Source organism: Prionailurus bengalensis, chromosome A2, assembly GCF_016509475.1.
Source record: "Prionailurus bengalensis isolate Pbe53 chromosome A2, Fcat_Pben_1.1_paternal_pri, whole genome shotgun sequence".
In the NCBI taxonomy this organism is placed as follows: Eukaryota; Metazoa; Chordata; class Mammalia; order Carnivora; family Felidae; genus Prionailurus; species Prionailurus bengalensis.
This window is the reverse complement of record NC_057348.1, coordinates 125,750,015-125,877,353: the sequence shown is the minus strand read 5'-3', so window position 1 is coordinate 125,877,353 and position 127,339 is coordinate 125,750,015. Positions and strand designations below refer to the sequence as shown.

Here is a 127,339-nt window from a genome sequence, read left to right as displayed (position 1 = left end):
GGGGCCACCACCAGTGGCTGCTCTAATACCCCGAACCGCAAACCCAGCACCCCCTCCACCCCGCCTCCGACGGTGGCGGCGGGATTCAGGTCTCTCCTGGCAGCAAGCAGAAGTCCCAGCGCGGGGCTGGGCCCAGCGCAGCCTGGGGCGTGGGGAAGGGAGCCTGAGGGTCTTGGCCATTACTGGACCCTCAGAGGGGAACAAATGTTGGCCGCACCCAGTTGTCTGCAACTGTGGCTCTATGCTTCATCAGGCACCTCTCTCCTGTGCAGAGTAGGCACATTCACCCGTGTCCCCTAGCTGTCACACGCATGAGACCTAGTGCTCAAGAGAAGGTTGGATGGAATGAATGATTGAATGAATGGTGTATACTCCCATATGGTGTAGAGTGAAATAAACTGGGAGCCTAGACCCTGGACTCTGATGTCAACACTGCCACTGATTCTGTGCCATCAACCGTCAGGGTTTATTGGTGCCCAAGAGGTCCAGGCCCAGGAACGCTAAAGTGACCCCCTTTAAATTTATTTTAAGGAAAATGCAAGCACAACAGCCAGAATTGGCTGGGCCATAATGCAAAATGCAGTGTATATAAATATGAATACATAAATAATATATTGGAAGATAAGGTAGCAAAGAAGATATTTAAATGTTTTTAAGTTTTATTAAAAGCTCATTAAATTCCATCAAATTTTGATTATTGTACTGTTACCAGAAAGGAATCTCCTTGTTTCTAGAAAATACACACCTAAGTATAAGGGGCGTGGAGCTGCAAATGAGTCAAAGATGGCTCAGAAAAACATTTTTTGCCAAAATTGTAAGTTAGAAGAAGAAAGTTCATGAAAACAGTTAATTGGCGTTATTTGACAATCTGTCAGGGGTACCGGTAGGAAGCCAGCCCTGGGGTGCAGGGAGGGTTGATGCTGGGATGTGGGCTTTGGGTGCATCCATAATACATGGAGTAGAGGTAAACCTACATCCAGGACAGACTGCCAGGAGGGCGGGCGAAAGGTGCACTGTCATGAGGGCGAAGGTTCAGGGGCTGCCTGGGTGTGGGGAAGAAGGTTGTGCGCCAGGCAGAGCTCCGCAACCAACACGGGCAAAGCCCCAGATGGCCCAGAGCTGGGCTGTGGGGTGGGGGTGAGTTGAACTGATTCAAAGGTCCAGGTTGGCTGCGGAACTGGCCCCTTATGTACTTACAATCCCTAGGGGGCGACCGGTTTTCGAGGGAGCAGGGATGCTGTCTGGCTCACAGTGGTTCTCTTAGTGACCGTGTCTGCCAGTCATCATATTGGGCCTGTGGCAGTTCTTCCCCGAGGTTTTTCAAACTCTGAAGCAGGGGGAGAGATCCTGCTCTCTTCTCTGGTCAAGATGTAAGCCTGGGCTTAATGAAGGCTGTGCATTGGGACTGTGGGGACATCTGGTCTGAGTGAAGAGGGGCCAAGGAACAAACTTCTATAAGATGCCTTCCAGAAACCTTGAGAGAAGCTTAAGAACCCAAAGGCCACAGATTTGCTGGCTTTATTCATGTCGATACACAAGCCTGTAGAATCTTGTATATTTGGGCAAGAAGCTGTATACAGAAATGTTCACCGCAGCATTATTTGTAAAAGTTAAAAATCATCTGTTAACCAGAAAATAGATAAAATGTTGTGGCAGCAGCCTCCTTAGTATTCCAGCTCTTGTACAGCGGCCTCCCACGATTAACAGGGCTGAGCTGCATAAACATATTGCAGAAATGACATTGTGTGACTTCCAAGGCTAGGTAATAAAAGGCATTGTGGCTTGAGCCTTGCTCTTTCTCGGTTCACTTGTTCTGGGAGAAAGCCGGCCACCATGTCACAAGGACACTCACGCAGCCTCCTGGAGAGACCCACAGAGCAAAGGACTGAGGCCTCCTGACACCAGCTTGCCAATGATGTGAACGAACAATCATGGAAGCGGGACTTCCAGCCCCAGTCAAGCCCTCAGAGGACTACAGCCCCAAGCCAACATCTTTAACGCCACTGCCTAGCTCGAACCAGCCTGCTAATTCCTGGCCTGCAGAAACGAAGATAACAAACATTATTACAGTTTGACTGTAGTTGTTACCAAGGTTAGGGAGCATTTGTTACTTTGCGTGTCACAAGGGCTAATACAAATGTTATATATTCATTCAGTGAAATTTTAGACTGCTTTATTTTTTATTTTAAAGATTTTATTAGTTTTTAAAGTAATATCTATACCCACTGTGGGGCTCAGATTTACAACCCTGAGATCAAGAGCTGCACACACTATCAACTGAGCCAGCCAGGCCCCCCTAGTCTGCTTGTTTTTAATAAGGGGTTAAGTAGCCGCATCATCGAATTCTGCTGAGCTTTAACGGAGCATTGATGTGAACTTTACGCATCTGGCACCTAGCAGGCACTTGATACGCTTGTTGCTGTACTCTTCTCTGGTTTTGTTTCATTCCCTCGGCTTTCCAGCTGAATTTCCCCTCGTCTGACAAACAGGTATTCTCCCTCGTTGGAATATGGTCACAATATTCTCATCTGGTAGGATGGGGTCCATTACCTCTCACGCAAATTGGAGAAAAAGCGCATCTTCTCTTCAGGACATGAAGTATAACGGGGCCGACCCCATCTGAATGCAGAGATCACAGAAGGCGAGCTTACCTCGGTGGCATCTACTCCATCTTTCAAGCACCTAAACTGGAAGGACGGGGTCTAATTAGGCACTAATGAAGTAGAACTTAGAGAAGATGCCAACCTGAGTTCCTGACACTTCTACCCAGCAACCCTAAGGTCTCAGGAGGATTTTATTTTGGTGTCTGGATGAAAGAACTATGTTCCTGAAATGTTAACTACAACTTTTTTTTTTAAAAGTAACCACACTAAGCCATGCATTTATATAATCATATGAGACTTATCCCTAGGAATAAAATCGACAACTTCCTCCACTCCCACCAGACAAAACATACATTCCTTGACTTCTGAAAAGCAGGGGGGGGAAGAGCTCACACTAACATCAACGGCTGTGCCAGGGCCCCCATCACGTCACCCACCACTTGCCAAGTGGCTTAAATTACTGGCTTATCCAAAATACAGGGAACTTTTCTGTGCCTGCAAGTCTAGTGGAGCATATATTTAAATATGAAAGAGACCAGTGAAATTCAAAGACAATGGAATTAAGTGAGGAAAGAAAAGTTGCAAGCCCCTGCTAGACCAAGTTAGTTCCTCCACATTTTGGTGAGAACCAGCCCCATACCCATGGGGCTTCTGGGGTCTGTTACCTTGTAAATCTCCAGGGTGAACCGCTGCACCTTGCAACACACCTGAAAGCTAGGAAGCTAAGTAGGGCCCACTTGGAAGAGAACAAAAAAATAGACATTCGTTGGCAGTGTCTTGCCATCCCCCGCATCAACTCTCCATCTTTACGCCAGGTCTTCACAGATCTGAAGTGTCACCCGCTGCCTCTCCTCATTCCAAAGGATTTCAGAAAGCCTGAATGGCTTTAGATTTCGGCAGGTCCACAAATACTGCACCTTAAACAGTGGTTGTGTGTGGCCAATGGGGTTTCAGGCTACCCTTGGAGAGCTTGGCACAGAACAAGGTCTCCTTTCACTTGACCCTCCTTTGCTAATACAAGGCTGTTTGGCTGGGCCCAGCACCCCATGGGGCAAATGTTCGGGCCAAGAATAGTCTTCATTCTTCCTGTGAAGCTTTGAAAGGCTTCTAAAGAACACAGGAAATTGTCAACCCATATTTTCTGTTGAAAACGGCTGACACTAAACTTTGAACATTCTATGGATTAATCCCAAATCATGGGAACCAATTTGCTTGAAAAGAAGCAATTTTTTCAGCAATGTCAGAGATGAGATACTCTGATAAACCATCCCAGCACTATTTGCAAAGAATGACATTATTTTAGAACTCTCATTACTGGCACTGTAAAAAACCCGTTCTTCACCAAAATTACCTTATTTCCATGGCATGCTTTATTGTTGAAACAATAAAGTTACTTATAACTCCAAAAGGCTGTGTCTACAAAGAAGCAAGTCTAGAGACCTATCAAGCACCACGCAAACTTACTGAAAATGTACCATCGCCTAAAACTGGGGAAAAACAATACTCTTTTGTCTGTCATGGCCCCAGCATCACCACTTCCAGCAACACCCAAGGATAATCTCTCAAGGTCCAGACACCTCACATGTGCAGTCACAGAATGTAATCTTCACTCTGAATCAGCAAGAGAGATACGGGCCCTAACTTACAGCTGCAGAAACAAATGTTGAGAAAGGAGAAGTAACATGCCCAATTCACCGAGATGGGATCTGAACACACAGGATTAGCGTGTTCAGTTTTCTAGCACAGACCAGGTGGTCGCAGGGCAGAAGACTAAAGCAACGGAGGCCCTGACCTCATCACCAAGACTGCATCAAACTCCAGCTCTGCCACTTACCACTTGTCTCTAAGTTAGTCACTAAACATCTCCAAACCTGTTTCCACATCTGTAAAAGGGCAATACTGGTATCGATTAAGGGTTAGATGAAGATAATACACAAAAACTAACTTATCATCTGAAATGTGGTAATAAGTGTTCAATACGTGGATAGCTGTTATTACAAAGGGTAAGGAAAATATTCTGAATGAAATACACGGACTTGTTTACATTTGCAAGCTTTTTATTAGAAAGGACTTCAATTTACTGGAGTGGCAGACAGTAATTTTTCCTTTCACATCAAATAGGACAGCACAGCAGTCTTCACTAGGACACCCTCGGGGAGTCAACAAAAATTATTAACGATCTATATACTACCTACATCAATGGCTTCCAAAGTGGAATGAGTAGAGAGTTCACGGGGGCTTGAGAAGGGTGCTAAACTCCCCCCTCCCCAATTTAAAATTTTGTTTCATAATTTCACAGTAACACAGCAGCACATGCACACAGTTGTAATTATGGATACATGCTCAAGAATATTTCAATAAGGAAACAGGATAAAGTTTGGAGACAGTGATCTTAGATGACTTGCTAAGTCAACATTCTGCTTTTGCTTCATTAAGCCATCTTACACTCTTTCCTCTTTTCTCACCTACTGTACATTGACCTCCACATTCCTTGGTCAGTTTCTCCCAAGAGGATAAAAGGCACAAAAGGTGGGAAGACTCAGAATGTGCAGGTGGTTCAGTGACACCAAACTAATGAGTCTGAGAGGCAGGAGCCTGTATCTCTTCAGCTTTCAAGAGTATAACCTGAGCTACATAGAAATAAGCCACGTGTCCAATCAATTATCAATTTCCCCCATTGTGAACTTGATAATGAGACAAGTAGATCTCATCCCACTAGGTGGCAGTAAAGCTCTACCATGCAGTGCCCAAACCAGTCACTGGGATTGGTGCTGACTTGGTCAATGCCGCACAATTGGAAAGATCGTGGTTACTTCAATTACATAATGCTTCTGGACAACAGAAACTAGGCATTGCCTGTTTTGCTGTTTACAAGCTGGGCTGTCCTTATGTCCTGAGTGTTACATGTATTGTGAATGATCATATAGCAGTTCTCAGAAATCCACAGGCCATATAGCAAAAACAGCCCTCAATATGCTTGAAAAACCTGGAGTCAACAATCAAAAGATCCAGTAAGGTTGTACAGGTCCTGTATCAGATTCAGGTAAAATCCTTAGGTATGATATGGGTAAGATTTGTGCCAGTTTTTACGAGGGTAGTAGAATAAAGGTGATTTACAAACTTACAACAAGATACAGAATTTTTAAATGGTAACTATGAGAACCTGTTTCTAGAACTCTAGAATTAATACTTCACCAGTTAGGCAGGTGGTCTATACAAAGTTTTTCATTTTGCATCCTCCAAATTCAGTAGGTCGTTAACTCCTTAAAACCAAACCTTTCTGGTTATAGGTGTTAACCCAATCTCACTTAAGAACCAAAACAAACAAAAAACTCCTGCATATTATACCTATAGTTATTCTGGAACACCTGATTCTAGTCTTAGAATAACAGGCAATTTATTTTTAAAAAGCCACTCACACCATGTAGGTTCTTCAACAGCAGAAGGCATTTTAGGATTAACAAAACTTTTCCAAGACAATTTTTAGTTAGTGATGGCCATCAAATAAGAATAAATCTTTATTGCGGTATTCCCAAATCATGTTTTTAATGCCTCATGAGATTTACTTTAAAAATAGTAACTCTCAGGGTGCCTGGGTGGTTCAGTCGGTGAAGCGTCCGACTTCGGCTCAGGTCATGATCTCACAATTTGTGAGTTTGAGCCCTGTGTCAGGCTCTGTGCTGACAGCTCAGAACCTGGAGCCTGTTTCAGATTCTGTACCTCCCTCTCTCTCTGCCCCTCCCCTGTTTGTGTTCGCTTGCTCTCTCTCTCAAAAATAAACATTAAAAAAGAAAAAAAAAAAAGTAACCCTGGGGTGAATTTACATATAAACTGAAGATACTATAACATAAATAATCTTCCTAATATATGTTTTACATTTTAGATCTATTTTTTTGAAAAGCAATAAGGATCTTTTTAAGCATACTGACTTATTTAAATCCTTCAGCCTGTGAAACCAAAAATATTGGCTCGTAAGAATTAGCAGTTACTTCCTTCTGCTTGGATCATTAATTTTTAAAAGTAACAAACATGGTGCAACTTTTTAAGGTAATGAACTGGGTTGCATTAATTATATTTAATATACCATAAAGCATTATGTTAAAATCTACATCATTGATCTTTAAATTGCACCACCTTCTTTCCAGTTACAAAATTTCAGTTTCCAGGGACTTGAGAGTTCATCTAATGTGAATGAGTTGGGATTTGTTCTCAGAGGTACAAACATTAATGAGAGTAATGAGTAGAGATAACTGTACATCTCATAAATTAGAAAAGCAATACATTAACCATATTCTAAATGAAATAAACATACAATAGAAAAGATGAGTTACAATTGTGGACGAGACAAATTCAAGTTGAAGTTTCTTCCCAAACATATTCTATTCTTGTATATCAACTGTAGAATATTTAAGAGCCCACACTCTATTACATCACAACATTGTTTATTATGTGAATTTTTTACAATACAAACAAAAAAAAATACAGAAATGCAATATATGAATACAGCTAAATGCAGAATGGTGACTTTTTTTTTTCTTTTCAGGAGGCCATGATTCCCATTTCTAGTAAAATAAAGAGACTGCACATAGGTAGAAACAGGTTGGTCGTTAGCTTCACAATTTTGCCTAGAAATGATCTATAAATGCATTTTTCCCCTGCTACTTACCATAAAGTGTAAAAAGGGAATTAAAGGAAAGTTTCCTTGTTGGTTCCTACCATATGAAAGATGCTATATTCTATTTTAGCAGGGCCAATATATGGAAAATACCTAAATAAAATGTTATTACAAAAATGAAGCAGTAATGAGATTCTGGCTAAAGAGGGTACTAAATGAGGATAACATATATTTAAAGAATCCAAAACAAACAAATAAACAAAAAAAGGTTGTTATAAAAAAGCTCTAGGTGCATTGTAAGCATATAGGATTTTTTTCCATGTGTATTTTTAAACAATGGAAGTGTCAAAAAATAGGGTCAACTGTGTTAGACTAAATTACATTATTGTATATGCTGCACTGAATGGAACCTCTGTATTATAATTATCATAGAGAAGCATAGTTTGCATCATATTATGGCAATTTATCCTCAATGAAAACCTTCCAGAGTCCTTTTATTTTGGAATATCTTGTAAACAGTCAAACCACCAGAACATGATTGTACAACAGTAAAATGTTTTCTTGCATTAAATTGAAGACATCTGTTTAATAAAAAAAAAAAAAAAAAGAAACAAAGAAAAAAAAAAGAACAAGAAAAGAAAATGTAGGAAAGGTACTTAGAGCTGTTAGTTTCTAAGTACACAACACCCTAGACAATTCAAGGCATCTTAATCTCCATCAAGAACAAAAAAATAATAATAATTTTTGTCATGCTGTTAAATCCATCATTAAGGATAAAACTGGTGCAAATTGGTCAAACGGATCCAACAAACACTGATGTCCAAGCTGGCATATTGGCAACTAATACGTAACTGGTGGTCAATAGAGGGTTTAAAAGATCTTCCCTTTCTTCTTGTTCTTTTCCAAGGTTCTAAATGATTCAAGGAAAATAATCAAAATGAGTGGCCATGTTATAAACATTAAAGATAACATAAGATGGTAGCAATGGCTAACCCAATTACAACTGTTAGATGTTCAAACACTACTTTTTTTTAGCTTAAAAAATTACCAGATTTAGAAGTGAATGATGACAATACAAATCTGTAACAGACAATCAAATTTTGACCAAATTTCAGGATAAACACTAAAAATAGGACAGAAATCCAGTTTTAATGTAGGAGAACAATTCTTCCCAAACAAGAGTACAAACTGAAAAAGATCAACTGACATCAAATAGGGTACCTTCTCTTCTACTGCTATTTGCATTCTCAATTACATTTGCTTTTACAAATAGATTTTCCTTTTCACTGGGGAAAAAATTAAAAGAAGGAAAGCATTATAGAACAAATGTCTAACCTTGAAAATATTTAGCAGTGAGGGTAAATTGTAGAATTCTTATAGGGATATAACTTTTCAGTTTTAAATGGGACTAACAAGGAAAAGAACAAAACCAAGGTACAAATATTACTAAGTTTTATGTAAATTAAGAACAAGTAATTGATCAGTTGTATTTGGAATTACATATCCAGTATTTTACCTTCAGAACTTAATCCTAAAGAAATAACACAATTAAAACATAGCCCTAAATTGTATAAGGATTTTTGCAGCAGTGTTTTCTATGCTTGCTGACGATCGAACACAACTATTATGTCCAACAATTGAGGGGAGGAGGTAAGAAATTGATTATGGTGAGTCAAGTGGCGAGAATGTGATGAAGCTACCAAGTTATAATTACGAAGACAGTTAAGTAATGGAAAATGCTTGTAATGAAAAGAAATACTGTTAGAGTAGACAGATTGCATCCATCTATGTAAAAATATTCACCCATGAAAATAATTGTGGTTGTGTGATAATGGGTAATATCTTTTAAAATGTTAATATTGTTAAAATAAACAAGACAATAATTCCTTGAAACATTAATATACACATTTCTTGGGAATCTGGTATTAATTACCTGGAAGAGTTCTGTTGTTCTAAAATACGTTGTTGGGCTTCCCAGTTTGCTTTCTCATCTTCAAACTGACGACGTTTTTCCTCTAATTCTTTGTGCTGTGCTTCCAAGTTCTTTTTCATTTGCTCATGGCGCCTTTGGAGCTAAATCAAAGCACGATATATAAAATAAAACTATTTAAGAAATCAGGAACAGAAGTAGGTTTCACCCAGGCATTCTAATGTTAAAATTATGAGCACTGAGTTCTTGTGCTATAAATTCAGAGTACCACCTGGGAAGCACTGTCTAGGTTTTCTTCTCCTATAGGAGGCCAGTGACCCAAGAGAATAATCTTGGGAAATAGGAAAAAAAAGTACAAAAAGTTTACAGTTGTGTTGCACTTTACAATGGACATATCCTATCTTATGACCTCATTTTTCATTATTCGTAAGTATGTAGAAGCAAGGCAAATAAGACATCACTGTCCCCATTGTATAAATGAGTAAACAGCTGCAGAGTTTAAGTCCCTTGCCCAAAATCATTAGCCAGAAAAATAGAAGAATGAGGATTTGAACTGCCTCCTAATTCTAAGCTCAGAAAGCTGAGACAAGTGGAATGAAAGCAGGTATACATAAAGACTTAAATTTAGAGCTCCAAGATCATAGGAAGCTCCCCCAATTCTTATAAAGCAGTGGTTTCTCAAATACTAATTTTCATATAAATCACCAGGAGTGCTCTGTTAAAAAATATTGAACCCTGGACCTCACCAAAACATACTGAATTAGAATCTTTCAGTGTTAAGATTAGAGATCTGCATTTTCAACAAGCCCCAGAGATTCCAATGCAGGTGGTTTTCCTACATTGAAAATCAATGCTGTATAAGAATGCTGACTAAGTAGAAACACTCGCGCAAAGTAACTGCAGAAACAGAGAGCTCACCTAATGGATCACTAAATAATGTCACTTATGCACTAGTCAGTCTATTTCTGAAGAAAATAGTCATTAATAAAAAAAAGTCAGATTAAATCTAAATACACTTAATACCCCAAAAATATTCAAAATCTTCAGATGTCTACGAATCATGTTCTACTAATGATCATATTACATCAGTGAGTTAACATCTTGAATTTGGATTATAATGAAATTTTGCATATAATTTATTTTCTCAATTATTTTGTAAACCCACAGAGAGGGACTTCAAATTTACTCCTACTGCAAATATTTCATGCAATTCCTAAAAAATAAAACCATCTAAGATAAATTTAAGCCAACATGAGTCAAATATGCTATGATCATCTTCCTGATCATAGCAAACAAGGTACTAAGAAAATATCAGAAAATAGAAATGCAGGAAAATGCCTTTAGTTATAGAAAAAATGCAAGCGAATCAGAAACACACAATTCACAATAGTTACCTCTGAGAAGGAGAAAAAGTGCTACCATAGACACACAAGGGCCTCAAATGAACTAATGAAGTCTTAGTTTTTAAGCTGGGTAGTTAAGTTCACGGGTGTTCATGATTTTTGATGTGTAAATTTCTGTTGTATGTAAGTATCTTCTGTGTTAGTTGCATGTAGGTAAGAAATACAGGTTATAATCCCTCTCAAGAAACCCTTGGGGTTATATGTCTTCCAAACTTCTGAATACTTCAGATCTTAGAATGGCAACACTACTTAGAAATATATACATACTACATTTGCAAAACACATCCTGGGTTGTCTAGGGTAGCACCTATAATCAAACACATTACTATTTTTTTGCAGTAAATTTTATAAATATTCACATCAAGTGGAATAAAACTATTAGTTCTATGTCTGGTTTTGCAGTTTTCAGAGCTTGTCAGGATTTAAGATTTGAAACTATGGATACATGACTGTGGATTTATCTAGTGAATAAGAGCAAACTTAAAGAACTAAGTGAGTTCGAATAATGGCTTACAACTATACATGCAGCACTGGCCAAGTTAATTTATCCTTCCTCTCATGAAAATAAAAGGAAGATGGACAATAGTATCTACTCCATAGGGTTATGGTGTGGATTTAATGACATAACACAAGAAGGGTGCTTAGTAGTGTGCCTGATGCACTGTGCTGCTGGACGTTAGCAGCTATGCCTAAACAAACACTTTTAGCACTAATGAACTTGAAAAAAAAAAAAAAACACCTATTAAGGTTAAATAGGTTCCTTCACCCATATATTTATATACTTAACATGGCTTACAGTATTAGGGGAAACTTGACCAGATTTCTTTACAGGTTCTTTCATGCTAAGAAAGATTTCAGACTTCAAAGAGCAGTTAAGTTTTTCAAAACTGTTTTCACCATTTACAGAAATCATAAAAACTCTTTAAAGGTTCTTTGGCTACAGTTTCATAATTATAACATTTACTCTTAGGAGGAAGCTCTAAAATATGTCTATAGTAAATGTACATTCAACTACTTTTAGATTTTCAAAGAAATCTTAAGTTTGGAGGTAATGCAGACTCTTGATTATTCCTGTTTTTATTCCCCTTCTGTTACGGACTTTTCCAGATTATTCACTAATTAACGAAAGGGTACAAACTCTTAGATTTAATTTAATCTCCAAAACGTCATCTTAATAACAGGTGCCAGGGCTGCTATTCCTGCAGTCTTCTGAGAACTCAAACAAGAAGGAACTATTCTGTATCTCTGCTGAATTAAGCCTATAACAAATATAACAACAGTCACAGTTGCTTTTTTTTTTTTTAAGTTTATTTATTTTGAGAGATGGGGGGAGAGAGAGAGAGAGAGAGAGAGAAAGAATCCCAAGCAGGCTCCATGCTCAGAGCAGAGGCCAACCCGGAGTTTGATCTCATGACACTGAGACCATGACCTGAGACAAAATCAAGAGTCGGACACTTAACCAGGTGCCCCTGTCTTGTTTTGTTTTGTTTTTAAGTAAGAAATTACATGTAAAGCCCAGTAATTTAAGAGAAATTTAATGTGGAATAAAAACATTTCTTTAAAATTTTTCAGTATTTTACTCACTCCATGCATTCTATTTAGTGCATTAAAATACTTTGTCAGATATTTAGTCAAAGAGGGTTTCAGTATTTTACACAGTAATTACAAAGGCAATGATCAACCATAAGGATGTAACAGAATAGATCTGAATCCCCTCTGAATCCCCTCTGAATTTATTTAGATACAAATATTATTAGTGGAGCCACATATAAACATAGGGATCTCACTGAATTTTAACATTAAAGGTCACTTAAAAAAATATTTCATGTTAATATCTATCACACCAACTACTTACTTGATAGAGTCTCATGTTAGTGCTTTTCCCCTCCATCTTTCACTTCTTGAAGGAAATGTAAGGGAATGTCTTCAAGGTCTTTTTGATTAATAAAAACTAAATGCATGCCTCAACATCTATAGAGGGATTCCAAGGTAAATAAGCTTGTTGGGATGCTTTGTCACTACTCTACCAATTTTGTAACACTAGCAATTACTCTGACACTATATTACAAATAAGCCCATTTCATTTACAGGAATATCACATTCCTTCATTTTCTCTCCTTTGGCTGTTTGTTTTATCCTGGCATGCCCTTAGTTCAGTTACAGTTCTCTCTCTCTCTTTCTCTCTCTCATTCATATGCAAGTAACTCTGGTGGTTGATGATGATGATGATGATGATGATGATGATGATGATGATTCTAATACTAGTTTTTATTCTTACATCCACCCAAAACTCTGATCTTTACTTTTCTTACACTGAATATAAGGAATAGCTTATAATTCCACTTCTCATAATTTGCTCATTAAAACTCGTAATTCATTATAATTATTCTATTGTATCTTCCTACCAAGTATATGTGTTCAAATACTAACATATCAAAACATACGTTATTATAAACAAAGTACTTGCTTTTATTTCTCCATTTTATTACACTAGGGCAGTGACCCTAAATTTTTTTTAATGTTATTTATTTTTTTTTTTAATTTTTTTTTCAACGTTTATTTATTATTTTTGCGACAGAGAGAGACAGAACATGAACGGGGGAGGGTCAGAGAGAGAGGGAGACACAGAATCGGAAACAGGCTCCAGGCTCTGAGCCATCAGCCCAGAGCCTGACGCAGGGCTCGAACTCCTGGACCGTGAGATCGTGACCTGGCTGAAGTCGGACGCCCAACCGACTGTGCCACCGAGGCGCCCCTAATGTTATTTATTTTTGAGAGGGAGAGTAAGTGACCACAGTGGGGGAGGGGCAGAGAGAGAGAGAGAGGGAGACACAGAATCTGAAGCAGGCTCCAGGCTCCAAGCTGTCAGCACAGAGCCTGATGCGGGGCTCGAACCCACGAACCTTGAGATCATGACCTGAGCCGAAGTCGGACGCTTAACCGACTGAGCCACCCAGGCGCACCAAGCTTCTTTATATTTTTAATTTAATATTTATTTTCTTTTTGAGAGAGCGAGAGCAAGCAAGCACAAGTGGGGGAGGGGCAGAGAGAGAGGGAGAGACAGAATCCAAAACAGGCTCCAGGCTCCGAGCTGTCAGCACAGAGCCCAACGTGGGGCTCGAACGCACGAACCTTGAGATCATGACCTAGGCCGAAGTTGGACGCTCAACTGGCTGAGCCACTCAGGCGCCACATTAGGGCATTATATTAAATTTTTAAAAATATGTGTAGAGAGGTTTTATTATCTAGACTATTGAAGACCTTTGTTATTTTAAAAAGGAATACTGTGTCCGTAACAGGGGACAACGTTAGGCTCTACCTCAGCTTCCGAATCCTTCAGTTTTTGAACTTTTTCTTTGACCTTCATCTCAAACACCTGCTCCATCTCCATCTCCATCTTCTTCATCTTAGCTACATGCTCCCTTCTTTCTTCTTCCATTTGTGCAAGAGGGCTCCTGTTGTGAACATTAAGGATAATCATCAGAAGTCTGAAAATGAGAAGTATGATACAAAACTCTTGACACGGCGATGGAAACAAATGAGACGCTGTCATCACTAAATTCTGTTTTTTGAAGATAAGCTTGAAAATGATTTTTCAATTATTCTGAACACCATCTTAGATGACACAGATCGCAGATTTGAAGTTTTGTGTATAAATGCATTAAAAATTCTTTAGAAGCTTCAAAAGTTGTATTTCTAATCTAGAATTTCCTTCCAGTTTTATATTTAAACTGGAATCTCTAGTGAACAATTATTATGAAAAGAGACATGAGTAACAAACTGTTAGCAGGAGGTTTCTCTAAAGCTAGTTAGTGCATACCAATCTAAAGATGACACATAAAATAAACTGTAGAAGGAAAATGGAAAGGAAACATTCCTAAATTATACTCACAGCATGGAAAATGAGAAGAAAATTATTTAATTTTGTACTTTAAACAAAATTTTATTTATTTTTTGTATTTTTTATTTTTTTACATTTTATTTATTTTTGAGAGAGAGAGAGAGAGAGACAGAGACAGAGCACAAGTACGAGAGAGGCAGAGAGAGAGGGAGACACAGAATCTGAAGCAGGCTCCAGGCTCTGTGCTCTCAGCACAGAGCCTGACACGGGGCTTGAACTCAAGAACCATGAGATCATGACCTGAGCCGAAGTCAGACACTTAACTGACTGAGCCATCCAGGCACCCCTCAACAAAATTTTAATGCGAAAAAAGGAACTGAGCTAATGAAGTTAATATACATAGCCTATTTGTAGTTCTAAAAATTTCTAAGTGTTATAATCTCTTCTTCTAAGACAATTACTGACATTATAATTGTAAGTTAATTAACACCAATTCAGACTTATTTTAGTAACTGAATTGACATGCTGGAAATGACTACCAGTCAATACCTAGAACATTTTTCATTTCTAGGCCATTTATGGTAATTTCACTGATTACGAAAATTCATTCTACCTATTTTAGTGTCTGAAGTTTCTGTCTTACTTTAAAAGATGTACTGGTGATAAAAAACACACACATAGATGCATACACATGAGAAAGAATCAGAAGCAAATAAATATCCTAGTAATTTTTTTTTGAAATGCCAGAAAACAGACACAAGCATAGTTGAATGGAAGTATTTCAGTCTACTAACATTAAGGTCCACAGGCTCAATTCTCTACACAATTTTGTTCAAAATTTTCATGTTGGAAAATACTGCAGATGAGCTTTATATAATGGCTAGCATACTTACAGACACAAGGGAACGTAAAATTATCAGTAACTTACTATAGTCCCAGGGAGGAAAGAAACATGTACTCTGTGGCTTTGAGGATCTCTGAAAACTATTCAATACACTAGAACAACCTAAAGAGGCAGGCCTTCTTCTGACTTTGTTGATAAAACTTGTTTACTTTGCCTCCACATAAACAGGCTTTGACCACTGAATTGTATATTTAAATTGGTGAATTTTATGTCAGTAAAACAGTTTAAAAAATTAAATCATGGCTTATAAACAAAAACAAAATCAGGCCTTGGATTTCACCCATAACCTCTAGGGTTAGTCACTTTAATCCTGATGTGAGACACTCTGATTATGGTAGATTTCTCTCCTAATGAGGCTTAGTATTTTTCCAGTACTCTTCTTCCCCCTATCAAGGAGAAGGACAAAAGAGCCTGATGGAATATATTCAACAAGAGCAGCAGGTCAGAACACTGGCTATGGATTTTTCTTAGCAAAAAGGGAGGACAAAGCCATGAAGCACTGCTGTGATCAAGATGATCTGTTTTTGCAATTAGTGTAATCTAGAATAAAATGCTAACTGAAGGATAGTTCTTCACCAAAAGTAAACTTACAAACCTGCAGTATATTTTAGCAATTAAACAATTAATCAGAAGTTCTGAAAATGAAACTAAACCAAACATTAACTTAGAACAAAAACCTGCATTCAAAAAGTGAGGTCAAGTGAACAAATTTGTTAAAAAATTTTTTAATGTTTATTTTCGAGAGCGAGAGAGAGCGTGAGCACACGAGTAGGGGAAGGGCAGAGAGAGTGGGGACAGAGGATCCAAGGCGGGCTCTGCACTGTCAGCACAGAGACCGATGCAGGGCTCAAACCCATAAGCCTTGAGAGAACATCCTGAGCCGTAATCAGACGCTTAACCGCCTGAGCCTCTGAAATAAGTTTTTAAATGTAAATATCATTATTTCATTAAAAGTTAAGGCCCTCCTTGATAATATAGTTCTCATATGTATGGCAGGTGTTTTGGTACAGGGGCTTCCAATCTCTTGAGCAGAGTGGCAATGAATCCCCTGAAATGACACACTAAACGTGTGTGTCCATGCAAGCATTTTTCCGGTGAGGGGGTCCAAAGCTTTTGCTAGATTTTGAGTCTATAAACCTCACTTATTCCATCTCCCAGAACATTTTTAGCCTCTAGAAGAGAAATAATCTAATAACTATTTTTTTAATTGACAGTTTTAACTGAATATGTATGTTTAAGCAACTGAGACTATCCAACAATATTGGCGTAATCTGAAAACATAGTTCAAAACTGTATAGTAAATAAATTAGAAACTCAGACTGATTTTAAAATTAAATATATATTCCTCCTTATAATAAAATGCTCATTTAATTTTATCCTTGGGAGGAAAAAAGCAATTCATGTAAATTCAAAGAACTCATGGTATAATTTGCACATGAAAAGGTTACCAGCTAACCAAAAGTAACCACTGTTATTTTGATTTTTATTTAGATAACTCTAGGGGGAAAGACTATATTTTGAAATTTGCTTTTAAATTCTAAATTTATTAAAAACCTTTACATCTTAAAAGAAAAAAACTTACATGCCTTCAACTGTGTCATATCTAAAAGAACAAAAAACGGAGACTTAAAACACTTAGAGTAAACCACACTAAAAGCAACAATTAAAGGCAAATTCAGAGACGTCACAATTAAGTAATTTAAAGTATGTGCCCTAAAACAAAAGTTTATGGCAAAATTTGTTAAAGCTAGTTAATTTCTTTCCCAAAATTCTGTTAATTACTATACCAAATCATTATGAAAATAAGCATGCTGTGCAATTATCTTCTGACAGCCTGCTCAAATTTTTAAACCTATTTAAATATATGTACTTCCAAAAAAGGAAATATTTACAATATTTCGTATCTGAGATACTTTAAGTTGTTCAGCCTTGTAAAAATACTTGACTTCTGATCAAATGAACTGATATTCCAGTATTATAAAAAAATGGTTATACATATCTAAAATAAATTTTTTTAAGCCTCTCATCAGTAAAAATGATCTTTCAAATCTTTTTTTTTTTTTTTTTTTTTTTTTAATTTTAATTTTTTTTTTTTTTTCCTTCAACGTTTATTTATTTTTGGGACAGAGAGAGACAGAGCATGAATGGGGGAGGGGCAGAGAGAGAGGGAGACACAGAGTCAGAAACAGGCTCCAGGCTCTGAGCCATCAGCCCAGAGCCCGATGCGGGGCTCGAACTCACGGACCGCGAGATCGTGACCTGGCTGAAGTCGGACGCTTAACCGACTGCGCCACCCAGGCGCCCCGATCTTTCAAATCTTAAATTAGCACCACATTTGTGGTCATCTTTATGAAAGTGATATTTAGGAAACTGTAATACAATATTGTGCTTACAATGTAGGAAACACAGGAAGAAGGATCACTTTTTTTCATCACATTATTTTTTTCCAAATAAAACCTTTTTAACTAGAGGATCAGAAAAACCATTTAAATTGTATCATAGCCTAACTGCTTTAAAAAACATTTTTTTTTAATGTTTATTTATTTTTGAGAGAGAAAGACACAGGGTGCCAGTGGAGGAGGGGCAGAGAGGGAGACACAGAATCCGAAGCAGGCTCCAGGCTCTGAGCTGTCAGCACAGAGCCCCACGTGGAGCTCGAATCACAAACCCTGAGATCATAACCTGAGCCAAAGTTGGATGGTTAACTGACTGAGCCACCCAGGTGCCCCAGCCTAACTGCTTTTTAATGGGAAATTGTTCTTTACACACATAGACATGCTAAAGCTTATTCACTTAAACTTGTCAGAGAAATTTAAAGGGACTCAGCCAAAGAAATGAAAGGGCCAGGTAAAAGTTTTTTAAAAAGCAAAAAAAAAAAAAGTCTATAACATAACCTGAGTATCATGCTAAATCTCCAAAGATATAACACAGCTCCTCCTAGGGATCTCTTTAAAGGTTTATGGTTCCTGAAAGCCACCAGATGATTCACCCCTTCATGTGACCAACGAAAAATGACAACAAGGACCACACAAGGCTGACCTAGTAAGGTTTTACTGTGGTGGTGTTACATGACCCACATTTTGAGTGTAAGAGAAAACAAACACATTTCATTTAAATTATGTGTGGTCTTTCCTGAAGAACACATTAAACAAATACATTCACATACTTTTGCATCAATGGTTAGTAGGCCACTGTGGAAACAGACATGTAGCAATTTTCATACAAAAGTTTTCAAAGGAATTTCATTTACATGGATTTCAAAGAGCAATAAAAATTTCCAAAATTTTTGGGAAACAATAGTTACCAACATTTTATTTTGCCAAGTGAGAGCATTATAACCAAACGTAAACAAAACAATATTCTACTACTATTATATTTTCATGAAAGGACGTCTGAACAAAGGGTAAAGGATACAACTGAATAAATTTAAGTCTTTGAAAAAACTTTGGGAAACTTCAGAAAACTGTCTTTATTTCTCTTTCAATGAAAACTCTGTCATGTACTAAGGGCGCTCTAAAAATCAGCCTTTGAAAATATGTATTTTTAGTCCTTTCTAGGAATTTGGTCATCCATAAAGTTTTCCCAAGCTTACAGATGGAGAAGGCTACAGAAAACAGAAAACTACTGTATGGGAAAGAGGAACAGGGTATGCCCAACTTGAAGCAAGGTATCAATCAATGATAGACAACAGTTCATGAGAGTTACCAATCAAATGTGGTTTTAAGTAAAACATACAAAAGAAGATCAAGGAAGGAATAACTTTAAGAAGCACGTTTAGCAAAAACAAAACAAAACAAAACAAAACAAATAAAACCTTCCTCTTACTGGGGATCACCTTTCTTTCTTTAAGAGATCTGCCATCTGGATATGGCTAATTCTTCTCTCTTTTCTTTTACAACCCCTTGTTCAATCTTCTTTGATCTGGAACTTGACCTCCCTCTCTGTTCCTTCAAATTGCCTACCACCCTCCACTCTCCAGGCAGGGGTGAACAAGATACACTCGCCCTGAGGATTTAAGAAGTACTTAAAATAAGTGACTTGGTATTTTCTTTGCCAGATACAGGCAATACCTGAATAGTTGCTAGGAACAGTTCCCACTTTTCCAGACTTTGACCTTGAGACAAAATAGCATTTGATGAGATAAACTCAGCTACTTTTCAGATTTTAACCACATAATCTAAATCTTGGTTTCTTCCCAGTTTTACTGAGACACAGTTGACATATAATACTGTATAAATTTAAGAGGTACAATATGATATCTAAATCTTATTTTACATCCTTCCAAAATATAATCATTCTAGGACCACTAACCTAACAAAAAGGCATATTTTCAGCTATACAAACCAAATATTTGACCACTGTTTAGTACACTCTACAGTCCATCCAAAACTGCCTCAGAAAATTAAATATGAGATTATTTTACTACGAAATGCTTAAAAAGATAGCTTTTATTCTAAGATTAGCACTTTGTAGAGTATACATTGCCATAGAAAGGTCAATATAATTATTAAAAAATCTTTGTTTTTGAGAGAGCGCACATGCACACATAATGGGGGAAGAGCAGAGAGAGGGGGGGAACAGAGGATCAGAAGCTGGCTCTGCGCTGACAGCACAGAGCCCAATGCAGTGCTCAAACTCACAAACCATGAGATCATGACCTGAGCCAGACGCTTAACCGACTGAGCCACCCAGGCACCCCTATAACTAAATTTTTAATAGATTTGTACATGTATAAATATTTTATGAGGGCAGTGGAAAATACACAGGTCCATTAGCAATCAGCAGATAAATAAATGACCTTATTAACAATTTTATTTCTTTCTCAAATTGCCTGCAGATGCTATTTACAGACTATGCAAAGTGATAAAATGACAGCTCTGTTTTTAAGAACCAAAGAGATTGTCCAGTTCAATGGTCTTTAAACTAGGTTCTCCGTTTATATGAAGTCTTCCAAAGGTTACTTGAGCCTCTGCAGTTTTAAGAGAATCAATTTCCAGATCCTCAACTTCCATAAAGTCTTGCCTAAAGTGATCTGCCTGAAAATTTCCAAATTACAAATTTTCAAGTTACCGATAGCTCACTTTACAGAAGACCTATTCCCTCTTAACCAGCCCTTAAGCTGAAGTACATTGTCCTAGGTATATCTGGAGGTGTAAAACCTTCCAGGTGACAAGAGAAGTCTTCTTCGGTGATTAATCAAAGTATTATAACAAAATTCCATACAGTGTATCTCCCAGTATTAAGCATGCTTCGAACAAGCTAACTGTGATGTTAGCTGTTAGTAATGCAGTATTTGGGTCCATGCTGGGATGCTGAGTTCAGATACATAATGGAGGGAGGTGGTTAGAAAAGTGGCAATTTTTGTTTAATTACTCTGACTCTTCCACTCCAAACTCCCCACAACCTCAACCTCTCCCTGCCAGTATTATCAAAGGATGCACTGCTATGGAGGGAAGAGTCCTTTGAAAGCAATACAACTAGAACATCACTAAGAAGCCTAAACTCACATTTGCTTATATCACGTTTAAAATTTTTAATGTTTTATTTTATTTTTCAGAGAGAGAGAGAGAGAGAGAGAGACAGAGAGAGAGAGCAGGCGAGCAGGGAAGGGGCAGAGAGAGAGAGGGAGATACAGAATCCGAGGCAGGCTCCAGGCTCTGAGCTGTCAGCATGGAGCCCGATGTGGGGCTCGAACCCACAAACTGTGAGATCATGAGCTGAGTCCAAGTTGGATGCTTAACTGACTGAGCCACTCAGGCACCCCTACATCACATATTTAAATATTAGCCATTCTTTTCAGTTCCTCATGAATCAGTCCTTAGTTTTTAGCACGTTAATATTAGCTAAAGCACAAGTTGCTGATACTGATTTAAACAACAAAAACATTCAGCTGCAATGATTTCTGAAATTGTTAACATTTTCAAGATAATAAAAGATACAACCAATAGATAAAACGTCCAAGTGACTTCTTTCAGATTCAGTATATTACTCAATAAAGTAGTAAAAACTACTTTGTAATAAATCATATCAATATCTATTCTAATCATGCCATTCCCCAGCTGGTTCAATCTTTAAAGATATTTTTCTACTTACTATTAACATAAAATAGTGTACTAACTCCTCAGGCAATTTGCTTTTTAGCAGTACAGATATTTTTATTACTTTCAGAGACAAAGTTTGGACATGATTCATCTCATTAAGAAACACATTTCCAACAGAATTCTACTTTTTATGTTTTTGCCTCAGTTATATAGTTTAACTCAAGTAGTCCACACTAGAATTCTACTTCTGCAAAAGAATTTTTAACAACACTGTAAGGTTCACTATTTTTCTCTGAATTGCCTTACCTGAATCCAACAGCAGAAATACCACAATACCACTATTTTAAAAGCCTTCTATTAGAAATGTGAAAACAATTCCTTATTTCTAGGACATGAACAAATGTTTAAAAGAAAAAAAGTCACACATTAACTGCATACATTTAATGAATAACATGTACTGATAGCACATTCCCCTTTCACATATAAAATTACCGGTGGCTTTAATTACACATCGTTTTCTTTTAAACAATTAAAAAGTCCCTAAGTTAGTAAGATGCATTTAAAACGGATTAGAATTTTATGAACAATATTTACTATGATGGAGCCTTATGTTTTTGTGCTAAATAAAGTTGTCGGATACAAATGTTGCTAAAAACAAGCAGATTAAAAGTCTTTTTCTTACTCACTAAACCTTATCTCAAATAGAATTTTGTATTTTAAATGTAAACAAATTGTTGAAATATTAACCAAATCAATTTTTAAAACAGCAGTAGTAAACTGTTTTGCAAAGCATACATGACTAATCACCTGTATCAGAACCATCTAGGTCGCTTATTAAAAATATAAACTCTCTTGGGGCGCCTGGGTGGCTCAGTCGGTTAAGCGGCCGACTTCGGCTCAGGTCATGATCTCGCGGTCCGTGAGTTCGAGCCCCGCGTCGGGCTCTGTGCTGACCGCTCAGAGCCTGGAGCCTGTTTCAGATTCTGTGTCTCCCTCTCTCTGACCCTCCCCCGTTCATGCTCTGTCTCTCTCTGTCTCAAAAAAAATAAATAAATGTTAAAAAAATATATATATATAAACTCTCAAGTCCATCCCACATCTACTGAATCAGAATCTCTTGCCAATTTTTAAACCTAGAAATTTACCTTTTTAACAAGGAGATCCTTAAAACCAGAAAACACAGGAATTGATCAGTAAAGTTCCTCAAATATAAGCATGTTAATATCCTAAAAAGAAATTCTACTTCAAAGGGTCTATGACTCCAACATCATTAGCAAAATATAGAAGGAAATAAACATGAAGTAAGATCTAAGATCAGTTGTAAAAGAGAACTGTTTGTGTCTGCCAGTGACTAATAATGCTTTGTTTGCTTTCTTCTGGAATTTAGGGCCATTGTGGAGACATAACTAAAAAAGAAAAAAGGAGCATTTTCTTTTCCATTTTAAGGAATGCTGACCACTATAAAACATAGTACTATACTGCCACTTTGCTAACTTGCCTTTTTCATTACTGATACAGATGATCCTTCAGGATCATCCTCTAATGGTAGACAACACCTGCTACAAATGTATACACAATGTTAAAATGGTTTTCATAATCCTTACGATGTTCATCAGTCCCAAATAAAGGAAAAATGGGGCACAGATACTGTTAGCAAGAACTCCACCAGCTAACTCCCAGGCCTCCTCACACACCTCTTTCTCCCACCCCATCATAAACCACCATAGCTTGAGATACGGACTAGCTCAGCAGGGTGACACCACACACCCGGCAGTCACTCACACTACTCTAATAAGCAAGAGAAGAAATCCAGACTCAAGCTGATTTACTCCCTGGAAATACCGAATAGGAATGGAGAAGGTAACCAAGACTATATTCATCTAAATATCCCTTTTGTTTGGTCCTGTCCCTTGTTTCTACACAATGTTAGTGAAAACTCTGCTACCAAAATGGTTTATTTAAAAAGACAAAGGGTAGAAGCTCTATATTTAGTCTCCATAAAGAGACTATAGAATGTTTATTTTAAAAGTAAAATCAGTTAAGAGATCTTGGTAGTAACTGTTCCCTGCCCTTAAAAAAAGCGTATTTGCAGATACACATGCCCCTACGTTTATAGCAGCATTATTTACAATAGCCAAGATATGGAAGCAGCTCAGGTGTACATCCATAGATGAATGGATAAAGAAGATATGGTGTGTACACACACACAGACACACACACACACACACACAGGAATATTATTCAGCCATTAAAAAAAAAAATAAAGAATGAACTTTTGCCCTTTGCAACAACATGGATGGTGCTAGAGAGTATAATGCTAAGTGAAATAAGTCAGAGAAAGACAAATACCATAGGATTTCACTCACATGTGGAATTTAAGAAACAAAACAAAAAAGGGGCACCTGGTGGCTCAGTCAGTTAACCGTCCAACTTCAGCTCAGGTCATGACCTCACAATTCATGAGTTTGAGCCCCACATCAGGTTCTGTGCTGACAGCATGGAACCTGGAGCTTGCTTTGGATTCTATGTCTCCCTCTCTCTCTCTCTCTCTCTCTCTGCCCTTCCCCTGCCCCCTTGAAAACAGATAAACGTTAAAAAAAAAAAAAAAAGAAAGAAAACCAAACAAATGAGCAAAGAGAAAAAGAGAGAGAGATTGAGAGAGGGAGAGACAAACCAAGAAACAAACTCTTAACTGCAGAGAACAAACTGAGGGTTACCAGAGGCGGGGGGGGGGGGGGGGGGGGGCGGTGAGTGGAGGGATGGGTTAAATAGGTGATGGGGATCAAGGAGAATACTTGTCGTGATGAGCACTGGGTGATGTAGGGAATTGTGAATCACTATATTGTACACCTGATATGAATATAACACTGCATGTTAGCAGCCTGGAATTAAGACAAACTCTTAAATGTATTTGCAGAAGGAGCCATTTGATTTCTAATTGAGGTTCTATTAAACATGTGGTATATGGATTATAAGTACAATGGCAAATGACCAAAAGAGAATGCATGGCTCTTTCACTTAAGGAGTAAGGTAATAAAATACTTCCTGTGAAAATTAAGTAGTAAAATACAAAACTGCCAAAACAAAGTTTAACAACAATAAATTTCTGCTATTGTGCGTAAAGACCATTAATCCCGATTTTCTAATGAGTAGCCAAGAACTTGACGAAAATGAAAACAATATGATTATTTACTTACATAAATGATACCTTTTCTGGAGGAAACAAGGTACACTTACTTGGTAAGCTGCCCTTTATTCTTGTTATTATCAACTCCATTATAAGTCACAGCTGCCAGTTTTCTGCTTCGGTAGTTCTCATAGTGTACGTTATTAGTGACATCTTTCAAGTCCTGCATGTGTGTTCTGTCATAAATAAACAACATATCAACAGTTTGCTTCTATGAAGAAAGCCTTGATATACATTCAAAATTTTCCAAAACAAAAATTTCTAGACCTAAAATAAGCAAAAAGACTATTCTTAAGGAAGAACATTCACCCATCTTCATTTACACTCAAGGCAGAGCAAGATACAATATGCCAAACCTGAAACCAATGGAAATTTAGGTTCCAAATGAAAGTTTAAGAGTTCTAAATCTCCTCAAAGTATGACATTTCTACAGAAGAATATTTACCCTTATAGTATATGTCTTATTTTATTAGAGGAAGATTAGCTCCTGCCAAAGCTCATAAAACATAAGAGAAATTGGTTTTCTTTTAGCAATATTATTAAGATTTGAGCTTTTACCGAGGTAATATATATGGATACTTTAGGTCACATATCAAGTTGGATTCAAACCAAGGAAAATAATTTAGGGCATATTTCTATTTCTTCAAACTGTTCAGTGAATGTGATATTTTGGTTAAATGAATTTTGCTCATAGCATTTCTATTATACATAAAATCAATACACATATGAGATGAATTATACAATACAGGAGACAATTTCATCATTCCTTAATGATTTCAGACACTACAGACACTCTGAGCTGCTCTATGGTTCCCTTTACCTGACCTGGTGTAGCAATACTCTGATTCATCAGAGTCTCCCTTTTCTCATCATCCATTCCTATCTCTGCCATACTCCATCTTTCATGCCCACCACTTTGCCAAATCTCCTATCCGGGAAACAAACATAAAGGTGCACCGTATTTTTATTTCTCCTGCTATCCAGAAAACATGTACTTTCCCTTTATGAACGGAAGGTGATTTTCAATTACCCCGACTCATCTTCTACTAATGGACATTTCCATGCAATCTCTGATAGTTTAATTCATCCTAAGGGGTACTTCTCGGTTTTCCTCAATTCTCATTTTCTTTATGCTCTTTTCCTTGTTGAATTTATCCTCTTCATGGCCACTACCCCTTTCCATGTCAGTCAAGTCAGGTAGCTGTTTATTCCTAGAATATCCAGCGGTTGAGATGGAATAGCTCATGCTAATTTGTCACGGACTCTTCAAACTTAAGAATCCTACTGCTTTGAAAGTTCTTCCCAGCCTTGAAGTTGAGTGACTCTAACCCCTAACAATTTTCTCCTTGGTGGTCAGTCATTTTTTGGTACCAGTATATGTTATGGATAACACCACACAACCTTTTCAACTTTACTATAAGCTGCCCTTTGTAAGAAATATTTTTGCCATCACTTCTTGTACTCTTGAGACAAATAGCATATAACAGGCGGTTTCAAAAAATTGGTAACTAAATATTAAAGCTGAGGTAAGATAAATACTGTTGATTTTCTGGAACAAATTACTGTTACCAGTTTCTCTAAGTAGAGAATAATAAAAACAAATAACTGTACCAATATAAAAATACTTGTTGTATTTTAAATATAGATTACCTCATTATGGAATCACTGAAAAATCACCACAGGACCTGAGGTGGAGCACTTAGTAGTTGAAATACAAGATGTGTAAAATAAAAATAAGGTGAATTTATTAACTGTTTAAGCAAGCTATTTCTGTTAATGTCATCTAACATTTCAGATAATGAAAGATTTTTCCCTTTCCCTAAAATAACCTTCTTTATCATACCTAGTTCAGATTTTTTTTCAGGATATAATGGTCTCTGTTTCCACCTATTTAAATATGTTTCACTTTATTTTTATCTTTTTTGAGAGAGAGAGAGAGCGAGAGAGAGAGAGAGAGAGAGAGAGAGAGAGAACGAGAATCTTAAGCAGACCCCATGAGCCATCCCATGTCCCTGGGATCATGACTTGAGCTGAAATCGAGAGTTGGACACTCAACTGACTAAGTCACCTAGGTGCTCCCACTTTACTTTTTAAGATTCAACTCATTCCTCCACTCTTAAAATCAATAATTAGCAATAAGTTTTCTCCAGTTTCAGGAACTTAATCATCTTTTCCATTTCTCACTGCTGGTATCATGGCCCTCTTTTCTCTCCTTTTGTTTTCTTTCTCTATTTAATTTCTGCACTGTCCATCACCACACTCTGAAAATATCCATTATCAAGTTTGTCTCCTTTCCATTGCCTTCTTTGGTTTGCCTACAACAACAGCCAGTTCTCTTAATTAGCAAAATGACACTTCTTTGAACTTGGGTCTTTCTTAGAGGTAACCACTATTCCTAACTTTAACCTGCAAGATTGCAATTACTTGGAATTTATAGACCTCTGGAATACTGGTGGTGATGAGATTTCCTTGCTTTAAGTACCCATTAAATATCTACTAGGTGCCTTACAAGACATGAGCTACATTAAATAAAAATCTTTCTCACCTCTACTACAAACCTACAAGAAAAAGTAATAAATCAAAATATTCTTAAGCGTCTCATTTTCAAACTATAATACTCTCCTTTTCAAGGATGTTTTACACATTTAAATGTAAAAACTGCAAATGAAAAATTGTGATAAAAAGTAAAGTAAAGCCATCTAGCATAAGTAAACATTTATGCTTTAGGAAGAAAAACAAATGTGCTGCAGCATATTGAACAAATAAATGAGCTTCTCATTAAGTAAAATCACCTAACCATCTACCTCAAGGAGCTGAAATCAACGTCTTCACCATACTCAATGATAAAAATATTAAACAGGACCACTCCCAATCTTACAAATAAGCATCAGTGAATGACTGTATTTATTCTAATCGATGTTAAGACATCTATTTCTATGAATCCTTTTGTATCTGACCCACTCCATGAAATATACACTTACTCTAAATTCTTTTAATCCATCTAAGTAATCATTTTATAACACATACCTGCTTTATATTATGTAACTTCGGAATTTTTTATATTTTCATACTTGTATGACTGTCTTGCAGCTTTCCTATGCTCAATCTTCCTGCAGGAATGGTCCATTTGTTCTGCAATACTTTTATCCTAGTGAGTCCCACTCACCAGCTGCCAGGCTATGTACCTTCAAATGTTCAAAGTCTGGCTTCCAGCTCAGTAATTAGCCTTCCCCTCTACAGTATTTTAGTTTTGCAGTCAATTATTGATTGCATATTTAAAAATACACAAGATGGGCTCCCGGATGGCTCAGTTGGTTAAGCATCCGACTTCGGCTCAGGTCATGACCTCACAGTTTGTGGGGTTCGAATCCCACATCGGGCTCTGTGCTGACAGCTCAGAGCCTGGAGCCTGCTTCAGATTCCGTTCTCCCTCTCTCTCTCTCTGCCTCTCCCCCGCTCATGCTCTGTCTCTCAAAAATAAATAAACATTTAAAAAAAAAATACACAAGACCGGGGCGCCTGAGTGGCTCAGTCAGTTAAGCATCCAACTTCGGCTCTGGTCATGATCTTAAGGTTCGTGAGATCGAGCCCTGCACTGGGCTCTGTGCTGACAGCTCGGAGCCCAGAGCCTGCTTCAGATTCTGTGTCTCCCTCTCTTTCTGCCCCTCCCCTGCTCTCACTCTGTCTCTCTCTCTCTCAAAAATGAATAAATATCAAAAGAATTTTTAAAAATAATAAGATAAATAAAAATAAAAATAAAAATAAAAATAAAAATACACAAGACAAAGTTATAGAATACCACTGTGTCAAGCACGTGGCAAGCTGCAGAGATTTAAAATTGGGGGAAAGAATAAGATCAGAGAGAATGGACTGGCAATTAATATTTATAAAACATTCCTGGGGTGTTTGGAGGCTCAGTTGGTTAAGGGACTGACTCTTGATGATTTTGGCCCAGGTCATGTCACACAGTTCGTGAGATCAAGCCCCACAGCGGGATCCACACTGACAGCATGGAGCCTGCTTAAAATCCTCTCTCCTTCTCTCTCTGCCCCTCCCCTGTTCATGCATGCTTGCATGTGCTCTCTCTCAAAATAAATAAATAAACTTAAAAAAAATTCCCTACATATATACTGTCATAAGCAATTATATTATTAATTCTTTTGAAGTCACACCTTAAGAAAGGAAGAGAAAGGGAATAGTTCATGATAGAAACTGAAACGGTATATTCTCACAAGTGAGACAGATGGGCCCCCTCTCACATGCCTCTGTTCTTCTCCCACTGTGTGAGGCCTGGCAACCCCAACAACTGAATCACCCCTATCCTCCACTTCCTACCTAAAGCACCTGGTCATAAGCTCCTTTAAGAAAGACTAACTACATAGCAATCTCTTTGATCTCAAAATTCACTGTGATATTTAGTATACTTCTGGAGGTAGCAGTTTGACTCACTTAAACTTCCCTCCTGACTTGTAAGAATAACTTTACTGTTCCATGACTTCCAATGACCAACAATATGCAAGTTAATACTTCTAAATAGATAAGGATACTCCTGTGCATTAGGAAACTGCATGATAGTATGAAAATAAATAAACCTCAACTTTAGATGGCCATCCAAAACTGGAGGTTGAAAAGAGTATGTGGTGAGGGCCTGGAGAAGTAAGCACGATGGGGGTGCAGAGAAGTGGGGAAAGGGTGTGAGGTGGCAAGAGGAAAGAATTTATCTCAACATGAAAACACTGAGGTTTCTTTTGATGCCCTGTTTCTTGCCCACTAATGTCTCTGCTTCTATTCAACTTTTTCTTCATGGTTTCAAGTCCCAGTCTTCTTTTTTTTTTTTTTTATTTTTTTTTAACGTTTATTTATTTTTGAGACAGAGAGAGACAGAGCATGAACGGGGGAGGGTCAGAGAGAGAGGAAGACACAGAATCCGAAACAGGCTCCAGGCTCTGAGCGGTCAGCACAGAGCCCGACGTGGGGCTCGAACTCACAGACCGTGAGATAGTGACCTGAGCCGAAGTCGGCCGCTTAACCAACTGAGCCACCCAGACGCCCCATCAAGTCCCAGTCTTCTAATCAGGATTAGTTCAATGTCCTGCTCTCATAGGCTTTCCTTCTCTTTCATCAGCTGCACAAGGTACAATTTAGGAGTAATGTTTTCTCGCCTGGGAGGAAGATCAGTTCTGTTCACTGTGTCCTAGTACCAAAAACACCCCACTCACCAGGCTGGATACCGTTTAACATTCAAAATCTAGTTTTTAACTCAAAGCCTAGCCTTCCCTTCCAGGTATCCCAAGCTTTTCACATAAAAGAGCAAAAGCCTTTTCCTTTCCATCTTCCATCTCAACATGAAGTATAACAAAAAAAGAGACTCATTTTCCCACATATTGCTAGTGACACAGCTTATTTTGTATTTTTGCCAACAGCTTTAAAACCTGGCAAAATAATCCAAGTTGTCTCCAAGCAGTGCTTACTTGAGTGCTAGAATGAAGATACCAATTTAGGTTAGCTATATTTTAAAAAACAAAAATAAAATAGGGGTGCCTGGGTGGCTCAGTCGGTTAAGCGTCCAACTTCGGCTCAGGTCATGATCTCGCAGTTCACGAGTTTGAACCCCGTGTAGGGCTCTGTGCTGACAGCTCAGACCCTGAAGCCTGCTTCAGATTCTGTATCTCCTTCTCTCTCTACCCTTCCCCCAGTTGCATGCCATCTCTCTCTCCAAAATAAATAAAAAACATTAAAAAAAATAATAAATCAGCTATACCTATAGAAGACAAAAATAAATCTAACTATATTTTGAGAAAGAAAAAAACTTACATCATTTAATCATTGCTCAAACTTACCTTATCAACATATTTCTTAGAATTGTAAAATCACAATGTTCACCATTTTCAACTATATAAAAAAAAAGAAAACACACTAAGCCCAGTATTTTCAAAGGAAATTTCACAAAATGCTGGAGGTAACAATGAGAGAATATGCAACATTTCATTAATTTTTCATTACTTTTCTTTAGATCAATTTTTCATTCAAGTTTTAACACTATAACATAGTACTTAATTTAAGGGCATGCCAGACAACTGTACTCTAGTAGTATTTAGTGTAGTTTAATCTTAAATGATAAAATATACAAACCTAGTAAATGAGCTCTACAGAAAAAAAAAATTTTGAAATTTTGAAAGGGGACATCATGTATTCATTTGTAAACAGAATATATTTGTTCTATAATAAAATGTGTTTTAAAAGTTTAGTATTAGGGTGAGGGGGAATGACTTTAGTAGCCAAAATAAAAATGTGAGTCAGTAACTTTAAGGTTCTTTATTTTAAAGAACTGTATCACTAATAATAACATTCTGGTGGTAAAGGGGGGACTAAAACTAGAGAAATAAATTCTTTAGCACACATTTCTAAGGACTGTATAAGTTCTAAAGCCTCAGCTCAGCAACTGAAAGTTACCTGAGGATGACACAGAGGTGGGAACAAGTATAGCCTCACTGATAGGGAAAGCTGCTGATAAGGACAATAGCTTAGAACAAGAACCAAAAAATTACAGAATTTTTCAAACTAATACTAACAAGTATAAAAATAATCATGACTCAATCTTAGTTCCAAGTTACTAGAACACAGAAGACTAGATATTAGGTTAAACCAATATAACAAACACAAATCTGGGGAAACATGTCTATTGCCAAGAAGACTTCTGAAATTTGATGCTATAAACTAAGATTTTATTGGTATTTAAAACTCTCTGCAAAATTAGTAGAGTATCTCTTAACAAATAATTTTTTTTATCCTAAAAATGTGATGCCAAAAAAAGTTGATTTTTATCCCGAGAAAGAATATTATGAATGTTTTCATTCAGTTTAAAGTGAAAAGTTGTTCTCAATCATTCCTGAAGGTCCCAGACCCATCTGAGACTCAGATAAAAGTGAGTCCTTTTCTCTGAAACTGTTTTCAAACAGTAAAGAATTCTTACACTTTAAGTATGTTTTCAAACAAGAAAACAGGAGTAGAGTTAATGATGGGATGGAGGTGGGAGAGTGGGGCACTGATGAGTGACTTGGAGAGTATCACAATTAGGATTCAGTGCATGCTTGCCTGACCTGACAATGTACAAAGTCTGAAAAACTAGAATGTACTTATGAGCAAATGAGGCTAAATGAAACTGAATTCAGAACTATCTTTGAAAATCTAGAATATATCAATGTGAAATACAAATATTTGATCACACTGTTAAATCTTATAGAAAGTCATTCATTGAAGAAAACCTTACCTTCAGCAACACCCCAAGGATACTGCCTTCCTCTGACCCTTTTGCCATTAACTTCAATGATAGTATTACTACCTACCACAGCAAGAGGTAAACGGTCCTATAAAACAAAGTATTCTTGTTCAAATGTATCTCTGTAGTCCTCACAAATTTAAGAAAAAAGAAATTTATATTACTCAACACATTACCAAAAAAAAAAAAAAAAAATTACCTTGACAGTTTCTGTATTCACTTTTATAAGGCATTCGATTACTATTCAGTAAACTGTCATTACATGGATTCTCACCAATATAAACAATGAATAAAATTATATTTTCTCTGAAAATTTAAAAATCCTAAGGCATATATACTCCACTCATCAAATTATGTTAAAAAGTCATCCCCCAAAGAAGCTGTCCCATATTGAAAAAAATTCAAAGGAAATAAAAAATGTATTAGCAGTTAGAGGGAAAACGAGGCTTGTAACTAGCATGCTCATCTACCACAAACCAACTCTAACAGCCCTGGAAGCACGGAATATTATACGTGCTAAACTCTACCTTTCAAAGTCCAGATCTGGGGTTCTGGATTTGTATTTATCCACACTTAACTCAGAGTACAATCTTTCAAAATTCTTGTAGCTTCCAAAAATATTTAATAATATATAAAATATATGACTACTTTATAAAACCTCAGAAACTCTTCATTGGTCAGGTACATGTATTTCATTATTCCAAGGTAATTATTTGCTTATATAATGCCATTAATTAATACATCACTTTTAGGTCTAGACTAGTACTTAGGAAATGACTATAAATTAAAAATACAGGGGCACCTGAGTGGCCCACTCAGGTAAGCATCTGACTTCAGTTCAGGTCATGATCTCACGATTTGTGAGTTCAAGCCCCACATCGGACTTGGTGCTGATAGCTCAGAGCCTGGAGCCTGCTTCAGATTCTGTGTTTCCCTCTTCTCTCTGCCCCTCCTCTGCTCAAGCTCTTTCCCTCTCAAAAATAAATAAATAGACATTTAAAAATAAATAAATAAATAAATAAAAATACAGAAAATTATGTTGGTATAGGTTTTGGTTGTTTTTTATAAAAGACAAAAAAAAAAACCCCATATTTTTGTCTGGCTCTTAAACAAAGACTATACAAAAACAGTGCTTAGGAACAAGTCCTCTCCATTCTCATTACATATTTTTTAAGGAGGAAAATTAAACAATATAAAACCAGTTAACTGAAAACTGAAGACAGATTATAAGACAGAGATTATGCTATTCATCTCTCTATTCAACAAAGTTAGTTAATTGCAAAGTTGAATTCAAGACTGAGTAATCTCCCTATTCATTTTGTAAGCCAGCTACTTAAGAACACTGATTTTTTTTTATCCTTTCAGTGAATATTTCAGTGGCTTTAAGGCCTGAAACATTTTAGTATATGTATGTGAATAAACCTACCTTTATCTTTTTAACAAGCTTATTTTCTTCTTCATCATCTGTTTCTGGAAATTCATATATTTTAATTTTATGTTCTTGGATTTCTTTCATTATCTAAAATGAGCAAAAGAACACCACACATAATTAGTACATTAGCTTTATTTGTATTATATTCTTTTAAAATTCCTGATTCCTCAGCTCTAATTCCTTTACTATTTTTCAATGATGCAAAACTATAGTCTAAAATCAAAGTACTATACTGATCTTTTTTAAAAAACTATTAAGTTCATATATAAACACCATTCTCCAAAATCCAATTACTTAATAAGTTAATGGTTATAATACCAAAAGAGATCTAAAAATGATTTAAGATTCCAGAAAGGGCTTTCTCTAGTTGATTTCTATATAATGGTTTTACATCATTTACTCACAATGACTGAGATTCTTTCTCTAAATAGAACTCTCACCAACTATTTTATTCAGATGAATCAACATAACTTAAACTCACCTAAAATTTTAGTAAAATTAGTAAGTGAAACTAAGTACAGCACTGGCTCCAGGAGAAAAAATTTGCACACTGATCAGAAAATATCCTTGCGTGTACATTTGTGTACACAAAATCACGGAGCAACAAATATAAAATGAAGCAAGTACACAAGGAGAAAACATGCCCCACAAGCTAAGAAGCCAGCAAGTTAATAAAGAGAATGCAAAGACAACTTATTAACATCAGAAATGACCTACTTCAAACTAAATTATCTTTTCCCACATCACTCCAAATTTTAAACAAATCACAGATAACCAAATAATGTTCAACTACCTACCCTATTCAAACTCATAATAAACTGATGGTCAATATACCTAGAACTAGGTCCTTGCCTTTACTGGTATTTCAGCACTACTATCATTTGTAGGGATCCCCAGCAGCATAAAGGCACTCTAAACAAAATGTGTTACATGGTTACTAAAGTAGGTAGAGGCAAAATGCCACAGAGAAAAACATGAAAATAAATGAAGTGTCAAATACATGGCTAGGAGAAAAAACTAAATACTAGGGGCCAGCTCTAAGAGCAGTGGTTCTTGGGGTGCCTGGGTGGCTCAGTCAGTTAAGTGACCGACTCTTGATTTCAGCTCAGGTCATTATCTCACAGTTTTAAGATCAAGCTCCACATTGGGCTCTATGTTAGGTGCAGAGTCTACTTAAGAGTCTCACTCATAGTCTCTTTCTCTCTCCCCCTGTCCCTCCCCTGCTTGCTTGTTCTCTCTTTCTCTCTCAAAAAAAAAGCAGTGGTTACATATTAAAGATCCCAAATCTCCACCTTAATTTACAAAAATAATTGGTAAAGATACAGTCCAATAACTCATTCTTTTTTTTACATTTTTTAATGTTTATTAATTTTTGAGAGAGAGAAACAGAGCATGAAAGGGGGATGAGCAGAGAGAGAAGGAGACACAGAATCTGAAGCAGGATCCAGGCTTTGAGCTGTCAGCACAGAGCCCAACTTGGGGCCTGAACCCACAAACCGTGAGATCATGACCTGAGCTGAAGTCCAGACACTTAACTGACTGAGCCACTCAGGTGCCACTCCAATAACTCACTCTAAAAAAGTTCTCCATAGGGGCGCCTGGGTGGCGCAGTCGGTTAAGCGTCCGACTTCAGCCAGGTCACGATCTCGCAGTCCGTGGGTTCGAGCCCCGCGTCGGGCTCTGGGCTGATGGCTCAGAGCCTGGAGCCTGTTTCCGATTCTGTGTCTCCCTCTCTCTCTGCCCCTCCCCCGTTCATGCTCTGTCTCTCTCTGTCCCAAAAATAAATAAACGTTGAAAAAAAAAAAATTTTAAAAAGTTCTCCATAAACTCCAAGAGAGTGCGTGGTCCCACAACCATTTTCTGGGATAATCTGACACCAGCCACAGAATGGCAAGACCCTCCCCAAGAGGATCTGTGCAGGTCGATGCCAGGCAAATCTCTAGGATTTGAATTTTGAAACCAAGCCTTGCACCTGAGATAAAACACAGGAGTGCATGCTGCCTGGCAGGCAGATGGCTTAGACTCAAACAGGATGAAGGCAGGGATCTGACAGAAGCTGGGGAAACAGTAAGGATGACCATTTGCTCTTCTGTGAGGGCTTCCTGAGGAGTGGCAGGTGCGAGATTCCCAGCCCTAGGGACGGAGAGTGGGGCAACACCATTCTCCACCACACCCCCCCATCAACACTGACCAACTTCATTGAGAAAAACAGCCGCTTACACCAAACCCAGTTCCCCTGTGCCCTGGATAGCAACTCTACCATGGCAATCCACCTGAGAGTCAATGCAGCAGGCTGCTCCCCCAAAAGACCAGCACAAAACCCATGCATGCACAAAATCTACTGATCATAGAATGCTGCAAAGCTTCAGCTCTAGGGGAAATAGGATATAGTTTCCTTTTTTGGTGGGGGATCTTTTCATAATACAGCCATTACTCTCAGACCAGGAATACAACAGGCTTTCCTAACAACCACACATAAAGAAACAGTGACCTAGACAAAATGACAAGATGGAGGAACTCACCCCAAAAGAAAGAGGAAAAAGTCCCAGCCAGAGACTTAATCAATAAAGATACAAGTAAGATGACTGAACCAGAATTTAAAATAATCATAAGTATACTAGCTGGACTCGAGAAAAGCATAGAAGATACTAGAGAATCCCTTACTACACAGATAAAAGAACTAAAAACTAGTCAGGCTAAAATAAAAAATGGTATAACTGAGATGCAAAACTAAATGGATGCAATTGACGAGGATGGACGAAAAGGGAGAACAAATCCGTGATATGTAAGATAAAATTATACAAAATAATGAAGCTGAAAAGGGAAAGGTATTAAATCATGAAGGCAGACTTAGGGAACTCAGTGACTCCTTACAGTGCAATATTATTAACATCACAGAAGTCCCAGAAGAAGAGAAAGAAAAGGGGGCATAAGGTTTATTTGAGCAAATTATAGCTGAAAACTTCCCTAATCTGGGAAAGGACAAAGACATCAAAACCCAAGAAACACAGAGAACTCCCATTAAATTCAACAAAAGATGTGTCATAGTCAAATTAACAAAATACACAAAGAATCCTGAAGGCAGCAAGGGGGAAAAAAAAGTGCTTATCCTACAAGGGAAGACAGATCAAGTTCACAGCAGATCTGTCCACAGGAACTTGGCAGGCTAGAAGGGAATGGCATGATATATTCAACGTGCTGAATGGGAAAAATATGCAATCAAGAATACTTTATCCAGCAAGGCTGTCATTCATAATAGAAGGAGAGATAAAGAGTTTCCCAGACAAAAACTAAAGCAGTTTATGACCACTAAACCAGCCCTGCAGGAAATATTAAAGGGGACTCTTTGGGGGGGGCCGGGAGGGGGAAGACCAAAAGCAACAATGGCTAGAAAGGAATAGAGAACATCACCAGAAACACCAACTTTATAGGTAACACAATGGCACTACTTTCAGATCTATCAATAATCACTCTGAATGTAAATGGACCACATGATTTAATCAAAAGACATCTGGTATCAGAATTGATTAAAAAAACAAAAACAAACACAAGACCCATCTATATGCTGCCTACAAGAGACTCCTTCTAGACCTAAAGACACCTGCAGAAGGAAAGTGAAGGGATGAAGAACCATCTATCACGCTGATGCCAAAAGAAAGCCAGAATAGGCATACTTTATAACAGGTAAACTAGATTTTAAACTAAAGACTGTAACAAGAGATGAGGAAGGGCATTATATCATAATTAAGGGGTCTATCCATCAAGAAGATCTAAGAATTATAAATATGCATGTCCCCAACTTGGGAGCACCCAAATGTATAAATCAATTAATAACAAATGTAAAGGAACTCATTGATAATAACAACAGTAGGGGACTTGACCACCCCACTTACAACAATGGACAGATCATCTAAGCAGAAAACCAACAAGGAAACAATGGCTTTGAATGACACACTGGAACTGATGGACTTAACAGATATATTCAGAACATTTCATCCTAAAGCAGTAGATTATACATTCTTTTTGAGTACACATGGAACTTTCTCTAGAACCGATCACATACTGAGTCACAAATCAGCCCTCGACAAGTACAAAAAGACTGAGATCATACCATCCGTGGTTTTAGACCACAATGCTATAGAACTTAAAGTTACCCACCTCCAAAAAAAAAAAAAATTGGAAAGACCACAAATACACAGAGGTTAGAGAACATCCTACTAAAGAACAAATGGGTTAACCAGGAAACTAAAGAAGAAATTTTTAAAAAATACATGGAAGCAAAAGAAAATGAAAACCCAATAGAACAAATCGTTTGGGATGCAGCAAGGGCGGTCCTAAGAGGGAAGTATATTGTAATCCAGGTCTACCTCAAAAAAACAAGAAAAGCCTCAAATACACAACATAATCTTACATCTAAAGGAGCCAGAAATGGAACAGCAAATAAAGTCTAAAGCCAGCAGAAGCAAGGAAATAATAAAGATCAGAGCAGAAATAAATGATAGAGAAACAAACAAACAAACTGAAAACAATAGAACAGATCAATAAAACTAAGAGTTGTTTCTTTGAAAGAATTAGTAAAATTGATAAAACCCTAGCCAGACTTATCAAAAAGAGAAAAAAACCCAAATAAATAAAATTACAAATAAAAGAGGAGAGATCACAATCAACAATTAGTATTTGAACTTAGAAAAAAGCACATTAAAAAATAAAAATGGTAGTGAATAAATGTAAAGTAAATAAACATATACTTCTAGTAGAAATACCAAATATAATAAAAATGAACTAAAACATTCCCAGAGTGTACAGATTTAGCACAACTTCAAAGCAAATCTCAACAGATTTTTGTTTTTGTAGCAGGTTGCAAGGTATTCTAAAATTCATATAGAAAAAAGTGAAAAAACAAAGGGGACTTTAAAGAAAGAGATAATAACTCTATGACCTATTTTTAAGTATTATACAAAGTAGCTGCAGTTTAAAAAATATAGCTTGGCTTAAAATAAAAAATAGGCTACTGGTATAGGAGCACAGTTCCAGAAATCCACCCTATATTTCATAAAATATTATAATAAACCAAACACACTAAGGAAAAAGTAAACCCCTGCTTTACAAAGTGTTCCTCCCTTCTGGAAAATTAAATTAAAAGTTAAAGAAATGATTAAGTGCCACTTAATTCCAAAAAAGCTTTAAAAACAACAACATTGGTAAGGCACTGAAACAAATATACCTATTATGAAAAAAAAATCTGTTTTATTGGGGGGAAAGCACCATGACAAAATGGGGGAAAAAAAGAACTATAAAGTAATCATACCCTTCCAAAAAGTAATCCTCTTCCTGGAAATTTAGTCTAAAAAAATAATCCTAAAGGGTGTGGAGCAGAGTGGTAGAGGAGGCTGTAACAGAAACACCTAAAATATTTAAGTCGACAAAGGATAAAGGCACTGTGATAATGGATAATAGCTTTGAGGAGAAAACTAAGGCAAGAAATTTTAAATAGTTACTTTTAATACAGTATAAATAAATATATAATAAAGTAGCAAGAGGAATACATTGTAACATTATACTGAAAATACAAAAACTGCAAATTACATGAATGGTATGAGAAATTCAAGAGTTCAAGCTTCTTTTGCTCACCTGTTTTTTAAACTGTTGGCACTCCTCTGGAGTGAGTGTGTCTGCTTTGGCAATAAGTGGAATGATGTTCACTTTTTCATGCAAACGCTTCATAAACTCAATGTCCAATGGTTTAAGTCTGAAAGACACAATATTTAATATGACCGAATTATCAATTTGTGAGAAGAGATCATTCACATCCCCAGTGCTAAATTAAATACACTGGAATGACTTTACTTATCAGAAACACTCTCTGATGATGTACTGGGCCAGCAACAGTTAGGCCAGGTAGAACAGGACCTCACTAAGCACTGAAGTGGTTAAGAAGGCTTTGACTCCTGCCCTTGAATACAATGGTCATAGGGTTTGGGCTCTACAGAGGAATTAGGAAAACCAGAAATGCTCCTAACAGGTTTTCCTAAAATAGCCTCTATACATACTACTCAAAATTTGGGAAATCGATTTTTTCAATAAAAAGATTGTCCTTTTTGAGTCCCATATTCCATTCTTGCTTCCATCTTTATTTCTCAGATAAAAGGCTCAAAAGGGAACCATCTTCATCATCCCTTTTTACCCACTGCAATCTGGCTGCTGCCTCCACTTGGCTGTCATACTTCCAAGAAGGTCACGAAATAGGGCACCTGGGTGGCTCAGTCGGTTAAGCATCCGACTTCAGCCCAGGTCTGATCTCACCATTCCTGAGTTCGAGTCCCCCAGTGGGCTCTGTGCTGACAGCTCAGAGCCTGGAGCCTGCTGCAGATTCTGTGTTTCCTGCTCTGACCCTCCCCTACTCACACTCTGTCTCTCTCTCTCTCAAAAATGAATAAACATTTAAAAACTAATAAAAAAAAAGGGGGGGGTCATGAAATACTTTCATGCTGCTAATATAATTAGCATCAATAACTCCTAAATATTGTGGTGTTTACTATTATTTTTTTTTTTTTTTTTTTTTTAAATTTTTTTTTTTTTTTTTTTTTTCCAACATTTATTTATTTTTGGGACAGAGAGAGACAGAGCATGAACGGGGGAGGAGCAGAGAGAGAGGGAGACACAGAATGGGAAACAGGCTCCAGGCTCTGAGCCATCAGCCCAGAGCCCGACGCGGGGCTCGAACTCACGGACCGCGAGATCGTGACCTGGTTGAAGTCGGACGCTTAACCGACTGCGCCACCCAGGCGCCCCTATTATTTTTTAAATTTACCCATTATGCAGCATTTGACATTACCCTCTCACAAGCTACTCCCTAAGGGTACTTTTAAGGATCTTCTCTGTAAGCTAGTCTCTTACGTGTTGTATTCCTCAGAATACTCTACTAGGTCCTCTTCTCTCTTTACATTCTGTATGCTTATCATCAACCACAGTGACTTCTAACATCTTCTGTAGATCTCAAATCTTCACACCCAGCCTTGATCTCACTTGTATGATCCAGTTTGTATTTACCCAGTGGAAATACCACCTGGACACCCCATTGAGGCTCCTTGAAATCAAAAGCTCATCTGAACCCCCAAATTTTCTCTCCTCTTCTGTGCTATTTTTGAGAATGGTACTACAATCCATCCAATTACTCCTGGCTGAAATCCAGGATTCCTCCCTCCTCTAATTCTCACTCCCAAAGATTCCACAAGATCTGCTGAACAAATAAATATATTACTTTGGGTCAGGCCATGAAGACCTTTGGTATGGGCTACTATTAGAATACATCCGGTTTCCCTCCAAACCATGCACACTGCAGTCAGAAAGCTCTTTCTAAACTCCAAATCTGAATGAGTCATTTCTCTGACTGAAAACCTTACTAAAGGCCAGATTCCTTGGCTAGCATGGCCTACAAGGCCTGTGAAGACATAGCCTCTCAGGCTGTTCTCATCGCTTAGCACCTGGTAGCATCTTTTGCCACCTCCTGCTTGTAATTCTCCTTTTTGAACTACCCATGATTTCTTGAAAGAACCATACTTTGATCACTGGTCATTGGCTACTGCCTCTGACTGAAACACTCTCCATTCCCATCCCCTTTCTACTTGGCTTGCCTAATCCCTATTCCTATAGGTCCTTTAGGACTTGGCTTACAATTCTCATTTCCTCTGGGAATCCATCTCCAACCTAACACCTAGTCATCTTCTAAGTGATCACAACACTTAATTTGCCAATTACGTATATTTGTTTTCCCCATCTTCTCATTAGAAGATCCTTAAGAGCAAGACCTTTGTCTCATTCATCTGTATCTCCAACACTCAGTACAGTGTCACTTGAGAAGCTGTCCAAATATCTGTTGACCAAAAAAGTAAGTTCCTGTGATTTTCTTTATGTTTTCAAATAACTCTAAATGAAAACCCAAGAAATTCCTCACATCTAGACTACACATTAAAAATTAATATTCCATAAAAATAAATGAAGATGATGGGAGTATTCTGCTTAGAAATATCATTCTAAATTGGTATTCCTTAACCTATAAACCATGACAAAAATTGAATAAAGATCTAGTTTCATTATGAATTTTACTAACATTATAAAGAGAAAGTCCTTGTTAGAGTTCTCTTAGAGTACTATAGTTACATGTAGGTCACGTGTGTCTGTGTGTGTGTGCGTGTGTTTATAAATATATAAAGTTGGGAGGAACAGGGGCCCAGAGACTAAAGAGGTATTCCTTTTTACTAACAAGTAATAAATGATACTATACCTCTTTGTGGTAGTGACACTGACTGACAGAAAGACAGGGCTATGAAGTAGGAAGGCAGATACGGAGAAGACAACTACCTTCTATTCTAATTCTCCTTATCCTGAATCCTTTGAAATGTGATACTGGCATTCAGAGAATAGGGAACACTACAGAAAAGAGACTGTCACTGGAATAACACTGTATTATCTATAAATAGCACTCTTATTCACAAAGGCTAACTGAAAGAACCTATCCAACTCCAAAAAATCTTAAATTTTGCTTCTTTTCATCAGTCATAACACACAACACTAAATATAAAAGCCATGGCACAATCAATCAATCTCAGATCTATAAATTTTTACGGTTCACTTTCCAGATTCTACTCATAACAAATTTAAATTATCGTGAATACCACCTCATTAAACCAGAAACAAAAGAATTCAGTTACTCTGAAATTTTAATACATCTTAAGAGCGTTTAATACAAAATATTAAAATCAAAATCTAAGTTAACAAGGCTTTACACTTAACAGTAAAACAGCACTTGCTGAATATTTATAATCTCAACTTTTTAAGAGAAAGACACTAAAAAACAACCATGACAAGGAAATTGGTAAAGTCAACTTCTTAAATATAAAACCAGGCCGAAGAACATTTAAATCAGTTTAAAAATTAAACTTTAGAAAAAAAAGGTAAAATCTTTATAAAAGCCCCGATAAACCCCTTCTGCCCTTTTAAATTAGAATACAAATTTCAGAAGCTTACAAAATGTCAACAGCAGAAAACATTTAGTTCACATGTAGATTACATTCTGGTTGAAATTTTTCCTCTGTCCGTTTAGTTTTATTTCAGGTCATCTTTTCCAAGAAATTTAGTTTTTAAATGTTGTTTTTAAACAATGGAAAGTCCTTTATAGAATTTCTAGAAGATAAACCCATATTAGAGGGGGAAAACTACTGAACCTCAAAGCCTATAGCAAAATAAATAAAATGACTACAGGGCAAATGACAAATATTTAATATACACATACATATATTTCTTAGGGAAAAAAAAACCTTCCATATAAAACTCACTGAATGAAACTGATTTTTTTAAGTGGCAATCAATATTCAAAAGGGTAAAAATACCATTTTAAAATTCAAGTTCCAAGTCAGCTTTTAAACTTAATAGCAACTACCAGTCGTTTAGTGACGATACGTGGTGGGGTGAGGTGGGGAACACTGAAAATACAATGTTGGACCGATTTATAATTACTCCACAACAGGACCTCTCCAAAAAGGACTACCCAGATAAGACAGAAAGGCCCTGATTCATCTCTCAGACTGCCTACAATTTTAGTCTGTAGTGAGCAGATCAGGAATTTTCTACATAAAATTCAGTGTTTTATTCTTTAACTTAATACACAGTAGCACCTACCAATGGGCAAAACTTTGTTCCATGTCTAAAAATAGTTAAGATGAGAAACTATTCAAAAGCACATTTTTACACCTAGAAAATAAAAATTTTGAACTCCCATCCCTTGTGACAAATATGAAATGGCCCAAAGCTACCACACATTGTTTGAATCATTAAAAAAAAAAAATTTTTTTTTAAATCTCATTTCCCATGCAATTTTAAGAAATGTACTTTTCCCCAGAGATAGAAGGAATGTGGTTTCATGAGAATTACTAAATCTTGGAGAGAGTCCAAAAGATCTAAAATAATAAAACTGGATATAAACTGACAAATTTCTACTGACTAAACTGCAGATTAAAAAAATGAAAATAAATAAATAAAAGTTAAGATTTTACTCTGTTGTCTTCTAGGAAAAAGCCCTAGCAAGTTAACTAGAATGAATAAAAAATAAATTAATACATACATATATCAGGAAGAAGTTAGCAAGTACTCAAGAAAAGCTATACAGGGTGTTAGTTTTTACAAAATTTTTTTGAACACTCATTTATTTTTGAGAGACAGAGACACATAGTGTGAATAGGGGAGGGGTTAGAGAGAGAGGGAGACACAGAATCTGAAGCAGGCTCCAGACTCTGAGCTATAGCACAGAGCCCAATGGGGGCTTGAACTCACAAACCGCGAGATCATGACCTGAGCCGAAGCTGGATGCTTAACTGACTGAACCACCCAGGTGCCCGTGTGTTATGTTTTTGAGATCTTTTTTTTAAGCCTTTTAAGTTGATGAATCAATTTTATACAATATGTAAACCTCAAAGAACACTACAGAAGAATATTAGAAATAAAAAAAAGAAACATTTGTCACTATAATCTGACAGTGCAAAAATGGTAAACTACATGATTCAGACTTGTTGCTCAACCACGATAGTGATAATGGGCATTATTAGCCTTTCTAGGAAAAAGATCGAGAAAGAAGCAGAAAAGGGAAGAGAAAGGTACTCTCATGAAGCAACTGGTTTATACGACTGTAACCTGGGTGTTAGATGATGTAATCCTATTTAGTCTGATGCTGTATAATATCCCAGTTCCTTCTGGTAGAGAGATAGTGGCTCTGATCATCAGGTGGCTGAGCTATACAGAGTCATCTATCTAAAGAAAAAGATTGAAGAAGAGTAATTACAAACATCTGCAGTTGACAGTGACATATATATCTACTCAGATGACAGAGGAAGTACAAACAATAAAAAAAGGAATACAAGCTAGCCATATTAACAAAAATAATCAGATCAGATGAATATAAGACACTTATACCTTAACTCCTAATAAGTAGAAGCGTAGCACTGATGATACGAAACTTAAACAATATGATTGTGATAGCTAAGGTGAAACACAAGCCAAAGAAATTTAGCGAAGAAAGAAATGGCACACTAAGAACTTTGGTACTTAACCTTTCTTGTAACCTTTTCTATCAGATTCATAGTAAAAACATCTTTTCATCTTTGAAGTTTCTTAAAATTTGTGTAAGCTAATTTTTATAGCTGTTTCCCCTTATTTGGTAGTTGAATTTGTGGTAGAGTGGTCAAAAGGAAGCTAAATTAGCCACATTGAAACATTAAACCATGATGGAAACACTGCTCCTTATGAACAGGTTAAAAAAAAAAAAAAAAAAAAAAAAGCCTACGCATGAAGGTTACTATTAACTTATCTAGGACTTACAACGTGTTTTTTATAAGCCATTTTTGTATAGAATTTGGGATTTTACAACTGATATATTTAAATGTACTCCACAGAGATATGGATAACTAAAATATATCCCCAAAGTTCAGTCATAATAAACAACAGCAGATTATCAGAAGTATCAAGGTACTGACCCATGTCCTGAAGGAGCAATGAAGTATAAACAACACTGCACCCTGTTATCAGGCATCTGACGTCTGTTCACTCGAGATTCTGCATTTAGGTAGTCCTCAAATTTACTATCAATGTAGTCAATAACAGGCTGCCAGCTATAAAGAGCAGATAAATAAAATAATTAAGTTGCAATTCTACATATGAATGTACAACTGAGGACTGCTACAGTAATCAATATTTTTAAATAGGCAAAACCAATCAAACCAGTGGAAGATATCTCAAATTATTCTACATATACTGATTCAAAAACAAGTAGTTATCACCTTGGATACATCTTGATTCATTATTTCTGAACTTTCCAAATGGAAAAAAATTAATTATTTAGCGTCAAAACACAACCAAATTATGTTATCTGCATTAAGTACAGAGGTTTTTATTTCAAATTAAAAGATTAAGTTATACAAAAACTTCATGATGAACTTATTTGTTTTAAAAGTTAACAGAAATTTACTTCAAAAACAAAGAAAAATATTGTTTATAATATACTATTTCTAAATAGAATGCCATGGATGTTTTCTTAACTTATGACTTATGGAGAAATGGAACATTTAAAATCAGATTTAAATTAGGATGGGATAGAAAATAATATCTACAATAAGTGGATAAAATTGTAGAAGAAAATGAAGTTTTAACTTCCTTATAATGAGAATTCTTGTATCCATGTTGCTTTAGAATTTGTCTTCAAAATAATTCTATGATAGGTATTACCTCCATTTTATAGAAAAGGAAATCAGTTCAAAGAAATTAAGTAACATTGTCAAGTAAGTGGCAAAGTTGGTGTAAGAACTCAAGTCATATCACTAGAAAGTTCAGTGACCTCTGCTAAGATGAGAAGTTTAAAAATCTTAAGCAGAAAAAGTCTAACCACCGATACCCAAAATGCAATCAATATAAAGCAGTGATGACAAACCCTTCTTACCAATTACTATTATCCACTGCATCTCCAAATCCTGGCGTATCAACTATTGTGAGCAGCAACTGAACACCACCTTCTTTGATTAAAACTTTGGACTGTTCCACCTGTAAGAATTATTGGCACAGATATTAATACCATATATTACACCTGTGGTTTCCTACAAGGTAAGAAGCAGGGAGATGAGCATTAATCAAAACTAACTGGGAAATTTTCTGCAAACTAAATCTACCCACATTTTCTTTAAAATCAATTATTGTGGATATGAGAAATCCTGGTTACTTGAAAGAAAGGCACATATGTAAGTAGTGGGTTTATGGCTTATAGTTGACATAAAGAAGGAAGATGGGAACTGATAAAATAGTAATAGTCACTAAAGCCATACAATGCCTATATGATCTGTGTCTAACAACACAAATAAACAATATGCTTAAATGATTCAGTAACTCATAGAAATCAAATGCAATTAACCAAACAAGTACATCTAATCTACCATTTACAGTAAATGCTTTTCTGAACTATTTCCATCTAGTTTGGTCCAAACCAATTACTCAAGTGAACTTATTACATTCCCAAACCTTTCTCAGTATGGCCATAATTATTTACACTTGTGTTTATGTTATGGCTAAGATCCAACTCTCTTCTCAAATGTAATATTTCACATTTATACCAAAGTGATCAGCAAAGGTCCAGGCACTGAAAAAAAACCAAAAAATCCTACTACCTCTGATTAAAATCTTTGGTTCTCTTTACAATTTGTAAGAATGTTCTATTTGAGAAAGGGTATTAGACTTGAACAATAACAACAATTCCTCCTACAATCTAAGATTTTCTGTAACCCCAAACTCTGCATCAGAACATGTAAGTCATTCATCTTGGGCATATGCTGCTGCTAGATAAAGTAAACATGGATTTAAACAGAAAAGGGGAATAATGACCCCAGAAAAACACAGGCTTTCATCTGATGCACACTTTTATTATTTTTTTAAATTTAATTTTATTTATCTTTTTAGAGAGAGAGAGAGAGCATACACATACACAAGTGGGGGAGAGGGGGAGCGAAGGGGGGAGAGAGAGAGAGAGAGAAAGAGAGAGAGAGAGAGAGAGAGAGAGAGAGAGAGAGAGAGAGAATCTTAAGCAGGTTCCAAGCTCAGCACAGAGACCAACACAGAGCTCGATCCCACAGCCCTGAGATGATGAACTGAGCCAAAATCAAGAGTCGGACGCTCAACTGACTGAGCCACCCAGGCACCCCTCAATGTACATTTACATCAAGGGCTTACTAGGACTAGAGGCTCTAGGTATGTTGGTAGGCTAATTTAAGAGGGAAGAATTAGATTCAAACTTTAAATATTAATTGCCATAAGACGGTATGAATTAAGTACTTCTAGACTTAAGGAAAAAATGTAATCATCAATATGTGAAAAGCAACTTCAACTATTTATGTCTGCTAACAGAGTATGGAAAGGAAAATTTCTAATTTCTAGGTAGAAAAAGTTGGGTGTACCTTTCAGTCTTACAGAAATGATGTCTTTCCATTCCCTTTTGACATGTTCTTACAGAGGCTGGCTGAGGTATGAAGAGACCAAGGAACTGAGACTAAGACTACTGAGTAGGAAAGTCTGTAGCAGCACTGTCCAATAGAACCTTCTGAGATGATGCAAATGTTCTGTACCCTCACTGTCCAATACATTAGATGCTTGCCCATGTGGCTACTTAGCCCTTGAAACGTGACTACAGCAACTGAGGAGCTGAATGTTTATTTAATTTGAATTAGCTTAAATAGCCACATGTAGCTTAGTGACACTGGATTGGACAGTGCAGGTCGATAGCAATCAAGTTATTTTGTTAAAAAAAAATCATGTAAAAAAAACTGTTGACACTGAAAACACTGCCTGAGATTTGGATATGCATGTCTATTGACTTCTAATCTTTTAGACAAATAAGAGGCAAAGGTATTATCTTTTATACCAATGCTCTTTACTAAACTGCTTTAATCCTTGTAGAACTATCAGTGAAAATTTTGAACATCCCAAATGTATTTATTTATCTACCAAATATATACAATTGGAAATCTGTTAATAAGTATTAACAATATGAATTCTCTCTAGATTAAAAAAGTAAACATCAATAAATAGGGTTCTTAATGCTTTCTGACCATTTTCAGTACCAACAATGGATGTGCATTGCATAGGAGACCACTGTTTCATACCACGTAGCTAAGATAATACCGGTAGTCTGATACCAGGTTACTCTTATGAGGAAGGCAAAATGAGGAAATAATCAGACTCATCAGTGTTAGATTATCAAAACTAAAAAAAAAAAAAAAAAAAAAAAAAAAAGATGTTATGTGGCTTACAAAGTTCATATCTTATAAAAATAAAAAATGGTTGTCCTCTAGTTAAAGGACAATCTAGTTATTTGTCATTATATAATTTTTTTTTTTAAAGGACAATCTGGTCAAATGCAACATCTTGATATATCTTGAATTGGCTTCCCTCTCCATCATAAAAATAGGTTATTCATTAATGGTCACTGAAGCAGAACTACCCAAAGTAATCATACTACCCTTTACTTAATAATTCTTTTAAATGACATAGTACTATATATTAGAAATTGATGCAGGATATAATTGTTCTACATGAATCATCTCCCCAACTTTACCCCAAACCACTTTTGGTTCCCTTGTTACTAAGCAAAGGCCATTTCTATCTTCAGTAATAGGTTGTATACTAATCACACACCATACCAGCTTATATTTTAAGACCGTTGTTTCCTTTTTATTTTTATAATCAGTTTAACAACTTAATTGTTTATGGATGTAAGAAAAATTAAGATCTGTACTTTAAAGAGTCTGTTTATAAAAGCCACTTTTCTGGCCTATGAAATTCTTTGTATCCATACATGGTCAAATACAAAGAAGGCAACATATGGAAGAGATCCAGAAAACATAACTGTAAACTAGTGCCATTCACAGGATCTGACTGTATCCTATCATCTGGTTTTGCAAGTATCCTCATGGGATCCATGGAAAACAAATTAGTTCAAGTTCAGGAATTTCAAACTTTTCTTAAGAAATCTATTCCAAATGGCCATTTTCCCATGCACTTTACTTAAGCAGGTCACATAAGCATATTTTATGGCATCACTCAAAAGTTCTCTAACATTAAATGCATAATTTAATGCTGAAGGAATGAATCAAGGGCATTTTCAATTATGTTTCTTTCTGAAAAATAAAACTAAAGCCCATTATATTGTTTATGTATAATTAATTTACTGAGGCCTCTTTTGGACTCCTAACTCCCAGAAATGTAAGGCACTCTTTTTTCTAATATTGTTCAGTTTTCCAATCTGAGGGGAAAAAAACAACAACAAACTCAAATCTTCAGTGTTTCCATAGCTTCATTTCTTTTATTTTTAAAAGACTGTTAAATAACTGAAGTTTTCTAACCAATGTTTAAGAGCTATTTGTTAAGGTAAATAAAAAGTGTTACTCAATTAACTGTATTAAATTTCAAGGAGAGGGTTAAAATTTTGTCAGGAGTTACCTCTATACCTAAACTTGCTCAGGAGGTGGCATTACAGCCAAAGCTCTGCAGTGACGTGGAACAAGAGACTTAAACAGCCTGAGATACTCCACTTACTCAAACACAAACACTACCTACTCTATTTAATGGCTGAGAAGATAAGTATCATCTTAGATACTTCATTATGTTCCACAAGAAACTAAGAGGCAATGACCAATAGTAGAATAGTTATGCCTAAAGACTACTTCTCATCAAGACCCAAACCTAGTTTATTAATAAAGTTGATCCAAAGATTCGAATCCTGCCTGCTACACTAAATCACTACACCTCAATCCCCTGCACCTCCTTAAATTGAGATCTTAAATGTCTTGTCCTTTTCGTTTTCTATTAGCAACCCCCCTCCTAAACCCTTTATTTCTTTTTCTTTTCCAGCCCAGATATCTTTGTTACACAAAATTTATGAACTTCAATTTGACAGGAATTTCCCTGCTATCCAATGATGCTTTTATGTGCTCACTAGTCCCATGCCTCTTTCATTTCCCAGAATGGCTCTTCTCTAGCTCTACGTTACTGTCTCTCCAACCACGCTCAGCAAAGTACCTCATCTCTAGATGAAGACAAGAGCATCCTCTATTTGTTTGATGCAACAGTCTTTCCTTCTGTTCCGATGAACAGATCCCTTTCTTCCCGAGGCTCATTTCTCAATATATACCAGGGATGTGATCACTCCATTTCAGAGTCATGTTGACAACCATTTAGACTATTTCCAGTTTATTTTCAACCTCTCATCTCTTAGGGGTTGATTCTCCATTGGATATAAACATTCTCAGGTCTTTTTTGGAAATAAAAACCAAACAACTCTCTCAGTACCCTACACTCAACCTCCGGGTATTCCCTCTTGTCCTTTTCTTCACAGCCATCCCATTCACGACCTCATTTACTATCCCTTTTCTTTTTTTTTTCAACGTTCATTCATTTTTGGGACAGAGAGAGACAGAGCATGAACAGGGGAGGGGCAGAGAGAGAGGGAGACACAGAATCGGAAACAGGCTCCAGGCTCTGAGCCATCAGCCCAGAGCCTGACGCGGGGCTCAAACTCATGGACCGCGAGATCGTGACCTGGCTGAAGTCGGACGCTTAACCGACTGCGCCACCCAGGCGCCCCATCCCTTTTCAATCCACTGCCATCTTGCCCTCCATTCCTACTACTTCACTAAAATCTACCTTGCCAAGGTAACCTCTATTACACATTACAGCAGCAATATTCTCACTAAATCATGTGATTGTGAGATCGTTAAGAAATTTGATTGTGTCCATCATCACTGTAGCCCCCAAACCTGGAGTAAGATATTCAAATGTCTGTCCCGTGAATGCTTTAAAAAACTATCAATATTGGACCAACACCAACAAGAGAGTTTCCTAATTGGGCTTTATAAAAATGTCTCAAGGAGTCTATAAAATGTTATCCTAGGGATAGGATAGGATTCATTGCTTTCACCTGTTTTCACCTCTAAAATTTTTGTAGCCATTTAATTCGCAATAGTGATTTTTAGGACTTTCCAAACCAAGAAAAACAAGGGTTTTTTAAGTTTATTTGAGAGACAGTGTATGCACACACACTTGAGTGGGTTGAGGGGAGAGAGACAGAATGAGAATGAATGAATCCCAACCAGGCTCCACACTGTCAGCACAGAGCCCATGGGGCTTGATCTCACAAATCGCAAGATCAGGACCTGAGCTGAAATTAAGAGTCAGATGCTTAACTGACTGAGCCACCCAGGCACCCCAAGAAAAAAGTTTTAATTTTCTTAATGTTTATTTATTTTTGAGAGAGAGAGAGAGAGAGAGAGAGAGAGAGAGAGAGAGAGAGATTGATTGATTGAGTGCGAGCAGGGGAGGAGCAGAGAAAGAGGGAGACACAGAATCTGAAGCAGTCTCCAGGCTCTGAGCTGTCAGCCCAGAGCCCGATGTGGAGCTCAGACTCACAAACCACAAGATCATGACCTGAGTGGAAGTAGCCACTTAACTGAATGAGCCACCCAGGCACCCCCTGCCCCAAGAAAAAAATTTTAAAGGGGACCAATATAAGGTTGCCAACTAAGAACTTAAAAAAAAAAAAAAATCTAACACTCTCATTTCACAAAAGAAACTAGAACTGATTTAGTCCCAGAATAAAGGGACTTTATTTGAGATTGGACTTTATTTATTTGAGATTGGAACATGAAGTGGAACAAGCGTTCACTTTTTTCTATCACTTCATTTTAATCAGTCTATTAAAAAAATATATGAATAAAAACAGAAAATATGGTACTATTTCATTCAATGTGAAATATTCTGAAAGAACTAAGGATAAACAGTACCCTCTCTAAAATCTTCCCAGAAATACAGGATGAAATCAGTCTGTATCAGGCTAGAAAGACTACAGAGCACTCATTCTCAAACCGTAGTATCCTGACTGGCAGCTGCATAGTCTGGAAACTTATTAGAAATATGACTTCTCTGAGTCCTGCCTCAAACCCACTAAAGAGCAAACTCTGGGGAGAGGGACTCAGTAAGCTGTTTTAGCAAGTCTTCCAGTGATGGACTCTCAAGTCTGGAAACCACTGGTATAAAGAACTCTGGAACTAGAGTGTTGGCTCACATTTGGAGCTGCAGAGCCAGAGTCCTGAGGCTCACGACAGCACACTGGGAATCAATCCCAAAGGACTTCTATTTAATACTGAAAACTTCATTCAAATCAGAACCTTTGATACAGAGGAAGCTCAGAACTATCTCTCTGTCCAATGTAGACAGCTTCTCCTTCATTCCAAGACTGCAAATGTGAAGGAATTTCTTATTAATGATACAAGTCTCTTATAAGTAAAAAATACTCAGGGAGGAGATTATGAGATCACGGTCTTTATTAAAATTTCACTCCCTATTTGGCTACATCACAGGATTTTTCTTTTTGTCTTTTTTTTTTTTTTTTTTGACAGTTGGAAGTGGTCCAGACAGCTTTCAGGTCAGGGAAATTGTAGACATTTGTCTTTTGAAACTCATGATTTTATGTTTCTCCTGGTCTTAAATGTCTGGGCTGAGATATAATACTTCTGACCAGTCTCCAATGAAAGAATTTATGAGCTTCCAAAGGAGATTATCTGCTACATTTTTGGACTTGGTGAAGAGTCATTCAACTGTAAAAGAAAAGTATACTCTATTTTCTAAATCCACTGAATGACTCAGAACATGTTATGTTCTCTCCTGGGTAAGTGAAGAAAAGAGTTTAGAGGATCTTGAACTTGTTTCCAGTATATCAAGGAATACTTCCATGGTGCAGTCAGGAAAGGGTACTTCTCTGGGATTCTAGTGAGAATCCATCTAGTTCTCAGATGTTATAGGTCTTACTTTTGGTAAAAAGGAAATCTAATAGTAGTACACAGGACTTTGTTTTAAAAATCTTACTATAGGGGCGCCTGGGTGGCGCAGTCGGTTAAGCGTCCGACTTCAGCCAGGTCACAATCTCGCGGTCCGTGAGTTTGAGCCCCGCGTCAGGCTCTGGGCTGATGGCTCGGAGCCTGGAGCCTGTTTCCGATTCTGTGTCTCCCTCTCTCTCTACCCCTCCCCCGTTCATGCTCTGTCTCTCTCTGTCCCAAAAATAAATAAACATTGAAAAAAATAAATAAAAAATAAATAAAAATAAATCTTACTATAGATACTCTCAAGCCTTGATTACTCTTTTGTTTTCAGAGAGAGACAGAGAGAGAGTTGGGAAGATGTTCACAATAGAAGAGAACACTTTCAAAATGTTACCTTAAGAGAAGGTAAAGTGAGTTTAAACAGAATTATTTTGGAGACAGGCAAATGTAAAAAGAATTCTAACAAAGCGCCTCTCACACTGTCTTTAACAGATGCTGGCCTGAGAGAAATTATCCTGAATGTATGAAATATAAGGGACAATTATCTAGATAAGAAACTCTTCCAAATCAAAGAGAAAAAGATAGGAAATATTAAGATGGTCAAAACACTTCAATGAAATCTGAACAGTTAAGAAGTACAGAAGACATGTTCAATCTTATATGAAAGCAAATTAACTGAAACAATAAAATACCTTTATATTAATATGCACAGACACACAACAGAAATGAGTCCCTAGGTCCACTAAAACAATGTACAAAAATATTCATATTGGTAAAAACAAAAAAAAAAAAAGAAAGAAAACCCAAATGCTTACCTACAATAGAATATAATCTGAGATATATTCATACAATGGTATATTATACAACAATGAAAACTACAGTACACAACATGGACAAATACCACAGATATAGTCTTCAGTGAAAAAAATCAGACACAAAAGAGTATAGCATCTAAATGAAATTCAAGAACAGGCAAAATTAATCTATGGAAACAGAAGTCAGAAAGCTATTTATATTTGGGGTTTGGTGTAATACTGAGAGGCACAAGGAAGTCTTCTGGGGTGCTAGAAATGTACTATAATATCTTAACCTAGGTGGTAATTACCTGGATATATGGATACATATACAAAAGTTCATCAAGCTTTAAGTTAAAATTTATGCCTTTTTGTGTAAAGCCACATATTAATTTAATAATTTTTAAAATTCTGCTCAAGAAAAAAATGAAAATAACCAACAAAACTTTAAAAAAAAATTGTCAAATTGGGGCGCCTGGGTGGGTCAGTTGGTTAAGCGTCTGCCTTCGGGTCGGGTCATGATCTCCTGGTTTGTGAGTTCGGGCCAGCGTCGGGCTCTGTGCGGACAGCTCAGAACCTGGAGCCTGTTTTGGATTCTGTGTCTCCCCCTCTTTCTGCCTCTCCTCCACTCGCATTCTGTCTCTCTCTGTCTCTCTCTCTCAAAGATAAATAAACATTGAAAAAACTTTTTTAGAAAACAATAAAATAATTGTCAAATTAAAAACCTCAAAAATTCTCAAATTTAAAATTATTTCAGTTTTTCTAAATAGTGATTTATAAAACATCATGAACCAAGAAGAAAAGATTAACAAAACTTCAAAGATCCTGAAATTCAAAATATCCCAACTAAACACTAAGTCATATACATTTTTTAAATTGTTTGTTCAATCATTCATTAATACTGGATGCAGTTTTCAGATGCAGTTCTAAGAAATGAGCTTACAGTGAATAAGATGAAGTTGCTACCTTCACAGAACTTAATACATTTAGAGTCAAGGTAGGGCCCGGAAGGAGTTTATAGGGTGGCCAGACAAGGCCTCACTGAAAAACCAGCATTTATGCAGAGAATTGATGAAAGTTAGGGAGCCAGCCATCAGGAAATCTCAGGGAAGAACACTGAAGGCAGAGAAACAAGATGTGGAAGAGCCCTGAGGTAGAAAGTAGGATTGGCCTGTTCAAAGAACAGCAAGGATGTTGGTTTAGTCAGAGCAGAATAAGCCAGAAGTGGAAAAGTGCGGGAAATAGGTTACAGAGAGGGGTGAGGGCAAATCTTACAAGGTCCTCTAGATACTGTAAGGACTCCAGCCTTGCTCTGAGATGGAAAGCCACTGAAGAGTTTTGAACAGAGGTTCAAAAGGATCTGATTTACATTGTAAGAGAAGATTCTTACTGTTTTGTTAAGAAGATTGGGGCAGTGGCCGACGATCACAGTCAGAGAAGTGAATTAGGTTGTGACATCTAGGAAGAGAAATGATGGAGCCTGGATAGGAGTGGTACTAGGAAAGTGGTAGGATTGTGGATATATTGTGAAAGCAGAAGTAACAGGATTTATTGATGGACTGCATGCGAAGTAGAGAGTAAAAAGGAGTTAAGGATGGCTCCAAGTTTTTTGGTCTAAGCAACTCGTTTAGGGTAGACAATACCACATAGTCTGTCAGTATTTTTGATAAACTTGCTGATTTGTTTGGCAAATTTATTTTTGGCATAAGAACTTTTAGGGGAGAGATTTTGCTGAACTGACTGAGAACCAATTCTTAATATGAATCTTATTCCCCAGAGCTACTTTTTATCTTTTGGTATTATATTCTTTTCTGAAAGGCATTTTTTAAAAAAAATTATAAAAGCATGCTCACTGCATAAAACTGAGAAGATATAATAAAAAGGAAAAAGAAAAAATATTCAGTCTTACAATAAGGAGAATCACTGACGACAGTTTGACAATGAATCCTATTTAATATCCATTTTGCAATATGTGGACCATTACAGAATAAGCACAGTCATAACTACATCACAAGCAATTTCTCACTATTTGAGCAAATACTTCACTACAGAGTATGACAAGCTAGATTTCTTTCTATGTGTTGAATTTCTGAGATTGCAAATGCTGATACTTTCATCTGTTCAGACACTGGCAAAAATCACTGCATTGTATGAATCAAGCAAGCTAAAATATTGTTCTTCTCTCTTTATTAAACAAAATAAAATAAAACATGGTAAGGCACAAAATTTTCATGAGTTGATTGGCTTCGATCAACCACCCACCAGTTTATTGAAATTTCAAGCCTAAAATTTAAAGGGAAGTCAATACCCTCCAGCGTCCAGACTGCAAATTCAAACCTTACAAGTAACAGCAAACATTATGGTGTACCATTTGAGATTTAAAACGTAAAAAACAAAAAATCCCTTCTCTTAAGTATCCCTTACCAGTTAGCATCAGATCAATCAGCCTTATAGCTTATAGAGGCATTTTCTATGTTATTTTAACTACTTTCATATATTAATCATTATGATGAAGAGAGGACTTCACTGATCAAATCATTTTTTTGAGAGACAGAACACACACGTGAGCAGGGGAAGGGCAGAGAGAGAGGAACAGAGATAATCTAAAGCAAGCTCCAGTCTCAGCACAGGGTCTAATGCGGGGCTCGATCCCACAATCCTGGGACCATGACCTGAGCCGAAATCACGAGTTGGATGCTCAACCGACTGAGCCACCCAGGTGCCCCTCTGACCAAATAATTTTGTCTAAATTGCCTAATTGGGAAAGCTATTTCCTTATGTAAGATTTTTAGAGAAAAAGGTGAAAAAATAAAAAACAAACAAAAAACCACCTGACAATTTGCTGGATGAAACGTTATTAAAAAGGGAGATGCAGTAAAGGAAAGCTAACTGACCTGTTAAGAACTGGTTAACCTATGAAACCAGCATGTACTAAGTATCAGTAGTATAGGGACAGCATAGCTTGATAGGATACATACTAAACCAGACTGTTTAGATTTGTACCCTAGTTCTGTCACTCTAACTACGTGATCTCGGGGTATGGCCATATCCATAGCTAAATTTCCACATTTATATAATGGGGGTAATACTACTACTTACCTCTTAAAGTCATTGTAAGAATTAAATAAGTTAATGCACCTAAATTGCCTGGAATAGTACCTGGAAGACGTTAATGACTTACTAATGTGAACCTGGCATTACACAACACGCCAGAACTACAAAGAGGATTCAGAAAATTTCCTCACCAGCAGGAATTACCAAAAACACTACTGGCAGGTACATGAGCATTAAGATCCAACATATTTTAGACTAAATATTCTTGAACTTAGGAATCTACACTGAGGGGCTCCTTTAACATTTCTACATACACAGTTTCTTTATCTCGAGTTTAAACACCTAAATTAAAAGTTTCTCTTTTTGCTTAGGGTTGAAATGGCCAACACTGATCATCAAATAAATAAACAATTTAGTGTCAAGTTTTCAGAACACATTTTTGTAAGTAATGTGAAATTTCAAGCTCTAGGAAGGATACAGAAAAAAATCTTGAAACAGAGAAAAACTGTAAAAAAAAAAAAAAAAAAAAAAGAAACAGAAGATTCACTTCACAGAATTACTTCTTGGGGATCTAATTACTAAACTGCATCTTATAGTATGATATACATAAGCTTCTATCCAGAAATTCTAGGCTGTCCTTCCACCTTATGCATTAGGCTAATCACTACCAATCCTTCAAATCCAGCCCCAGCCTTAATAAAGCCTGCCCCAGCCAGAATTGTTCACTCCTTTCCTCTTTGCTTATGTGTTATGTATTACTACTGCCATCAATCCACCAACAATTTCTCCACTCAATAGTTTAGAGGAGTGCTGTCCAACAAAAATGTAATGTGAGCCGTGTAAGTAACTTAAAACTTTCAGGAGCCATTTTAAAAATAACAAGTGAAGTTAATGTACTTTAATATAACCAAAATATTATCATTGCAAAATGTAAACAATTATTAATGGGATCCTTTATATTCTTTTTTACATACTAAACTGTCAAAACCTGGGATGTATTTTATATTGCATAACATCTCCATTTGGACTATCTACATTTTAAGAGTTCAACAAGCACATGTGGCTGAACAGTACAGATCTGGAGCCTAGATTATTCTATCATATGAAGTGTGGTCTATGGGTCAGCAGTATCAGCATCACCTAAGATTTTGTCAGAAATGAAAAATCTCAGTCCACCTCAAACCTACTAACACAGGGACTAAATTTAACAAGCTCCCCAAGGTGACCTGAATGCACATTCAAGACTGTGAAGTACGACATAACAAATTGCTACTGCCATTCATCTATCATGTGGTACTACGCCACTAATACAGAACACAATATTAAATAATAATGGCTTCTCCACAAATCATGTTTTCTCTACACTGTCCAACAGAACATTATGCAATAGTGGAAATACACCTATATTTCCCAAAATGGTAACCACCTGCCACATATGTCTATTGAGTACTTGAAATGTGGCTGGTGTAACTAAGAAACTGAATTTTAAATTTTAATTAATTTTATTCAAACTCAAAATAGCTAAATATGGCAAGTAGCTACCATGTTGGACAGCATAACTCTAGGGTGTTATTTACTACATCCCAGTATAATCTCTAGGAGACTCCTAGGGACAAATTTAGAAGGTCTAATCAAGACAATTTCTCTAATTACCTGTGCTTGCTCTCTCTCCTTTTAACCAACCATCACATTTACCACTTTATATCAGCTGAAACCAAATATAAAACCTATCTCTAGGGAAGCATAATAAAAGTTATAGCATGTGTTTTGAGTGTGTTACTATTACTCCAGCTTATCATCAATTATAGCATACATACCTGTACAGTCTTTTTTATTCTATGAGATGGACCTGGATACTCTGGAGAATATAAATCTGTGAGGAATAATGAGTTGATTAATGTTGACTTCCCCAGTCCAGATTCACCTAAAAGAAATGGTGGGGAGGAAATGTGTTAAATTCAGTCACTTTATCAACCTTAAATATTCAACCAATACTATAATCAAACTTGCTTTAAGCAAGCAGTTCTTGGTGGAACAAAGAAGTAACGTTAGAAAACATACTATAAAGACTCCCAATTAGAATAAGTTCTTTGTCTTCATTTTGTTCTCTATCAAAGTAGACTAAAGTTTCCAACAATTCTTTTTAGATCTGTAATTCTACAATCTGTGTTCTTTAAAAGTAATTTATCTAATACAATATTCTCCACTTTTAACAGTAACATACTCCTAGACACCAAAAGCTAGTCATGAAAGAAACATTCAAGTTGGATTATATATTGCTGCTTCAGTACAATAAAGCATAAAAGAAGTTAGGTGTAAACATTTATTAAGTCAATAATTAATTAATGACCCAAAAATAAATCATACACCTATAAAAAGTAGAAATCTGTTAATGAAAAGAAAACTTAATCACAATGTATCTTAACATAAAAGGGACCCACAAAAAGTATTTCCAACTTATTCACTCATATATCAATCAGCCTAAGTGTAAGGGGTACCTTTCCGTAAACCATATTCCAAAAACATCCTAGGTAATGACTTTTTTATAGTACTTCTGATTGAGGTAGGAGGCAGGAATGGAGGAAGGTAGGACACAACTTCCACTAAGATTGACATATGCTCCTTTGACTGTCCATGTCAAGTTTGGTATAACACACCAAATATATAGTTAATTTTTACGAAAATATAAATAACTTCAAGATATACATAATACAAGGTTAAATAAATTAGAAATAATACTATAATTATCCATGAATACAGCACAAGTTAAAGAATCTAGCAGTTAGCTTAATAGGCACCTTTAGCCTAAATAACTGATGTCAAAATATTAACCTTACTATTTCTGTCTAGGTTGATAGTTTTATAATGACTCTCAAGAAAGGTAAGATTCATTCTGGTTGTTGGGGCTTACAACAATGAGGGGATGTCATATGAATGAAGGGATGTCATTTTTTTCTAGATGTAAAAATTACAGAAATTTCTAAGACGAAGGAAAAAAAATTGTAGGTTCTTCATAACCGCTTCTTTCTTAACTCATATATTGAATAAAGGAGTAAAGACTCGAATAAAACCCAAGCACATGAGGAAAATTGGAAATATCTAGGCCTTGTAGACACTGCTGCCCTAGAGCTACCTGAATTGCCCAGCGATGGTCAACTCCACTGTGTTCTCTGACATTGCGATGGACAGCGAACCCTTGGGCTGCCATCTCTTTCGAGCTGCTTGCAGATAAAGTACAAAGACAGCAGAGAACTTACATGCTCTGAGCACTGGAGAGAAAGGATTTAGTTATAAAGGTCCCTGCTTTCACAGGATTATTCTAGGATGTATGTGCCAGGATGGTGACTTTCTATGCCATAATGGCACTGGTGGCAAGTCCATCTAGGGGGAGAAATTTGATGATGAAGATTTCACCTTGAAGCACATGGGTCCTGGCATCTTATCCATGGCAAGTGCTAGACCCAATGCAAACGCTTCCCAGTTTTTCATCTGCACTGCCAATACTGAGTGGTGGATGGCAAGCATGTTGGATGGCAAGTGGTTGGATGGCAAGCCTTTGGCAAGGTGAAAGAGGATATGAATGTAGTGGAAGCCATGAAACCCTTTGGGTCCATGAATGACAAGACCAGCAAGATCACCACTGCTGACTATGGACAAATCTAATAAACTTATGTTTTATTAAGTATATATATATATTAAAACTTATGTTTTATTAAGAATATATATATATATTAAACACTTTTCTTATTTAGAAGCATAAATGAGAAATGAGTACTTGTATAAATATTTTGGGATGTTAAATGTAAAAGTACACTATATTAAAAAATTAACACTGTACTAAAACTATGTTTAGACTTTATTTATTTATTTATTTATTTATTTATTTATTTATTTATTTATTTAGTTTGGTGGTAAGGGGTAGAGGAACAAGAGGAAGTAGGACAAAATGAAAGTAAAGATGAAGGGGGAAAAAAGCCTGAAAGGCAACACATCAAAATGTTAACAGTGGTTGCAGTTAAGATTGTTTTCTTAGCTTTCTACATTTCTCTGTGCTTTAAATTTCCTTCACTAACTTTATTTTACTTTTATAATTTAAAAAGCATTCTTGACTGGCATCAGCAAAACGACTAAGAAGTTCCAAACCCTCACAGAAACTGGATTAATTAATCCTACAGGAGCTCTGGAAAAATTCAAAGATTTATGGCAACCAAGCAAATAAATGCCCAGTCAATACAATGCCATGAATAGTAAAGTTCATGTCATTTTCATTTGTTATTGCTTTTTTATCTATATGGTACGTCTGGGTCTCAAGGAGATAGCAGCACAGTTCGACATCCTTCCCTCAAACCAGAAGGCATAGAACCAACTTTACTTAAAACATTCTAACCTCTCTAGGGTCTGCCAGAGGGTCTGGTCCCTGTCTTATCTAATTGCAATTTTAGGTGGAAGAAGCACTGGACTCCAATGCTGAAAGTTGAAAGGGGACTACAAACCCATGGATAGCTAGAGCAGAAAATTATGGGTATACAGATAGACTACTTAAGGCCCTGAGGATCTGCTAGAGTGAGACACTTTGGACAATTAAGAAGTTAAAAGCAGCCATGTACACAGAGGGAATTGAGAAACCACAAATAGGTCCAGGCCAAACTTTAAGTGAAAGATGATCTCTAGGCTCAGAACATGCCCAGCTAATCATCAGATGAATGCCCTGACATATAGCCAGTCTGCAAAGACTGGGAAGGTGACTGTTTCTCCAAATGCACATTTTCAACAACAAAAATCACAAGGCATGCAAAGAAGAAGAAAAAACAAAGCCCAGAGAAAGGAACAAAACAAATTCCCAGGAACCATGCCCGAAGCAGCACAAATATTGGCTTTACTTAGATGAGGACTTTAAAAATCAAGAAATTGTAAAAAGGAACCGAACAAAAATTCTGGAGCTGAAAAATACAATAATTGAATTGAGAAATTCACTAATGAGGTTCCATAGCAGAATTAAGCAGGCTGAAGAAAGATCTGAAAACTTGAAGACAGGGCAAATAAAATGACTGAGTCTAAGGAAAAGAAAGAAAAAAGAAATAAACACAGCTTAAAGGATTCATGGGACACGATCTATGGACCAGTCATGGGAGTTTCAGGAAAAAGAATGAGGGGTGCCAGGGTGGCTCTCTTGGTTAAGCATCCGACTTCAGCTGAGGTCATGATCTCACAGTTCTTGAGTTTGAACCCTGCATCAGGATCTGTCAGTGCAGAGCGTGCTTCGGATCCTCTCTCCCCCACCTCTCTCTCTGACCCTCCCCTGCTTATGCTCTCTCTTTCTCTCAAAAATAAACATTAAAAAAAGAAAGAATGAGAAAAGATCAGAGATAATGGAGGGGGAAAAAAAACCAAAAATTTTTCCAAATTTGATGAAAGGCATAAAACTACAAATCCAAGAATCTCAACAAACTCATAGCAGGATAAGCACATGATGACCAACGCTGAGACAAATTGATGAAAGCCAAAGGCAGAGAATCCTAAAAACAGCAAGAGAGAAGCAACATAACACATAGAAGGAATCCCCAGTAAGATTTTAGCCAATTTCTTAGTAGAAAACTTGAAGGCCTGATGGCAGTGTGATAATACAACTGTCAATTGAGAATTCTGTATCTGGCAAAACTGTGCTTAGAAACTGAAGAGGGGCACACCTGGGTGGGTCAGTTGGTTGAGCAACCAACTTCAGCATAGGTCATGATCCCTCAGTTTGTGAGTTCAAGCCCCGCATCAGGCTCTGTGCTGACAGCTCAGAGCCTGGAGCCTGCTTCGGATTCTATGTCTCCCCCTCTCTCTACCCCTCCCCTGCTCATGCTCTGTGTCTGTCTCTCAATAATAAAGGTTAAAAAAAATTAAAAAAAAAAAAAAGAAATTGAAGTAGAAATTAAAATATTCCCAGATAAACAAAAACTAAGGAAATTCATTAATTTCACACTCTATAAGAAATGCAGAAGGGAGTCCTTCAGGTAAAAAGGAAAGGACCCTAGACAGTAACTCAGAGCCAAATGAAGATATAAAAATCTCCAGTAAAGGTAAATGCATGATCAAATATACAAACCAGTATTAATCATAATTTTGGTTTGTAATTCCATTTCATTTTATGTAACATTTAAGAGACAAATGAATAAAAAATAATTGTAAATCTATGGTAATGAGTACACAATGTTTAAAGACATAGTTTGTGACATCAATAATAAAGAGTGGGAGAAGGGCTATCTATGAGTAGTTTAAATATACAAATAAAATTAAGTTGGTATAAATTCAAATTAAATTATTATAACAGGATGCTATATATAATCTCTATAGCCACAAGGGAAATATCTATAGAATATACAAAAAAAAAAAAAAAGGAAATGAGAAAGAACTTATGTGGCACTACAAAAAAATCCACTGAACACAAAAGAAGGTAGTAAATGAGGAAATGAATATACGAAAGCTGTAAGACAAAAAAAACAATAAAATGACAAAAGTTCAGTTCTTCATTATCAGTAGTTACTTAACAAGTGGATTAAACTCTCCAAAGGCATACTGCCAAAATTGCTTAAAAAACATGATTGAACAATATGCTACCTGTAAGATACACACATGCACAGGTGAAAGTAAAAGTTTAATAAATATATTCTGTGTAAGCAGTAACCAAAAGTGAGGTGACTATACTCATATCAGACAAAACAGACCTAAGTCAAAAAATGTTACAAAAAGAAAGGATATTATACATTGATAAAAAGGTAAACTCACAAAGTCAACATTAGAATTATAAACATATATACACCAAACACCAAAATATATGAAGCAAACACTGACAAAATTGAAAGGGAAAACAGTTTACAATACTAATTGGAGACTTCAATACTTCACTTTCAGTAATGGATAGAAGGACCAGACAGGGGTGCCTGGGTGGCTCAGACAGTTAAGGGTCCAACTTTGGCTCAGCTTATGATCTCACAGTTCGTGGGTTCGAGCCCCATGTCAGGCTCTGTGCTGACAGCTCGGAGCCTGGAACCTGCTTTGGATTCTGTGTCTCCCTCTCTCTGTCCTTCCCCTCCTCCTCCTCTGTTCTCTCTCTCTCAAAAATAAACATAAAGGAAAAAAAAAAAAAAAAGGACCAGACAGAAGATAAACAAATAAACAGAGGATTTGAGCAACGCTGTAAAACAAACGGACCTGAAAAACATAGACAAAACATCACACCCAACATCAGAACACACATTTTCCTCAAGTGCACATGAAACATGCTCCAAGACTGAACATAAAACTAAACAAGTCTTAATACATTTAAAAAAGACTACACTCATACAAAGTATCTTTGCCCATCACAATGGAATGAAACTAGAAATCAAAAACAGAAGGAAAATGGAAAAATTAACAAATAGGTGAAAATTAAACAACACTCAAACTAATGGACAATAGAAATCACAAGGGAAATTAGAAAATACTATGAAACAAAAGAAAATGAAAACAACATACCAAAACTTAAGATACAGAAAAAATCAGTGCTAAGGAGAATTTATAACTGTAAACACACAAAAATAGATTTGAAATTAACAGTCAAATAAATCAAATCAAATAAATAATAGAAATACAGAGAAAACTCAACAAACCCAAAAGTTGGTTCTTGGTAAAGATCAACAAAATTAACAAAGCTTTAGCTGGACTGATTGAAAATAAATGAAAGACAACGCAAGTTACCAAAATCAGAAAAGGAAGTGTGGTTTACAAAATAAAAAGGATTATAAGAATACTATGGGGTGCCTGGGTGGCTCAGTCGGTTGAGCGTCCGATTTCAGCTCAGGTCATGATCTCATGGTTCGTAGGTTTGAGCCCCGCATTGGGCTCTGTGCTGACAGCTCAGAGCCTGGAGTCTGCTTAGCATTCTGTGTCTCCCTCTCTCTTTGCCCCTCCTCTGCTCATGCTCTTTCTCTCTCACAAAAATGAATAAACATTTAAAAAAATTAAAAAAAAAAAAAGAATACTATGAACAACTGTATGCCAAAAAACTAGATAACCTAGATGAAATACACAGATTAGAAATATACAACTAAGACTAACTCATAAAGAAACAGAAAATCTGAACAGACCTATAACCAGTAAACTGAATCAGTAATCAAAAACCTCCTTCAAAAAGAAAAGCCGTTACACCAAATGGCATCATTAGTGAACCCTACAACACATTTATATCAGAAGTAACACCAATCATCCTCACACTCTCCCAAAAAACTGAAGAGACAACATTTACAAACTCATTCTATTTGGCCAGCATTACCCTGATACCAAAGCTGGACAAACACACAAGACATTGGATTTGGCAATGATTTTTTGAACCTTTCCTTGAATCAAGACATGCAACAAAAGAAAAACAAACTGACCATCAAAATTTAAACCTCTGTGCATCAAAGGGAACTATCAGATAAGCCATAGGAGATATTTGCATATCATAAGTGTGATAAGGGATTAATATTCCCAGTACATAAAACTCCCACAATTCAAAAACAAAAAAAAATCCAATTTTAAAATGGGCAAAGGTCTTGACTAGACATTTCTCCAAAGACAATATACTAAAGGCCAATAAACACATTAAGAGATGCTCAACATTACTAGTCATCAGGGAAATGGAAATCAAAACCACAATAGTATCATTTCACGTCCATTACAATGGCTATTAACAAAAAACAAAAGAAAAACAAAAACAACACAAAAAACAGAAAAAAAGTATTAGTGAGGATGTACAAATTGAAGCCCCTAAGGCATTCTGGTGAGAATGCTAAATGGCACAGCCAATGTGGAAATGGTATGATAATCCATGATGGTTTGATAATCCATCAAAAATTTAAACATATGATTACCATATGACCCAACAATTCTACTTCTATTATATATCCAGAATAACTGAAAGCAGAGAACTGAACATTTGTATACCAATGTGCACCGTTAATTATTCACAATAATCAAAAAGTGGAAACCCAAATGTCCATCAATGGATAAGTGGATAAACAAAGTATATATATGTATACAATGAAATATTATTTGCCCTTAAAAAGGAATGAAATTCTGATATATACTACAACACGGATAAACATTGAACAAATCATAGTAAGAGAAATCGGTGAGACACAAATGGATAACTATTTTATGACTCCACTTACATGAGGTACCTAGAACAGTCAAATTCAAGAGACAGAAAGTAGAATAGTGGTTATTGGGGACTAGGAAGAATGGAGAGTTATTATTTAATGCACGTGGAGTTTCAGTTTGGGCTGATGAAAAAGTTCTAGAGATCAACAGTCGTTGGTGATAGCTGCGCAACAGTTGAAAGAACTTAATGCCACTAACAGTAGCATGGGGTCAATGGCATGAGTTAATAATTGTTGAAGTTCCACTTCCATGTTTCGAGTTTTTAATATTAAGAGTAATACATGCATGTGTACATATATGTATGTGTTAGGTATACACATATGTGTATATATACTTTTTAATCTATTTTATAGTTCAACTATTACATTTTAATATTTATTTTTGATAGAGAGAGAGAGTCAAGTGGGGAAGGGGCAGAGAGAGGGGGAGACACACAATCCGAAGCAGGCTCCAGGCCAGAGCCCAACACAGGGCTCAAACTCAAGACCTGCGAGATCATGACCTGAGCCAAAGTCGGATGGATGCTTAACCTACTGAGTCACCCAGGCACCCCTCAACTATTACATTAAAAAAAATTTTTTTTAATGTTTTTATTTATTTTTGAGACAGAGAGAGAGAGCATGAGCAGGGAAGGGGCAGAGAATGAGGGAGACACAGAATCTGAAGCAGGCTCCAGGCTCTGAGCTGTCAGCACATAGCCTGACGCAGGGCTTGAACTCACGGACTGTAAGATCATGACCTGAGCTGAAGTCGGACGCTTAACCAACTGAGCCACCCAGGCGCACCTCAACTATTACATTTTAAAGGCTCCTAATGTTTGTATAAATTCAACAATAAAAAGTAAATGTAGTTTTTCCTTAAATATCTTCCAAATAATTCCTGCAATTCTCAAAATAACCTGTTATCAGTTCAATGTGTATTTTCCATGCTTTCTCTTTCACATGGGTAAACATGAATGTATATATATGAATGGGTTAAATACACAGATAAAAATTGACTCATTACATGCATATTATACTGTAATTTCCTTTAAAAATTTTTTTTTAATGTTTATTTATTTTTGAAGGAGACAGAGACAGACCAAGAGTCGGGGGTGGGGGCTAGACAGAGACAAACACAGAATCTGAAGCAGGCTCCAGGTTCTGAGCTTTCAGAACAGAGCCCAACGCGGGGCTCACTCACGAGCTATGAGATCATGACCCAAGCTGAAGTCTAATGCTTAACTGACTGAGCCACCCAGGCGCCCCTGTAATTTCCTTTTTAAAAATGTAACATATCATGGCCATCCTTTTCAATCAAAACATGTTGAGTTACCTTAACTTAGTAAGTGTCCAATACTCCACACTATAGCCATAATTTATTCATCCCTTCCTTTTAATGCACATGCAAGATCGTTTTTTTTTGTTCCTATAAATAATGCTATAAAAATAAGTATCTATATATATCTTTAAGTACTGTTAACTTGCAAATTATATCTTTGTATACTGCTATTTCTATTTGTCACATAAACTCCCAGAAATTAGATTTTGGATTCAAAGAATATGTATATTTTCAATTCTGATAAACAGGATACTTTCTCCAAAAAGTTGTACCAGTTAAAGCTGAAGAAAACTCCTAAGATTCATGAAGAATTGCATGATACTGTGTATGAGGATCCTTTGAGTGCACTAAATTTAAATTATGAACACAGAGAAAAAAAGTTATAAAGATGATTGAAAAAAAAATTGGGGGACATGTTTTAGAAAAAGAGAAAGAATGTAGGATAAACATAAAGAAGAAACAGCATTCTCAAATGCAGGGCATCAAAGATTCTGGCAATATTGTTGTGTCCAGTACCTAGAAATGTAAAAATATGAAAGCCTATGAAAGAGTAAGAAGTCCTCTGATCCTTAGAAAAAAATGGGGTGGGGTTTTTTTTTAATATATAGTAAATGAGTTAATATATCTCAATTTCCCCCATTCAGTTTACATTATCTTTCCTTAAGGCAGTCTTCTTTATTGTACTTGCCAAACAACTTTTTGAGATAGTTATTTACCATTGAGGAAAACGACCTCAGAGATATTAAGTGACTTGCCTAAGATAATGAAACATTTGGGTATTATGACTTAGACTAAAGTTCACCCAACCTTTCTTCCAAGTTCCCCCACAGTAATAAAGCTGGCTTAAGTATCTGGGGAAAGAAATCTATCTACAGATATTCACAGAAAAGCGGTTTTAATTCCAAACATTTTTACCTAGTGATTAAGGTACAGAAGTTCCCCAGGGTTTAAATTAAGATAAACTTCAAAAAACTTTAGAAATATACAGGTTAAAAAAAAATCCTAAATTTTCCACTTAATGGATGTGCATGCAACATTTACCCCTGTAGGCAATCTCTTGGCTCAGTATGCTTATCAGCCAAATGAAGAGAACACTACTTATTGAGAATAAAGACTAAAAGAAATACAAATAAGCATCTAGTATACATTTTTTCATACAGTAATACTCAGGTTTTAAATTCAGAAAACTTCCCATCAAAGTCCAAATCGAGGTTTTATCCCTCTTCTTCACAAACATGATTTGTCAATAAAACTAATTCCCTCAGAAATGGCTACTTTAAAATATATGATCACACACCAAAAAAATCAAATTTGAAATTGTTTCATTAATACCAAGTGAAACCAACTTTTAAGTTTCTATAATTGTTAACATTTCTATTTTAGGCTGCTTACTTCCCACGTGGATCTTTATTACCATAATTACCTTAGAAAGGAATTTGATCAATTTCCTCAGCTAAGTTTAAGAAGAAGGTGGGTGTAAATTTCATATTTGGTAATTATATGGTCATAGCTGATTTAATACCCATAAGTTTCTTTCCTCTTTTACCATCACAAGGAAAAAACTTGAATGATACAGTAATTAAATTTGTATCTCTTATATTTACAGGCTTGCCTTCAACCCTTCAACAAATGCTCACAGGAAGTTATTTCATAGTCGGTAAATAAAATATACAATGAAAATACATAATAAAGTTGAGTATGTATTTGATTCTAGAGAAGTTAGGCTCACGATTTTCCTATTAAAGGGCAAGACTAGTTGCTTTTTGTTTTTTGAGCAATTCTCGTTTTGGGAACAATGATCAAGATTGCTCCCTTAATTCTAAATAGTATGTATCTTACACTACTATAAAACTTCAACATATTGTCTGGTTTTTTTTTTTTTTTTTTGTACTCACCAAAAAAATCAGAAAATACCTAACTATACTTTCACTTATGATTTTTCCCTCAGTGAATTTTTTTCTCTATCTTCATTGAAAACTCTCATCACTGACTACATGAAGTAGTCGTAGCTTGTATACCCTAAAACTAAAACTTAGCTTTGGTCAATTATCGGGCAGGAGGTAACTTCCATCCATTCCTAGACAACTCATATTGAAATTAAACCTCAATTCTTATGTCGTATCCCTGAAGGTTGGTTATAATATCAAAAGACAGGTAAACATTTCAGGAAACTTTACCAAGAGTTACAGAGTAAACAAATAATATAGAGTATCACTTGGTCAAGGAAAAGATTTTCAGAATCCAGTTCAACACTGTTCAGATATAACTGGTGTTTCTCTAGCTCTCATCTCCACATTTATGCTTGTAGTTGCTTCTAAGTTGTTTAGACTTGTTTCCAAGCTGTTCTAAAAAAAATTATTTTTAAAAAACTGCTCAATTTCTTCAATTCTGACATACACATTTCCCTCATCGACATTTCTAAAAAGGAACAACTCTCATAGTCAAAATGTTTATTTCCTGTCCTATTTATTTTTTCAGCATCTTTTTTTTTAAATCATTTCATTTTTTCCTCATGATAAGTGTACTCTTTAATCCACATCCCTTATTTCCCCCATCCCCTCATCCGCCTCCCCTCTGGTAATCATAAGTTTGTTCTTTACAGTTAATAGTCTATTTCTTGATTTATCTTTTTTTTTTTACCTTTGCTCATTTGTTTTGCTTCTTAAATTCCACATGTGAATAAGACCATATGGTATTTGTCTTTATCTGACTTATTTCACTTAGCATTATACGTTCTAGTTTTAGCCATGTTGTTGCAAATGTCAAGGTTTCATTCTTTTTTATGGCTGAATAATATTCCAGAGTGTGTGTGACACACATGGATAAAGAAGTGTGCTGTGTATATGTGTGTATAGACCTGTGTGTATATATATATATACACACACACACACACACATACATTTACATATACAGATAAAGATGTGTGTGTGTGTGTGTGTGCATACATACACAACACACTTCTTTATCCATTCATCTACAATCCATGGCAACTGTAAGTAACGCTGCTGTAAATGTAGGGGTGCACATATCTCTTTGAATTTGTGGTTTCATATTTTTTAGGTAAATACCCAATGTACAATTACTGGACTGTAGGGTAGTCCTATTTTTAACTTTCTGAGGAACCTCTCCACACTGTCTTCCACAGTGGCATCACCAGTGTGCATTCCCACCAACAGCGCATGAGGATTCCTTTTTCTCCACATCCTCACCAACAGTTGTTGTTTCTTGTGTTTCTGAGTTTAGCCATTCTGACAAGTGTGGTGATATCTCATTGTGGCTTTGATTTGTACTTCCCTGATGATGATGCTGAGCATCTTTTCATGTGTCTACTGGCCATGTGGATGTTCTCTTTGGAGAAATGTCTGTTCATGTCTTCTGCTCATTTTTAATCACATTACTTTTTTGGGTATTGAGTTCTATTAGTTCTTTATATATTTTGGACACTAACCCTTTACTGAATATGTCATTTGCAAATATCTTCTCCCATGCAGCAGGCTGCCTTTTAATTTTGTTGACTATTTCCTTCACTCTACAGGAACTTTTTATTTGCATACAGTTTATTTTTGTTTTTGTTTCCCTTGCTTCAGGAGACATGTCTAGAAAAATATTGCTACAACCGATGTAAGAGATTACTGCCCACGATCCCTTCAAAGATTTTTATGGTTTCAGGTCTCACGTTTAGGTCTTTAATCCATTTTGAGTATATTTTTGTATATGCTGAAAGAAAGTAGTCCAGTTTCATTCTTTTGCCATCTAGCTGTCCAGTTTTCCCAACATCATTTATTGAAAAGACTTTTTCCCATTGTATACTGATTCCTCCACTGTCAAAGATTAATTAACCAAATAATTGGAAGTTTATTCCTGGATTTTCTGTTCTATTTCACTGATCTATGTGTCTTTTTTATTATAGTACCATCCTGTTTTAATTACTACCACTTTGAAATAGAGCTTGTAATCTGGAATTGTGATACCTCCAGTTTTTTTCTTTTTCAAGACTGCTTTCATTATTCAAGGTCTTATGGGGTTTCATACAAATTTTAGGATTTTTTGTTCTAATTCTATAAAAAATGCTGATATTCTAATAAGGACTGCATTAAATCTGTATATTGTTTTGGGCAGTATAGAAATTTTAACAATATTTGTCCTACCAGCTCATGAGCATGGAATATCTTTCAATTTCTTTGCGATGTCTTAAATTTCTTTCATCAGTGTTTGAGTTTCCAGAGTACAGGTTTTTTCACCTCTTTGGTTAAGTTTATTCCTAGAGAGGCACCTGGGTGGCTCAGTCGGTAAGTGTCCAAATTCAGCTCAGGTCATGATCTCACGGTTCATGAGTTCAAGTCCCGCAATCGGGCTCTGTGCTGACAGCTCAGAGCCTGGAGCCTGTTTCCAATTCTGTGTCTCCCTCTCTCTCTGCCCCTCTCCTGTTCATGCTCTCTCTCAAAAATAAACAAACATTAAAAAATTTTTTTAAAGAATTCAGTATTAGGTAATGTGTTCAACAGAGAATGAGAGAACCAGATGAAGGAGTGTAAAGGTTGGTGGGGTAGCTGAGAGAGGTATGAGAACCTAAAGGGGAATACAGGAGAGAACCCAATACTGTGAAAAAGGAAGACTAAATGTTAGGTATGGAGGCCTTAATCCCTACAACTTCGTAAAGAAAGGAGGCAATGCTCTCACTGGTGATCTAGAAGGGAACCTCAGACATGTGTTGTGTGTTGTGGACCCAGGTTTTCTTTCCCTCATACTAGTATTTTCTACTTTCAAATCTTTCTAAAACAAACATGTATTTTTTCCTCATTGTGAATAACCAAAAAGCATACTGTAAAATAGGTAAAATTACAGAGAAACAAAATTCTAACAAGTTAAATTTGAGTCACCTAAAAATGAGGTATGTTACCATTTTGCTCTCAGATGTTTAAACATCCTCATCATGCACAAGGTCACAATCAATAATTCACAAGTAGGGTCCCATGTAGACAAGAAATCCATAACCATTTGACTAACAATGATTTCTTCCAATAATAATTTTTCTTTTACTTGCCCTGATAGACTTTAAGATCATATTGAAAACTGAAAACAATGTCAAATTCTGAATATATAATATCCTCAGAGAGCAATGTGAAATATTACATACTGCTTTGCATGAAATACAATTCTATAAATATTATTAATCACCTACTATGTACCAGGCACAAGGGATTAAAAGGGCAAAATAAGACAGAACTCCAAATCTCACTGAATTTACAGACTAGCAGGGAAGACAAACAAGTAAGTAAACGCTATGAGCTCTATATTTAGGTACGTTTAGGATGGTAGAAAACACAGAAGAGTGACTTCTAAATCCGATGAGAGTTAAAGAAGGTTTCCAGAAAGAGGTGACAACAAAGCTGGATCTTGGAGGATAAATAAAACCTAGCAAAATAAAGGTACAGAAACAGAAGAAATCATAGAAAACAGAAGTTTGAGTCAATGCACTTTATCTGGGTAAAACACCTGTTTGGGCTTCAGCCCTACAGCCACTAAATCAGTCTCCAGAGCTAAGGCTTGGGAGCCACAAGTGATTCTGCTTTGCTGCCAGTGGTAGAGAACCACTGGCCTGCATACTGAGAGAGGAAGGCTTAAAAAAGGGGGGGGGGGGGGGGGGATTTAAGAGGAGGGAAGGGAAAAGTGAGAAGAAAAACTCTTAAGATAACTTTCAGAATTTTGGACAACTAGCAAAAGCATATTATAGTGGTTATTAGCGCAGCATTTAACTTCAGGCTTTCCGGATGAGAACCTTACCTTTATAGCATGATTACAGTGAGCGAGCAAGATATTTGAATTATTTTCTCTCATCTCAACTTAACATAATACATGAACTGTGAGAAATAAACTAGGTAAGACGTGTGAAACCTAAGCACAGTTGTACCAGTGTACACAGTAAGTACTCAATAAAAAGTACTTTTTCTCTGATATCATTTAATGAGATTAAAAATACAGGAAAATGTGAGAAGAAACAGGATGAATTAAGATAAGGACATTCTGAATTTAAGACCCGTTTCAAATTAAAAGTCAAAGATTTTACAAGAATACAGAATTAGAAGAATTAAAAGTCACTTAACAGCTTCAAATTACATCTTAAGGGTTTTAAAAGCCAACTTTAAAAGATGGGTATAAATCTTAAAAAGGCATGGATGACTTTAGAAAAATAGATACAAATTTATATACAAGTACTATTTTCCCTAAAGTCAGGAGAATTTGAATTTGAGACAGTTTTGAACATGGCTCCAGAGTCTGAGGCATGTGGTAGGTAGTAGCTTCTTGGAATGTTCTCTATGGGTAGTGCACTCCTCTTGTTCTTCACTTGTTCCTCCTAGCTGACATGTAAAGACGCTCAGAGCTGAATTAACCACCTTAGACTAATGAAGTATCTTGGGAAGAGAGAACATGCCAGCGAAGCAACAAACAAGGAAGTACCTAGCAACTGAGAACTTAAAGCGGAGCTATCACTTCAGTCTATTCAACTCTGGATTTTAAAATAGAGGCAGAAAAAATTTCTATCTTGTTCATACACTGGTATTTTAAAGTTCCATGATTTACAGTGAAATTTAATCCAAATAACAATATTAACAAGATAAGCAAATATAACAACGAAAACCTAAAAGTCTCATTTCAGTAAGACAAAGAATTAAAAACACAAACTAGACAATATTAAAAAATACATTTTATGAATATTAATGCAACAAATAACATGTCATCAAAATATATATTATCATATATTAATCCAAGGAAACAACTGGGAATTCAGTGTTAAGTTTTTGCTGTGTTTCCTTAGATTGTACTAACTGTATCTCTCATTTACAAACTTTGATTTATTTGAAAGTTTCATATGAGGACAAGAATAAAAATAGCAACAAAACTTTTAAAAATGCATAAGGCATAACTTAGAAACAACGAGTTAACAGAATTTCCACAGTGAAAGACTAATAGACCACTCAGATACCAACAAACCAAGTGGCATAAAAAATGGAAATGATCTGAATTAATACGCTTGATTCTCAAAAATAAATATAAAATTCCTACCCAGAGAATGAACATATTTTCCAGTTACCAACAGATTACTGACACAATCTGATCATATATTTGGCTACAAAGAAAATCAATCAATACTGAAAAATACAGAAATCTACAACATATTCTCTGACTACAATTCTGTTAATAGATATTAACAACAAAAGAATAACACAATCCGCCTGCCCATATAGATACAACATACTATCTTTCCTCAACTTCTCTTATCTGAAAAACCTCTCAAATACAAACAAAATGAGTACTACATATGAAAACCTAAGAGCTATGACTAAAGTGGTGTTCAGAGAAAAACTTGTGCTTAAATACGCCTGAAGAAAACAGATTAACCTTCAGAGTGGCTCTTGGTGAAACTGTAAACCAGTATAGCTTTTCTGACAAATACATACCATGGAATACAATACCACTTAATTCCAAAGAATGAGGTAGCTCCTTATGTACTGACATAGATGTATGTATTAAGTGATTGGGAAAAAACATTCACAGAACAGCACATATAGTATGGTATCATTTATATAAAAAAAATCTACATGGGAATCACTGACATACATGAAATTATAGAAAAATGCCAGAAGACCTGTAACAACTGAATCATGTCACTAGAAAAGGGAATGGTACCAAAGGAGAAAGAAAAAGGAACTTCACTTTCTTATTAAATGTCTTTAGAATTTACAATTTTTAGAAAATATAGAACTTTTCTTTTTTGAGGAGGAATAGACATGTGATACATATGAGAATGGAGTACAAGGGTAAGGTTGGCAACAAAAGGACTCTACAGGGTCCTAGCATCAAAATAAATAAAAAGGGATGTTGAATGTAGTGAAGCGATGTCTGAGTTTGGACATTAAATTATTAATTCCTACTTACATTTAGTACAGCAATATTTACTTCCATGCCAAGATGTCAGATATCCTATAATCACAAGACAAATTATAACAGCCTTGTCCAAATATTCTCAAGGGTGACTTAGAACTACAATCAATCCTTGGGGTACCTGGCTGACTCAGTTGGTGAAGCGCATGACTCTTGATTTTGGGGTTGTGGGTCCTAGCCCCCTGCTGGTATAGAGATTATTTAAAAATAAAATCTTAAAAAAAAAAAAAACTCTAATCAAATCTTGCTCATTGTGCTTTACTAAACGGAAAGCAGTAGTATCACCAATGCAAAATAATAGAGAGCTATAATTCGTCCCATCAACTCACTCTAACATAGAATTAGTGGAAACGACCTCAATCAAATTTATCACTGTATTATTTAGGAAACATTTAAGAATAACACAATTCAAAATTCTACATCCTATTTTAAGAAAGCAAATTATTCAATAAAATATAAACAGAATGCCTATCTGCAACATTTTATATTTCTTCATATTTTATATTTTTTCTTTAGATGTATAAAATATGTTAACATTTTTTATTTATTTATAACTAATATCTTAGATCTGTTAAGTGATCCAAATTAACAACTATTTTATATTTGTTTGACTTTGAAATGCACTATATATGTTCTGGAACAAAGTCATTATCTTTCCCTCATTTTACTGAACTTTAAAAACAAGTAACTGGATTTAAATTTTTTTCTGTCCTTGTTAAAACAAAATACTGCAATACTTACCATTAAAGATGTTAAATACTTTAAGAAAATTCTAAAATAAGAATAACTAGAGTTTGTAATATTGTACCCATACTTTAACATCAGACACAGGTTAAAGTAACCTCTGTCCTCTTTGAAGTCTAGCCCATGAAAGCCATGCATATTCCATCATCATTCCAGAATATTCCACTTAAAGCCTAAGAATAAGACATTCATGAAATGTCTGTTCACAGGGTTTTGAAGAAAGTCACATCAATAATTATAACAGTTAAGGTCAGGTTCCCTTAGGTCCTTGTGATTATAAAGACCCTCAGAAGTCCTACAATAAAAGAGATGGTTTATCTTTGTTTTACTCAGCAGCTCCTCAACCTTGCAGCCTTAGATTGTTTCCCTCAACCTCCTAAAATATCTATTAACATCTAACACATGAACCATACTTTGAGATATTATACTGTGTAGTTCTTTGGTAAATTATTTTTCCTTAATCATAATATAATAATATAAATAATAGTATCGAGTTAGTTATAGTTAAGTAGAGCATACATAGTTTAAACCTTGAGGATTTTTCAATTGTATATAGCACATAAACATTAAGCAAAGATGCTCCTTAGTTTTATCAGTTAGAGGCTTGGAAAACACACTTCATTACACAAACTGTGTAATGAACACACATAATGTGGTTTTATTATCAACACCAATTTGCTAAATTACGAAGAGTCTCAGAACATTAGAACTGAAATAGTCCTTACAGATACAAATCAAACCATTTTAAACATTAGAAAATTAAGCCAAAGAGAAATTACCTGACTAATGCTAAGAGCGCAGTTAAGTGGCAGAGAAAGAATCAGAACATCTCTGTTGCAATCCCCAGCCCTGAGACTCTGTTCTTCATGTCAATCTGCTTCTAAAAGAACTCTCTGAGATTCTCCATGAGACTCTCCCACTGGGGAGTTGCTTTCAAACTTATTTTACCATAGTTCACAGAAAACAAACAGACAAGCTTCCTCCAAACACACATTTTACATCAAAACCCAGTACACAGATCCACACAAGCATGTTTATCTGTATTTACAAATGTGTGTGCATATAAAAAGTTTCATGAAACAATATCTGTGTTAAGCAAAATGCACTCTATTTTCAAATCACTCCTATTTTTCATTTTTTAAAAAGGACTCACTAAATTGATGTTATAATCTAATTTGAAAAAACCTGTCAAGGAGGATTCAAAGCTTCATTCAGACTAGAATAATCTCATTCTCAACATCCTATAGCTTATCCATCCCAACAGCTATTTTTTGACGTACTATTACAACTGACAGAAAACACAGATATAAATAATTTCATTTTATGATTATTTATTGAACAGCTGCTAAATTTTAGAACTCGGGACATCTTTACCCTCAAAAATTTAATTGTGTTGAGAAGTAAGTTATAGCTAAACAAAAAGTACAGCGGGTATACATAAGGAGCACTTGGGTATAGCTTGAAGAATCAAGGAAGACTTCACAGAGCAAGCAACATTTCACTGAGACATGCACAGGTATTAACCAAGCAAACCAGTGAACATCTAAATAATGCTTAGATTTGGAGTGGCTTTTTAAAAAGGTGGAATCTCCAACCTCTGGTTTAGCATTTGGACAAAGAGAAAAGAAAGTATAGGAGGATAAATAAGTTTAGTAGTAAGGAGGATAAAATTATTATTAGAGAAATAAAACACATCTACTAAAAGCAAACACGCAACTGAATACAGTTTTAATCAGAAAGGACACTATTTAAAAAAAAAACAAAAAACCAAAGAGCCTACACAGACAATTTCACAAGTATCAAGGTTTGGGTTTTTTTTCCCCTTAAAAAACTGAAACTGGAAGTCACAGGCAATAAATTATAGGCAGAGATTTATTAAAGGTGAGGACATGGAATGCCACTGAGCAAACACATAAAGAAAGAGCCTTTATTCCCTCACATTAAAGGATTGACTAATGTTTTGTTAAAATAAAATGGCTATGGCATTATCATTTTTGACTCCCTGCTCTGACAGGCTTCATTAACTGAACAAGTACACTTGCTGTCAGATAAGAGGGATTTATTATTTTGCATCTTGCTGTAATAAACAAACAAATCTGGATCCTAACTCCTTCTCTGTCACCAGGAGCTTAATGACATAGACCATGTCTTACTCATCTCTAGATTTTCAGGGACTAGCATAGCACCTGGTACTTTGTAGGTGGTAATTAAATTGTACTGAATAAATGAATGGGGAATGCAAAAATCTAAAGTATGGTAGGAGAGGTAAGATACGCAAACAAATAAGCATAATACAAGGTAGAATTTGATCAAGACCATGAATGAGCTATCCAAGAATGATAAAATTTCAGAGAACTGAGAATCTCAGCAGCCTAGAAAAGAGATCACATTTCAATGAGGCTTTGAAAGATGGAGTAACATTTCAACTATCTGTAATATTTTTGAGTATAAGAAGACACTTTTATCATCTTGCAGCAGGGGCGCCTGAGTGACTTAGTCGGTTAGGTGTCCGACTTTGGCTCAGGTCATGATCTCACGGTCCGTGAGTTCGAGCCCCGCGTCAGGCTCTGTGCTGATAGCTCAGAGCCTGGAATCTGTTTCAGATTCTGTGTCTCCCACTCTCTCTCTGGCCCTCCCCCGTTCATGCTCTGTCTCAAAAATAAATAAATGTTAATAAATAAATAAATAGGGGTGCCTGGGTGGCGCAGTCGGTTAAGCGTCCGACTTCAGCCAGGTCACAATCTCGCGGTCCGTGAGTTCGAGCCCCGCGTCGGGCTCTGGGCTGATGGCTCAGAGCCTGGAGCCTGTTTCCGATTCTGTGTCTCCCTCTCTCTCTGCCCCTCCCCCGTTCATGCTCTGTCTCTCTCTGTCCCAAAAATAAATAAACGTTGAAAAAAAAAATTTTTTTAATAAATAAATAAATAAATAAATAAATATCATCTTGCAGCAACAGTGTGGGAAAGAAAGTAAAGTCCTTTTAAAATAAGATCTGTAACTCCTTTCAGAATGTCTAACTGTGCTGGAATTTAAACAAGGGGCTGTAAACATGTGTAGGGCTTTTCTATCTTATTCAGTGCTTGCCTACTCTCGATTATCCTGGGGTTTCAAATATTCAAATATAGTATGTGATCTCCATCAATATAATAAAATAATTTTATTAAGGTGTTTTAATAAAATTTATTTATTAGCACAGTACCTGACATTTCAAAAAATCTCAAATGTTATGTCATTAAGATATAGGTGTTAATTTCAGCTGCGGTGGAGATGAGCCAGTGTCAAACTGTATGTAGTTCTTAACCAAAAGGTACCAGTGTTATTTAAGGAGCTATTTCAAAACAGATGACTACACTCTACCCCAGAACTAAAGTCCAGAATATCCAGGTAACTATTTCCACATAGATTTTGGAGATGCTTCCCACAATGACTTCAAAGGTAGATGAAATTTAAAAACTCTAGTAGGTAGACAATGATATAGGGCAAAATGCCAGATTCACCAACATTTAAAGATGGTCAATGAAAAGGATGTTAAACAACCAGATAAATCAGGAGGCAGTATCACAAAAAAAAAAAAAAAAAAAAAAAAGAGAGAAAGAACTGCAAGGAAAAAGTGGTAAACAATACCAAATAAGAGGTTTAAAAAAGAGGACCCACGGACAATGAGAAACACTCTTACTGACCTTTAATAAAAGCAGTTTTTATTAAAAAAAGAAACCAAATGGAGAGGAGTCAAGTCATAGACAGGAAATTAATAAGTACAGATTTATTCTTACTTTACATCTGGCTGAAAAATAAAGAGAAGATATCACCCATAAGAAAAGTAAAATTATGTTATGAAGGGAGGGTGCTATTCTTAGTTTTGCTTTTTAATATGCTTATCTCTGAAGATTTAATCTATCAAGAACAGTCTAGACTATACTAGATACTGATTATTTCCAAGATATTCCATTATTATGTGATCTGGGATTTGCTTAAGACTATTTCGTCTCCTCAAAATGATGCACATGATAATCTTAAAATGCAAGCTAAACAGGTTCCCTAAGACCTAGCTCTACAATTATCCAAACAAGGTTTACTTATTTTAATTATAGTAACTGACCACCAGCTCTAAAAGCTAAGTAATAATTCTGCTATGTAGCTAATAGCAAACATTCCAACAAGCCACTCAATAATTACCTCGTTCACAGAGTCAAAAAACTTACACTTGCTATGTGTCTAAAATAAAGGTGGGAGGCCTTAAGGAAGATGTTTATGATATTTCTTGCTATATTCAGAGATTAAAGTATCCTTTACACAGTCAAATGGTTAACTACCTTTTTTTTTTTTTATCTCCATATTACAAAAAAATCTAAATGGCCTACTTGGAATTTTTTTTCATGATTATTTCAAAAATGGATTACCACATATTTTTTGGTTAAAATATATTGTCTTTACTCAGGCTAGGGTCTGTAACATTTCCCAGATTATACATCAAGCTTCTAGGAGTTCTGCTAAACTGAAAAAGAGCTGAAATTGACAGCATTTATAAGCTCTCTCTGCTTGTTCCTCCAAATTCACATTATTACCTAAAAGTCTAATGATCACTCAATAATACATTCCCTCTTAAAAATCAAGTACTCTTGGGACACCTGAGTGGCTCAGTTAAGCATTTGACTTTTGGTTTCGGCTCAGGTCATGATCTCATGGTCTGTGAGTTCGAGCCCCACATCAGCCTCTGCACTGACAGTGCAGAGCCCGCTTGACATTCCCTCTCCCCCTCCCTCTCTCTCTCTGTCCCTCCCCTACTCACTCTCTGTCTCTCTCTCAAAAATAAATAAACTAAAAAAAACTGCTATTAGTCCTTTATATCTTGGAGGGAAAATTAGACTTTTTCTCTAATTTCTAGCTGTGCCCAGCATTCACTAAGGAAATAAATGCTTTAATTTAGAAGAAAATCGGGGTAGTTTTGAAATGTGTGAATCAGAGAAAGTAAAGGTTTTGTGGCATTATCAGAGTGGAGTGCTCTATGAAACTAGACAGTAGCTTAAGGCCAAATGCCACACTAGAGGGTAAGTAAAAGAAAAGACATCAGGAAAGGAAATAGGAACATACCAAAAAAAAAAAAAAAAAAGGAAATTTTCTTGGAGATCTAGTGGACAGAAGAGGTGAAACAAGGAGTTGATTTATTCTTGAGGTGGGATCACGTTCTACAAAGAGGTTCTAAAGGAGTAGCTTTCAAAGACAAAGTGGGGCAGACTTTAATCATTTGAGCTACATGACTGACATATTCTTTCAAGTTCTATAAATCTCATATACCAAAATTTATACCCTCAGCACCAGCGGTGGGTTGTGTGAATTACATTTGTGATTGTGTTAATCTGCCTCACCAATATTTCTTAAAACAAAAACATGTGCATGCATTCAAAGAAACTGTTAGTGGTGTGAATATTAATAGAGATAAAAAATTTCAAATCAATAATCAAGGGCCTGCAATTAAATACAGAATCTTTGTCTAATACTAATTTAGCAACATAATTTTGCTTTATTTGGCATTTTAAAAAGATTTCTACTCAATTTTGGCAAGGATGAGATTAAATGAGCATTTGCACATCTGTGGTAACTGTGTAAGTTGGTACATTTTCAGTTCACATCCTTAACCATGTCATCTACTTCTAGAAATCAAACACACAAGGAAAAAACACTGCAGTAATTGTTTTCACAGTAAAGATGTTGGGGGGGAGAGAAGGATATTTCAGGTACCATGAAGGACACAGGCTAAGTATACTATGATACACTCATAAAATTAATCAGCCATCAAGAATGTTTTTAACTTACCAATATCTTTATTTATTAGGTTTTAAATTGTATTTAAATTCTAGTTAGTTAACATATAGTGTAATACTAGTTTCAGAAATAGAATTTAGTGATTCGTCCCTTACACAGAACACCCAGTGCTCATCGAAACAAGTGCTCACTTAAACAATGCTTTAAGTATTAAGGAGGGCACTTGTGATGAGAATTAGTTTTTAAAAATCCATTTGACGTGGAAAAATGCCTGCCTTGAGCATTAGGTGAAAAGAATACATAAAAATGAATATGCTACTACAGCTATCCATAAGAGGCACAGAAAATACACCAAAATTAGTTAATAGTGATTTCCTCTCCCTTTTTATTTTTTTTGAAGTCTTTTTAAAAAAATTTAACATTTATTTATTTTTAAGAGACAGAGAGAGACAGAGCATGAGCAGGGGAGGGGCAGAGGAAGAGGGAGACACAGAATCCGAAGCAGGCTCCAGGCTCCGAGCTGTCAGCACAGAGCCCGACACAGGGCTCAAACTCACAAACTGTGAGATGATGCATGACCTGAGCCAAAGTCAGATCCTTAAACAACTGAGCCACCCAGGCGCCCCTTTTCTCCCTTTTTAAAATGTTCCACCTACTCCTCTGTATTACATTCCTAATGGAAAACTTTTGTAACAAGGAGCAGTTTTTATAGGAAGAATATTTCTAAACCATATATATTAATATCTGTTACATTAAAGAACATGAGTTATCAAAATATATAACAACATTTCAAAGAAATATATAATTGATTGCCTTTGTCTGGACATTAAAGTAGACTTAGAGCAGTGCTCTTTTAAACTTTAGAATGGGGATTAACAGGCACTACTTGTCAAAATGCAGATTCCCATACTTCCAGGAATGAGCATCTTAAATAGGAAGCCCAGATAATTTTGATTAAAGGAGTCAGGGAAACAGACTGAGAACAATCAAAATACAGTTCATTTAATTTCTTCATTTACTTGGCCTTTTAGATGACTAAAATTTTATGTTTCTTCTTTAATCAAAATTATCTATAATGATGGCTTGAACCAGAAATACTGTTAACTGATGAATGACATTCATCAGTTAACCAGAAATACTGTTAACTGATGAATGACATTAAACTAGAAATACTGTTAACTGATGAATGACATTCATCAGTTAACCAGAAATACTGTTAACTGATGAATGACATTAAATCTGATTAAAACATGATTCAACAAGAAAAGCAAACACCAACCTATATATTAAAAAAAAAAACAACTTAATTTTAAGACTCAAAATCTTAATGTCAACCTAAAAACAATCCCTAAGATGCTTTATACCAACCGACATTAAGAACCCGATACACTCCAGGGAAAATAAGATACTCAAAAGGTTTGCAAAGGACAGCATTAATCCTGCAGCAACTTATATAAAGCACCAAGTGTACCCTGAAGACTAATTGCTAATGTCACACAAGTAACTTGAGCAAAACACTTAAGCTTATCTTTACTGAAATGCACAGAACAGGCAAGCACAAAAATCTTATTTTGTTAACACGATTGCAAGCTACCTTGTTTAAAATGGGAAATGATAAGAGCAAATTCTCAACCATCTTTCAAATTAGCTAAATCTGACTCTTACCAGAAAAGAGCTTTGCTGCTATACTGAATTGCAGAGTAAAAAGCACAACATGTGTGCCCCGAATATTTATAATCAAAGGAGTTCAACCAGGGCAGAAGTTCAAAGTAAGAATTAATCAAGTATTTAACCACTTAGCTGCCATCTTGTTCTCAACTACCCCTGATCTTTCTTTCCTCTTCACCCCAGACATTGGATCTTAAAACTAAATTCAACTGTAAAAATGCACTAATCATGTATGCTTAAAATTAACATTTTATTTATTTACAGATTTACTAGGGAAATTATATATACACTATACATACAAAGCACATTTACAAAACGAATCATCAAGCCCTCTGTGAAGCAGTTACACACAGACAGCATTATTGTCCAGCTGTCTCTACCACCATGTGAAATCCTCTGATTCTTAGGGGGTATGTCTCTCTCTTTTTTAATCTTAGCCCTATGGCGGCTGACTTGGAATAACCAGGTAAATGTTTGTTGTAAGGAAACTGAGATTCAAAATGATCTATCAAGGTCAGAAAGCTCATTTGTGGCTGAAATTAGTTTAAAACTAGGCTAAGTACCATATTCTTTTTAGTGTAACAGCTGCCGTACTAAGTACTATGAGATAGACTTACGTTAAATATAGAAAGCGAATTTTCATTGTACACTAAACATATAAATTAAAACCATAATTGTAACTAGCTAGCTCCTTTACAAAATTGCCAAAATAAATTATACATTTAATAGAGAGTTACTGATTTCAGAACTCTAACCTATCAGGAAAATAAGATGCTATCCTCCCCTGACTCTACATGGCACTTTAAATGTGTACTACTAAGACATTTATTAAACTATAATTAGTAGTGTGCGTTTCCCTGGAAATTCCTTTGAGGGTTGAAGTGGTCATTTTTATTTATTTTTATTTATTTAGATTTTTAAAAATTTTTGTTTGTTTGTTTGAGAGAGCGTGTGTGTACATGCAGGAAAGGCGGAGAGGGAGAGGGAGAAAGAGAAAGAATCTTAAGCAGGCTTCATGCTCAGTGGGGACTCCAATGCAGGGCTCATTCGCACAACCCTGGGATCATGACCTGAGCCGAAACCAAGAGTCAGACACAACCACCTGAGCCACGCAGGCACCCCTCATTTTTATGTCATCAGCTTAAACCATAATTTCTAGTACTCACCGATCATTCAATTAAAATCTATTCTCAGGACTATGACAAGGTACTACAGAAATCTCACCATTATGTTTTACTGTAATTAGTACCACTTGTAACATAATAAACAATTCATAGTCTCCCATCATAAAAACTTTAGTTAAGAATGAACCACAAATCCTACTTCACAGTTGATTCTCTGATATGCACTATTTATCATCTGCTTACCTCCACTCACCTCCCTATATTCAAAAGACTATGATCTATTTCAAAGACTCTATTAGGATAGAACATGTATGAGAAGCCAATGACTTTTTTTTAAGTCTACTAAATTAAACTGGGATATTACCCAGATTACATTTCTTATATATGTCAATCCAGACATTGTCCCTGTTACAAAACCAAAAAACTCCCAGTCTATGAAACTGTTTTGTGTTTGTCTGAATTATACTGCTCCACGATTAAGATACTGAAATTAAATCAGATAAAGAATTAAGTATATTAAAAAAACATGAATATACCACTACTGAAAATATCATGTACCATTTTTCCATGAATTAGCTGTATGATTTAAGACAGTGGTGTGCTTTGTAGCTATAAAGTCTTATTTCTTTAAACTTCTACAGCATGTGGTTTATATATTTCTTATGCCATTTATCACTTAATGATGTAGTTAACTTGTATACTTTTTTCCTCCTGTACTACTCCCTTACAGTGTCTTCAACTACATTTACATTCTTCCCTTAAGTATCCATGGAATGAATAGCCCCACGTTCAATTATACCATACATCTTAAATTCCTGCAAAATATATTCTCCCTTTTTTAAAAGTATATATTTAGAACAAACTTTTAAAAAAACAATTTGCCAATATGTCAAGAGCCACAAAATATTGAAATATTTCGCTACAGTAATCCTACTGCAGGGACTATAAACAAATCAATAAAGTACTGCCCTCTGCTTCCCAACACACATACACAAACCTTGTGTGTTTAAGGATCTTCACTGCCATGTTATTTGTAACAGGATAGGTAGGGATAATAGCAAACTTATATCCATTAGTGAAGAAGCAGACTCCAAAAATTATGGTATATTCAGTCATGGATTAGAATATTATGCAGCCATTTAACACGATAGTTAAAATATTGAACAAAATTTCCATTCCATAAATTTTTACTACAGCATTATGAAACTGAACAGAGCAAATCATTCACATATCAAATGAAAAACCAATGGCTAAAATTTGAGATAGGCACAGTTGAAATTATTATGCAACTGTCCAAAGTAAAGTAAAACATTGTAGATAAACATAGCAATATATTAATGAAAATTATCTCATTTGTAAGCATTTTATTTCTTTATTTTTCAGTATGTCCTAATTTTCATGTATTTCAGGTGCTATTATGAAGTCTCTTTCTCAGAGAGGCAAGTCTTCCCTGATAACTCTAAAAAGATACCACCATGTTTATTTACTTTCTAGAAAACAACACAATCTGTAACTATTTTACATATTATTTACTTATTTGCCTATATCCCTAGATTAACACAAACTCCAGTAACCTTTCTATACAAATAACATAACTACTATAATTTATAACTCTAATAATATGGTATTTATATAGGAAGAACTACAGCATGAACTAAACCAAAGATTGGAAAGAGAACCAACCAAGCACATGTATTTTTAAAAATCAAGCTTGTAATAAATGGTCTGGGGAGAACTACTTAACCATTTAGAAAATAAAATAAACATCAAAGTCCTATCTCACATCAAAAAAATAAATAACCCTCATGGATTTAAAATTTCAGAATAAAAACTTAAACCTTTAGTCTATATACTTACATAAAATACAGTGAAATCCCCAGTAACCTCAAATCAATCAACCTCAAATCAAATCAATCAACCTCAAATCAAGAACAAAAGCCGTAAGAAAAAAGATTGCATGGACAATATAAAATCAAACTAATACAAAGCGCAACACAGAAAAATTCTGGCAAAAAATGCCAATACCTAATAACAAAATAATAATAATAATAATAATAATAATAATAATAATAATACCCTGCAATACCTATATCTTATTAAAGAAGTAAATGAGTACAGCTTTTTAAATTAAACCAGAACATACCATTTACAAAAGAACCCATACCAAAGATAAATATTTTTAAAAAATAAGTTAACCAGCAACAATAAAATACAGGTGAAAATAAGACACCAATTTTTAGGCACTGACAGTGTTGGCAGGACTCAGAGAAAGGGGCGTTGGCAACACTAGGTGAATGTGCAAAATGGTACACAAACTATTTTAGGGCAATTTGGTATTATGTATCAAAACCCTTAAAAAACTAGCAATTCAAATTTCCAAAGCTTTATTTTAAGGAATTAATTGAAAATGTAAGAACAGAACTATAACCATGTTTACCTGTAACTATCTTAATGTTGGACAAGGCAAATTATAGTATATCTCACCTATACAAGCCATTAAAATCTAGGACTCAACCATAGCTAGGTTACGACATCTAAATTCAAAAGATGATCACAATTCACAGCTAATTTTAAAAGACAGTCACATAACATCACATATACTAAACAAGAATACTGTATGTTTCTATGCTTGAGCTATCACTGAGTAACAGATTTTGGTAATATTTTCATTATGCTTTTCTGTATTTCGTAATTTCAATGAATGAAACATATTAACTTTATTACAAAAGCACCTTTTAAAATACGCAGATGAAAAACCTAGAATGAATAAAAAAATTAAAATAGTGGATATGTGAAATTATCTGATTTTTCTCCCTAAAATTCCTCTGCTTTGGTTACATTACTTAAGTGAGGTAAAATTCACACACCATAAATTTCACCATTTTAAAGTGTACAATTCAGTGGTTCTATATTCACAACATTGTATAATCGTCATTACTTACTTTTATTACTAAAAGTAAAATAAAAATAGAGCTCTAGGAAGAAATTTTTGAAATATTACTCAAGGCAGTTTACGTCTCCAACATATCGTAACTTTAGAATTAAACATAACTACCGAATGCCCAATAACCTAGAAACAAAATGAGTCAATACCACCTTTCAGTTTCTGCAAATAACTCTGGATGTTATTACAATTCAAACATCAACAAGAAGAGGGAAAATGACAACTATGACAGACATTGTATATCCTATTACTGACTAAATACCTCCTAAATCTTTGCTAATAAGTCATACATAAAAAACGCATTATAATATACTTTGAATGCCCAAAACAGCCAAAGCAGCATGTTAGAAGTTCTGTTCCACTGGAAAAAAAAAAAAAAAAGAAATGCCATTCCTGCTACTAAAGACATTTGGTACAGGTCAAATGCATCATGCAAATCACAAATAAAGAAAATCTCTACCATAAAAATTGTGCAAAGCCCAAGATTATAGAAATGATAGAACTGTGTATTTTATCTTCTAAGAATTAAAAGTACAAACTTCCAGCTTTAAAATAAATAAGTCAAAGGAATATAAAATACAGCATAGGAAATATAGTTAATAATACTGTCATAACTTTGTATGGTAACAGATGGTAAGCGCATTTATCCTGGTAATATATAGAACTGTCAACTGTTGTACACCTGAAACTAATAACACCGTAGGTCAATTATACTTCAATTTTAAAAAAGAATTCAAAATAATAGATTTAATATCACTTGTTTTCAAAAATACTTTCTGGAAAGACAAAGCAATCTATAGTCTTTCTGAGTTCTACCTCCTTGGAGAATTCTAGTAAAATCAGGATTTTACAATTAACATTTTATTTCTCAGCACAGTCAAGTCTAATTAAGAAGCACATGAGAGAGGGGTGCCTGGGTGGCTCATCAGTTAAGGGTCCAACTTCGGCTCAGGCCATGATCTCATGGTTCATGGGTTTGAGCCCCGTTGTCGAGCTCTGTGCTGACAGCTCAGAGCCTGGAAACTGCTTCAGATTCTGTGTCTCCCTCTCTCTCTGCCTCTCCCCATCCCCCGCTTGTAAGCTTTCTCTCAAAAATAAACATTAAAGAAAAATAAATTTCTTAAAAAAAGAAGCACACAGAAGATACTCAAATTCCAAGCCCAAATATGTTTGACACTTTGCTGAATTAGAGACCTAAGTGTCTTCATTATTTGATAGGTCTCACATTGAGTTTTAAACTAAATTTTTAAGTAAAGATTCCAATCTACTTATCCTTGTGGACAGCCACGGTCTTCAAAATCTAGGCTAGTCTACCTTTCCAGCCTAATTTCCGACTATTATAAAGTCACATCTTAGGGGTCAGATCCTAAAGCCAATGTACAGTACAAATTAATCTTGAAAACCCTCTATATCATCCATTAAGCACAATTACATATAAACTAACAACCTGCTTTTCTTTGTGCACTGAAATAGATACTTATTTCTTTGCAAATATAAAAAGTAACTAGCATACATACTAAGGCACCATATTGTCACTAGACTAACATACAGCAAGGTAAGATATTCGTACTATGAAAGGATGTGGAAGCTGAAAACGACCGGGGAAATAGAAAATTCACCTCTCCCACTTCATGCCCACCCGAGGCCACACCCTCACCTCATTCCAGTGGAATGGCAGAAAAACACTGCTTACATATATGCATTTAAGTTCTCTAATACTCCTTCATTCCTTCCCTGCTAACCCCTTTATTTCTTTGTCTCTTTCATTTTTTTTAGGAAAAACAGAACATCCAAATAAAATCATCTAAGTTTAAGGCATACTGGATGCACTCTACTGAGCTCTGCGCTGTATCAAATACCCCCAAAAGAGCCTCTATGTAGTAGTACTTAAGAACACAGCAGACTGAGAAGTAAGAACCAAAACCGGACAGGGTTTTGTTTTACCATGTGCTTACCAATGTGACCATGGGCAAGTAACCTAATCTCTCCATGCCTCAGTTTCTCTATCTCTAAAATAGGGATAACAATAATACCTACTTCATTCGGTTGTTGTGAAGGACTGCGTGAGTTAGGTACATACTCAGAACACTGCCTGATGCATAATAGGTTATGGAGGTATTGGCTATTATTTTCCCAAATGGACTGTTCACTCAATTCTATTCTTTAAAAACCTGCCTTAATACCTCTTCCTCAAATAAGGCAGTAATAACCTTCAACCAGAGACAAGTTTTCCTATACCCTTACACTTCTATGTTCCTTAATTTTTGTATGACTCCACTGACTCATGTATACTTCCTAGAAATGTTACTTACCTTTTTATGTGTGCTTATGTTGTCACATAAGTTATAAACTCCTTTTAACACATGGGAATACACACTATGCCTCCCTGATACAAAAATCACTTAAATTAGGACTCAATAAATATTGTTTATGAGGCAAGGTTACTGGATAAAGGTTGTCCAACACAAGACAGAGTTTCATAAAGAAATCAACTTTTAAATACAAATTTTCAGTTTGTATTAACGTACAAGTCTTCAGCCAAGAATTGTTATAAAAGCTACAACTACTCTGAGTTTAAGTCTCAAAAATCAGGAGTTAGCTTATAAGGAAGGGTTTGTAGTCTCTAAGTTAAGAATATTAAAGCAAGGTTAGCTTTAGCTTTCTGTGACTTGCAAACAATGCTGTTAGATTTGGCCTAAAGTCAGAAAACCAACCATTTCTTAGACACTTACTTAAAAGGTGTTAGACACTGCAACTATGTACATGAAAAGATTTAGTCCTTCCACTCAACAAGTCTATAGAGGGACAGCTAATTAAACAATAATATTCAAGGTACAGCGGGAAAAACAGAGTAAGGATACTGACACCCATTCTTCTTTAACCTCAGTTAGTCTTTTTTGTTAAAAATTTTTTTTAACATTTACTGATTTTTTGAGAGACAGAGACAGCACAAGCAGGGAACGGAGGGAGGAAGGGAGGCGGAGAGAGAGAGAGAGAGAGAGAGAGAATCTGAGGCAGGTTCCAGGCTCTGAGCTGTCGGCACAGAGCCTGACGAAGGGCTCGAACCCAAGAACTGTGAGATCACGACCTGAGCCGAAGTCGGATGCTCAACCGACTAAGCCACCCAGTTGCCCCATAATCTCAGTTAAAGTCTTAACAAGGAAGAGAAAAAACAAAAGCTGTAGTTCAATAAAGGACTGACCAGAAAAACTAATAAATAAGATATATTCAGAGATTGCACAGTTTCTCTAAAAATCATTTCAGCTGCCTTAAATTTTTTTCATCTGGAAAAATGTCAGAGATTTTAAATCAAATATCTGGCCTTGACCCCCACATATTATTCCACTAAGTATATATTCAAGAAGTTATTCTTTAAAATTTCAATATCAAATTTTGCTTGAATTGTTATAATTCTCCTAATAGATGTAGGAACTTCTCTTACAAATTAAAAAATGATATTATATTTATTTATAAATAGTTTGTCATGTAAGATCACAAGCTTTACATATGTAAAGGTAAGATGGAGTACTTCTTCACATGTAACGATCATGTGAACTACTCTACAAAAGAAAAGGTATGTTCTATACATTTTATCCATGTATCTACTACCTCTGCTTCACAGCTGCAATTTGCAAACTGGGTATACTATACTTCTACTCAACCAGAGACAGGCAAGTTAACCAACTCTAGCAAACATCAAGTTTGCAAACTTTGTTACCAAGTTTTCACTATTGAAACTAACACAACACAGATATTTCCAAACAACCACAAAGTACCATCAGGTAAAATACTCTGATCAACTGAGAAAACATTCTTCTCTTCAGTGAAGGAGGATTTCATAGCTAATTCAATTAATCTAATTCAACACCCAAAGAAAAATACCAGGAGTTGAGTGTAATTAGCAAAAATTAATGAACACTACATAAAGACCCAGCATCAATTCAATTTTCTTTGTCAAGGACAGTGACTCCATTACCCTGCCTTTCACCTTCTTAAAACATATAGAGAAATACAACAAAGTTTCATCATCCTTAGGATTTAGGTTCTAAAGTCAGCCTATATGAGGTGAAAATATTATACAGTCCTTTAAGACTATTAATCTTTATATACACCATGCTGCTTCTTCAAATTTAACAATGATGGTACCAACATACTGTCAAATAACCCCTGACAGCCTCTTAAAATGGACTTCAGGCAGAGTATGGTGTTCATAGGATCAAAACATAAGAAAAATGAGGCTAAATTAAAGAATAGAGACAGCCATATTTCACTCGCTACAGAGTTTATACTCCTTGAATGAATTTCCAGGGTAATCACTTGCATGACTACGAACCTCTACCTTGTCCCCCAACTTCTTTTTCAAATTCAGAGCACACATGTTTAAGCTAAGTGCTCATGTTATATGACTCCACTACAGTATATAAGCCAGAGAATAAAATTATCCTGGAGTAATGAGGAACCACTAGACACTATTTGCTTTTGTAGCATTACCAACTGAAGAGAACTTCTTGACAGTGTTCTAATTCCTCCACCACCCCCACCACTTTTCAACTTTTAGTTTCTAAAATTGTGCCACCTTAAAAAAAGAGGTAAGAAAACATATAAATCCTATTATGCCACAGAGTTAAATTTTAAAATGTATTCACATAATAAAATATACCACGATTCCTGCAGTTACTTAGGCTACTGTCTTCTTAAATTCATTCAGAGTTGATTAATAACTTAAAACTCAGATCAAAATCTAATTTTAGTAAAAAAAAAAAAAAAAACATATCTTACCCACAACCATAAGTGTGAATTCAAACCCTCTCTTCACTGATTTTCTGTACACTTGATTTGGGAGATTTGCAAATCCCACATAGCCTTCAAGGTTCTTCTGTTGCTAAGAAAAACAAAAAGGGCCAAATTATTAATGTATCAGCAAAACTCTTCTGTCACACATTTCAAATTCCCTTCAATAACCTATTTTAGAAAACTACACAAACTATTATTCATGGCAAATCAAACTGATTTTATTATAGTGTTGCCAATAAAATAATTGCAGCAACAGACAAAATGAATTGAGTATGAGTTGATTTGACAGCGGTCAATTATAAAAACCCAAAGAAAATAAAAACCAATGAAATCTGCCTCAGAGCAAAGATTTCAATTTACAATAAGTCAGTAAGATTCTGACTAATAAACTAAAAACATAACGAAGGGTTTTTCACAATAAAAAAAATTCACATCCCCTTAATACTATATTAAGAACACTTTCAATGATCCCTTTTGCTCATACTAATTACCACAGGTATGAATACCTTGAAATTTGTTTTCTTACTCATGAAACAAAATCAAATGTTGAGTTTAAACAATTTTTTTCATATTCCTAAAGGCTCTAGTGATCAATTCAATCAGTAAACAATATCTTTCAAGCTATTATACCAGGTCCAATTATGCCACTTCAGCATTTCAGATGACCCTGTTGCCTCCCTCACCAGGGACATCTGGATTTATCCAGATTTTAAAGAAAATCAGAATTCGTTTTCTGCAATGTTTTTGATTCTTTGATGACGTCAACAATAGCTCCATGAGTAATTCAAAGAAACCTATTTTTAAATTGGTGTAGTAAATTAATCTGACTTTTAACTTACCCAATGCTGAGAAAAACCGTCCATAGTTCAGACCATCTGAATGAGTAGCCTGTTAATTTTACCTAGAGGTAGGTCTTATTCATCATTAAAATACAATGGCAAAATATTCCTAAGAGGTACATATTTCTCTTAAACGTTTTTGACACAATTTCTCATTAAAAAAAAAAAAAAAGACTCCTATGAGATCAACGCAGCAATTTAACACAGGTGGATTTAGCAAATAGCTATCTGCATTCCTCACTAGCATCACAGATGTAACAAAATATTCCATCCATCACCTTATACCCCTTTTTCATTCATATAATCTTTAAGCCAAATGTTGAGAAGATAACCAAACCAATTAAACGGAAAAACTAATTTTAAATATACCAATTAGGATACTGTTCAGAGTACAGTATTTTAAAATCAAATATTTGAAAGCCTACTACGTGTATTTAATAATGTATTAAATTTAAGGCTTCATTGACTATTTCATTCAACTGTAAGTTAAATTTAATTTAGACTGAAAACATATCTGTATAAATTATCTCATATACTCACAGCTACTTTGTAAAGAACACATTTCCATCATTCCAGTGTTCCAGATTCCAACAGAACAGATCCACAGAGGAACAGTAAATGAGGAATTCCAAGAATTGTACATGACACATTCAGTCCAAACAGGAATGGCAAATCCATCGGAACATAGCAAAAAATAGAGGGAAAAATAAAAGTTACTTACATGGAACTCAACAAAGTAGAAGTAAATTACAAATAAAGTGAGGACAGACTTTTCTCCACACATGTCAAAGTAATAATTTTGTGTGTGTGTGGGATATAAGGCCCAGTGAGTTTTAATCAATTTTCAGCAGTTCTGACAAAATATGGAACAAAAACCTCTTACCTTTTTATAAAACCCAATTACTATGCTCTACACCTGAAGTTTTAAAAGAAATGGTAGAAAAGCTGTAAAGTATAAAGTTTCAGCAAGGTGTGTGTGTGTGTACACACAAAAGGCAAAGACACACACAGACAAAAGGCAAAGAAAAAACACCACAGGAGTGTTAGGGGGTCTTAGGGGAACTAGGCCTAGGACAGTTTTTGGCAGACAGTACAACACTGGGATTGAATTAAGGGGGAAAAGATTTCTAGGCAAAGGGACCCTAAAGTGGAGACGAATTTTGTATTTTTAGGACCAAAAAGAAGGTACATGTATACACACACACACACACACACACACACACCCAGAACCAAGTTTAAATCCCATGAAGAAAAAAAAAATGTAACTTTCATACGATTTTGCTTTGTCAATCACTGAATTAAGACAGCCCAGATCAGATAAATTCAAATGTTTTAGGACAAAATCTTTAATATAGTGCTGTATTTCAAGTTCTATTGATTCAAGTTCAGAACTGGAAGAAATACAGACATGTGGATACAGGAAAGGAAGCTAAAGATAGCAAGCAACAAATGGGAGGATGAAGTTAATGTGAGCTGTGAAAACTGAAAGGCAACTAATGAAGCATAGAAAAGAAAGTAGACTAACCTTAGACAAAATGTCTGGGAAACTGAACCTCTATATTCTATATTAACACAAATCTATGAGTTATATCACAACCTGGAACAGATGATGGTGATTATTCAAATGTCAACTTCACAGAGAGGCGTGCCCTGACCACCCTTATCTAAAATTACAACTCCATTCTCCTCAGTACTTTGCTGCAAGCTTTATGTTTCTCTCCTTAGCACTTTTTTTGCCATCTAATATACATTTTACTCATCCTGTTTATTGCAATCTCCATCCTACCCCACCTCCAACTACAATGTTAGCTCCATCAAGATAAAGATTAAATAAATTACATAAATTGTGGCATCAAAAAAGAAGAAGCCATCTGGGAGAGTAGAAGAAGTTTCAGAGAGCGTATTTTAGGTTGCATATGCAAGGGATGCTCCAGACAAAAGGCAAAGAAAAAACACCACAGAGTCCCGTGTGTCTTAGGGGGACTAGGCCTAGGACAGTCTTTGGCTGACAGTACAATACTGGGATTGAACTAAGATAAGGGGGAAAAGAGTTCTAGGTAAAGGGGTAGACCCTAAAGTGGAGATGAATTTGGTACTTTCAGGACCAAAAAGAAGGTACATGAACTACAATGAAGTGAAGTGGTGGATTAGGGGGATAAGTGATAGAAAACGAGGTCAGGAGGCAGGCAGAGCCAGACCATGTGGGACCCAGCCAAAGTAAGAAATTTGGATGTTATTTTAGGCATGGTGGGAAGCCACTGGAGGGTTGTACACAGGCAAATGACCTGACCTGATTTGTATTTTAAAGATAGCTCTTACAGCTAAGAGAAGGAGTGGAAATAAGAAAACTAGTAAGGAGCCTACTGCCACCAGTCCAAGAAAGAAAGGGTATACTGAATTTAGACAGTGTGGACACAAGAAGAGGCAAGAAGGATTCAGAATATATTTTGCAGGTAAAACTGCCAGGGCATTGCTAATGCACTGGATATGACTAAAGGAAAAGCAGACCAAGATAACTCCTAGGTTTTTGGCTTAAATAACTCAATGGAGTGATATCTCTAAGGGAAAATAGGAACAATAAGGAAAGTGAGAGAGTGGACAATGAAGGACAATATCGTCAAAATCAAAAACAGCTTTGAATATGTTAAGTCTGATGTGTCTACTATATATTCAAGAAGAAATATCCAGGAAGCAGCTAAATACCTAAGTCCAGAAACTGCAAGGTTAGTTGGTGCTGAAAATACAGATTAAGGAATTATAAACTTATAGGCAGTGTTAGGAGAGGACTGGATTCTCAAGGAGAAACTATAGATAAAAAAGGGGTCTAGACAGAGTCCTGGAGCACTCCAACATTGAGATGTCAGGCTGAGAAAGAGTGAGAAAGATCAGTTAGTCAGTGAGAACACCAGCACTGGCTCAAGGTCACTCAACTGTATTAAATGCCATTGAAGAGTCAAATGAAATACTAAAACATAACCATAAAAATAAGGTTACTGGTAACTTTAGTTAGGAGCAATCACAGTAACTTAGTGAGGAAGAAGAGTGAGTAGGTTGAGGGTAAACAATTCTTTGCATAGAACTATAACATTTTAAATAATTATATACTTTATTTTAAAATTAAACACATTACTTATCAGTCCCCCTATAATTCTTTCCCAGAGGGAAAAAACCATGTCATTCTCATCTCTATATTCCTAGCAAAGTGCGGATGGATACATGGGAGACATTTTAAAAAGCTAAATGACTAAAATATATACTTTTAGGAAAATTCCTTCTGAGGAAAAAATTGTGTCCAAAGACAAAAAAAAAAAAAAAAGACTTAGGGAATATACTAATAATATAACATTGGTTGACTAAAACAGATTTTTCACATTTCATAAGAATCTTTCCTTATCCCAAATTCTAAAATCAGCCACAGTCTGTAATTCAGAAACCTTAACCACCCACTGATTCTTTTCCTGGGCAAATAAAATGTTCACAGTACCAGTGTGAAACATAATCTCTGGATAAGAAACATTATTTATAGATGTGATATAACTGTGACACTTGTAAGCATGTGAATATAGATAAAAGCATATTCTCACCCAAGCATCTACCAAAATACCATAAGGTCTTGAAAGTATTACTTGATTTGAAACATCAGTTATATAACAAGAAACAATTATCAAATCATCTTTTCTAAAGGAATATATTTACAAAAATCTTTCAGTTTACTATGCCAAATCTCTACATCAAAATTCATATTTAAGAAAATCAAACCACAATCATTCATTGCTTATTGTTTCACTGCCTGTGGAAAAATCAACTTAAATACAATATCCAGTAATCTCAGTGTTTAATTTAACCTTATTTCTAGAAATCAATTATATTTAAAGAACAAGATGCTTTCAAACAGGTTCCAACTGATAGATTATTGGAACCCTTAAGAATTCTTCACATTCTCTTGCCATTTGTTCCAATTCCAAAGAATAAAGTTACGAAAATCCTGGCACCTGAAATCCATTATCATTTTTAAAGGTCTGAATGTTAATATGGGTTTTAATAAATTTTCCAAAAGAGAAAAGCAGCAATTTATTTTGAAAACTGCCAAATGTATATTTCCATAACAACAATAAAATTGAGCAAGGGGAGTTATAGCAGAAAAGAAGCCTTATAAAAATCAGAATTTGAGGAAAATTAAAACATATCCCTGCTAAGATGTGCTACAAACCTTCAGCTTTCCTCATCTTTACAAAATAAGACATTCAGCCCCAAATTACCTTCGTATCACCAGAATTCTATTTCTCCCTCTAAATAACTGCAATAAAAAAAAAATCAGACTACAAAGATTCAAAGTTTATATCTTTAAATTTCAAAGATAAACATTTGATCTTTCTAAATAACTTCAAGTTCAATTTGTAGCCTTTGGAATTTAAAACAGGTATAATATTGTTTTACACACTGACAAAAAACAAAGTTTCTTTCTTCTAAAGTTTAAGCAATTCTAAATACAAAAAACTACACACTACAAAAGGAAAAGATATTGATAAATAATTTCACTTGTCTACTCCTTAGTATTCCTATCAAAAGCCTTACATTAAACACATAGATATAACTGTCCAGCACTTGCTTAGTCTTACATGACCCAATGGAAAAATTAAAGAACTTCACTATTTAAATGTTTTAAATATTTTAAATATAACTGGTATAAAAATATCTAGATTCCAGATTTAATATAACAAGAACACTAAAATGTTATAAGATTACATGGGCATGTCCTAAATGTTGGCTTTAATGTCCCCTCTCCCCAATTTTTTTAACGTTCATTTATTTTTAAGAGACAGAGAGGGAAAGAATGCAATCAGAGAAGGGGTAGAGACAGAGGGAGACAGAGAATCCAAAGCAAGTTCTCCACCGTCAGCAAAAAAGCCCGACATGGGGCTCAAACCCATGACCATGAGATCATGACCTGAGCCAAAGTCAGATGCTCAACCAACTGAGCAACCCAGGCACCACCCTCCCCATATTTTTTAAAGGTTCATGTCTTAGTTTGCCTGCCCCCAGCTCCTCTCTTTTTAGTGAGATGAGCAATTATGTCCCTGATGAAACCAACTTTTATTTTCTCTATTCTGGATTCCTAATTAATCTGCTTAAAATATTTTAATATTCAATTCTATGAACACATGTAAGAATGAGATAACTTAAATTTAAAACAATTTTTTCTTTACCCTGAACTTGGAATTTACATATCTACTTATAGAATTACTGACCACATTCTCATTCAATCAACAGTCACCTGACCCTCACAATGTATGTAGTAACAATTAGGTATGTAAAAGTTAATAAAAACAAGGCCCCTGCTTATGAAACTAAGAATTTAAGGTCAGGTAAGTTAGAAGGCAATTTTAAGGGGCGCCTGGGTGGCACAGTCAGTTGGGCGTCCGACTTCAGCCAGGTCACGATCTCGCGGCCTGTGAGTTCGAGCCCCGCGTCAGGCTCTGGGCTGATGGCTCAGAGCCTGGAGCCTGTTTCCGATTCTGTGTCTCCCTCTCTCTCTGCCCCTCCCCCGTTCATGCTCTGTCTCTCTCTGTCCCAAAAATAAATAAATGTTGAAAAATTAAAAAAAAAAAAAGGCAATTTTAATAACACAGTGATAAAATACTATGATGTAGGCAAGCACGAAGGATGGCTATGAGAATGAAAAAGGTTGGGGGGGGGGTTGCTTGGTCGATTCTGAGGTCACATCCTTCAGATAGATCCTGAAGGACTAGTAGTCCTTAGTGTGATGTGAACTGTAGGTAGGGCTGGAATATATGGGTCTCAAAGCAAAGGCCTGAGTAACTGCAAAGGCTCAAAACAAAGAGGAGAGCATGGTTCTCTATGAGAACTACAAACGATTTAACACATCTCATTTTCAAGGTCTGGGAGCTACAGCAGAGGAAAATTGAACAAAAGCCAGATCATGAAGGATTTTGTTAACCATGCTAAGGAACTTAGATTAGACTTCATCTTGAAAGCTTATGGAGAACATTAAAGGACTTGAAGCATAAGAATGCACAATCACATTAATTCACATGAAGAATCACATTCTTATTTTAAAAAATTACCACTAACAAGAATATTGAAGATGAACTGGCAGAGTTCTCAGAATGACTGCAATCCCAAAAGCTGGTGCAGTAGCCCAGGGAAAAAATTAGGACTTAAGCCAAGAAAGAAGCAGAGAAGACAAAGAGAAATAGAAACTACAATTCTAATGTCTATTAAGGTAGCCACTAGCTACAAATGGCTGTCAAAAACTTGAAATTTAGCTAGCCTGAATTGAGATGTGCTTTAAGTGCAAAATACACACCAGATTTTGAAGACAGTATGAAACAAGGAAAAATATCCTAATTTTTACAGTGACTACATGCTGAAATAAAATCTTAGACAATATTGGGTGATACAATATATATACTAAAGCTAATTGCACCTGTTTCTTTTTACTTTTTAAATGTGGCTACTAGAAAAACTTAAACTACATATATGGCTTGCATTAATTTCTACTGGACAATGTTGGTTAGATATTGAGATGAATTTACTGTAACTAACTTGGGGGATATAAAGATTCAGATCTCTAAGTTTAGTTTTGAACAACTGGATTAATAGTGGTTACCAATCACTAAAAGCAGGAAACATCTGAGTTTAAGGTGCTAACTGGACTTTGGGGATACAAATGTCTAGTATGCAGCTTGCATATATAAAAGTTAGAAGTTCTAGAAATGTCTAGGCTACACAGATATTAACATTTTAAGCCACCAACATTTAGAGGCCCTTGGGTGGCTCAGTCAGTTAAGCGTCCGACTTCAGCTCACATCATGATCTCACAGTTCATGAGTTCAAGCCCCACGTCAGGCTCTGCACTGACAGCTCAGAGCCTGGAGCCTGCTTCACATCTGTGTCTCCCTCTCCCTCTGCCCTTGCTTGCATTTTCTCTCTCTCTCAAAAAAAAAAAAAAAAAAAAAAAAATTTAAGCCACCAACATTTAAATGGTATGAAAGCCATGGGTATGAAACCAAATACAGTACACAAAGTATGAAGCAGGCCAGAACCAACACTAACATCCCACTTACACAAACCTAGGAAAAGATGAGAGAAAAAAGAATGAGGGAAAAAGTAGTTCAGGGAAGCAGTTCAAGGAGATCAACTGTAGAGGTCTCCTTCAAGAAGTGGTCAACCGTACCACAAGACCTGGAGTGGTCAATATAAAGATATGGAAAAATATACTTATCAGAGACCTTTGTCCCAGCAGGGGAAAGATAAGCAAAGAATGCAGATTAGAAGTAAATCAACAGTGAATAAGTACAGGCAATGAGTATAAACAATTCTTTCTAAATGCGTTATCTATGAAGAACAAGAAGGTAGAACCTGAAGAATAACACAGGGTCAAGGGAGGGTTGTACGGAAAAAAGAGAGAGATAATTGCCCCTGTTTAAATGTTAATAGAAAAGATCCAGTATGGGTGCCTAGGTGGCTCAGTTGGCTGAACATCTGACACTGGCTTGGGTCACGATCTCGAGGTCTATAAGTTCAAGTCCCATGTCTGGCTCTGTGCTGACAGCTCAGAGCCCGGAGCCTGTTTTGGATTCTGTGTCTCTCTCTCTCTCTGACCCTCCGCTGCTCATGCTCTCGCACGCGCATGCTCTCTCCTCAAAAATAAGCATTTAAAAAAATTTTTTTTTTTTTAAAGAAAAGATTAAGTAGACAACTGGCTGAAGAAAGGTAAGTGAGGATACAGATAATGTTCTGGAATAAAGGGTGAGATTTTCTCTAAGGTCCAAAGAAAATGATGCTTTAATCCTAACTGAGGAGAGGAGGACCAGGGAATATTAAGAGATAAAGATTTGAATTAGCAACCACAAGAATATCAAGAAAGACTAGGATTCCATAGGAGACAGCCAAGCAATTCTATACACAGATTAAAGCTAAAGACCACAAATCTGTGTAAATGTATCCGTGAAGCCATAGCATCTTCTTGTCCAGTAGCAATCTGCAGCTTAAGTATAAGCCAATAAACTGTAGGAATCATTGAGAATTGTTATTTTGCAGAAAATATGCAGAAAAGTACAGGGGATCAAGGGAACTGATAAGTATAGCTTAAGTGACAAAAATGAAGAGGGTCAAGGATGGAAGGTAAGAAACAAGTGACAGAGCTAAAAGAATGTGAAGGTATTGTTAGAATGGGCTATACAATGAAGATTTTAGAGGTGGAACAGAAGTTTGAGATGATGACCACATGGGGCCATTTAAATGATGGCCCAAGCACAATCCCAAAACTCTGAAGCTGAATTATTGAATGAGCTTTACACACGAGCACTAAAATGCCCCAGAACAATGACAGACCTTGGGGAGGAAAGGAAAACTGAATGTTTGCTGCCATCCTCAATGAATAAATAGAAAGTGACAAATTTTAAAAGGGTGAGAACATGCTGCTGTTAAATAGCTTTAAAGGAAAAATGGTCTAGAGTCCAGATCAACACTATCTAATAAAAATATAAAGTAAATCACATATGCAATTGTAAATATTCCACCAAACACATTAAGGAAGTAAGAGTCAAAAAGGTGAGTTTAACTTTAATTACATGTTTTATTTAACCAGTGATATACAACATTACTTTAACACGCAACCAATATAAAAATGATTATGATTCATTTCATATTATCCCTTGTTCTGCATTCTTTTCTTTTGTAGTAATCTTTGCAATACAGCACACTTCATTTAGGATTAGTCACATTTCAAATGCTCAGAATCTATGTGGTTAGTGGCTACCATACTAGATATAGATATAGAACATTTCATAGATATAAAACATTTTCATCATGCCAAAAGACCTACTGGAGAACAAAAATGAAATGAACAATGGTACCCAGTACTGGGTGAGGATGCCGGCAAATAAGCACTCTCCTACGTGACTGGTGGAATATATATTCAAACCATTTCCCTGAAGAGCAATCTGGTCTTGCAAATCAAAAAGTTAAATTTTCATGTTCCCAGACAACACATTCCACTTCCACACTTTATAATTTTGAGAATATATTTAACATTTAGCTAAAAGAACATTCAACAAAATAGTTAATGATAATGAAAAATTGTGAAAACTAAGTTCCAAAAAGAAGTGAAGGAAACAATGTATCATGGTATTCCCACAGGCAAAAACACCATGTATTACAAGTTTCATAAGAATACATGACAATCAACACCATATTGAGTGGAAAAACTATTAAACAGATGACATGGTATTATGTACCTTTAAACATTCCTTTGTGTGCACACTGGAAAACAATTAAAAGGTTATAGACTGCGGTAAGAGTATAGAAACTGGCAAGGTAAAGATCTCAGAAAATTCGCTCCTTTAAAACCAATGAAAAAACGGTCAAAATCAATTTCTTCAGAACTCTGGAAATTAACAAAAGGTGTGCAGCAGTCCAGAGTGCTTATTCAAAAAAAAAAAAAAAAAAGAGGGCTGAACCTAAATAACTTGCCCATTCTCATCTCCCCTCCCAGCTCCACAGTAGCCTTGAAAACCAACAGCACACAATCATGGCAAAAATCAGCATCCTGACAGAAACTTGAGGAGGCAGAACAGGCTCTTTTAAAGCCCCATTCCCAAAGAACTATCATTATTTGGCCTATCTGATGTTTCCCTGGAAGACTCCACATATAACCACAGAGATAAGCAGAGACTTCAGTGACAACACATGGCAAAAGAAAACAGACTTTATGGAAAGTCATTAAACAAACAACAAATAGCAATAATAAACCCTGGGAGGGATCTGACTAGAATTGCCATGTTGTATTATTTAAAATGTCCAGCTTTCGTCCAACTTCAGCTCAGGTCATGATCTCACGGTCCGTGAGTTCAAGCCCTGCATCAGGCTCTGTACTGACAGCTCAAAGCCTGGAGCCTGCTTCCAATTCTGTGTCTCCCTCTCTCTGGCCCTCCCCGACTCACACTCTGTCTCATTCTCTCTCTCAAAAATAAATAAACATTTAAAAAAATAATAAAATAAAAATAAAATGTCCAGTTTTCAACAAAACACTATGAAACATGTCAAAAAAAAAAAAAAAAAGAATGTCCCATATATGGGGGGGGGGGGGTTTACAATCAATAAAGACTATTTCCTGAGAAAATCCAGACATTAGGCAAAGAGTTTAAATATGCTATTTTACATCTGTTAAAAGAACTAAGGGAAACCATTTCTAAAAAAACTGAAAGAAAGTATGAGAACAATGTGGGAAATATCAGTAAAGAGACATTATTAAAAAGAACTAAACAAAAATTCTCAAGTTGAAAAGTACAACTGAAATGAAACTTCACTAAAGAAGCTCAACAACATATCTGAGCTAGCAGAAGAATCAGCAAATCTAAAGATAGGTCAAATAACATTAACCAAGTCTAAGGAAAAGATACAAATCAGAATGAAGGGAAAAAATGAACAGAACCACAGACTGTGGAACATACTCAAACATACCAACATATATATAATGGGAGTCCCTATAATGACCCAGATTATAATGTTACAAATTCAGATATTAACTATAATCCCAAGAACAATGCTCCTGCCAGACATACACACAATCTCAAAAGAATATAGCAAGAAGTAGGGGGGTGGGGGGAATTAAAATGGTACACTAGAAAATATCTGCTTAACAACAATAACAAAAAAAGAAGTAACTCAGAAATAGAAAAAGAAAAAAATAAAATAAACAGAACCAGAGATTCTGATGAGACATAAGATATACAGAAAACAAATAGCAAAATGACAGATATAAATCTCACCTTTCAGTACCCAGAGTAAATGAAACAGATTAAACACTCAATAAAGAGACAAATATTGGCTGAACACATTTAAAACTGTGATCCAGGGGCACCTGGGTGGCTCAGCTGGTTAGGCGACTGACTTTGGGCTCAGGTCATGATCTCACAGTTCGTGAGTCCGAGCCCTGCATCGGGCTCTGTGCTGACAGCTTGGAGCCTGGAGCCTACTTCAGATTCTGTGTCTCCCCTCTCCCTACCCCTCCCCTGTTCACGCTCTGTGTCCATCTCTGAATAATAAATAAACGTTAAAAAAATTAAAAAAAAAAAACCCGTGATCCAATTATATGGTGCACAAAAACAAAAAAACAACAAAACAACAACAACAACAAAAACTTTTTAGAATCACAGACACAACCAGCTTGAAATAAAAAGGATTAAAAAAAAAACAGAGAGCTGGAGTGGGAACAACACAGACGTTAAGACAAAATTGTTACCACAAAGATACTTTATACTGATTAAAACATCAATTTACCAAGAAGGTATAACAATTATAAACATACGTGCCCCTAAAAACAGAGTCCGAAAATATACAAATCAAAGACTGACAAAACGAAAGGGGCAATTAAGAGAATTCAACAATAGCTCAACTTCAATACCTCATTTTCAAAATATGTAAAGTAAGTACACAGAAGATAAACAAGGAAACAGAAGACCTAAACATAACAACTAGACTCAACACTGCATCTGACAACAGCAAAATACATTCTACATGCACATGAAATGTTCTCCAGGACAGACCATATATTAGACATTTTGGTCTTAATTTTAAAGGGCTGAAATGAGCTACTGTGTTCTTCATCCACAAAGGAATGAATTTATAAATTAATAACAGGAGAAAATTGAAAAAATGACATCTGTGGAAGTTAAACACTACACTGTGACCAATGGGTCAAAGAAGAAATTTTAAAGGAAACCGGAAAAGTTGAGATAAGTAATAACACAGACACACACACACACACACACACACACACACACACACACCCCATACCAAAACTTACTGAATGCACCTAATTCAGAACTTAAAGGAAAAGTTACAGCTGTAGTAAATGCCTATGTTAAAAAGAGAAGATCTCAAATCAATTACCTAACACTCACCTCAAAAAAACTAAAAAAAGAACACACTAGATGCAAAGCAAACAGAAATGAAGACTTGAGCAGACATAAAAATAAATATAATGAAAATAAAGAAAATCAACCAAACCATAAGTTGGCTCACTGAAAAGATTAAACTTTGACAAACCTTAGCTACACTAATCAAGAAAAGAACTAGAGAACACTCAAATTACTAAAGTCAGAATGAAAGAGAGCAAATCACTACTAACCTTACAGAAAAAAAAAAGATTATAAGGAAACCTATGAACAAGCGCATGCCAACAAACTGGAAAACATAGAGAAATGCAAAAATTCCTAGAAAGACATAAACTACCTAAAGAAGAAATAGAAAAATCTTAAGTCCTATAAAAAATAAAGAAATTATGTTAGTAATCCAAAATCTTCCCACAAAGAAATGCCCAAGTCCAAATGGCTCCACTAGTGAATTCTATCAGAGGTTTAAAGACTGCCCAATTGTTCACAAATTAATCCAAGAAACAAAAGAGGAGAGAACATTACCCTGATACCAAATCAGACAAACACCTCAAAAGAAAACAACAGACCAATGCCCTTACATACAAAAAATATCAATAAAATACTGGCAAACCAAATCCAGCAATATAAAAATGATTATACACCATACAAGTGGAACTCATCCACTGGTTGGTTCTACATATTAACCAAAGTAATACACCATATTAACTAAATAAAGCAATAACAATAAAACACATGATCATCTCCAGTACACAAAAAAAGCACTTGGCAAAAATTCAACATCCTTTCATGATAAACACACTTAACAAACTAGGCATAAAAGGGAATTTCCTCAAACTCATAACGCACATCTAAGAAAAACCCACAGTGAACATCATACTTAGCGGTGAAGGACTAAATGCTTTCACTCTTCAGGAACAATACAATGATGTCTAGTGCCACTTCTACTCAACACTGTTCTGGAGGTTCAAGCCAAGGCACTTGGCAAGAAAAATAAAAGCCATCCCAATTGGAAAGGAAGAAGTAAAACTATTTCTACTTACAAATGATATGATCTTATAAATAAAATACCTTAGCAAATCCACTAAAACACACACATACACACGTGTGCACACACACGTGCGCAAATACACTCACAAAGTTGCAGGAAACAAGATGAATATACAAACACCAATTACATTTTCATACACTAGCAAAAACCAACCCAAAATGACACTTAAAAAAAAATCCATTTGTAATACCATCGAAAATAAAAACAGGAATAAATCTAACAAAAGAGCAAATATTACACAATGAAAATTGTAAAACATTGTTCAAAAAAACTAAAGGTCTAAGTAAATGAAAAGTATCCTGCATTCATAGATAAGACAATTTGTTCAGAAGGCAATACTCTACAAATTCAAGGCCAAGACTATCAAAGTCCCAGTTGGTTTCTTCGTAGAAACTGACAAACTAACCCTCTAATTCATGTGGAAATTCAAAAGAGACTGGATAGCCAAACAATCTGGAAACAAAACAAAGCTAGAGGTACCACACTTCCTAGTTCCAAAACTCATTGACATGGTTATAGTCATCAAAACAGCATGGTACAACTATAAGGACAGGCGCACAAATCAATGGACTACAACTGACAGTCCAGAAATACACTCTTACATTTTTGGTCAACTATTCTTCTACAAGTTGCTAAGGCAACTTAATGGAGAAAGAACAGTTTTTTCAACAAAAGATGCTACTAGGACTACTGGATATTCACATACAAAAGAATGAAACTGGATACCCACCTCACACCATATACAAAAGTTAATTCAAAATGGATTAGGGGAGCCTGGGTGGCTCAATCAGTTAAGCATCTGACTCTAGATTTTGGCTCAGATCATGATCTTGTAGTTGATGGGACTGAGCCCTGCACTGGGCTCTGTGCTGACAGTACAGAGCCTGCTTAGGATTCTCTCTCTCATCTCCCACCCCTCCCCCCTCAAAATAAATAAACATTTTTTAAAAACTAAAATGGATCAAAGACCTAAATGTAAGATCAAGATCCATAAAACTCTTAGAAGAAAACAGTCATAAATCTTCATGACCTTGAATTAGGAATGGTTTGTTAATAATAAAAAAAATAAAAAGACAACCTGATTAAAAATTGGGTAAAGCACTCAAAAAGACATTCTTCCAGAGAAGATATACAAGTTGCCAATAAGCACTCAAAAAAGATGCTTAATATCATGAGCCATTAGAGAAATACAAATTAAAACCACAATGACAGTACCTCACACCTAAGATGGTTAAAATAAAAAAGAGAAACAATGTTAAGTGTAGACAGAGATGTGGAGAAATGGAAGCCCTCATACGTTGCTGGCAGGAATGTAAAATGCCACATGCTTTGGCAGAGACTGGCAGTTCCTCAAAAAGTTAAACATACAGTTACCTGATGACCCAGCATTTCCATTCCTAGGTATACATCCAAGAGAAGTGGAAGCGTTAAGTCCACACAACAATTTGTACTTAAATATGCACAGCAGCTTTATTCACAACAGCCAAAAAGTAGAAAGAACCCAAATCCCCATCAATTTTTGAATGGATGAACAAAATGTGGTATTATCTATATAATGAAATATTACTCAAAAATAAAAAGGAACAAAGTACTAATATATGCTACAACATGGATGCATCTTGAAAGCATCATGCTAAGTGAAAGAAGCTAATCGCAAAACACCAAGTACTGTATGATTCCATTTGTATGAAATGCCCACAATAGGCAAATCTATAAAGATGGAAAATAGAGCAGTGGTTGCCAAAGCCTGGGAAGCGAAGCAAATGCAGTAGTAATTGCTAATAGGTACATGGTTTCTTTTGGGGTTGATGAAAATGTCCTAAAAGTAGATAGCAGGATTCCTGCACAACTCTCTGAATACACCAAAACAACAGAACTGTACAATATAAAGGGGTGAACTTTAGTGGCACATGTGAATTGTATCTTAATAAAGCTGTTAGAGAACCAGGTATGCAGTGTCTACAATATACTACCTTTCATATGTAACTTGTTTATCTCTTTCTTACATGTATCTCATTTGTGCAAAAAGATAGGAAGAAACTAAACTGGAAACTAATGACATTGGTTACACATACACGTGGATGGGAAAGTGACAGGGGAAATGAGAATAGGGTAAAAGGGATGAGAGGTGAGACATACTCACGAGATACTTCTCGACATACTGTTTATTATAGAGTTGACTATTAACACCATAGTAATGTTTCACATATCCCAATAAAAAATAATCCAAATGAGCGAAGATAAGAGAAGAGCTCAAAATGGAAACAGTAACAAATGAAACTGTATTTCAAATGAATAACATAACTTCACTGAACATGGTGAGAAAGAAAAGAACACAAGTTAATTTTAGAAAACAATATTCTGACTGTATAGTTTAAGACTAAAGTTAAAAAGAAGCATACACAAAGACTACAGTCAAGTAAGCAAATATATCTATAAAGTAATTATGAAAATACAGTTACAAATACACCAGAATCAAATACATAATAAATTGTGGATGAGAGCCAGGTTTTTCACTGTTGAAGAAAGGAGTTACAAATAAGGAAAAGAAAAAAGCTAGACTGAACCTTGTGTTAATGCACTGGAACTGGTTTATCAATACTAATTCCTCATTTTTTAATACACACACACACACACACACACATATATTTACACACACATAGGTACATATGAATACGGATGTTTAGGTGTATATAAATATACAATTTCCTAGATCTATCTGCTTGAAACACCTAGAAGCAATGACATCCTAATAGCACTGAAAACTTTCAGTGCTCAGAAGTTGGTTTCTAAACACCATTCTCAAATAAAAAGAAACTAGACTCCTTGGAGAAGTGATTGATTCAAGGGCTTAGGTAGGAAAATACAAGATCAACCAGAGAGTAAGGAAATGCTCCCCAAAACTGATAAGGCATGCTGAAAGGATGAATGGGAGCCAGACTGAAAGAGCTCCCAATGGTCAAATCCAGGACAATTTGAGCAATAAAACTGATAAAATTAATTTCCTTTGTTCATACCAATATTAAAAAATAACTGAATAAATAAACGAGACAAAATAGTTGTTTCTTACAAAAGAATTCCAATTAAAAATGTAGTAACATGAAAACAAGATCATAGTGGGGCTAACTGTACAATAATAATTGTGACAAACAAAAATTATTGACAGTGGATAAAAACTATGAGAAACAAAGGACTAGTTTAACAAAGGACCAGTATCTAAAATATACAAGTCAATTAAGACAAATAACCCAACTTAAAAATGGACCAAAGCTTTCAACAGACCCCCAAAGATCTATGGTTAGCAAATAAGCACTTAAGACCTGGACAATCATGAGTCATTACGAAAATGCAAATTAAAATCACAATGAGGTATCTCTACAATTCTACTAGAATGGCTAGAATTAATAAAAGTGACCATCCCAAGTGTTGCTGAGTATGTGAAGTAACTAGAGTTCTTACACACTGTTGATGGGCACATAAAATGTTACAACTATATTGGGAAATAGCTTGACAATTTCTTTAAAAGTTAAGCATAGATATATCTATGACTTAACCTATGGACTTACCCAAGCAAAATGTGCCACCATCATTACAGTTTTTTTAAAAGTCTACAAAAAAAAAAAAAATGCCAAAAAGAAAATATATCAAATTTTAATATAGGCGGCATTCTGCAAATTAGACTTGGAAGTAATTTGGTTTCATACAATCTTCTATCTTCCAAGTTATTATTAAAGAACTTAAAGCATTTCCATTAAAACAAAAAGCAAAAGGATCACATAGAAAGAAAATGAAGTAATGTTAACCACAACTCAGTACGGGTTTTTCTTTTTTATAATGTTTATTTATTTTTGAAGGAGAGAGAAAGACACAGCATGAGCAGGGGAGGGGCAGAGAGCTGGAGACACAGAATCCAAAGCAGGCTCCAGGCTCTGAGCTGTCAGCACAGAGCCCGACAAGAGGCTCAAATTCACAAACTGTGAGATCATGACCTGAGCCGAAGTTGGACGCTTAACCAATTGAGCCACCCAGGCGCCCCAGTATTGATTTTTCTTAATAGGTTAAGTCATATGTTCTTTATTTTCCATTTCTGACAAGTTCATTAGACTGCAAAGGAAGAAATCATAGGCGCAAATTCTCACAAGATTTCAATCATGATGTGAACATGATCAAGACAGAAAAAAAAAGGTTGGAATACTAAAATAAGGTGGATTAATAGCTGACTAGATGTATGTCAACTTCAGCATAATTATACACCACAAGGATCCATCCTTAATTAAACCCAGATAACATTATTCTACACAAAAACATAAAAGATATGCTTGTCAAACCTGGGGATGATAAACGCAGAGAAAGATAAATACTTTATCTGACACACTCAAAATCTAAATGAAATTAATATAGAAATACTTGGATACAAACCATGTCATTTTTCCCCACCCCAAACTGGAATCTGAAGACAAAATTTCAGATTAATTCAGAACTATAAAACGTGACCACAAATGTAGTATGAGGTAGAACACATTTCACCTATCAACCAACAATCTCCTCTTTAAAAAAAAAGCGTTGAAGAAGCAAGATAAAACAACAGCACAAGAAGCAAAGACAGAAACATCTTAGTTGACATTAGGCCCATAGGTCAATAAGAAACTAAAGGCACTCTAAAAAGTAATTTAACTTTAGGCCTCATTAACAGACTTCTATAGCATGTAGAAAAAAAGATAAATTTATTCTGATCTATAATTTTAAGATCACATGATACTCAGTTCCTGGTATCAGCAGAGATATGGACAAAATGAAGAAAGTTTAGAAGGGAGTAATAACAATGATTGGAGAGATACAACCCCCTGTCATACAAACGTTAAAAAAAAAAAAAGTGAAGACAAATTCTCTACAAAAGACTCAGAGAAAGTTGTGTCCAGACTGTTAATAATAATATTAAAAAGAGAAACTAGGGGCGCTTGGGTGGCTCAGTTGGTTGGGTTGTCTGACTTCGGCTCAGTTCATGATCTCACGGTGCATGAGTTCGAGCCCCATGTCAGGCTCTGTGCTGACAGCTCAGAGCCTGGAGCCTGTTTCAGATTCTGTGTCTCCCTCTCTGCTGACCCTCCCCCACTCACACTCTGTCTCTCTCAAAAATAAACATTAAAAAAATTAAAAAAAAAAAAAAGAAATTAGGTTTGTCTTTTTGATCTCAAAGAGTAAATGAGAACTTCTGAATACAAATATCAAAGATAGACTTCATATATACACAAAAATAGAAAAAATTAATAGTGACAGCTATTCAAAGATGCAATATGCATCCTCAGAAGGTAGTGGATTTTAGGGGCGCTTGGGTGGCTCAGTCAGGTGGGCGTCTAACTTTGGCTGGGGTCATGATCTCTCAGTTCGTGAGTTTGAGCCCTGCTTTGGGCTCTGTGCTGACAGCTTGGAGCCTGGAGCTTGCTTCAGATTCTGTGTCTCCCTCTCTCTGCCCCTCTCCCAATCATGCTCTCTCTCTCTCTCCAAAATGAATGAACATTTAAAAAAAAAATTTATTTTTAAGAAGGTAGTGGATTTTTAACACAGGCTAGACCAGCTCTATCCATTAGAAATATAACACAAGCCACACATGCAATTTAAAATTTTCTAGTAGCCACATTTAAAAAGCAAAAAGAGGGGCGCCTGGGTGGCGCAGTCGGTTAAGCGTCCGACTTCAGCCAGGTCACGATCTCGCGGTCCGTGAGTTCGAGCCCCGCGTCGGGCTCTGGGCTGATGGCTCAGAGCCTGGAGCCTGTTTCCGATTCTGTGTCTCCCTCTCTCTCTGCCCCTTCCCCATTCATGCTCTGTCTCTCTCTGTCCCAAAAATAAATAAACGTTGAAAAAAAAAAATTTAAAAAGCAAAAAGAAACAAGTAACAATATTTTTAACTCAATATACTCAAAACATGTTAACCTGCGATCAATATAAAAATTACTGTGACATTTTATATTCTTTTTTTCAAAGTCTTTTCAATATCGTCTGTGTATTGTACCCTCATACCAAATCTCAAGTCAGACTAAGACACATTTCAAGTGCTCAAGAGCCATTCTGTTCATGGTTACAGTACTGGACAGGGCAGAGTTAGACAGCTACCTGACAGGTATACTGCAGGGGAAAGGAGAGCACTTTCTGCATAATTAAGTGACTTTATACATCTTCCAATCCTGAGATCTTGTAAAAATATCAAAAGAATAACACAAGAAGGATTAAAAACATACCCAAAATTTTCAAAGGATTAACTTAGTTCATTTTAATCAGTCACTACTGTGCCTTACACACTTACGACACACATACACACAAACTCTGTACTTTGAACATAACACAGCAGTTTCATCAAAGAATTCAAATTATTTCTAGTATGTATCTCCCAAACTAGCTTCTTAAAGACATCAAAGCCATTTTTTGTCAGAATATCTAATCCCATGACTCATAAAATGTTTAACTGATACTCATCATAGCACTGCTTGCCTAATAAAATTAAATCAACACAAAGATTATCTTTCTAAAAAATTTTTCTGTCGTTTACCTACATTACAACACCACATAGGAAAATAAAAATTCCATTCCTGTTATGGACTGAATTGTGTTCATGTGTTGAATCCTTATCTACATTTGAAGACAGGGCATTTAAAGAGGTAATCAAGGGGCGCATGGGTGGCTCAGTTGGTTAAGCATCTGACTTTGGCTCAGGTCATGATGTCACCGTGCATGGGTTCAAGCCCCGAGTGCTGACAGCTCAGAGCCTGGAGCCTGCTTTGGATTCTCCGTCTCCCTCTCTCTGTCCCTCACCTGCTCACACTCGGTCTCTCTCTCTCTCTCAAAAACTAAACATTAAAAAAAAAAAATTTAACAGAAAATAAAGACGTGATCAAGGTTAAAGAAAGTCCTAAGAGTAGGGCCTCAAATCACAAAGGACTGGTGTCCTTATAAAAAGAGGAAGAGATATCTGAGATATCTCTCTCTCCACTTGTGTACAGAGGAAAGGCCATGTGGAGACATACTGGGAAGGCAGCTGACTGCAAGCCAGGAAGAACCCTCAAAAGAAACCAAACCTACTGGCACCTTGACCTTGGACTTACTTCCAGCCTCCAGAACTGTGAGAAAATAAGTCTGTTGTTTAAGCCACCCAATTTGTGGTATTCACCCAATCTGTGGTATGGCAGCCCTAGCAGAGTAATATAGTTCCTAAGAAAATACTTTAAAAAAAACTGTATTGCAAACCAAGTTATATTAATTACTGTTTCATTCATCAATAAATTATGATAAATGTATCTGTATGTTTATAAATTTACTCTAAAACCAAAGATCTGAAAAGCCTGCTTTATTGAGCTACCAAAGTAACCAAAATAATTTGATACCTCAAAACTCCAAATTCTAATTTTAACCTATAACCAAGGCTTTCAATTTATATTTCATTATAAAAAATATTCTACTCAATATCAGTACTATGCACAATAAAGCTAGAGATTGGTAGGTGGCTCAAAAAGCATGCCATATGGAGCGCCTGGGTGGCTCAGTCGGTTAAGCATCCAATTCTTGGTTTCGGCTCAGGTCACGATTTCACAGTTCATGAGATCGAACCCTGACAGGGCTCTATGCTGATGGCCCAGAGTCTGCTTGGGATTTTCTCTCTCCCCCTCTCTCTGACCCTCCCCTGCTCACATGCTGTCTCTCTCAAAATAAATAAACTTAAAAAAAAAAAAAAAAAAAAAAAAGCATGTCACACATGGCAATACTGCTATACTACCCCACCAATAAACTCTGTAATATTAAAAAGGAACAGTAACCAATAATACATAAAAAATTGACTGTGCTGTTACCAAAAGAGTAGTCTTCTAGGAGTTCAAGGAAAAGGAAAGATCATCAAAGGCTTAGATAATTGGGAAAAATCTGCCTGAATAGGTAGTTTTGAGCTGGGCCTTCCTTAATGGATGGATGGTACTTCAAGGAAGGTAAGAACAGCATAAGCAGGGGCAAAAATACAAAGAATATGACTCAATCTGAGTAGAAGAAAAAAGCCCAACCAAGTAAACCCTAAAATAATTGTCTAAGTTTTTAATGAGGGAGTAATAGTATAAATACAGCTAGAAACCTGAATTCCATTATCTGCTGTAACTTAGAACTACACACTGGTGAGTAAGTTACATAACCTTTCTGAGCCTTCAACCAGGATAATGTCATTATAAAGTTATTGTAACGTATATATGAAATATTTGGCACCTCACACATAATAAGTATAATAAATGATAGTTATTATAGTGGTTGTGCAATAGATGACAGCTATTATTAAAGTCTCTGGACTTTTATGTTGCAAGTAAGTGATTTCTAAATTTGGCTGTAAACTGAAGCATCTGGGGAGCTTGATAAAAACAGATACCTGGGCCTAAGCCTAAAGTAGGGAATAAGAATCTTGCTGATGATCTGTTAAATGGAATCCACTAATGACCGACTATACTTAGAACACCCATCCTTCAATTAAAAAACAATGGAGGGGTGCCTGGGTGGCTCAGCCAGTCAAGTGTCCAATTCCTGGCTTAGGCTCAGGTCATGATGTCAAGGTTCTGGGATCAAGCCCTGTGTCAGGCTCTGTGCTGACAACATGGAACCTGCTTGGGATTCTTTCTCCCTCTGCCCCTCCCCTGTTTGCATATGCAGGGTCTCTCTCAAAAATAAAAAGAAACTTAAAAAAAAAAAAGAGCAATAGAATCTCCCCCCAGCCCTCCTAAAAACTTTCAACAAGATTCCAATAAAGATGTGTGCGTTAAGCATAAAACTCCTCCCTTATTCCCTTACTCCTGGCCAGCACTAATGTTGACAGTGCACTTATCTCATACAACATGTTGCATTTGTATGCTTGTGGTGTTATTTCTGCATTTCCTCCTGCTGACCAAATATTTAACTTCCAAAATGTTAGGGGCTACAACTTTTCAGCAAGTCTAAAATTATTCCAGGATTAAAAAAAAAGAAAAGAAAAGAAAAGAAAAGAAAAGAAAAGAAAAGAAAAGAAAAGAAAAGAAAAGAAAAGAAAATTACATCTTTTTAACAGCATAGCACCAAGGTCAAACACAAACTTAAGTATTTTTGATGGATCTGCTTATCAGCTCAGTCATTCCAGTTATTTTTTTAGCACACAACTGAATTAAGCATCTCATAAAGTAACTCCTAATTCTAATTATGACTTTTATATTCTTATACAAATCCTAAGACAAGATCCTAGTTCTATCTAGAATCACTAGTTTCATCTCTTCATGCCAAGTTCTCATGTTTCCAAATTTACACTACAGAAATGTTCACCTCATTCACTTCTCAGGAACAAGAAAACAGACATCAAGCATCCTGCCTTCTGAGCAATTACAGTCTTTGCAAATTATACAGTGACCATATGAAGAATGTTTGCAGTCCTTTTCTATTTGCACATTATTTTTTACACATCCATGGAAGAATCATTTCTACTCAAATGTATTTCCTTTCCACTCACCTGTCAATCCTATAGAACATAACTAGGAACCAGAAATGGAAATCTAACTCAATACTTGATAGCAGACTTTCAATAAAGAAATAAACCGAGAAATAAAAACTGAGCAACTAAAACACAGATTTGTAACAGCAAACTAGATAGCTACAAACTTCAAGGACAGACTGGGGCACCTGGGTGGGTCAGTCAGTTAAGCATTCGACTTCGGCTCAGGTCGTGATCTCACAGTTGGTGAGTGGTGCTAGCCACGCATGGAGTTCTGTGCTGACAGCTCGGAGCCCGGAGCCTGCTTCAGATTCTGTGTCCCCAACCCCCTCCCCCCCGCCCCTCCCCCACTCATGCTCGCGCGCTCTTTCTCTCTCTCTCTCTCTCTCTCTCAAAAATAAATAAAACATTAAAAATAAAAACAAAAAAGATAAAACAAAAATGATTCACATAATGCATTATTCAATAGCCCCATAAGTCACAGCATAAACCCAAATATTCCTGATGGTGACTTTAACAAGTTTGGTATATTCTACTGAAAGTAGGGAAGCTAATCAGTTTAAATATCTCTCTTTAGTAATATAAGAAATGTAAATGAAAACCAGTTTAAGGTGCTAAACTAACGAATACCCTAGAACCCTAGGAAAATAACAAGGGAAGGCAGAAAAAGTTTGTTTAAAGATATTCTTTAAAATACCACTTACAAATCTAAAATATGGAAACTGAAAAATGCCTCAAAATAATGAAATGGCTATGCAAATTAGGATATCAACATTGAAACACTATGTACACATTAAAATAATCTGCATATAGATTAATACACCAAAAACTATATTAAATATTAAGTGAATAATACCATGACTTTGTAATAAAATTTAAGAGTTCACAGAGTAGTACTTTTACATATATTGCCTCATACCATATAATTCACATCAGAGGTTATCAGCTCTGACTATTCATCAAAATTACCTGAAATACTTAAAATGCAAATTTCTGGGGCCCACCTGATACTTAGTGAATTAATAGGCTTCTGAGTGTGCTAAGCACTGGAAAGATTTTCAACGTCTGACCAGGGTTAAGAACCACTAACCACTAATACACCACTAATTACAACCATGAAAAAAAATATGTAATTAAGAAAGAACACAAATTAACTTTCAGTGATTGAAATAATTTAATGACTTTTTCCCCCTCCTGGTTAATTTGTTTAAATTAATCATAAAAGCAACTAAGTATATCTGTTACACTTTTTAAAATTAAAAATGGTTTAAAGTGTTGACATTTGAAGATATATTCATTACTAAAATATATTCATTTGCTACATGTAACAAATCAGGTATTAATTACCCTGATTGCTTAAATAATAGTATAAACAGAAAGCACTTCAATAGATGTTACTTCCTCTTACAAAAATAATGATCTCATCCAAAGTATTTACAGTAGTCTCTAAAGTTAACAATACATACCAAAATCTTCCTCAAAAAGAAAAAAAAAGCACTTCAATTACAATCTCAATGGACAACGTGAACATATAAAGATAAAAAATGTTATTCATGTGAAGAGCTACCAGCATGACCCTCAGTGTGTAACAACTACTGCCATAAAATGTATCAGTTCAAATTTTAAATAGTATCTTAGCACTACTTAAGAAATTGGTAACCTCGGTCTAACCTTGAAGGACACTGAAATTTCACACAAATGATGTTATTCCAATTTCCTTCAACTCTGCTCACCAAACCACAATTACTAAGTCTTAAAAAAAGTATTACCAACAAATTTACTGACCAAACTTACAGTACAGCTTTTGTTCAATATGGTAGATTCAGTTAGTAAATGTAAAAATTCAAAGCACAAATAAATTCACAATAATCTTTTCCATCCTAGAGGTCTCTCCTAGTATTGAGACTGCCAGACATGCAAACTTAAATGTTTTCCAGGCCTCTCACTTTCATGTTTTAAATTATGTATTTCAAGATAGGATACCTACTAATCAACCATTTACTCAAGCTTAGATACTCTGGATTCATTACTCCCCACTTATATCCTCTCACATACCATGCAAAAACATGCTCTTTGCCACTACTCTAGTTCTGTCCTTTATCTTTTAGTCCTAGGACCTCCCACAGTTTGCTGGCCCCGCCTTGGTGTTCTATCTATCCCTACTGGAATTATCATCATGATGCTCATGGTTACCATTCTTTCCCTTTTAAAATCCTTCAATAAAAAAGATATTTTTAATCTTCAGCACAGAACACCAGATCTCTGCTTATCTCATAAACTACCATGAGTTCTCAGCCTAGAGTAAGTATCCTTCCTCCTCCTCTGCCTAATTACTCCTTTCTACCTTTAAAGATTTACCTTTTCCAATTTAGAAAGGGTATCTTGCTCTGTACTTTCACTGTATACGCTACAAATTTGTAAGTCACAGCATAAATGATTTACTAAGTAAATGCCAGGTAGGGAATACAAAAGTGAACAAAACACAGTCCTTGACTTTAAGAAACTTAAAAATGAAGGCAGAAAAGTATATAGTCAATTGCCATATAGTTTGATAAGTTTTTTTTTTTTTTAAGCTAACATCTGCTCAATATGTGAGGCTAAGGACTTGAGACGTTATTATCTCATTTAATTCTCATTTAATTATCCAGTAACTTTATGATTCCCACTTTACAAAGAAGGAAACAAAAAAATTCTGTTATTTGTCCAAGGTTCAGTTGAGCTTTAGAAATGTGAATCCAGGTCTGACTCCAGAACCTAAGCTCTTAATTACCATGCCTTCAGTTTCTACTGTCACAGCATTTAACTCAGTATCCCCGATGCACACCACATAGCACAAGATGTGTTTGTTTGTTGAATGAATTTGAGTGTTGAAATACTAGGCTCGTAATGACTTAACATCAATACTACCACTTTAGCTGATAATGTCTCATGTCAAAGGGTTCAACAGCTCTGAGATACTAACAAATGTGAAATAATCAATGTCTCAAGTAACTCACGTTATGGTTTATAATAGCAAAATACTGAAAATGAATGTCTTATCAGAAAGGGACATGTTAAACAAATCACAGCCTATCCATATAATGGAATTATATAGCTGTATAAAAGAATAAGAATGATCTTCATACACTGATATGGAATAACCTAAAATACACTAAGTGGGAAAAATTAAAAGGTGAGGAAGAATGTGTGTCTGATGTTACCATGGGTGACGAAGGTAGGAACATGTTTTTTGCTTGTATGTGTTACCAACTTTAGCAGAAAAAACGAATAACTTAAATAGGTTGCCTTAGGAGTAGGAAACTAGGTTACTTGGGGATAGGAGTAGAAAGATTTCACTACAGAGCTCTTTTTAACCTTTTGAATTTTTAACCAAGTGATTGTATTACCTATTTCACAAATACAAACTCCTCCAAAGAATGAAAAGCATTTTCAGAAATGAGAACAAAATACTATGTAAAATCTATAAGGCTATGGGCCATAGCTTTCTTGATTGCTACTATTTTGCAGTGCCTGACACATGTTGGCAGCCAAGTATTTGTTACACCAACGAAGTTCACAAAACTCCCAAACTGCCACTGCAGGAATATTTCAAATATATTTTACAAAGAAAGTAAAACTGGAAAAAAATGGTTTTAATTTTTCCAAAAAACAGTCAGGGCCTTATGCCAGGCCTACGGTTTATGAAACTCCAGAAGACTACCACAATCTATATGCTTTTAAAAGTACTAAGATGATCATTTTACTATTGTTTCATGTTTTCTTCACATTTCAAACCTTTCACAATAAAGAAGTTAGGGGGAGGGGCGCCTGGGTGGCTCAGTCGGTTAAGCGTCCGACTTCGGCTCAGGTCGTGATCTCGCAGTCCGTGAGTTCGAGCCCCACGTCGGGCTCTGTGCTGACAGCTCAGAGCCTAGAGCCTGTTTCAGATTCTGTGTCTCCCTCTCTCTGACCCTCCCCCATTCATGCTCTGTCTCCCTCTGTCTCAAAAATAAATAAAGGTTAAAAAAAAAAATTCAAAAAAAAAAGGGGGAAAAGACTTTAAAAAAATACTGAGAAAAAGCACTTTAAATGAATCCACTGCATATGAATTATATCTCATTAAAGCTATTTCTTTAAAAAAACTTTTTTTTAATTCACGTATGCATATTAGAAATCAGATCAGTGATTACACCGAGCAGTAGAGAATAACTGCACAAGGGCATAAGAAACTCTGGGGTGGAACACCTGGGTGGCTCGGTCAGTTGGGTGTCCAACTTCAGCTCAGGTCATGATCTCGCAGTTCGTGAGTTTGAGCCCCATGTCAAGCTCTGTACTGACAGCTCAGAGCTTGAAGCCTGCTTCAGATTCTGTGTCTCCCTCTCTCTCTGCCCCTCCCCGCTCACGCTCTTTCTTGCTCTCAAAAATAATAAACATTAAAAAAAAGAAAAACTCTGGGGTGATGCAAATGTACTTCATCTTGACTGGAATAAAAGCCACAAGGTGTATATATTTACCAAAATTCACTGAACACTTAAAATCTGTGCATTTTATTGTATGAAACCTATACCTCAATAAAGTTACTTAGTTCAGAAAACATTTAAAAGTGCAGATTCTTGGGTCCCTCTTAGAGATGTGGATCACTGGGTCTGTGGTGGGAACCAGTCAATCTGCATTTTTTTAATAAATTTATTTTTAATGTTTATTTATTTTTGATACAGAGCACAAGCAGGGGAGGGGCAGAGGGACAGGGAGACACAGAATCCGAAGCAGGCTCTGAGCTGTCAGCACAGGGCCCAATGTGGGGCTCGAACTCACAAACTGTGAGATCATGACCTGAGCCGAAGACACCCAACCGACTGAGTCACTCAGGTGTCCGTGCATTTTTTTTTTAATTTTTTTTTTCAACATTTATTTATTTTTTTGGGGGACAGAGAGAGACAGAGCATGAACGGGGGAGGGGCAGAGAGAGAGGGAGACACAGAATCGGAAACAGGCTCCAGGCTCTGAGCCATCAGCCCAGAGCCTGACGCGGGGCTCGAACTCACGGACCGCGAGACTGTGACCTGGCTGAAGTCGGACGCTCAACCGACTGCGCCACCCAGGCGCCCCAGGTGTCCGTGCATTTTTAACAAGAGGCTGTGGCTGACCTCACCCTAGGTGATTCTGATCCCTAATGTAAGATCCTAATTCCTATGGTGAAAGCTCTACAAGGAATAATTATGGACTAGATGGCTAAGAAAGACTTCTTCCTTCTCCATCTCCTATGATCCCTCAATGGCTTCTCCATCAACCTCGTTCAGTGGTTCTCAATCTGGGGTCATTCTCCCCCCATCCTGTAACATTTGGCAAGGTCTGCAACATTTTTTGGTCACAACTGGGGAAGTGGTATTGGCATCTAGTGGGCAGTGGACAGGGATGCTGGTAAACACTGTACAATGCACAGGACAGTCCCCCAAACAAAGAAGTATAAAACTCTAAATTACAACAGTGCCAATGTGAAATTCTGACCTGGAGCCTTGCCTCTCAAATGAACTCAGTTGTGGCCCCAGAGGTAAACAGAAGAGATTAAACATGTGACCTCTTCAGGAGAGTCAGCAGAGTCCATTTTTACTTCCAGATTGGTGGGTAAGGAGAGAGAAATCCTCTTTACCACTGCATATAAAGCAAACAAAATGCAAATGTCACATGAATAAATTTTTTAAAAATTCAAAACAATGTGAGCAGGAGTAGCTTCAGGCTTTACTCCCCAACCTCAAGGGATGCTTATTTACTCTCCTCAGCCTGCAAGCACTTTTGAAGTTAAGAAACACTTGCCTAGGGGCACGTGGGTGGCTCAGTCAGCTAAGTGTCTGACTTCAGCTCAGGTCATGATCTCACAGTCTGTGAGTCTGAGCCCCACATTGGGCTCTCTGCTGTCAGTGCACAGCCTGCTTTGGATCCTGTCTCCCTCTCTCTGCCCCTTCCCTGCTTGCACATGCACATTCTATCTCAAAAATAATAAACACGGGAGCGACGAGGTGGCTCAGTCAGTTGAGGGTCTGACTCGGCTCAGGTCATGATCTCGCAGTTCGTGAGTTCAAGCCCTGCGTCAGGCTCTGTGCTGACAGCGCAGAGCCTGGAGCCTGCTTCGGATTCTATGTCTCCCTCTCTCTGCCCCTTTCCCATTCATGCTCTCTCTCTGTCTCTGAAAAAAGTGAATAAACGTTAAAAAAAAATAAAAAACAAATAAGCATCAAAGAAAAAAAAGAAACACTTGCCTAAAATAAGGTACATAAACTTTAGAATGACAAGCAAAACCTCATCTTTGGCTACCTTCACAAAGACTTTTAGGGCTATTTATTATAGCAACCTGGTCCAATCCAGGGCTATTCAAAGTATGGTCTGTGAACCAGTGAGCCAGTCTGAACTGTTTATCAGTTTACATCAGAGAAGTATAGAAACTGGGAGGACAGAAAGGGAAATTTTTTTTTTAATTTTTTTTTTTTAACGTTTATTTTTGAGACAGAGAGAGACAGAGCACGAATAGGGGAGGGTCAGAGAGAGGGAGACACAGAATCCGAAACAGGCTCCAGGCTCTGAGCTGTCAGCACAGAGCCCGACGCGGGGCTCGAACTCACGGAGTGTGAGATCATGACCTGAGCCGAAGTCGGCCGCTTAACCAACTGAGCCACCCAGGCGCCCCGAAAGGGAAATTTTTATAGCAGAATAATTTTATGTCTGTTGGGTTGAATAAAAAATTGGGACTTGTACTTCCCCTTTTTATTTCATCTTCATTTTTAAAAATTTTGCTGTACTTTTCACAATATCAGTCAATAGGGGACTGGAAATTTTAAAAGGAAAGAAAGAAAAGGTCATTCATCAGTTTGAAAAACACTAATCTAACCGTATCTTAACTAATACACCTAGTAAGTGGCAACGCCAGGATTTAAACCCATGTCTGCCTGACACCAAAGCCCATGCACTTAATCATTACACTATATTTCTCTGTTGTTATTACTTTGAACTCAAATCCCTATATGTAGTCCCTACCTCTGGAGAGCTGGACTGCACTAGGCACAAATCAAAAGGACTCTATGTCTGGCCCAAGGCTTTCAACACTGAAAGCAAACCAAACTGCCTCCTTGGCTCCTTTCCCCAGGCTCACACTCAAACTTGGCTCTCTTGATTTCTGATAATGCAAATGGACAAAACAATATGTATATTTCTCCCTAAGGCCTAGAGCAGTCACTAAAGGATAATATCTTCTTTTGGGACCCATCCTGGTTTCTATCTGGCTCTGAGAGAGGACATCCTCTCAAGGAGAAGGAGGTCCCAGATCTCTCAAACCACACTCCATGTACAGAGTACAGAATAAATGAATCCAAAATAAGAAAAAGCCACAAGGACTTAATAGCATTTAAAGTCTTCCCTTCTCAGATCAAGACCTCCACACTCTGCCATAATGTTTAAAGACCTTCCACTTGACTCATCCATACTACACATCCTCCATGTGCTTTCCTAATTTTTTTCCACAATTTTTTCCAATTAAAAAAAAAATTTTATGTTTTTATTCATTTTTGAGAGACAGACAGAGACAGGGTGTGAGCAGGGGAGGGGAAGAGAGAGAGAGAGAGAGACAGAATCAGAAGCAGGCTCCAGGCTCTGAGCTATCAGCACAGAGCCGGATGCAGGGCTTGAAATCATGAACGGTGAGATCATGACCTGAGCCCAAGTCGGACACTTAACCGACTGAGCCGTACAGGTGCCCCTTGACAATTCTTAATAAAAATGTTATAACCCAACCTAATGTACAATATGTATAAAAAAAAATTAACACCCCCAAAATCCATACTAATTGCAATGTACTATTTTCTCTTTTCATTTTTTAAAAATTATTAGTAGAAATCCACAAAATGGATTTCAAGACCCATTAATAGGCCTCAACATAAAGTCTGCAAAACACTGCTTTTAGAGACCAACAGTCTCTAACAGTATGCTCTCATCTGGCAAGCCCAACCCATAATCATGCTACCTTAAAATTCTACTCAAAAACACATTTTTTCCTACATCAGTGTCATGGTACAATAAATGTAATATCATTTACAGTCCAAATTTAGTTACGGGGAAAACACACACACACACACACACACACACACACACACACACACAAGGTTTTGTCTCAAAATTTAGTAAAATACATAAGTTAAAAACTTTCAAACTCTTGTCAAAAATTGAAAAGAGCTTATTAGCTCAAAATGTAAAACGTGGTTTTAAGCTGGTAGTTGTCACAAAATATTTCACTGGCAAATCCCAGAATAGAATATATACTGAATATATATATTATCAAATTACACAAAGTCTGAAACCAACCTGCTCTTCACTATCTTCACTCTGACTGGTCTTGTCATCTGACCACCCCCCATTATTGAGACCTTGGAAACCACAGATCTAACTCTTCCTCCTACCTACCTACGTGTGTGTTGTCATTAACCCATCACAATTGCTCTAACGTCTGTCAGGAGTCCTACCTTGTGTTAGGCTAGCTCAGAAGTTCTGGCATAGACTTACTTATTTCTATGGGAAAATGCACAAATACAAAAACTTTTGAAACATAATCTATCCATAACCCTACCTTTCATGTAGTTAATGCACTGAATGCCTTATCTCCAAATCAAAACCAGAAACCAAAAATTCTTAACCAAATTACAAAAATATAATGCCCTTTCTGTAAATTAAAATCTACTTGACATAAACATAAAATAAATCTCCATCACCAGTTATGAGCTTCAAGTCTGTAAGCCTCAGAGGGTATGCGATATTTTTAATAACTGTATTAACAGGACCTGGCTCCACCGTGTTGTCCCACCACAGAAGGACGCAATGCTAGCATACAAACCATCTATGTAGCTTTCACATTTATTTCATAGCTCCACTCAACCCCATCTCCTCTAGCCCCACCCACTGAACAGCTGGGTGGAATGAAAGATTGTTTCCTGCCCTCCCCCCTGCCCCTTCACTCGCTATTTGGGAGGAATAGGGTTCCAGGCAGCAGTAACTAGCTTAGTAATTGTTTTTATCCTGCTAAGGCACCATCCTGCAGTCTATCAAGATCATAAATTTCGTCCATCCCCGTACGCTTGATGCCTAAAAAGTTTCCTCCTCAACTTGCTTATATACTCCGTGAGAGGAGGATGAACTCAAGGGCACTCAGAAAGGTATTCTTACGTTCCATCAAAATAATAAAGCCAGAAGAAATCTTAAAGTTTAACTATAACCATAAATTCGCAAAAATAAGTTATTTCAGTAACCAAGCGAACACCTGGACGTCACAAATCCCTTCCCTACACTACAAAAACAAAACAAAACAAAAAAAACACAAAAAAACAAAAAAGAAAAACAAAAAACCCAGGTTTGAAACAGGACACTTTCAAAATGTAACTTAGCAAATGGAAACGTATTAGAAAAATCTCAGTTGCTTATTTCCTACTATACACACAGCATGGAATGGAACTCAGGAGTGGAAAATGTGAATGAAATGGCCTTGTTCTTTTTCCAATACGTTGGGGAGGAAAGGAAATGAAAGGGTTTCTGAAGAGAATAACTAAGAACAGTGAAATATTTTCAAAAATTAATTTCCTTAAACATCACCAGTTATTTCCAACTCCCCTCCCTTCTCCAGCGACCCTTCCCACCCTTCCCACTCCTCGGGGGGGCGCCCTTCCCTGGCGTTCTTTTCCCCTTTTTCCTAAAAATTAGGTCCAAACCAGACTCCTTAGCCTCCGCACTCAAGCCTCGCCCGCCATCCACTGGCCTTCGGGGCCGCGCCTGGGGAAAGGAAACCCCGAGAGACGAGGAGGAGGAGCGAGGAGGCGACGCGGTTGCTGGAGCCTCTGCAGCCGCCGCCGCCTCCACCGCAGCTTCAGCCTGGTGCATCCTTCTTCCTCCCTCCCCGCCGCCGCCCTCCCGGGCCGGCCCACACAGCACCCTCACCGGGGCGCGCACACACGTCCCCACCCTCCTCGCCAGCCCCACTCCCCCACGAGGGGAGCTCCGCCGCGGGTGCAACGGCCGCCGACGGGAGGAAACAGGGCCGCGGGAAGCCGGCGGGCCAGGCGAAGACGACCCTGCTCGGGCCGCTCTGGCGGGGCGAGCGAGGCCGCGGCTCACGTCTCCCGGCTCCCCTGGCCCGCCCGCCGCGGCACAGGAAATACCGCCGCCTCGGCTCTCTTCACATTCAATTCAAACTGTCACCGCCGCTTTCTCCCCTCCCCCCGGGCGCGCCGTCGCCGCGCCCCGGGCCCGCAGTCGGCCCACCCCACCTCCTCCGGCCGCTGCTCCCTGCATCGCCTCAGGGCGTTACCCCAGTTCGGTCTGGCGGCCGCAGAGCCCCCCCAAGTCTGGAGCCGACGACCTGAGTCGCGGCGGCCCAAAGCTGAGACTCACCCATGGTGCTGCTGTTGACGCTCCTCTCCTCAGCAGCAGCGGATCTCGCACTGACCGACATCCCCTCCCCCCTCCGCGACCAGCCCGGGCGCAGCGCAGCCCGCCGATTCTCCAAAGCCGCCTACGCCGGTTCCGCGGCGTAGCCGCCCGGCGTCGCTGCCCCGCTTACGCAGGCGACAGCGGGCGGACTCCTCCACTGGCTCTCGCCCGAATCCCGCTCCCTCCTCCGCCCCCGCCCCTTCAGACAAGGCTTCCGGGCCTAGCCGACGCCAGTTTCGATCTCGCGAGAGTACTCCCTCACCTCCCCGCCGCCTCTCTCCATTTCGAACATGACTTCATTGGCATCACTGCTCTTTTGCTGCTCAAGTTTAGCCGCCATGTTTAAATTGGCGGGATTTGGCACCTCCGGGGTCGTGGATAGTCGGGCCTCTGTGCGTGTTCCTGCAACACTGCTTCTGAGGTTAAACTGCGTTACGTTTCTCGGTGAAAAGCCCGGGGACGAGGAGAGGGAGTGACCGGTGGGCTGCGAGGGTGGGGTTTTGCCCGATTTAAAGATGGCCTCTGTCAGTGCCGCCCCGCTCAATTTCACGTCAGGTTTTGGAGCTGCGGAAGCCGCCTGGTTGGCCTTAGGGCCTTCTTACGGAGTTGGCGTAAGGCAAAGAGGCACCCCTGGAAGAGGCCAGATTGGGAATCTGCGCTTGGGGCGGGAGCCGCGTCCAAGCCTCCACTCCCAGATAACGACCTGGCGGCATTGTGGGTGCGAGTGGAGAGACACTTCGAGGCAGGTGTCTGTGTCTTCATCCATCCCCGTGTCCTGGCTTCCAGGACTCTCGAGGTGGAAAGCGAGATTAGGTCCCGGTTGCCCCCACATTCCCTTGGCGCTGTCACTTTCTGGTGGCCTGGCACAGCGAAGAGGTCGCCTGCTGCAGCTTCCGCTGCGGACTCCCCACAGTTACACTCGTGTTAGCTCACCTTGTTGGTTACCGATTCACCCCTGGTGGAGCTCCACTCTGATTAAGGAAATGAATGGACACACGGGAAGCTATTAGGCGACAGATGAAGAGTAATTAAGTACTAAAAGTGTGTAGTTTCATACTGTAGCAGTGAATGTCGTTTGGTCACTGGAGCCTGCCGCCAAATGCTTAGTAGTCAAAGTAGTCTCACTTTGCCCAGAACAGCCTATGGTCGTTTGTACCTTTCTTGAAAACTAATGTCTGTCTTCGCTGTAGAGTTCATGAACATTATCTTTCCTGTTAAATTGTATGTTAAGGAATCATATACATTTAATATAAAATATTACATAATACAGAATACGTATGCAATATATAATTATCCTGAACCCGCGCAAGAATGTTCATAGCAGCATTGCTTTTTTAGTGCAACAATTTAAATGTCGACTTACAGGAGAATGGATGAACAAGTTGCATTATTGGACAAACTGACATACACGGAATATTAAAAAATGGAAATTAATAAACCAATGCTACTGGTGGTCATTTAAAGTTCATTAACATCATGTTGACCCAAAAAAGCAAGTTGCAGAAAGATTTATATGGTACGTCATAAAAGTTTAAAAACAAAAAACTGAGATCAAATTGGGAAAATCATGTAGGGAAATGATAGATGTATTCAGAATAGTGGTTAGTTCCTGAGAAGAAGAGAAGGGAATGTAACAGGGAGGATTCACTCTTATCTATAATGTT

At 36.5% G+C, this 127,339-nt stretch overlaps 1 protein-coding gene and 1 pseudogene across 4 annotated transcripts; one reads left to right on the top strand and one right to left on the bottom strand.

Moving 5' to 3' along the window:
* Positions 1-7,028: 7,028 nt before the first annotated feature.
* Positions 7,029-125,847, bottom strand: SEPTIN7 (septin 7). Of its 4 annotated transcripts, none has more exons than XM_043589248.1 (14): positions 125,637-125,814; positions 124,161-124,162; positions 91,932-92,034; positions 58,301-58,407; positions 45,720-45,820; positions 44,761-44,895; positions 38,867-38,984; positions 33,230-33,322; positions 31,795-31,891; positions 30,365-30,416; positions 24,575-24,700; positions 13,871-14,006; positions 9,152-9,291; positions 7,029-8,128 (listed from the first exon to the last, which is right to left on the bottom strand). In XM_043589248.1, the coding sequence occupies exons 1-14, from the start codon at positions 125,695-125,697 to the stop codon at positions 8,089-8,091; spliced, it is 1,311 nt and encodes a 436-aa protein (XP_043445183.1). In that variant the 5' UTR covers positions 125,698-125,814; the 3' UTR covers positions 7,029-8,088. The 4 variants fall into 4 exon arrangements, with proteins under 4 accessions (XP_043445183.1, XP_043445182.1, XP_043445184.1 ...); XM_043589247.1 differs by lacking the exon at positions 124,161-124,162 and adding an exon at positions 93,326-93,330; XM_043589249.1 differs by lacking the exon at positions 125,637-125,814 and adding an exon at positions 125,513-125,552.
* Positions 59,632-60,160, top strand: LOC122488096 (annotated as a pseudogene).
* Positions 125,848-127,339: the final 1,492 nt, after the last annotated feature.

Bases quoted from the DNA above. Each gene is read 5' to 3' on its own strand.
- SEPTIN7 (XM_043589247.1), bottom strand. From the start codon at position 125,697: ATGTCGGTCAGTGCGAGATCCGCTGCTGCTGAGGAGAGGAGCGTCAAC. The intron at 38,985-44,760 runs GTCAGTACCTTG...TGTGTCTTTCAG, and splicing joins ATTGCTCCTTCAGGACATGG to ACTTAAACCATTGGACATTG. The intron at 8,129-9,151 runs GTAATTAATACC...TGAATCATTTAG, and splicing joins GAACAACAGAACTCTTCCAG to AACCTTGGAAAAGAACAAGA.